Genomic DNA, 143130 nt, shown 5'->3' with positions numbered 1-143130 from the left:
TTTCACAAAAACACTGCAAAGGAAATCAGTATATGAATAGAAAAAAGAAAGAACAATATGACAATCAGAACTATTGTAAAATTATAATGACTTGAGTTTTGCCCTCAAAAAGAGAAATGAGAAAATACCTCATCTATTTCCCTTGCAAAAGTGGAAAATATTCCACAAAAATCCTTGTATGTGGAATATTGCAAATAATACCAGATTTTCCTTTTACTCTTTTGATCAGTTCCTGAACTTTTGGATTGTTCAATCCTGGGTCCTGTTCATTGGCCACCTTCAGTATTTACCCAAGTTATCTATGTATCTATCTGTCTATCTGTCTCATCCACATATCTACAGAGATTGTTATGTATATGTGTATATGTATAGATTTATGTTTAACATAAAAAAAGATAAACTAATACTTTGGGTTATTTATCATTGTTCGGTCTGGGCCTGAGACCAATCTCCTGGTACTTTAGGCTCAATATTGGGGAGGGAGGGACAGGGGAAGACTCTTGCAGAATTGATTCAAATTTATAAGAATACAAATCATTCTCCAATTGATAAATGTTCAAAAGAAGAGACAATTTTCAGATGAAGAAATTAAAACCATTTCTAATCATGAAAAATATTCTAAAATTGATCAGAGAAATACAAATCAAGAAACTCTGAGGTACCACTACACACCTCTCAGATTTGCTAAGATGACAGGAAAAAATAATGATAAATGTTGAAGTTGATGTGGGAAAACTGGGACACTAATATATTATTGGTGGAGTTGTGAATGGATCCAACCATTCTGGAAAGCAATATGAAACTATGCCCAAAGGAAGATCAAACTATGCATATCTAGCAATGTCTCTACTGGGCCTGTATCTCAAAGGAATCATAAAAAAGAGAAAAGGACCCTCATGTGCAAAAATATTTATAGCAGCCCTTTTTGTAGTGGCAAGGAACTGGAAATGAATGGATGCCCATCAGTTGGGGAATGGCTAAATATATTGTGGCATATGAATGTAATAGAATATTATTGTTCTATGAGAAATGATCAGCAGTATATGGCCTGAAGAGACTTATGTGAACTGATGCTCAGTGAACAGCAATAGCAAGATTATATGATGATCAATTTTGATGGATGTGACTCTTCAACATGAGATGATGCACGCCAATTCCAATAAACTTGGATGGAGAGAACCATTTGCAGCCATAAAGAGGACTGTTGGGACTGAATGTGAATCACAACATAGTATTTTTACTTTTTGTTGTTGTTTACTTGCTTTTTGTTTTCTTTCTCTCTCTCTCTCTTTTTTTTTTTTTAGTCTAAAAGAAATAGTCAAACTGATACATTGTTGGTGGAATTGTGAACGAATCCAACCATTCTGGAGAGCAATTTGGAACTATGCTCAAAAAGCTATCAAACTGTGCATACTCTTTGATCTAGCAGTGTTACTACTGGGCTTATATCCCAAAGAGATCTTAGAGAAGGGAAAGGGACCCACATGTGCAAAAATGTTTGTGGCAGCCCTTTTTGTAGTGGCTAGAAACTGGAAATTGAATGGATGCCCATCAATTGGAGAATGGCTGAATAAATTGTGATATATGAATGTTATGGAATATTATTGTTTTGTAAGAAATGACCAGCAGGATTATTTCAGAGAGGCTTGGAGAGACTTATATGAATTGATGCTAAGTGAAATAAGCAGAACCAGATGATTATACACGGTAACAACAAGATTATACAATGATCAATTCTGATGGACGTGGCTGTCTTCAATGAGATGATTCAAACCAGTTCCAATTGTTCAGTAATAAAAAGAATCAGCTATACCAGAGAGAGACCTATGGGAAATGAGTGTGAACCACAATATAACATTTCCACTCTGTTATTGTTTGCTTACATTTTTGTTTTCCTTCTCAGATTTTTCTCTTTCTCCGATTTTTCTTGGATAGTAAGATAATTGTATAAATATGTATACACATATTGGATTTAACATATACTTTAGCATATTTAACATGTATTGGACTACCTGCCATCTAGGGGAGGGGGTGGGGAAAAAGAAGGGAAAAGTTGGAACAGAAGGTTTTGCAAGGGTCAATATTGAAAAATTACCATGCATACTTTTTGTAAATAAAAAGCTATAATAATTTTAAAAAATACAAAAAAAGAGAAATGGTCAAATGATTGTGCTTTTTAATAATCTGTTGGCCATGTTAATAAAATGATTAACTTGTCCCCCTCCAAAAAAATCCCAACAAATGTATCTTTTGACTATTTATCTACTGGGGAATAGCTATTACACACACACACACACACACACACACACACAATTTTTATACCTTGAATATCAAAATCTTAGCAAAGAAATTTGATGCAAAAGTTTTTCTCCCATTAATCACTTCTCTTCTTATCCTAGATGCATTAACATCATCTGTGCAGAAGCTTTTCAGCTTCAAGTAATAAAATCTATTTTGTATTTTATAATTGCCTCTGTCTTATTTAGTTAAGAATACATCTCTTTCTCATAGTTGTAAGAGATATATGATCTGTTTATCTTCTATTTTTTATAATATGATCTTTATATTATTATTATTATTAAAGATCATATGTCCATTTAGAATGTACTGTGGAGTATAAGATCCTAAGTGTTGGTCTAAGCTGAATTTCTACCAGACCATTTTGCGTTTTCCCAACAGTTTTTTTTTAATCAAATACGGAGTTTGCTTCTAGGTTATTTATTTTTCTCCTCTGTCAAACTCTGGGTTTTACTGTTTCTGAATCTCCCTTGGCTAGTCTATTCCATTGACCTATCTTTCTATTCTATAACCAACACCAGATGGTTTCAGTGACTTCTGCTTTATAATATAGTTTGAGGTCTGGATGTACTATTCCTCTTTGATCCTTACATCTTTTCATCCTTTCCCTTGATTTTTTTTTATCTTTTCTTTTTCCAAATAAATTTTGTTATCATTTTACCAATCCCTGTAAAGCATTTCCTTGATAACTTGATTGCCATAGCATTAAAAATGTAAATTAAGTTTGGTAGTACTGTTACTTTTATTATATTGGCACAATGTAACCTTGAGCAATAGATTGTAAGATTTTGTTTTCCTATCCAATTTCTCATTCTTTTTTATTTTATTGGATTATTTAATCCATTCACATGGATTTAAACTTTAAAAAGCGTTAGATTTGTATTTTTCCATATGTTTCTAAAGTTATTTTTTCCCTCACCAAGTTATGATTTTTCCCCTCTTCTGCTATTAGCATACTATTATGTTCCTTCAGTTGCTTTTAAAAATCTTTTTTTAAGATGACCTTGTTCCCCTGGATCTCATTCTCTTACCTCTGGTTATCTCTTCTTATATATTACCCCTTTTCTTTCAGGGTTTTTTTTTGTTTTTTGTTCCTCTCTCCTGCTTTTATCTAGTTAAATATATCTTGCACCTCTTTTTTCCCTTTCAGTCAAGTCGATTACCCCCTCCCCTTTTTCCCTTCATCTAGGCCTATTCATTTTTTTAAAAATGTCTTGGATTGGAGGAGAGGATTCTGGGAAGATGGTGGAGTAAGTTGATAAATTTCAAGTTCTTCTGATTTCCTCCCACAAATAGAACAAATTTGTGTCTCAGAGAAAACAGACTTGTGAAAAATCAAGAAAACTTGGGGCAGAACAGGGGTCCTCCTGATACAACTCAAAAAGATCTGAAGAAAGATTTGGCGATTAACCTGTCTGACAAGCAAACTTCTCTAGGCTAGCTCCACAGAAACATCAAGTGGGAACCCTGGGAGTGAGCTGAGTGCTGGCTGGAGCCTCAGCAGGAACTTCAGAGACTTTCACCTCCCAGATGTTGGGGTTTGAGTCTGGGAAGAGTAAGTGAACCTCAGCTGATTGGGAATATTAGGACCAGCTGTGCTGCTGAGACATAGCCCTGGGTGAGAAGGAACCAGTACCTGGTGATTTCAGAAGCAGCAGGGCAGAGATACTGCGAACTCTGGGCATTTGCAGGAAGGTGAAGTTCTTGCTTTGGAGTGTCTAGTCAGAGTTGAGAGCTGAAGGGAAGATTAAGGCACCATTTCCCCACCCCACAATTAGAGGTGCTTACACTAATACCTCTTATTTAAAAAAAAATAACCAGCAAAGAAGAAAGAACCCCACCATTGAAAGATATGGGAATAGGGAAGATCAGATTTCATCTTTAGAGGAGAACACTTTAGTTTAAAAAAAAAAAAAAAAAACTTCTACCCCAAAGAGTAGTGTGAAATGGCTTTCTACCTGAAAAGAATTTATAGAACTCAAAAAAGAATTTAAAAATTAAATAAAAAACTTTGGAAAAGACAAAAACCATCCAAGAAAAACAAGATTATTTTTAAAAATTTAACCAACTAGACAAGGAGGACAGAGTCTCAAAAATGAAAATAATTCTTTGAAAATTAGAATTGGCAAGGGGAAGCCAGCAATAAGAGACCAATAAATAACAAATTAGATTATAAAGAATGAAAAAATAGAATAGAATGTGAAACATAAGAAAAATGACAAATCTGAAAAAAGCAGATCAAGAAGAGAAAAATATAAGAATTGGACTGCCAGAAAATTGTGACCAAAAAGAGAACCTTGATACAATAATGTGAGAAATAATCCAAGAAAATTGTCCTGGAGTGATAGAACATGAGGGGAAAGTGGAAATAGAAAAAAAAAAAATCCACTGATCACTACTTCAAAGAGATCCTTTGTGGAACACACACAGGAATATTATTGCCAAATTTTAAAACCCCCAGATTAAAGAGAAAATATTGCAATAAACAAGAAAAAAAAACAATTCAAATATGCTGGAACTGTTACAATTAGAATTGTATAAGACTCATCAGCAGTTACAATAAAAGACCATAGGTCCTGGAATCCTATCTACTTACAATCAAAAGAACTAGGTTTGTGGCCAAAAATATCATATCCAGAAAAATTATCTATAATTTTGAATGAGAAAAAATAGACATTCAATGAACTTACAGATTTCAGGACTTTTTATGAACCAAACCTAAACTTAACAGAAAATTTAACATATAAGAGCTAATATCAAAGATCAATTTTAAGGAACTTAACATGGACAAAATGTTTAAACATTGAAAAATTGTTTATTTTTTTACATGGGAAATATATACTATATGTTTAAGATCCACATCAACAGTAGGGTAGCTCAAAAAAAAAAAAAGATTGGGATAGTTAAAGTAAAAATAGTAATGGTGCAGGGAGAGAATAGAAACAAAAACATTAGAGGGGAAAGGAGGGCTTGTAGTTCTAAAAACCTATTCACATTGGGAATGGGTTCAGTAGACATCATTACATATATACTATAAAGAAAATCTATAAAGAAATAAGTGGAAAGGGATGGGCTGATGGAAAAGCAAAAGGTGAGGGAAGAAGACAAAAGAAGGATTCTTGGGTAGGGGGAGGTTAAGTAATAACAAGGCAAGTTATAGAGTAGATTTTAATTAGAGTCAACATGTATAGGAAAGATAGGTGTGTGAATGTGTGTGTATATATGTATATATCTACATATGTATACGTAAATATATCTTTTCTTAACTGTAGCTTGCTTGGGAGTGGTGGGGAGATGTAACTAACGTTCTCTCTAAAATATAATGTTCTCTGTTGAGGTTTTCTTGGGGTCTCTGGGGTCAGCCTTCGTTTCAGTTCAGTAATCACCACAAGTACAGCCAGGGATTAAAGTCCAAATCCTTTATTGTCTACTTCAAAGTCTTGTATCCTTTTCTGCAGCCTGGTTAGCATTCTTATAGTCCAGATCCTTTATTGTCTCCTTCTTGAGTCTGGGCAGCTTTCTGGAGAGCCTTTCAGTCAGTCAAGCATTGTTCTTAGTGGGGGACATGCAGGAATCCAGGCCAGCCACCAGGAAGATCAAAGATCGAATTGAATTTCTCCCCTTGGTTCTGAGAACTTAAGCTCCTGCCACCAGTCCTTTGCCTTCTCTCCGAATAAATCCTGGCTAAGGCTTGTTGGAATCCTTTCAAAGTGTTAAGTCATTAGAATTGATAGAGATAATAATTATCTAATTTAGCATGTATCAGTGTGATTGATCTGATCCTATAAGAAGAGGTTATAGGCCAGAACTTGAAACAAGTTACTAAGTGGAATTGATGGAAGCAATGCTTGTGTGCTTGGGTTTGCACCTTTAAGAATTCACACATTAGAGCTCACACCTTTAAGAATTCACACATTAGCTCACACATTGGAGTTCACAAGTATGGGAGATTCACACCTCCCATAATCCCACTCTCAGAGAAGGAGTCAACCTTTGAGAGAGCATAAAAACAGCTGAGCTTAGTCAGCAGTCAGTTGAAAAGATTCAGAGTGGAGGAGCATCAGTTCAGAAGAAGTCACGAGTCGGAGTTGAGCTAGAGCCAGAAGTCACTTCGGAAGATTGACAGAGTGAGAGTTCAGTTTGGGAGATTGAGAAGCTAATCTGCAGTCTGGCAGAACCAAGATTCAGAGAGAGGCTGAAGCTAGCAACAAGAGCTCTCAGAACCAAAGAAAGCTAACTGGGCTGTTTTGGGAGAAACAATAAAGAACTACTTTAACACCTGGCTGCATTTGAAGTAATTATTAACCTGAACCGAAACTAAGGCTGCCTCCAGAAAACCTCCCCAAGAAACCTGCTCTCAGAGAGAACATTATTTTATAAAAAAGAAGAACCTCATAAAGGTTCCTAGCTTATATGTTCTACACTGAGTATAAACCAATCATTATATCATTAGGAAACCATTATTTGTTATAGGATTAAATCAGTGCTAAACTAGATTTAACCATTGTCTCCTCAATTCCACTTAGTACCTTGTTTCAAGTTCTGGCTCATAAAGGGGGAACAGGGATTGAAAAGTAAATAAGGTGCGCAGCAGAAAACCAAAGAACAATTTACAAGAAAGTAAAGAAAAAATTGACATTCGTGACTATAATTTCTTCTACTAATATGTATACTTTCTTGATCTGATAATTTGTTGTTATATATTTTGATTCCAACCTGGTGTTCTGCTGGACACATGACAATGTTCTTTTTGATTTTGCTTTATTTTGTTTTATATTTCTTTTCAGTTTTTCTTTTTTTCTTATTCAAATGCTAGCTGTTATCATTAAAAAATAATTTCTTCTGATCTGCACTCTCTTTTCTTTTCCCTTTCCTCTCCTAATTCCTTATAAATATACATAGAAGAATTGCACATGTTTAATATATGTTGGATTACTTGCTGTCTAGGGGAGAGGATAGGAGAATGAAGGGAGAAAAAAAATTTGGAACACAAAGTTTTGCAGGGTGAATGTTGAAAATTATCTGTACATATGTTTTGAAAATAAAAAAAGTTTTATTAAAAAAGTATATATATTATTCCTTATTTGAACCAAATCCAATGAGTTTGAATTTCATACTATGCTTATCCCCCTCCCTTCTTTCCTTCCACTCTAATAGTCTTTTGTGCTTTTTCATGTGAGATAGTTTACCCCATTTAACTTCCCCTTTCCTTTTCTTCCAGTACCATTATCTTTCTCTTCCTCGATTTCTTTTTTATATCATCACATCAAAGTCATCTTATACCCACACTCTTTGTCTATGCATATTCCTTCTAACTACTTGAACAATGATGTAGTTCTTGAGAATTATAAATATCTTCCCATATAGGGATTTTAACAGTTTAAACTTTAAGTAACAGTTTTTCTTTGTTAACCTTTTTATGCTTCTCCTGAATCTTGTATTTGAAGATTGAATTTTCTGTTAGTTCTGGTCTTTTCATCAGAAATAATTGAAAGTCCCCTATTTTATCGATGATAATTGATTCTTGATTGTAGTCCTAAACACCACTGCCTTCTGCTTAGATTATCTTTCCTGGATCTATTTTCCAGGTCAGTTGTTTTTCCAATGGTGTAATTTTTTCTGTTTTTTTAAAATATTATTTTGATTTTACTTGACTGATTCTTGATGTCTCATAGTGTTTTTTGCTTGCACTTGCCCAATACTAATTTTTAAGAAATTTTTTTCTTCTATTAGCTTTTGTAAAAGAGAGAAGGAAGAAGGAAGGAAGGAAGGAAAGAAGGAAAGAAGGAAGGAAGGATTTTACTGAAAACATGTTGGAGAAGCCAAAGAAGTCCGAAATTAGTTGTTTTGTTGTTTGTACTTGGTTTTTGATTAACAATAGGGTCTGCAAACTATAGGCAGTAGCTTTACTATGATTGCTGTAAAATTACATTACAAGTGATTAACTTGTAAGTTATTTGGATTTTAGTGAGATAGAGTTGTGCAAAGTCATTAGCCTCATTCTTTCCTCTAGAGTCATTTAAGTTCAGTGACAAGACAAAAGTCAAGAGGATTGGCCATGATCCTGGATGGAGTAAACCAAGTCTTTCCCACTTCTCAGTTTGAATAAGGCAACCCCCATTCACTGTTTAAGGACTAAGTAAGAATTGAGACAAAAAATAGTCTGCCTAGTTTGCCATCACAAAAGAATCAATCTAGGATGGGAAGATCCTCAGAATTTTTGAACAGAAAATAATTGCTCTTAATACTCTGAGCCATCAAAACTCAAACAAAGCTAGAGAGGTTTGAACTAGGATCTGTTATTGATTTTTCAATGAAAGACAGAATGATTTGAGTTTAAAGTTGTAGTCAAGTAACTCTATTTGAATCACTTTGAATGGACTTTTTCAAAGATTTATTTTTTAGAGATACATTTTAAGAAATCATAAATGAAAACTGAGCAAAGCAAAGAGTTAATTGTCCCATCTATTTGGGGAAAATATGATAATATAAAGTAAATAGGAAATTTTATTACTCTAGCCTGAAACCCCAAGATATCTTACAAAATATAATTGACCAAAACCCATATTCCTTTGGACAGAGCACTCACATGTTAGGGTATAACTTCCCATATGGACAGAGGACCCATAAATAATGAAGGAAGAAGGATGGGGAGGAGGAGAGAAGGAGAAGGAAGGAGGAGGGGAGGAAAGAGGGAGGAGAAATAGCAGCAGTGGATTGTTTTTCATCCTTTGTGCTTGAAAAATAAGTGAATAAGATGAAATATGAGGAGATGTCTGAGAAGACATGTAAGTGTTGCTTTTGTTCACTGATTCATTTGAACATCTGGATTCAAGGCTGATCTATTATTATGGTTCTGATCTACTACCATGGTTGATTCAGTAGATCTATGAGCTCATGGATATACTTACTTCATACAGTGCTTCAAATTCTTACTCATCTACTTCTTTGCAGTTTTTGTAACCCTGATCACCAAAATAACTAATAAGTAAAGCATTCACTCTGCCTCAAGTCTTTAACACAACATGCTGACTTCTTTTCTCTGGGTCAGTCTTATAATCCTATCAAGAAAAATAAGCTTAGTCAGGTATAATTATTCCTTTAATAATAAATTTCAGAAATTTTACAGCAATCATAGTAAAGCTACTGCTTATAGTTTGCAGATCTTATCTAGTCCTATGGCACCTTTCCCATCTTCCATGATCTTTTAAAATCAATCACTGATAGGGACCCACTGTCACACTTGCCAGTCTCCTGATAATATAATGCATCTGGACCTGGTGATTTGAACTCATCAAAAGAAAATGGGTATTTTTGTTTCCCTACTTATCTGGGGTATTCCTATTGATTAGCCATTTCTCTTTTATACTTCTAAGTATATAAATTGTTATCCTTACTAGAGTTGGGTACCTAAGCTTTCTTTTGTCCATTATTATTGTCCAAATGACTTCTGGCCTTTTTCTTCTTTGATCTTTCTCTTTTCCACTAATATAACTAGTAAATAAATCCTATTTGTTCTTCACCAGCCTCAGCTCTTGTCAGCCTTAGAAATCCTGGCATTTTTGCAGGTCCATATCATGCCTTATCCCCAGTTACTTGTATTAGTTTATATCTCCTTTACTTTTCATCTTAAAATTTAATTTAACTAATGAATTATTTTGTGTATCCATTCTACTTTCTTTCAGGTAACTTTCCCTTTTTATCTTAATCAGAAATGTTTCATATAGTCAAGATTTCATTCTTGAGATGATGTGGGTAGAAAGCTACATACACCTGGAGTCAGGCTGATCAACATTTGATATCCTGCCTCTGACATTTACTACCTGGGACTAGTCCTTCTACTTTCCTGAGCTTAATACTTATATTTACTTAATAGTATTGTTAAGAACTTAACAAGGTTGTAAGGCTCAAATGAAAAAAAAATGACATAAAGCATTTTGCAAACTTTAAAACTTTTATCATTTTCCCCCCAGGTGACTTCCCCTTTAGAATTTTTGGTCATGGAATATTTCCTTAATCTTTTTCTGAATCCTTTGAAGTATAGTCTCTCAAAATCTAGGGTGCATATCAGACTGTACCTGGCTTTCTTCTTCTATCACAAAATCTAAGTGGGAATCATTATCCTTAAAGTTGCTCTCATTTCTACTCTTACAACCAATTCCTTATAGTTGATATGAATTAGCTATAGAAGAATGGTTCCTCTTGCTGTTTTCTTTACATTTTGAAGGATAAGAGTATTATAGTCAAGACAAAAAAATTATTGCTGCTCTGTTTTGTGCAGAGAAAGAATTTCAATAAATGTTCAGGTGATTGAGATTCCTTATATCATAACCTCTCTCTTTCCTTCCTATTTTTCCTCTCTGTTTTTCTTTGCTTCTGTCTTTCTATTACTCCTTCCCATAAGTAGGAATTTTAAAATAAACTTTACCCTCATACTTTTCAAGAGCTATATTCTAGTTGTTGGTCTCATCCTATAAGTGCTGTTGATGTCCAAGAGATTTTTAGTTTAACTTGCTTTGTGCATTTGTATATAAAAACATTAGATGCTAGGTTTAATTTCTTCCTCTTTTTAGGTTATTTTCTTCTTCTGGAATCTCTTGATGTTTACTATTACTTTTTTTCCTTTGCTGGAAGTATCTTAGAGTTTTGAAAATAGTATCTGCCTTCTAAAAATCATCAGTTTCTCAGTGGTACTCTTTATTCTTTAGTAATGCTTTCTAGATTACTTCTGGCAGTATTATTGTAGCACTGTGAATGATCAAAAGTGGATCATAGTTTTTCTGATTGACTAATATTAGGAAGACAGCATATCACCCTTGTTTTGGAGTTTTAAAATGTTTTATCTTCAAATATTGTGAAAATTTTGGTGGCTTCATGGTTTATTCAGGGAAAGCATTTCTCTGATTTATAAGTGAACCTAGTTTTAAAATAATGAGCCTGTTGTTGTTGTTCTGTTTTTTCAGTTGTGCCCAACTCTTTGTGCTCCCATTTGAGGTTTTCTGATAAGGATACTGGAATGATTTGCCATTTTCTTCTCCAATCCTTTTTACAGATGAGAAAACTAAGGCAAACAAGATTAAATGAGTCACTCAGAATCACAAAGCTAGTAAATGTCTGATCTTAGATTTGAACTCAGGAAGATGAGTTTTCCTGATTCCAGACCCAGCACTTTATCCACTCTATCCCTTGGCTGAATGAGTCTTACATACCTGGGCAAAACACAAAGTCTTTGCATCTTTAAAAAGTCAATAAATTTAGCTTCATTTTTGTCTTATATAGCTAAAAGAAATAAACAGTTTAACTTAGTGGACTTTTTTTTGGTATATACTAGATTCTAGGAATAAGTATATAAAAACAGTGTCATCATTAGATTCTACGTATGGGGATAGAACATGTACACAGATAACCATGCCATTAAGTGGAGTGTGATAGAGATCCAGTTGAGAAAGGAGAGAAGAACCTTCAATGAGGATTAGGGAAAGCTTCATGCTGTAAGTGGTACTTGAAAACCTGCAAATAAAAGAGTGAGTCTTAAAAGCAGAGATAAGGAGTGTGTGTGTAGGCATAAGGGGTGTTCTATATGAATGTGGAAGCCAGAAAGAGTATGTTTGAAAGAAGTTAATAGTTTATCTTGACTGGAATGTGGAGTCTATGAAGGAAAAAAAACAGAATGTCCATTGTTGGAATCCTTACTAACTGCTAACTAATTAGAGTTGATCTAATCTTACAAGAAGATGTTTTGGGCAGAACCTGAAACAAGGTACTAAGTAGAACTAATTAATACAAGGCTTGTGTTCACACCTTTACTCATTGGAGTTCAATGAGTTCATACCTCCTTTGAAGCTTTTTGGGCCAGAGAGCACTATGGGAGAAAACCCACAATCCCTCTCTTGAGCATAAATAGAGCTTCAATGGGCCAGTCGAGGGAGTTCTTCAGAGGAAGAAGCTACAAGTCAAGATTTCACTGGAATGATATGAAGAGTGGAGCTGGCTGGAGGCAGAAAAAAGCAGAGGCAGGGGCTGAAGGACCAGACCTTTGGATTTGGCGACATTCGGAGAGAGCTCTTGGAACCAAGATAGGCCTCTAAGCTAACCGGGCTATATTGGAGATAATAAAAGATCTGAACTTTTATCACCTGGCTGCGTTTTGAGAAGGAAAAGCTCACCATATTTTGGCGCCCGAACAGGGACTGATTCAGATCCATCTGAACCAGATCACAACATTTTGGCGCCCAACGTGGGGCTGACAGACCCCCTCCCCCCCTCAGTGGATTTCAGTGGAAAAGCTACGATCCTGATTCAAGTGGAAAAGCCTCTGATCCTGATCCAGTGGAAAAGACTCTTCAACCCAGAAATTAGAGTGAGTACAACAAAGAAATTTTGTTAAAAGAGTTAAAGTAGAATTTCAGCTAAGATGGGACAGATATTTAGAAAACAGCCTATTTCTGTTCAAGGAAAATGTTTAGAGAGCATTGTCAAAATTATAGAAAGCCAAGGTTTAATTATAAGTTTACAGCAAATCACTGAACTTTTACAAACTGTAAAGGACATATGTCCTTGTTTCTCTCTTAATAAGGAATTAGATCTAAATGAATGGAGATTGGTTGGAGAGGATCTTTGTCAATTCTATGATAAAAATGGGCCTAACTCAATAATTAATACATATAATGTAATACAATTGGCTATAAGAAGTTATTTAAGTGATAGAATGATGAAAAGGAAAGTATAGGAGGAAGAAGTGCCAACTTTATTAGGTGAAAAGGAGGACGAATCAGATGAGAATGGAGTTAATTACAATTCTGAGTATGATACTTCACAGCAGGAGGAATTAGGTGATTCCACATCTCATGACCCTCCCCCTGCAATTAACCCTTCATGGGTGGAACAAGGGGGAGGGAGAGAGACAGAAACACAGTCAGCTTCTCCTGTAAAGCAGAATTTGACAAGATTAGAAAAAGCATTAATTAAAGCAAAAAATGAAGGAGAAGATATATCTAATTTTATAAATGCATATCCTGTGATTGAAGAGCTCAACTCCTCAGGTCAAAAAAAGAGAAAATACACTCCTTTTAATTTGGAAAAAATTAAAGATTTGAAAAAGGGTTGCACTCTTTATGGGGCTACATCATCTTATGTGAAGATGTTACTGGATAATTTGTCTTATGAAATCTTAACCCCGAATGACTGGAAATCCATCGCTAAAACATGTCTTGAACCGGGACAAAATTTATTGTGGCTTTCAGAGTTTCATGAATTATGTAGGATTCAAGCCCAACACAATAGGCAAACAGGAGCTATTGTACAAGTTGCTTTTGACCAACTAGCTGGTGAAGGTCAGTATGCAGAGAGTTCAGAACAAATTTATTATCCCATAACAGTGTATGAGCAAATTTCTAAGGCTGCAATAAAAGCTTGGAATTCTCTCCCTGGACAGAAAGATGGAAATAATGCTTTCACAAAAATAGAGCAAGGTCCCAATGAACCTTTTGCAAATTTTGTGGGACGTTTACAAACAGCTGTAATAAGAACCATTGGAGATAATGCAGCAACAGAAATAATGACCAGACATCTGGCTAAGGAAAATGCCAATGAGATTTGCAAGAGAATTATATGGGGGCTAGACAAAAATGTTCCTTTAGAAGAGATCATAAGATGCTGTGCCACAGTGGACATAAATGCTTATTATGCCCAAACTATGATGAACATGGAAAGACAAGGTCCTTCTTGGCAGAGGAATTCTAGAGAAACTCGTCGATGTTTTCAATGTGGAAAAGTTGGACATTTGAGAGCTCATTGTAGAAATGGAGATACAATGAGAAGACAGGGTGAGAGAAAACCCAAAACCCCATGTCCAAAATGTAACCGAGGCTTTCACTGGGCCTCTAAATGTATATTGACCCAGAGGAAGGAAAGGCAAGGCCCAGCTCCAAAGTATCAATCAAAGGACAGGTGGGGCATGATAGCAGCTGAGGTTACACCCAGAGAGTCTTTAGAAATTCAGGACTCTGATGTCATCAACCAACAGAAAAGCAAATCAGGATTACAGTTGGGGAGAATACAGGCCTTTTAAGACAACAAGGCAATATCCAGTGCAAACAGCTCCAATGTAATTACCAGATGATGAGGAGAAATCCCAAATTTGGTAAATAGAAGGGAATTAGGTTAACTGCTTGGGGAAGAGGATCTGCTTATTTCCACAGATGGAGAAAGAATCAGATAGCTGACAATGAGACTGTTAAAAGAACTTTTTAAAATTCCAGGAATCATTGGATTTCCTAAGACAAGATGAGACTGTTTCAGTTCTTGGAAAAACTAGCAAGAATCATTGGATTCCTTAAGATGAAAAATTGTTGATGAGACTTATTGCAGTACTTCAGAGCTTACAGGAACTATTGGATTCCTGGCACATGAACTAATGGACAATGGATTCCTTATGGACTATTTCTAGGACTTATGGACATGTGTAAATTTTCAGGTTGATTCTTGTTATTTGTTACATTACTACTAGCTGTATTATATTGCTATGTGCTTATGTAAATTATGTATAATGCCTCCCATATTGATGGATTTATGTATACCATGTATATCGGTTACAAAGTTCTGGCCCATATTGATGGATTTATGTGTATCCCTTCAGAAACCCACTAATCTGATTAGAGTTCCTATTTCCTTTGGTGTTTTCATCTAACAAAAGAAAGGGGAGATGTTGGAATCCTTACTAACTGCTAACTAGTTAAAGTTGATCTAATCTTACAAGAAGATGTTTTGGGCAGAACCTGAAACAAGGTACTAAGTAGAACTAATTAATACAAGGCTTGTGTTCACACCTTTACTCATTGGAGTTCAATGAGTTCACACCTCCCTTGAAGCTTTTTGGGCCAGAGAGCACTATGGGAGAAAACCCACAATCCCTCTCTTGAGCATAAATAGAGCTTCAATGGGCCAGTCGAGGGAGTTCTTCAGAGGAAGAAGCTACAAGTCAAGATTTCACTGGAATGATATGAAGAGTGGAGCTGGCTGGAGGCAGAAGAAAGCAGAGGCAGAGGCTGAAGGACCAGACCTTTGGATTTGGCGACATTCGGAGAGAGCTCTTGGAACCAAGCAGAGAGATAGCCTCTAAGCTAACCGGGCTATATTGGAGATAATAAAAGATCTGAACTTTTATACCTGGCTGTGTTTTGAGAAGAAAAAGCTCACCACATTTTGGCGCCCGAACAGGGACCGATTCAGATCCATCTGAACCAGATCACAACAGTCCATAAGAGATTCAGTTCAAAAAAGATAGAAAAAAATAGATTGGAATCAGAACATGGAAGACCTTAATTATCAGACTAAGGGGTTTACATTTTTTTCTATAGGCAAAAGAGACCCATTGAAAGTTTTCTGAATTAGGAAAATTATTTTGATTGCTATGTAAAAGATAAATTGGGAAGGGGAGAGAAGCAGAGTGAGTATATTTAATGCTATTTTAATGTTCCAAGTAAGATGTAATGAGGGCTTGAATTTAGGGACCGGCATAGTCTAAATAGAAATATGAGAAGATGGCTATGAGAGGTGTTACGCAAATTATCAAACTTGGTAGTAGATTAAATATGAGGAACCAAGGAAAGGATCAAGTCAAAAATTACTTTTGGGGTTTGAACTGGGAAAGTGACTAGGAGGAGAGTGGTGTCATTATCAAGTAGAGAAGCTTTAAGGGAAAATAATGAATTATGATTGGAATATGTTGAGTCTGAGATGTATAGACAAGATATTTTCAGGTATAAATGTCCAGCATGCATTTAGAAGTAATGCAGGGTGATAAAGTAGGGTGTTGTCTATAGTTATTAGAAGAGACAAATAAATGAATGGATGGATAGATGGATAGATAGATAAATAGATGAACGAGAGTAGAGGAAAGAGAGGGAATTATATATAGGAAAGAGAGAGAATTTATATATGTATATATGTTTATATATATAATATATATATATATATATATGTAAAATCACTAAATGAGAGAATATATAGAAAGATAATAGATGAGGGTCTAGAACAGAGACTTGCACTCAGGGGGTGATAAAAGCATCTCTAAATTACAAAATCTGCTGTTCTTTTCTCAATTCTCATTCTTGTCAAGCTCAAAAGAAAAAAAAATAGATCAAATTGGGGAAACCTAAAGATACTTGTACACATCAATGAAGGAACAAATAGGGATGGAGAATAAAAGAGGGAATGATGATGTAGCAGAGTTCTAAAGAAAACAGGAGGGAATGGGATGAGTGATATAAATGGCAAGGAGAAGCCAATCAGAACTTAAGAGTTTGTATGACACTTTCTTCACAGTGACCTGTGTACTAAAATACATATATTATCACTTCCATTTTTAAGATGAAGAAACTGAATTTGAATAACTTCACATGTGCTTTCTCAATGAGGAGAGGAGAGGAAGAAAGGGAGAGAATGTGGAACTCAAAGTTTTAAAAACAAATGTTAAAAATTATATTCTATATGACTGGGAAAAATAAAGTGTCAAATAAATGAAAAAAAAAAAAAAGAAAAAGATGAAGAAAGTGAAGCTCTAAGAGCTATTAAGTGATTTGCCTAAGTTCACTCAGCTAATAAAACTGGATTCGAATCCTAGCCTCTTACTCCCGATAATATCATGTTTTCCACTGTATTATGCATGCGGCTTGTCATGCCATGATTTTGGTATAATGTAATTTTGGCATCACTCTCTCAGGGAGAGGCCTACTATATCTTCCCCTTCACAGACTAAGGGTAATCTGAAGGATTTCTGGGTACATCTTATCACTGCTATTGGCACAAACCCCCATTAGTTATATTCTTTCCATTTTTTGAGGGCCAGTAATTAGAACTCTAGTTCCATTTAACACAACTTAGCTTTTAGTTTGATTTTTTTATAAAGGGATGTTTACTTTACAGATATAGCAAGAAATATAAAAAAGAGTTCCCCAAACACCTCAGAAGTGTAATTCTCCTATATCATTTCACTTCATTCTAGGGATATGGGGCTGAAAAAAAAGATTAGGCTGAAAATTTAGCTTTGTTCCTACATAACATTGCCTCCATCAAGTTCATGTCCAGCTGAAGCATGATTGCCAGATGAGCCTATATCTCAACTATTTTTAGACTGATTTCCTGAAGGTCACTCTCCAAGATTGCTCCTTACTCCTCAGGATATCAAAGCTATGCTGTTTATGAATCTCAATTCTGGAATGACAGGATGCCATGGAGCATTCTGCATTTTTCAAACTCACAGAGTTATAAGCTCTACTTTTTTCACTAGTCTTGGGGCTAATGTGTTGAGACAAGCAGATCAAAGCCGAAGCTGACAGGGCTTTTTGAATATCTCCATAGCCAATCAGTCAGCATGTGATTAGCTATACAAAGTCTTGACCAGCTTCACACTGTGTCTTTCAACAGCATTTTCCTTACACATCATCACAATATGACTCTAGAATCTATTTCTATTCTTCTCTCAAATTGTACTGTTTTCTGCCCTGTCTTTTCCTATGTTCATGTTTTCTTTGATTCCTTTTCTCTATTTCTTGGATTGTATAATAATACTGACAATCATAATAACAATGCACGTTTATATAATTCAGTTAGAAAGTCTTTCCTTAAGTCTGTGAGGTGAATAGAACAAGTATTACTATTCTTATTTTACAAGTAGAGAAACTGAGGCTCTAAAACTTGTTTAAGATTAGCCAGATGATTTTCAATTCTACCCCTTCTTCACTTCGAATCTGCATCTTTTAAAGGGTTCCTTTCTTTGTTTAAAATAAATTTATTAAATGAAATAATCAGTATAGAGGGAGGGATTGAAGATTAGTGAAAGAATGAGGCTGATAAAGGGAGCAAACTTCTGGGGAAAATGGATGGAATGGGATCACTTGTACATGTAGAAGGACAAGGAGTACAGACATCTCTACTTGTGAGATGGGTTGAAGGAGGAAACATTGGGAAAAGGCATGTGAGTAATTGTGAAACGAAGAGTAATAGGAAAAAGAGAGCACTCAGACATCATTTGTTTTTCAGGGAAATATGAGGCAAGGTTCTTAGCTTAGGGGGTAAGAGAAAAGAGATCTATGGGAGGTTTGAGAGGATGGAAAGACCTGGAAAATTCATGGTGGGGTATGCTGTAATGTCTGGGCTAGCTTTCTTGAGGATCTCTGGATGAGCCTTGGTCTTAGCAGGAGAGTTACTACAAGGATGGTCAGGGATAGTATGTCTGTCTTCCAGTCCTTCTTAGCCCTTATATACCTTATTGTAATTACATCATTACAGTATACTGATTATGTGTGAACTAGACAACCATTACATCACCATACTAAGTACTAAATATATATGTGAACTAGAGAGAACATTATCTCATCAATTCCACAGAATTGTTTCAAGTATACTTCTCCAGAGTTCTGGCTCTCTGCAGTATGGAATACTGAGTCAGTTAGGGGTTTTTAAAAGGGATGTCTTGCTGCAGTGAGGACCCAGTTGAGATTATTTAACAAATTTATAGTGTATCTAGCGCCTGGTTTCATGATTTTCTCCACCTTTGTTTTGCAGTGAGTGTAGATAACCATTGGTGGAGTAATCCAAATCTTGGGATTGTCAGTACACAAAAGATCTGAAAGAAGACAGTATAGATAGAGTTAAACAAGATCAATAAGAAGTCAAGATTTGGTCAGGAAGAAAGAATATCCAGGGCAGGAATCATGACCTGGAAAGAACTTAGAAGCAAAAGAATTGGAAAATGAACAGTGCTAGAGGTTTCAAAGTAGAGGGATAGGTGAAATTTTTAAAGATTATGATCAGATAAAGAAATTTTAGAGTTCATGAATACGGAATTGTGGGTGATTACAAGAGCAAGGGCATGACCATTTCTGTAGGTAGTTGAGATGAGATGAAGGAGGAGGTCATAATAAGTAAGCTAAGAAAATGGAAAATTGGTCTGTTTAAGATAGTATCAATATCAATTATATGGAAGCTAGAATGAAAGCAGGAGGTAAGGACAAAGGAAAGACAGTGAGCCAGGTGCTGAATCATTGAGGAACAAAGTAAGTCTGGGAGGTCTGTAAAGAACAGCTACCAGAGTCGTGACTGGGTAATAAATATGGATTGAATTCTCCCATAAAATCTTCTCTGAGATTCTTTTTCCTTTCTTTTTTCTGTCCTCCTCCCAACAAGCTCAATATGCTCTCTCCATTCTCAGATTTCTCATTGCATATAGTTTGGACCTCTCTGGTGTTCTTATCACACTCACTTTTATAGTACTGCTATTTATTTGACATCTTTCTCTCTGTTAGACTTTTAAGATCCTTATGAGCAGGGTCTGGGGCAATATCTTTATGTTCCTAATACCAGTATAATGCCTTGCAAAGAGTAGCCACTATATAGATATTTGCTGAATTTTATTGGATTTTATTTAGAATAATTTTTTTTTATAAAGATGTGGAATAAGCTCCTGGCTAGTATTTAATGCTCTCTATAATTTGATATCATCTCTGCTTTATCTCATATTTTTATCCATAATGTATTTGAGGCAGGTAGATGGCACCGTGGAGTGTCAGGCCTGGAGTCAGGAAGACCTGAGTTAAAATTTGGCCTCAGACAATTAATAGCTGAATAATTTTGGATAAGTCATTTAATCATGTTTGCCCCAGTTTCCTCATCTGTAAAATAAGCTGAAGAAGGAAATGGCAAACTATTCCAGTATCTTTGTCAAGAAAACTCCAAATAGAGTCTTGAAGAATTAGATGTGACTGAAAAAATGAACAACAAAAAACTAGAGTTTAAGGACCGACAAATTCTATCCTGGGATTTGAGAAAACATCCTTTAATTTTACATATGCACTATATGGTCCATCAACGGTGAAATACTATTCTGTCTCTTGAAGATCTGTCTCCTGAAGACTCCAGGAAGTGTTAGACCTCTGAGTCCTTGCTTATACTATTCCTTCTTCCTAGAATGTCCTTCTTTCCTTTTTTGCCTGCTGATATCTATTCTTTAAAGCCCAACTCACATACCAGCCTCCTCTATAAAGCTCCCTATTTCCTCAAATCTATAATGATTTATCTTTTTTTTTTTTTTTTTGGTAATTCTTTGCTGTATTGTGTTATATATATATATATATATTAGCTATCTGTGTATTGTCACATCTCTTCATCAGCTTATATGTACTATTAGGATGGGGATTCTGTCTCCTCTAAACTTAGTATCATATCCAATGCTTAAATGTTTTGTTTGATATTTGTACTTTGTAAATATACTTTGTATATTCTTGGTAAATATTTGCAACAGTGGAATTAATGTTGAAATAATTTGTGCACCAAGAATTATCCCTTATATTTGTAAAATCCTCACTTAAAAAATAATCTTCTATGAAATATATAAATGTATTTAAAATGGATCAGTAGTCTTATGATCTTGTCAAAATAGGTGTTCCTCCAGGGATGCAGATTACAACCATCAATGTCTATCCTTCCTTCCAGGAAATGTGCTAAGCACTTGGATACAAAGAAAGGCAGAAAATAGACCCTATTCTCAAGAAATTTCACATCTAATGGAAGAAACAATGCAGGAGAAACAATAAATAACTATGTTCAAACCAGCTCTATACTAGTATAAGTTGAAAATACTCAACATAGGGAAAGCACTAGAATTAAAGAGCATTGAGAAAGGTTTCTGGTGGGAGATAGGATTTTCTCTAGGACTTGAGGGAAGCCAGGAGGCAGAGAGAAGGAGATATGGATTTCCAGGAATTGAGGGCAACCATTCATAATGCCAAAAATTGTGGAACGGCAAAAGGGGGCAATGTCACTGGATCCTATACTATGCATAATTTTGAGGATATGATGGGAAGTGTACAAAGACTGAAAAGGTGGGAGGGGGTAAGTTTGAGAAGTTTTGAATAACAAACTATTTTATATTTGATGCCACAGATGTTAGGAAGACACTGGAGTTTAGTGAGTAATAGGTTTGTTTTGATCAGAATTGAACTTTAGGAAGATTACTTTGAGATTAGATAGAGAGAAACTTGAGGCGGGATCTTTCTCCCATTCTCTTCAGATTATAAGTTGTAAGATAAAAAAGGAATACAGGAGAAAATCTGGGTGATGTACATATAAAACATATCAATAAAAATCTTTTTTTAAAAGACTTCTAAGATTTCTGAGAGAAACTTAGCATCAATAAAAGAACTGTGCATTTTACAGAATTGGTATAAATTTTAGAAAACCAACATAATCTAAACTAAGTAAAAATAACATATGTATTAAAAATACACTGAATACATCTTTACATTCTTCAGTGACACCATAAAGTTCACAATATGGGTATTCCCTCTAACACCTAAAGATACAGATCCAACTATACCTTCTCTTTCTGCTTAATTCATGTCTATCGTGCCACAAATCTTTCTTTCCTGTATATTTAAAGATCTTTTTCGTTGTTGCTTACAGTTTGTTATTTTCATTGAATTTATAAACTTACCACTATGAGTCTTACACTTTGATGTTTTGGGTTGGGTTTTTTTGTTTGTTCTTTTGGAGAAAAATCTGTGGGTTCTTTCAGTTAATGGTTTGTTATCTGTATTCAGAAGTTCTAAGAAGTCTTCTATTTTTCTTGGATTATGATGTTTAGATTTTTTTGACCTGTAATTTTCTGGGAGACTTAGAATATCCTTGAGTTATTTCCATATATCCTATCTTTGAAATCAATGTGTTTTACTCATGCAGAGATCATATGTTCTGTAAACATCATTATTGCTTACTTCTTTTCTAGTTAGTATTTCATTTCAGCATTTTTATATTCTAAATCTGTTTTTTCTTTTGTTTCTTTGGAGAAACTTGCCATTGTAGATTCAAGTTTTCCTATTCTACTAATTATTTCTGTCATAGAAGCCATCAGTTTTGCTATGCGTTCCCTTCTTATTTCTTTCAAGATTATTATTTCTCTTTTAAACCACTTGGGAATATACAATTATGGCTCCGTGCTCTCTTAGGAATCCATAGAGTTGTTTTTTTTTTTAATTAGATCTTGGTTCAATTTCTTGCTCATATAATATTTACTTATAGAAGTTTGTAATCTTTTATATGTTTAGATATTCATCTTTTTTGATTTTTAATATCTTCTCATTTATCTGTGTTCTAGGATTATATTTGAATTTTCTTCCTCTTGAAATCTTTATAATTTTGGGGCTTTTTTCTTATATTTCCTCTTTGAACACTTTTTCATTTCTTTCCTTAGAATGGGTATATCCTTGAGGCTGAACTAAAAGCCTCAAGTCTTTCTTAATTTTAATCCATCTTGCATCCAGCTACCAAATTAAATGTCATCTTCACCCAACATTGGTGAATTTGTCACTGGTGTTGGTCCCTGACCCAAATCAAGTCAAAGTAAAGTCAAATAAAGGCAAGGAGTATTTAAGAACCTATAATGAATGAATGAATGAAAAATGCATTTATTAAGTGCTTAATAAAAACAAAGCACAGTGCCAAGAGTTAGGGAATACAAATAGAAAAATCTGTACTCTCAAGGACTTTATGTTCTTTTTAAAATTAATTAATTAATTAATTAATTTTAAATTTAAATTTTATTTTATTTAATAATAACTTTGTATTGACAGAATCCATGCCAGGGTAATTTTTTACAACATTATCCCTTGCACTCGCTTATGTTTCGTTTTTTTCCCCTCCCCTCCCCCCCCCCAAGATGGCAAGCAGAAGGACTTTATGTTCTAAAGGAGGAGCCAATATTTAAAAGGAAGGTTTCAGTTATAGGACAGTAGAAGGATCTCACAGTCTCTAGAGGGCAGTAACAAAGGAAATGGTCACACCTCTTCTTTAATATCATTTTCACTGATAAAAATATATATATATATATATATATATATATATATATATATATATATATATATATATATATATTTTAAGGAGGCAGTCAAGGTTAAATGACTTTCCTGGGGTCACATAGCTTGTTAGTATGTAAGGGCAGATTTGAATTTAGGTATTCCTGACTCTAGGGTCGCATAAATAAAATATAGACATTCAGTTAGAGCAAGTCTTAAAGAGACTATACTAGTATTAAGTGGATTGGGAAAGATTTCTTTCAGAGGTGGGATTTTAGTTAGAGCTTGAAGGAAGTTAGGAGATAGAAATAAACTTGGTGAGTGCTCCAGACATAGGGGATAGCCAATAAAAATGCACAAATTTAGGAGATAAAGTATCTTATTCAAGCAAGGAACTCAATGTCATTGTATCAGAGTATGTGAAGAAAATAAGGTGTAATTCTGCAAAGATAGGAAGGGGTCAGGTTTTGAAAAGCTTTAAAAGCCAAATAAAAGATTTTTGATCCTGAAGATAATAGTAAATTACTGGATTTTATTAAGTAGGAGTGTGACTTGGTCAGACTTTTGCTTTAGAAAGATCAACTAAGTAGAGAGGATAGACTGACTTAGTGAAAGACTAGATAGGCAGTAAAACCAGAAGACTGTTGCAAAAGTTCAGGTATGAGATGATGAGGGGCTATAATGGAATGGAAACGGTGACAGAGGAGAGAAGCGAGGTAAAAGAAAGATATGGTGAAAATGGAATTGGCAGTTTTTGGCAACAATGGACATGGGATGTGGAAGTGAGGAGTTGAGGATTTGGATCCCTATCTTTATTTTGGTTTCCTTTTCTACAGAATTGGAGTAGCCATCAGCTACTAGTCTTCTGCTTTATTTACCTCAATTCTTTAGTTCTCTTGCTCAAATGAATTAGCAACTGCTGCTTTTTTCAAGATAATATTCTAGATAGAGCTCTCTGGCCTTTGGATTTCCTAAACTAGCAGGTCATAAAGCAGAATATTAAATAAGGTCAAATCTTTAAAACAAAACAAAACCTCAGGGACTGTTCCAGGCAGAAGGGTGCCAACCCTCTTCCCCAAACTCTTTCCCTTTCCCCCTCCCCCATATGGATGGGCAGAATCAATGTTTGCTTATTGTTGCAACAGGATTATGAGGAAAGGGAAAGGGTCAAGTGGACCATTAGAGTCTCAACAGCTAAAAAGAGCTGAGTAGGCCCCAAAGCACAATTCTTTGGGTCAGTTTGTGCATCCTGCCAGAATGAATATAGGTTAGTGAGTATTAAGTGAGTGCATAATGGATTAATGCTCTCCACTGTTAATATATAATTCCATTATTTTGTTGGGTTTTTTATTTGTGTTGTGAAGTCAGCTGTAATTACTCATCTCTGGCATATAATTCCTGTGTGTGTGTGTGTGTGTGTGTGTGTGTGTGTGATTAAGATTAGTGGAGATGAGAAAATTCTAGTTCTCTACATTGTTGCTCACATGATCTGGAAGTCCATAAATTTTCCTTTGTGTATCTACCCAACACACTAAAGAGTTTCTTTTAAGTATCTTTTAAATTTTGTTGGTAGTAATGAAGCAGGTGGGCCAAATGCTTCATTATTTGGGCTTTCTATGTTTTTCTCCATGGTATAGGATTGGCCCACCTCCTCTTGCAGTCATACATTTTTTGGGTTTAGTTATTATATGTCTTATTATAAATCTTATGTTTTCTTATCCATATATAATAATTTATTAATTTTTTTTATCTCTACCAGAATACCTCTTTTATTCATATTACCTTCTTTGTACTCACATGGCCACTATCCTAATTCAGGCCCTCACTATTAACTGTAGTCTTGCAATAGCCTCCTAATTGGTCTCTCTATGTCAAGTCTTTTTCTTCTCTAATTTGTCCTTCACATGATGGCAAAAAAAAAAAAAAAAAAAAAAAAAAAATCCTGAAACATAAATCTTACTATTTTCCTCTCTTGATCAAAGTACCAGAAGTTTGCTACTTACTTTATTTAGCCAATAAGATTTTTTTCTTTGGCATCTAAAGCTCCTTATTTAACTTCTCCAAAGAATTAAGAAAAAATAGATGAGATGGGAAATACCATAATGAAGGATAATCTTGACAAAGAAAAGCAAAAAAGCAGTACTTTAAAAGAACACATGATCTCTATACAAGCACAATAGTTCAATCAACTTTCACTTCTAGCTCATTTACCAGCCCCACTCTTTCTTTCCCCCCTTTCTCTTCTCTTCTCTTCTCTTCTCTTCTCTTCTCTTCTCTTCTCTTCTCTTCTCTTCTCTTCTCTTCTCTTCTCTTCTCTTCTCTTCTCTTCTCTCTCTTCTCTCTCTCTCTCTCTCTCTCTCTCTCTCTCATTGTAATACCAGATTATAATAACCAACTTATTTTAAATCTCAGGACAAGATAATGTTTCCTTAGTTCCAAATGATTCCCTTTTCTGGGGACATTCATGCCGGGCTGCTGCAAAACTCATTGTGGACACCAAACTCTTGGATTTCATTTGCTTCCCTATCACTGATTTTTCAACTTTTATGTGGTCATTGTCACCAGATTAATCTATTTCATATGAAAAGGAAAAGTAAGGAATGTATTCATGGGCTATATGTTGGGTCTTTGTGAAGAGGGCTAAAAACTTCTTCCCTTACAGCATTATCTCTCCTTTCTATGTGAGCACTAGTGTTCCAAGTTAGGATTCCCCTCAGAGAAGAGGTTGATACCTAAGATTACAAATCTATTCCTATCACTTCTTACCTTAAAAATTTATACATTCAATCCTTTTAAGTTAATTCTTATAAGTTTAATACATTATATTGTTTTCTTAAATGCTGTTTCTCTTTCTGAATCTTCCTCTTGGGCTTTGTTAAAAAAAAAAAAAAAACAAAAAGGCTGATGATTTTTATGGGAATAAAATTATCCATTCGGCTGTTTAAATAACTAGCTGATGCCTTTGTGTAGATTTTCTCCCTGGCTTGGAATTCATTCCCTATTTATCTTGCTTCCTACAATTCTCAGCTTTTTTCTAAGCCCAGCCACATGAGTACTTTTCTGAACTCCTCAGAATCTAGGGCTTAATCCCACACCACTCTCTCAAAAAAATTACTTTATATGTATTTTACATTTCCCTAGATGTGTAACCTCCAATAGATAGAATGTAAACTTTGGGAAACTTGAATCATGAGCTATCTGTATGTAGTCGTCTTGATAAGGTGCCAATGCACATTTCTACACTTTTCACAGGGAAAAAATGCCAACCACAAGTTCACCATTTATAAATTCACCAAAAGCAACTTGAGCTCCTTTGGCTAAGTTTTTACACATCTATTAAGGAATTTTATACGATCTTAACAAATGCACATATGGTACTTGGTTGAAATGAAAGTTAAATATGTGAACCAAGCACCATGTCTTACTTTGTTTTTTCCACTGTTGTAAAAATCTATTTTTTTTTGCATTTTTATTGAAAAATCCCTGCTATGCATTACATTTTTGAAATACAACTATAGTAATTAAAACAAAAGGGCAAGTTTATTTAAAAAGAAACACTTCCTATTAACTACTGGCTGGTAACTTGAAAGGATTTATTATGTTCTCTATAACCTTGGACAAGTCTACATTTGTCATTTTTGAAATGTGCACATTTTAAGAAGGATTTTATATATATATAATTGAGAAACATTGAATTGGGTCATAGCTTTTTGTCATGAACCAAATTAATATGATCTTGATTAGTAATAATCAAGGTAATAAAGTCCATATAACATAGGAAAAATAATCAGTACAAGGGAACTGGGGAAAATAATTTGCTTTATTGCTAGTATGATTCTGACTCTTGTTAAGCCAATTTGATTATACATATAAAAAACTTGGGACGGGGGAGGAATTATAAATCAGTAATGGCATTGTTATGATAGGCTGAAAAATGACTTGCATATTCCCAAATTGTGGGGAATCTGGTGACTGAACATTAACTTTCTCTCTCTTCCCCCTAGATTTTTTTCCTTTCTCCCACTCTTCCTCTTTCTTTCTTCCTTCTTGCTTAAAATTCCTGTTTTTATATTTTGACTTCTAGATGTGTGTTGTAAATTTCTGTGTCTATTTTCTTCTTTTTTTATTAAAGCTTTTTATTTTCAAAACATATGCATAATTTTCAACATTCACCCTTGCAAAACCTTGTGTTTTAAATTTGTTTTTCCCTTCCCCTCACCTCCTTTTCTAGATGTAAGTAATCCAATATATGTTAAACATGTGCAGTTCTTCTATGCATATTTCCACAATTATCATGCTGCACAAGAAAAATAAAATGAAAAAGAAAACAGAATGTAAACAATGACAAAAGAAAAAGTGAAAATACTATGTTGTGATCTCCACATTCCTCTCTCTGGGTGAAGATGGCTTTCTTTATCACAAGACCTTTGGAAATGGCCTGAATTTTTGTGTCTATTTTCAAAATAATTGTTATGAATTTCATTATCTTTTACCATCTATTTCAGCTCTCTCTTAGGCCATCCAAATTACAAAGCCTGATTATTGTTTAGTTTAGCATCCCTGAAGCAGTAGTGTCAAACTCAAATGGAAATGGGAGCCATTAAACTGTAAATAAAATTGGGAAATATGACATTTTCATCTAATTCAGGCTGCACTTAGGAGTGTTATGGGTGCATGCAGACTGAATATGTTTTGTCTCAGAGAAAAGGTTGGAAGCCAAGATTATAGACCTTTTATTCTCACCTTAAAAATTTCTCAAATTCACTTTCAAATGCAGTAGTCTGGTTGGGTTATTCTAATTTCTGGTCAAATATCTGCTAATGTAATTTTAAAAAGTTATTCCCAATTTAACAAATGCTAAGTAAACTGGGCATATCATGTTTATATGGTAAAAAAGCTGTTTACATATTGTTTTTTCTGTTAGATTGTGAACTCCTTGAGAGAAGAGACTGAGCTTTTTATTATTTTCTTTGGGTTTCCCTTCTCTATATTCCAAGCTCTTAATACCAAGCCTACATAATGAATGCTTAATAAAAACTTGTTGATTAGAAAAATAGGATTATAATACAACTGGGATGTATCTATTATATATGTTTTATATACAGTTTGCTTTTCTTTTAAAATGTATGATAAACTCAACATGTAATTATAAAACTATTCACTATTCTTTCTGGCCTTCCTTCACATCTTTTCTGTTCCAGCTAAAATGTTAATGGATGTCAGTTAGCTAACATTTATTAAGCCTTACTTTGTGGCAGGCATTCCATTAGGTGCTAAGTATTCAAAGAAAGGCAAAAGATAATTCCTGCTCTCTGGAGTTCAGTCTAATGACTGATAATATGCAAATAACTATGTATAAAAAAGACAGTTAGTGATCATTTATAAAATACCTATTTGCCTGGTACTGTGCTAAGCACTGAAGATACAAATGTGAAAAAGAAACCCTACCCACAAGGAACTTACATTCTAACCTGAAAAACAATACACATAAGAAAACTGAAAAAGGGGGTAGGAGAAAGAAAAGAGTTTGGGGGAAGTGTCAAGCAAGGTTAAGAAGTCACAGAAGGTCAAAAACAGTGTCAGGTGCATATCTTAGGTTCTGTAGGATTTTTAAAACCAGAGGATTTTATATTTGATTTAGCAATAATAGAGAGCCACTGTAGTTATGGGATAAGGTGGGATCAATTTGACAACTTAAAGGAGGACAGAACAAAGTAGAACTAGACCTAAACTAGGGAGACCAAACAGCAGGAGATTGCAATTGTCTAGGCATGAGATGATGAAAGTTTGATCAGTGGAGAGATAAGATAGTGAAGGTAAATTGAGAAGCTTTGGCCATAGATAGTATAATAGAAGTGAAAAACAGTGAGGAGTCAAGGTTAACAGAAAGATTTCCAGTGTGGGTGGATTGGGAGGTGGTGATACCCTGAGATAGCAATAGGGAAGTTAGGAAGAAGGGATGGTTTGAACGTAAAGATGATGAGTTTAGTGTTGGCCATCTTCAGTTTAAGATGTCTCTAGGAAGTCTACAGGAGGTTAGGAGAGATGTTAGGACTGATATGTAAATCTGAAAGTTATGTACATAGAAATAATAATTGAAAAATTGTTTAGAAGAAGAAAAGAGGGCCCAATTCACTGTTGTGAAAATCTAAAGAGTATCAAGGGGAATAACCAAGGAAATTTCAATAGTGGGAATCTCAGGTAACCAGATATATTAATGGAACCTTGTTAGTTTTTGGGTTTTGGTTGGGGGGGGGAGAGAGGGAAGTGAAGCTGAAATGTGGGCAAAAACAAAACAAAACAAAACAAAAAAACAACCATAAAAAAAGCCAAGTATTCTGGCAAACACTAGAAGTAAATTTTTTCAGAAGGTAAATATGTTTTTGTCCCGGATGCTGCAGGTATTCATACTAACCCTTTGTTTCGTTGTGTTCGTCTGCATTTGATGTTAATTGGATTTCAGCAGTTAGAATGGGTTTAAAAAACTAGGTTAAAGAGTGGCTCGCTTTTGAAAATACTTGCATCGTTCATTCATTATAATAATATGTCATTGTAACATTATTGTGTGTATACATAATACCTTCTATCTTTTTTTTTCCCCTCTTACATCCAGGATTGAAAAATAAAATCTTTTAATTCATTTTCTTGTTCACTCATGGCTTGTTAATAAGGGGTTAATTAAGTAAGCCCAGGTTTTCTGATGAGGTGTCAAGCAAACACTTTTCCCAGAGACCTCAGCCAGCTAGAGACCTGGAGTACTGGGGAGGGGTTCAAGACGAGCCCACTGGACTGGGAAGCCTTTCTCTGGGCAAATAAACTGATTAGATTTTCTTTCGGATTGGAGCGGCTGTATCATGATGACCTCTGGCTGGGATGTAAAATAATTGGGGCGGGTAGTGGGAGAGGAAGGCTCTTGACTCATCACATAAAGCCAGCTTCGCTAGAAGGTTCAAAAAAAACCTAGAAGAGGAGGAGAAGGAGGAGGAGGAGGAGGAGGAGGAGGAGGAGCAGGAGCAGGAGCAGGAGCAGGAGCAGGAGCTGGAGCTAAAGCAGGAGCAGGAGCAGGAGCAGCAGCAGCAGCAGCAGCAGCAGCAGGAGCAGCAGCAGCAGCAGCAGCAGGAGCAGCAGCAGGAGCAGCAGCAGGAGCAGCAGCAGGAGCAGGAGGAGCAGGAGGAGCAGAGCAGCAGCAGCAGCAGCAGCAACAGCAGCAGCAGCAGCAGCAGCAGCACCTACAGCAGAAGCTGCAGCAGCAGCCGCCGCCGCCACAGCCAAGCCACAGCCACAGCCACAGCCGCGGCAGAACAATAACACCAATTAACACCAAGTGGTGGCTGAGAGAATAGAAGGAATCCAGACTGGGAGAGAGAGGCAGTCGTCAGGCTACTAGGCAAGCAAGCAACCCAGCAGTCAGGCAGGCAGGAAGGAAGGGACTGGCTGGAGCCATGGCCGGAGACAGTGATCAGACCCTTCAGAACCACCAGCAAACCAACGGAGGGGAGCCTTTTCTGATCGGCGTCAGCGGAGGCACAGCCAGCGGCAAAGTAAGGGGGTTCTCGGGTTTTTTTTTGTTTTTGTTTTTTCTTTTTGCCCTCCACGTTTCCAACTCCTTCTTAAGACCCCTTTGGTCTGGCTTCCCCTCCCCCAGGCGGCGCGTGTGGCTGGGGGAGGGGAGCTGTGCTGTGTCAGTTGCAGCAGGGACCGCGTGGCTCTTCAGAACGCGGTGTATCTGTTTCCCGGCCACGTTCCAAAAGAGATACTTTGGCTTCCATTTGCATCGGAAGCTCTCTTTTGCGCCCCCGGATTAGGGGTACTTGTGAAGGCTGAGGGGAAAAAAAAACCCTGTAAAAGTCTATAGGCGGTATTGGGGCCACTGAGCACATGCCCTTTTCCCTAGCGCTAACTCTTGGCCAGGGTCGTTTTTTTTGGGGGGGGACGTTTTTAAAATGGACCCCTTTTTTAGGGTCATTTGCTTTTGGAAAGCCGATGTTGGTGAGACAGCTCAAAGAAAGATCTTTTTTGCGCCGCACACATGTTCCTTTTCTCTGGGCCTTGCATTAATCCGAGCGCCAGAGCTGTGTAGCCCTGGTGCCATGGGGCGGAGTGAGGCAGGAAGCTAGCCTGGGAAAGCTGCTGTGGTGGCGGGAATGGGGGCAGGCGAGTAGAGAGACTTGGCTTTTTGTAACCTGGGTGTGATTACAGATTTTGAGGTAAAATACCAACGGGGCCAGATGTGTGCACTCCTGTGTGCAATGGTAGATGAAAAATTGCATTTAATGGTACCGGGTTTCCCCCTTTCTTATTGATATTCCTAATTTCAGAAGGAAACCTGGTGGCCTCCATAGGTAAAGTTGCACACACCACTGCTCGGTCTATTTTGTCCTGCAGTTGCTTTTTTTATCTCTCTGTGGTCTTAATTAGGAAGAGGTCATTGCTTACATATGTCTATTAAATCCGCGCCAAAGACCAGCGGCTGGCTTTGTTTTATCCAAAAGGTCTGAGACTTATGGGAAACAGCAATTCCCCATTCACGGCCACCAGATTGCGGGTTCTGCAGGTGGAGAAGAGGGCTTTACAGATGGCTTGTAGTTTGTACCCTTAACTGTCTTTTAAGATGTGGCTACTTGTTTCCCCCATAATTTTTAACTGTCTCCCAACTTCATTTACAACAATGGAACCCAAGGCTGGAGTCTCTTCCATGTGAGCGCTATAGTCTAGTTTGGGTAGGGGCCGGACGGCGGGCTCTGATTGGCGCCATGTGCTGTGAGCATTGAGAGTGTCACTCCTTGGTATGCTTCACCAGTAATCCCTCCTCCCTCCATTTTGGTCTTTCATTTTTCCTTCCTAGAGTGGAGATAGATTTCTTTGGAATTTGGGCTCCTAGGCTTGGGAGCAGTTGCTGTTGAAGAGTTGGTGGGTTCTGTTAGTCTCTGCTCTTCCCCAAAGCAACATTTATTGGAGCAATTCCTTAAGCTAGCCCTGAGGCTCGACTTTACTAGGTTGAAAGGAACACTTGTACTCTTTTCACTAGAGATTTTAGAATTGTGTACCGTCAGGACTAGGGCTGTTAAAGATCCTCCAGTACAACCCTTTTATTTTACCTATGAGGAAATTAAGATTCAGCTGGAGGGAATAACCCTTTTTTTCCCTTTGTTCTGATTCTCCTTGCAAATTTAGTTTTGCTTTTGTGACATGATTAGGCCTGTATAGTGGAAACACTGGACCCTTGATGTCAAGTAACTGATTTGGAGAATATTAGATCTAGTAATTATTTCACCTCTCAGCCACAGTTTTTTTATCTTTCAAATGGGCATATTGATGTGTGCCATACCTCCCTCAGGGGGCTATTGTGAGGGAAATCACTTTTAAAATAAACTCATTATTATTATCATCTTATAGAAATGAGAATTAGTTATCATTAGAATAGTTTTCAGTTTGTATTTTCATATTTATAATTGTGATGGGAAAAGTATCCTAAACAATCCACTAAAAATGCATGCAAAGTGAGGATCTGGCTTTGTTAAAAGTGGATAGTAAATCCTGGGCTTTTTAGTGATTAAAATTTGTTCAAAAGAAGAAAATAAGTATTTTTATCTAATTTTCATTATATTGTATTTTTATTGATTAGTTTGCATTTATTTTTATCTTAGTAACTTTTTGCCAGGGAATCCAAAGATGTTTATAGAGTATGAATCTTTCGAATCATCTAGTTGAAAGGACACAAAATGGAGCTGGGAGGAATAAGGAAAAAAGTTTGGAAGATGGGCTTTTGGAAGAAAGGAGCCTACATTGGCACTTTGGTATAGTTATAGTATTTGGAAGAATGAAGAATCAAAGCACCACTATTGAGGGGCTGATGGAAGCCCTTATTTTTGGGTTTAAGAAAACCTTGTAAGATTCCTCTTGGGTAGGGAGCACTGTGCTAGGCCCCGAGGCAGAAAGAAAGTTTGCGTGGCTCCATACCTGCCTTCTTGTATAGTCAAATGGTCGATGGAAATAAGATACTAACCTGGGTAATTATAATTAACTGTATTATTAATAACTGGAAAAATGAGAGGTTACCACCTAAGAAAGAAAGGAGATTTGTAAAAATAAGCCCTGTATGAGGTCTGAGATAAGGTGGGGGATGGGAAGTGAAAGAGGGAGCAGAGGCTTTGGGGGAAGGCTGAACCTCCTTCTGGCTTGCTGGAGGAGGTGCAAGTGTAGGAATTCCGTTTGGCTGAGGAGGGTGGATTGGAACTTGTTTCAGGCGCAGAATTAGGCTGTGGGGAATGGTTTCAGTTAAAAAAGGAAAAAAAAAGACTAGGTGTGAACTAGGAGTTTGTAGTTCCCAAGGAAAGTTGCATAAAACTAAGAGTCTGGTTTGCAACATTGTAGCACTATTTTATTGGTTCTTATCCTTATCTAGGCCCCACTGTGAATGGACTTGGTCTTTTCATGTTTGTGGTGTGGCTGTAATATCTCAATGTTGTGACTGTATTTGGTGTAAGTATTTTATCTCAGACTAAAATATTTTGGATTTTGAAGGCAAAGGCAGTGGTTATGGCTCCCATGCCCCCTTTCCTCTTCCAGATTCCCCCCTTTATTTTAGAAATTAATGTCAGAATTCCAAAGTGTCTGTCAACAGGTAACAGATCTGTGCTCAAAAATCCATAAGAAAGTCTACTGAATTTAATTACTGAATTTAGTTCATGTGGTAAGGTTTTATTAAAAGTCTACTATGTGTCACATAAGGAGATAAATAATTTTAATAAGAATAGGAACTTCAGTTTAAGGTTTACAAAGAATAGAAGTCGTTGATACTAGCCATTACTATTTTACTAAAGTAGGTTCTCAAAAAGAGTTGGCATTTCTAAAATGCTTTATCGTTTATGAATGTTTTAAACATTTTATTTATCTTATGTGATCCCCAGCCCACCCCATCTTCTCACAGCAGATTGACCCTGCAGTCTAACATTCTTTATCTTCCTGTTGTTCCCATCATTAAAAAACTTTTCCAGATCATGCATCCTTATTAGGTATGGTCCTCCAGTTTTCTTCTGTCTCAGCTAAATTTGAAAAACTATCTACATGTGATTTATCCACTTCCTGTCTTCTTTTCTAAACTCTTTGAAGTCTGTAGATAGTTGAAATAAAACTTCACTAGTCACTAGTGATCTTTTAATTGCCTAATCCTTGGTGCTTTAATCAGTTCTCATCCTGCTGATCTTGTTTTCTCTATCTCTTTTTCCCTGCCCCTCCCTTCTTCCCTTCCTATGAGTTTTTGTGACAACTGCTATTTTGATTCTCTAATTTAACGATGCTTTCCCTTAAATCTCTATTTCTGGATCTTTATGTCATGTTCACTACCTGGTTGGGATCTCTCAAGGTGATGTTTTAGGCACTCTTTTTCTTCACTCATTTGGTAAATTCTCTCTGTTTCTCACTTCTTAAATTCACCAGTTCCCATGAGTTAAATTAATTTTTTCTAAAAGCATTTTATTTTCAAAACATATTTATGGATAATTTTCAACATTCACCTTTGCAAAACCTTGTGTTACAAAATTTTCCCCTCCCCTCTACCTCCTCTTCTAGATGGCAAGTAATGCAATATAAGTTAAACATGTGTAATTTGTCTATATATATTTCCACAATTATGCTGCACAAGAAAAATCAGATCAAAAAGGAAAAAAATTAAAAAGAAAACAAAATGCTAACAAACAACAACAAAAAGAGTGAAAATACTTTGCTGTGATCCACACTCAGATCCCACAGTCCTCTCTGGGTGCAGATGGCTCTCTTCATCATAAAACCATTGAAATTGGCCTGAATCATCCATGAGTTAAATTATTATCTGTTTAAATGATTCACAAAACTATATATCCAACCCTCCCTCCTGAGCTTCAGTCCCAACTGGATTTCAGTGGACATTTCAAACTAAACTAGTTCAGTCAATGAACAAACGTTTACAGAGGGCCTAGAGTGCTAAGGATACAAAGGGGGCAAAAAGAATGTCGGTCTCTGGCACTCTAGGAGCTCACCAACTAATGGGAGAGACTAAAAGAGTATATATATACAGGATACATTGGAAATAAAAGGGGGAAGGCACTAGTATTAAGAGGGACTGGGAAAGGCATGTTGTAGGAAATGGGATTTTAGTTGGGCTTTGAAGGAAGCCAATGGGCTGAGATGAGGAAGGAGAGCATTCTAGTTTTGGGAAAAAGTCAGTGAAAATGTCAGAACTGAGAGATGAAGTGTTTTGTTTGAGAAAGAGCAAAGAAGCCAATGTCACTGGATTCCAGAGAATATGGAGGTAGTGTAAAATGTAGGAAGACTAGAAAGGTGGGGGGTAGGGGGTGGGTATAAGTGGGAAGAGTAAGTTATAGAGAGCTTTGAATTACAAACAGAATTTTGTATTTGATCTTGGAGGCAATTGAGAGTCTCTGGAATTTATTGAATTAGGAAAGTAATATGGTCAGACATTAACTTTAGGAAAACCCTTTGGTAGCTGAATGGAGGATGAATTAGAGTGGGGAGAGATTTGAGTAGAAAACCCAGCAGTGACTTATGTATTGTAAGCCCAAAACAGTCCTCATTTTCATTTTCCTCAAAACTCCTAATCTGTCATGATAACGCTTCTTATCATCCATATTTAATCAAATTCTAAATCTTGTCATTTATTTCTCCATAATAACTGGCCTATTTGGCCCCTGCATTCTATTCACAACCACCATTTTCAAATTCTCATTGCCTCTGACCAGGATTATTACAGCAGTCTCTTAATAGAGTTCCCTGCCTTGTGTTGCCCCTTTCTAATTCATCCTACCATACAGCTGCCAAAGTATTCTTCCTTATGGGCAGGTCTGACACTGACACCCTGTTTCTTGCTACCTCCTTAAATTCTAGTGTCTCTCTAGAGACTCTTCATAAGCAGGCCCCATCCTGTCTTTCCCAGTCTCTCCTTCACATTCTGTGGTCCATATTAGTCTGCTTGCTACTTCCAATCTTTTATTTCTATGGCTTTCCATTGGCTGTTTTCCCTGCTTGGAATGCTTTTTCTCCTTATTTCTGGTTTCTTTCAAGACTCAGCTCAATCAATAAAGGCCTCTTCTAGAGGCCTTTCCTGTGCTTTCCAGTTGCTAGTATTGCTGCCTTCTCTTGTTATATTTACTTTGCATATATCTTGTAGTTATATATGTATGTTGTTTTATGTATGTGTCATACATTTACATATATATGCGTTCGATATCTGTTTGCATGTAAGTTCTTTGAGGTTGAAGATTATTTTTGCTATTTTCCTTTAAAATATTTTGGCACATTAAAAACCCTTGGTAAATGTTAGTTGATTGTTTTTCAAATTAAAATTGATGTGTTTGGGGCAAGTCACTTCTAGTTGTACAGGTGAGGAACCTGGGAAGGCTGATTGGAAGATGTCTCATTTAACCTCTTAAAAGTTTAAGTAGGTGGTAGTGGGTTGAAGTAAATGGTGGGTAGAGGTAGACATTTTGGAAGAATAGTTCTTTATGTACTTAGAAGAGTGCTTAGATACTTATATAGTTAAAAGAAAAACATAATTTAGAATAATGATGTTACAATGTTATTGAATCAACAAGGGAGTATTAAGTGCCCTCCAGATGCTAGCTAAGTCAACAAGGCCCAGCTCTCAGGGGAGCTAGAATACAGTCTGAATTTATAGCTATATGGGTAACTAGGTGGTACCTTAGAGAGATTGCCTGGTCTGGAGTCAGGAAGATTCAAATCTGTACTTGCATACTTACTAGTGTGTGAACTTGGGAAAGTCACATAACCCTGTTAGCTACAGTGTCCTCATCTATAAAATGAGCTGGAGAAGGAAATGGTAAACCATCCCATTTTCTTTGCCAAGAAAACTGCAAAAAGAGTCACAGAATCAGTCATGAATGAACAACAAGCCCAAAATGAATATATAGGAATATAACACACACAGTAAAGAATAGTTACTAGATCTTAGGGTTGGGGGTATCTCTCAGCAGGTTTGATTTGATTTGATTTGATTCCCCAAGGAATTTTTGTGGTTTGAGGTAAGGTGATCATTTCAGGAATGGAAGATAGACAATACCAAAGGTATAGAGATGGAAAGGGCAATACATGATGTGAAAAGAAATAGCAAGATAGTCATTTTAAGTCATAATGTTGGAGAGAGAAATTGTATGCATTAAGGCTAGAGAAGTAGAATGTATCTAAGTTTGAAGTTTTCAGTATCAAAGGAGTTGATACTAGAGATATTGGGGAGCAACTGGAATTTAAGGAATGGGGAAAGTGGGAGGAGGAAAATAATAGGGTTCGACCTGTTTTTAAGAAAATAGTTTTTACAACTGTATGGAAATGAATTGGAGAAGGCATCCTTAGGTTATAATGCTATTTATTACAGAAATCCAATTGATTAAAGATTTGAACTAGAGGGATTGCTTAGTGAGTGAAGAAGTTTGTTATTATTGCTATTTCCTTATCCTGTTTATTTTACAAATGAGGCAAACTGGATTAAATGACTTGCTCAGGAACAAGAAATAGCACTAAAATTATGATCTAGTCACTACTGGAGATCAATCAATTAGCACTTCTTAAGTACAACTAAGTTCCAGACTTTGTGCTAAGTGTTGGCTGTGCTTAGTACTGTGTAGAGAATGATGACAACAGCATTTACAGAATACTGATAGTGTTTGACCTAGACTTTTGAGCCTTTATAGGTTCTATTGGATTGTTAAATCAAATAAAATAAGACACAGGTTAAGTGTCTTTTTTCTTGTTATATAATTGGAAGTGGTTGGTCCATGATTGGAGTAGGTTCCAAGACTTTCTGCCTAGATCTGCTGTTGTCCCTAAAAGAATCTTGGAATCTAAGGGAGCCCTGCCCCTGAGCAGAAATGCTATTACTCAACATCTGAAGACTTTCATTGACTGGGAACTGTGTCCTGAGACAGCCCCTCTCACTTTTAAACTGTTTTAATGGTAGGAAATTTTTACTTTTCATTTAGTTTATGAGTCCTCACTTCCACCTGATGTTTCTAGTTTTGCTAATGGATGGACTGATTGACTGTTCTTTAGGGCCAAGCAAAACCATTCTAATCTTTCTTCCAGATGGCAAGTTTTGACTTACTTGGAAGCAACTTTTATTTTCTCCCAGAGTTTTTTCTTCAGGCTAAACATAATCATTTCCTTCAACCAACCATGTGAAGTGTGGCAAAGATTTCCAATCCTCTTGCCATTCTAGTCCCTCTTTTTATAGGATTTATTTTGTCAATATCCTTAAATTTCAGGTCCCAGAACTGAACAAGGTATTATAGATTTGCTTTGACAAGAGACAGATTAAAACTGAACTGCAGCTCTTGTTGCCTTCATTTGGTAGCTGTTTTACCCCCTAGACCTGTAGGACTTGTATAAAACTCCCATGATCTTTCTCAATTGAACTGCTATTTGTTCCCAAATCTGGGTTTTATGAATAGCACAAGACAAGAGGAATAATGTGGTGACAGTGAGTAGGTAGCCACTTCCTGGAGCTCTTTAAGCCCAGAGTCCCTTAATTCTCATTTCCCTATTCCTGGCACCTTGATTCAGCTCTCCAGCCCTGACATGATTGCACGCTCTGTTCACCTTCCATATTAGGAACTTGATATATCATATGACTGGCCTTGGAAATTAATCCTTGGCTTTCCTACAGGGAGCTCACAAGAAAGTGGCCAGGTATAGAGTGGAAGATTGGTATATAGCAAGAGCTCTTCATCAGGTCTCTCTCTACAGGTCCCTTAATGAGACTTCCCATCCTACCCCATTCCAAACTCTGATAGATTCCATGCATCTGTGAACTTGGCTGGGAAAAATTATTATACCTTTAGACTCTCAACTGAAATTTAGCACTTCCTCCAATTTTGACTCGGCAATAAAGAATATTCTGAGAAGTACATGGGTTTCACTTGATTACCAATTGGACTTTGTGAACTAAAAAAGAAACTTTCTACAAGAACTAAAATGTTCACTGTTGCTTCTGGGAAAGGAAAAATATGAATAAGAATTAAGAATAAGGATTGTATATATACACACAAATCCACTCAGCTTTTTTTTCCCCCTCTTAGGTATACTTAAGAAATGACTTTTTTTTTTTTTCAGGGACCAACTAAATTTCATTTTAATTTCATACTCTTTCATCTTAGGCTGAATTAGGATGTTATGGTTATAGTTGTTACGCCCCCTTACTCAATTGACTCTGGTCAGATTGCAAACTAATTGTGGAATCTTTTAGACCTGATGCCCTAGATCTCTTGCTTCAATTTGGCAGAGCACTTGCAGGAATTCTAAGTTTCCAACTTAGACTCCAATACATTTTCTAATGTGGCTATGGAAGTGTGCCTGAGGGTGATTTTTTTTTTTTTTTTTTTGCCAGGCTTCTGGTAGCCTTTCTGTTTTTTACCCTCAAAACATGTTTAGCCTCCAGGTTCCCTTACTTTTGTCAGTGTTGTCACATTTATCTTGGCTCTTATTCAGCTCCATGGGCTTTTGAGGCTCTAGAAGGAAAGTTAGTGGATCAAAAGGAGCATTCCAAAGATTGTTCCTCTCCCTTTGTATTTGGATCAAAGCTGTGGGACCTTGGGACAAATTACTGGATCCCATTCCTTATACTTTGACAGGGTTAATCTTAAATGAACACCACAGTCCTTGCAAGACTGGGCTCATGCTACATTCTTCTTAACTGGCTCATGATTAATGTGGTTGTACTTTAAAAATATCTGTTTTGCCTAAGAGCTAGCAGACTCATATAATTTCAGCTGTCACCCCTAAGACATCTCCATTTCCCATTGGACTTCTCCACCAGATCCCTGAGGCAGGTCCCTCCCCCATATTTTTTAGCTTTCTTTGGCATGCTGTTGTTCCCCTTTCTGTGTAAGCTTCTTGAGGGAAGGGACTATTTCTTTCTCCCAAATAGTTCCTATTTTAACTTTTAAGGTCCAAGGTTTCAGGCTCATGTCCCAAACTCCTTACAAATATCGCTTTTCAGTAGGTCTTATTTGTTTCTCAAAGTTAAACAGTCAACACGCATTTATTAAGTACTTTCTGTATGCCAGTCATAGTAAATACAAAGACAAAAAAATTGTAGTAGCCCTTTAGGAGCTTATACCAAACTCAAAACATGTTTAGCCTCCAGGTTCCCATACTTGTCAGTGTTATCACATTTATCTTGGCTCCTATTTTTTTTTCACCCTTTCCTTCCCTTTTTCCTAAATCCTCCTACCCCAGGTCTATCAATTATTAAGTCTTGTCATAAGGCAGAAGCCTTAGCAACTTTTCCAATGCTACCAATATCATTTGGGAATTAGTTCACTATCATCATTTTGAACAGTTAACAATAGCTTCACTCATAGGTCTTTCCACCAGCACTCATCCTTCCAATCCATCATTCCTTTCCTTCTCTAATTTTTTTCCACTTAATTTTGCATGCATTTGGTACTGTCACTTCCCAACTCAAAATCTTTCCTGTTTTCTATTGCCTGCAGGTAGATAGGATATTGGGAGAGAGAGGACTTAGTTTCATTTTCCATCTCAGACATGTTATTAAGTGGATTTGAATTCAGGTTCTTCTGTGCCACTTAGGTACTCTACCCATAGCAATAATCAAACATTTATTAAGTACTTACTCGGTTCCAGGTTCTGTTCTACGTGCTGGGGTTACAAATATGAAAAAGAAAGACAGCACCTTCTCTCAAGGAGTTTTTATGTACAAAGAGGAAAAACAGCACACTAAAGAAAGCTGAAAAATAGAGGAGTAGGGGAAAGATCTAGTGGAGGGGCCAAAATGTCCAAAATGAAGCTGGATGGGAAATATGAGAAGCACATAGGTTTGCTTCTTCTTGCCTTCTGCAGTTTTACTGAGTGCCTTCTTAGAGCTTGTCTATAGTTAATGCTTGGAGACCATTAATCGACTAGAAGGCTTCAGAGCATCATGGTCAGGACTTCTTGATCATCCTAGGTGGCTGTTTTTTCATTTTGCTTTCCAAATTTCCATTCACTGTTGACTCGAGCTGCTGCTCTTGCTGGATGACCAGTCTCAGCTGAGCTAGTGCCATCTGTAGAAATCTGCTCTGACTAACCTGACTAGGTTATTCATCTCTTGTTTAGCTAGTTTGTTAGTCTGGCTTATTTATAATCATTACTTTCTCCTTCCCATTTCTTCCCTAGGCAACAAACGGCTGACAAAGCCTTCATATCCCCTCCTTGATGAAAATTCCCTAAGTCCCATTTCTGAATTGGGTTAGGGCAAATTAAATCTATCCACCCCTGGCAACAAAATGAATTGTTTTCAGCTCTTGTTCCTAGCAGCTAGCAGTAGAGTCGCAGTAGGGTCATGCAGATTCCCATTGATAAGCAAAAAAAAAATATCTTGGTAATACTCAGGTGGGGTGGATTGAGCTGGTATCTACTGGCATTGCATTCTTGCTGACATAGCATATAAACCTAAATTTACTTATTGTAACTTCTACCTGTTGCTCACAGTTCTGGTGCCAAACCTTCCACATACTAGTCCCTCAAAAGAGCTGAAAAATAAGAATTCCACCACAGTGCAGTGGGGAAAACATTGCATTGAGAGTGAGAAGAACTAGGTTCAAATTCTAGTTCTCTTTCTTACTCTTGTGTGGGATGAAGACCAGAGAACCTCGTGTAAAATGTCTCTCAATTCCAAATTGTTGAGATCTATGTCTTTTCTTCATCCTTAGTTCCCTCAGTTGAGTCTTCTAAATCTGACATAATCTCAATGTCCTTCATCATCCTTTTCCCCTTCCTCTAGTTATTTTGAAGCTAATCACCATCCTTCCTAAAATGTGGTTCCCCAATATTGCATAGAATACTCTAGATATTTGCTGCCTAGGGCAAAGTACAGCATGACTACTTTCAGATCCTTAGCTCCATGTCATTTTCTTAGAGGATGTAAATTTGAAGGGATTGTTTCACTTTTTGTCTTTGTATTCCTAGCATGGTTTATGGCACATAGTGGATGCTTAATAAATGCTTTTTGATTTATTGATTGGCTATTTACCTTTCTTGTATGCTGTTTAGTGCTGTTGACTCAATTTGTAGTCTGCTCTTTTTTTAGTTGAATTGCTGCAGCCTAGCTATGCCTTCTCCATCTTGTGCTTAGGTGGTTTTTCTTTTTCTTTTTTTTTTAACTAAGGTTAAAAAAAACTTTATATTTATTTTTGGTGAATTTGATCTTATTAGACTTGGTCCAATGTTCTAGCCTCTTGGGGTACCTTTGGATCTTGATTCTGTCTTCTCTTTGCTATCTCTTTTTGTGTTATTTGCAGGTGTTGCTTTAAATAAGGGTTTGACAGAAATGTCAACAGCATCTGACCAATCAAGAGATCTCTGGGCACTTATTCCATTAGAGCTGTTTCAAGTTGTCATCTAGTTAAATCAATTAATTTTGAATCCATCAAACTTTATAAAAAGGACTTTCTAGAGCTAATAGTAAATTGTTTTTGTGTGCACACATGCATGCACTGTGCCCATGCCTATGTACATAGATATGTATTTATGTACATATGTATGTGTGTTAGGATTCATGAGAGCTCTCACTACACAGTGTTTAAGTATATCCATGATCTTTCCTGTGAAAGAGAGACCTGGACTCTAGTTCCTACTTGACTAACTAGTTTTGTGAATGCTTAAATGTCTGGGTCTCTGTTTCTTCAAAAGTGATGATTTTGAAATTTTTGCTGAAATAATAGGTTTTTTTTTTTTGCCTGAGTGGGCAAGCCACTCATTGTAAGCTACTTCCCTTTTTTGGCCCTCAATTTCCTATCTGGAAAATAGGTTGTTGAACAAAGTTTCTTAAATTATGGATCTCTATCCCATATGGGGTCAAGTAACTTAATATGGAGGTTAATGAAATTGAATTTGTGTGTGTGTATGTGTGTGTGTGTGTGAGCGTGCGCAGGCACGCGTGCAGCGCTGAGGCAATTGGGATTAAGTGACTTGCCCAGGATCACATAGCTAGGAAGTATTAAGTGTCTGAGACTGGATTTGAACTCAGGTTCTCCTGACTTCGGGGCCAGTTCTCTATCCACTGTGACATTTAACTGCCTGAAATTAATTTATTATTAATAAATATTTGATTTGCATAGCTTTTTTTTATATCCTGGGTTGTAGAAACATTTCTTTGGTGAAAAGAAAAGTTTGAAAGTGGGAAAAGTTTAAGATGCTTTGAACTAGATGGCCTCTGAAGTTATTTATAATTCTAGAGCTTTAATTCTTGATGGTAATTCCTGGAGGTTGTGAGGAAGGGCATCAGGAGATTATATAGGAGAGACTCTTGAACTGGGCCCTGAAGAAGAGCTAGAGCCTACAAAGGGAGGAGGGAAAAGGCAGAGTAGATATGTTCTGATTTGATGAATAACTTTGTGAGAAGCTACCATTGGCATTAGCATTCCTTCTTTGTAGATGAGAGAACTGCTGCTATGCAAGTTTACCTTGTTTCTGCTCATACTCAGCTAGGAAATATCAGAGGAAGCTAGAATTAGAACCCAGTAACTCTAAGTCTAGTGTTCTCACTAGACTTATCTGGCTGCCCCTCATCTCATTCAGTGAAAGATGTGAAACCATAGGTTTGGAGTAAAAATGCTTGGAGTATAATGATCTTTTATAATATCATTAGCTTTAGAATTGAAAGGTAACTTAGGCCACCATATCATTTTAAAGATAAGGAAACTAAGGCCTAAAGAACACAAATAAAAAATAAAAAACTTTTTATTTGTGCATTTAGAACTCAGGACAATGATTGGAAATCCTAGGGAAGCAGATTTCAGCTCAATCAGCATAAAGACAAATTGTACTTATTCCAATTTTCAAAAAAAAAGATGATATGATATGGCTATATTAGTATAATGAATTCCCTATCACGAAGTCTTCACATATGCTGAAAGGCCATTTGTCTTTGATTTGTAAAGTTGAGGGATTTGTCAACTTGAAGATCCTTCCTAACTCTGTGATGCTTGAGTTTTATGGTAAGTAAAGATTTTCCTTTCCATGATGTGTCCATCTCAAGGAAACTGGGAATTTAAATCAGAATAGAATGGCTTTGTGAACAGAGAAAATCTTAGAGGATTGACTAGCTTGCTTATTGTAAACTTTTTAACCTAAGTTACAGAAGTCTCACTGTCTTCCTCGTCCTCTTGCTCCTGTTCCATCCACATTACAGATAAACCATGTCTTAGAGAGGTTAAAGAATTGTCTCTGGTTTTGCATCTGTGGTAGAGCAGAAACTATAATTTAGATCTCTTGACTCAGTTCATTGATCTTTCCAGTGTACCATATGGTCTTGTTCATTTACCTGTCACACACTGATGCTTTTATAAAGGGCATTCTTGAAAATAGAAAGTTCTATCAAAAATGTCCTTTATCACTTAGAGCAGTACCACATCTGAAAAAGGCACCATCTATTTCATGAGAACCTCAGCTTCAGAGAGGGAAAAAAAACCTTAGAAACTTAAATCAACTTCTTTATAGATGTGGAAAGTACTTGCTCAAGGTCATATTGGAAGTAAATATTTGAGCTAAAATCCATTGTTTGTCTATGGAAATCTGGGGGAAATTTCTTTTGCATGTGAGAGAAGGGAAAATGGATTAGGAGGAGGGAATAGAATATTTTAACAGCTTTTAAAACAGCTTTTCTTCCATATATATTCTTTTATAGGTAATTCTTGTGGGATTTGCAGTATTACTCCAGTATGCCACATCCCTCTTTTGCCTCCTCTCTTTCCCCATCTGGAAGGACTAATTAAGCTGCATGCTTCTTTTAGGGTGTCATTTCCCCCCCTCAAAACCATATTTAATCTTGACATCCCTCCTAGAAATTTCATCCTATTTCAGATCTCTTATTTTCTAGTTTGTCATCTCCTAATTTGTACTTTATTTATCTCTAACCTTTCTTACCTCCACTACTAGAGTAAGCTCCTTGAAGGTATTGTTGGTGTTTAATTTCACCTTTTTATTCTCAAGGTTGGCCCAGTGGTTGGGTTAGCATCTAGTAGGTATTTAATAAAAGTTTACAGGAGATCAGAGTAGATATAGATCTTGTTAAGATGGTAAAATATTTAGCATATCTGCTTTCATCAGGATTTTTATCCAGTATACTTGCTTTCAGAAGTTCCCCAGTAGATTGCAAAATTTGATGACCTTTTGTGGGTTTTTTTGTTTTTTTTTTTTTGGGTAATTCCCCTGGCTCTTTGCCTTATGGTCACTCCAAACCATATTCTTTACATCCTGATGACCTTCAATTCAAGCTCCAAAGTTAGTTGCACCATAGCTTTAATGGAAGTCTTTGTGGCTCTACAACTGCCAAAGGGGCATTGTCATTATCTTAGAGGCAGTTCCATTTGTGGGCAAGAGTGGTTTTTCTCTGAGCCCACTCCATACACAGAATGATACTCTATGATAAATGGTGTTGTCAACGAACAGGCTAAACTATTTTCCCCCAGTTCACAACTATGGATTTACTCACTGACCAGGTGAACCTGAAAAGTTCAAGTGTTTATAGATAACATACATTCCACAAATTTGGGCTTTCATTATAGTCTCTTACAAAATCAATTGTGGTTCATTAAGCTATGTATTTGAAGAATCAAAACCCCTCTATAACTTTCAGTTAGGACCAGGGACAGAGATCAAATGACAAATTCCCCAAATGGACTATAATTTTGATGTTGAAAACGCAATTAGCTGTACAATGTATATCTAGTGCAACATGAATTATATAAGCCATAAAGGGAAATTTATTTTAATTTAGACCTTTATTATCATCTCTATCCTGAACTGTTAAACAATTGAGTCTAGTCTTTTCTTCCTTCTAGTCCATTCAACATATAAGTATGGAAGTAATCTTTCAAAAGTACAGGTCTGACTGTAATACTCCCTTCTTCAAGTATTTGTAGTGGTTCCTTATTTCCTCTGAGGACAAGATGCAAACTCTCCAGTTTGATATTTAAAAACTGAGCAATGTGGTCCTGGCAGATCCTTCCACATTTGGTTCACACTATTCCCTTTTATACATGCTAAACTGGATTGTTGACTATTCCCCAAATTTGTTATTTGATCTCTAACCTTGGTCCTACCTGTTTTTGTGAGGGCCCTCACCTGTGCCCGGACTTAAAGGTTCAACTTGGGTGCCACATTCTAGGAAAGGGGCCTATCCCTCTGAGTTAATACTCTTTTAGAATTATTTTGTTATTAATTTCAGTAAGTATATCTCCTCTCTTCCAAAACAGTAAGCCTCATAAGGGCAAAGATATGGAGTTTTTCATTTTTCCCTTTTATGGTCAGCATCTAAAGAATGCCTTGCATATAAAAGGCATTTAGTAAATACATGTTGAATAAATTATAATTGTAGGCCAAAGACATTTCAAAAAGATGGCATTGAAATGTGATAAACTTGTGGAAAATAAAGTTGAATTTAAATAGGAAATGCTCTAACCAGTGTGCCACCTAGCTGCCCCGAGACGAAATTTTAGCTGTGTATAAGGACAGAGGGAGACAAAAGCAGTCATAGAGCATACATGCCAGGATATAGTCCTCCATCATTTTTCAGGCTGAAGTGAAAAAAAAATTGGTTCTTTTCATTTGGTATTTGAGGATTTTAAGATAGTGTCCATGGAGAGCTAACTGTAATTTTGGAATGGGACAGTCAGAAGAGCCAGGTTTTAGTCCTTCTTCTGTTATGGATTAGTTAGACTTCAGTTGTGGGTATATTGTCCTACTTTTTCCTTTTTAAAAAAAAATCATATTTGAGGTTGTTCTAATTTGGAGTTGGAACTCCCTAGTTTCTGCTATGAATTAGTTATATGACCACAAGTAAATGGGTCTTAGTTTCTTCATCTGTAAAATAAAATGATCAGATCAGACTTCTGTTTTCTAAAAGGTTATCCCTGAAACAGGTGTTTGTGGAGACTAGCAATGGGTCATAGATTATAAACATTTGAAAGCAACCTAATCCTGATTTTGAGATACTGCTTAAAATTGGTTAGAAAGGTTCTTTATTAGGATTTTTGATTCTAAGTTACTTTGTTTTTGGGAACCATAATCTTTACTAGTCCTGGGACAAATAAAATAAGAGGGATATGATCCAAGTAGTAAAGGAATAATGTATGATGATTGAGGACTGAGTGCCTGGACTTCCCAAAGAACTCCGTTTATTCTCTGTTCATCATCAGAAGACTTCTTAAAGGCCTACTATATGCCGTGACTCTAGGATGGTTCTAAAACCAGCCCTTCATATGTAAGTGACAAATAAGTGATACCCAGAAGTAGTACTGGAAGGGTCAAAAAAGAGGAGAGATGGGAGCACTCAGGCATTCACTAAGTATGTAGCAGAGATGGTCCTTTAAGGAAGGAGGAAAGTAAAGAATTAGGTTTGGTAATGAAAAGCACCTGAGAAAAGTTGATTTAAAAACAAACATCTCCCTTTACAGGAAGGAATCATAAGATTCATTTATCTATTGGAATGGAGTTTAAAAATTCTTAAGTCTTAGGATTATTTGTGTTTTTAGATTACTCTAATAGTATTTTGCCTCCCATTTTGCTTATAAACAATAGTGCCAGAAGAGCACAAAACAGCAAAAAAGCAAATCTTGACTTGACAAAAAAATATCCATCTCTTGCCTGGCAGCACAGTGAAGTTTAGCTTTTCCTCAGTGCTCAGTGGAAAGACTAAAGAAAAATGGGAGGGAACGCTGGCTAACTAGTATCTTCAACTCTCCCCTCTTACCTTTGCTTTATGCTCTTGTTTTCCTCTTGTGGTAAAGAGATGTTAATTAAAACAAAACAAAACAAAACAAAACAAAAAAACCTAGTGCATCTGACAAACATGTAAGGCAGAAGATGAGAATGTTCTTTACTTACCTATGAATAAGAAGGGCAGGCAGGACCAGCTAATTAGTAGGCTTTGTCAGCAGTAAAATTTGAGCCTTATGTTAAGTAAACCGAGAGAAGATAGAGTGATAGCTGAGACCCCAGAATTAAGGCAAGTGGACTCAACAGAAACTTTGTTTGAGGATCCTCAGATTTGGAATGTCAATATTTATTTACTGCCATTTGATAATGTTCATCCAGATAGAAAGGGAAAAAAAATCTCAAAAGAGGAGGAATTGTGTTATAATATATCTCAAATTTTTGCCAAAAAAGGATATGGAAGAGATCTCTGATTCTAGGAATAGTAAGTGGAAGCAAGACATTTTCATCATGTAACAAGCACCGTGATTGCTTGTATATTCTCAGTTTCAGGAGGAAAACATCAGAATCCAAGGTAAGGAGGAAGGAGCTGTAGCAGTAATAATAGCCCTGCAATGCTCTTTGAGGGCTTGCCAGCCTACATGATTCAGGGTATAAACTGGTTGACAGCAGGGGTCAGGAAACAACTTGAACTTGACCTCCCATCTAGCTTTTGGGAGAAGGACCTCATTGTGGGCTGGCTAAATGCCAGCACCCTGTTCATATCAGATGTTGGAACAAATTAAAGCACTTGCAAGTTATTGAACATTTAACAAGGAGATTTACCTTGCTCTAACTGCACAGATATGCAACAAAGATGCAGTGACATTTGGTTTCTCTGGATGTGGCCTTCCTTGTTTCCTTATGGACTACTGTGGCATTTAGAAATTCAAGTTAAAGGAGCTCTGATCATGGTTTTTTATGCCCTTAAATGACTAGGAAGCTGCCCCCAAAGAGAGGGGGAAGTTAAATCCCATAGTTAAATGCAGGAAAATTTTCAGGGGGAAAACCTGGTCAGATCACAGAAGGAAGTCTTCTTGAAATGGCAACTGCTTGTGCACTAATTACAGCAAGTTGCTCAGTTTTAATGGTCTGGTTTGATCTACAATGCCCATTCTGATGAGTCAGTAAACATTTATTAAGTGCCTACTATATGCCAGTTACTGTACTAAGTACAGGGATACAAAGAAAAACAATCAGTCCCTCATTTCAAGGAGCTCACATTTTAATGAAGAAGATTACATAGAAATAACCGTACATACAAGATATGTACAGGGTAAATTGGAGATAACTTCAGAGGAAATGAACTTTCATTTAATGTTAATTGGATGAGCCTTCTTGCAGAAGATATAATTTTAGCTGAGGCTTGAAGGAAGCCAGGAGGCACAGAGCAGAAAGGAGAGAATTCCAAGTATGGAGGGACAGCCAATGAAAAGGTATGGTTTAGGACACAGAAGATTTGGTGTGAGGAACAGCAAAAAAGACAGTGTCATATGGCTGTATGGATGTGTAGGGAAGTAAAGTATAAGAATACTTGGGAAGTTAGGGAAGGCTTTAAAAGCCTTTAAAAGAGAATTTAGTTTTGGTGTTTGTGGTGAGCTTTTTCTTCTCAAAAAGCAGCCAGGTGATAAAAGTTCAGATCTTTTATTATCCCAATATAGCCCGGTTAGCTTAGAGGCCTATCTCTCTGCTTGGTTCCAAGAGCTCTCTCCGAATGTCACCAAATCCAAAGGTCTGGTCCTTCAGCCTCTGCCTCTGCTTTCTTCAGCCTCCAGCCAGCTCCAACTCTTCATGTCATTCCGCTGAAATCTCAACTTGTAGCGTCTTCGCTCTCAAGAACTCTCCGACTGGCCCATTGGCCTATTTATGCTCCTTCCAGAGAGAGGGATTATGGGTAGTTCTACTTAGTACCTTGTTTCAGGTTCTCCCCAAAACATCTTCTTGTAAGATTAGATCAACTCTAATTAGTTAGCAGTTAGTAAGGATTCCAACATCTCCCCCTTTCTTTTGTTTTAAAACATAGGGGGTTTCTAAGGGGGTACACATAAATCCATCAATATGGGCCAGAACTTTGTAACAGATATACATGGTATACATAAATCCATCAATATGGGAGGCATTATACATAATTTACATAAGTACATAGCAATATAACACAGGCTAGTAGTAATGTAACAACATGAATCAACCTAAAAATTTACACATGTCCATAAGTCCTAGAAACAGTCCAATAGAATTCCATTGTCCATTAGTTCATGTGCCAGGAATCCAATAGTTCCTGTAAGCCCTGAAGTACTGCAAAAGTCTCATCAACAATTTTTCATCTCAGGGAACCCAATGATTCTTGCTGGTTTTTCAAGAAGTAAAACAGTTTCATCTTGTGTTAGGAAATCCAATGATTCCTGAAGCTTTTAAAAGTCTTTTTAACAGTTTCATAGTCAGCCATCTGATTCTTTCTCCATCTGTGGAAATATAAGCAGATCCTCTTCCCCAAGCAGTTAACCTATCTAATTCTCTTCTGTTTACCACTTTTGGGATTTCTCCTCATCATCTGGTAATTACATTGGAGCTGTTTGCATTGGATATTGTCTTGTTGTCTTAAAAGGCCTGTATTCTTCCCAACTGTAATCCTGATTGCTTTTCTGTTGGTTGATGACATCAGAGTTCTGAATTTCTAAAGTCTCTCTGGGTGTAACCTCAGCTGCTATCATGCCCCACCTGTCCTTTGATTGATACTTTGGAGCTGGGCCTTGCCTCTCCTTCCTCTGGGTCAATATACATTTAGAGGCCCAGTGAAAGCCTCGGTTACATTTTGGACATGGGGTTTTGGGTTTTCTCTCACCCTGTCTTCTCACTCTATCTCCATATCTACAATGAGCTCTCAAATGTCCAACTTTTCCGCACTGAAAACATCGACGAGTTTCTCTAGAATTCCTCTGCCAAGAAGGACCTTGTCTTTCCATGTTCATCATAGTCTGGGCATAATAAGCATTTGTGCCCACTGTGGCACAGCGTCTAATGATCTCCTCTAAAGAAGCATTTTTGTCTAGCCCCCATATAATTCTCTTGCAAACCTCATTGGCATTTTCCTTAGCCAAATGTCTAGTCATTATTTCTGTGGCAGCATTATCTCCAATGGTTCTTATTACAGCTGTTTGTAAACGTCCCACAAAATCTGCAAAAGGTTCATTGGGACCTTGCTCTATTTTTGTGAAAGCATTATTTCCATCTTTCTGTCCAGGGAGAGAATTCCAAGCTTTTATTGCAGCCTTAGAAATTTGCTCATACACTGTTATGGGATAATAAAATACTGACCGTCACCAGCTAGTTGGTCAAAAGTGATTTGTACAATAGCTCCTGTTTGCCTATTGCGTTGGGCTTGAATCCTACATAATTCATGAAACTCTGAAAGCCACAATAAATTTTGTCCCGGTTCTAGACAAGTTTTCACTATGGATTTCCAGTCATTCGGGGTTAAGATTTCATAAGACAAATTATCTAGTAACATCTTCACATAAGATGATGTAGCCCCATAAAGAGTGCAACCCTTTTTCAAATCTTTAATTTTTCCCAAATTAAAAGGAGTGTATTTCCTCTCTTTTTGACCTGAGGAGTTGAGCTCTTCAATCACAGGATATGCATTTATAAAATCAGATATATCTTCTCCATTTTTTGCTTTAATTAATGCTTTTAATTAACTCCATTCTCATCTGATTCGTCCTCCTTTTCACCTAGTAAAGTTGGCATTTCTTCCTCCTGTACTTTCCTTTTCATCATTCTATCACTTAAATAACTTCTTATAGCCAATTGTATTACATTATATGTATTAATTATTGAGTTAGGCCCATTTTTATCATAGAATTGACAAAGATCCTCTCCAACCAATTTCCATTCATTTAGATCTAATTCCTTATCAAGAGAGAAACAAGGACATATGTCCTTTACAGTTTGTAAAAGTTCAGTGATTTGCTGTAAACTTATAATTAAACCTTGGCTTTCCATAATTTTGACAATGCTCTCTAAACATTTTCCTTGAACAGAAACAGGCTGTTTTCTAAATATCTGTCCCATCTTAGCTGAAATTCTACTTTAACTCTTCTAACAAAATTTCTTTGTTGCACTCACCCTAATTTCTGGGTTGAAGAATCTTTTCTACTGGATCAGGATCAGAGGCTTTTCCACTTGAATCAGGATCGGAGCTTTTCCACTTGAATCCGGATCGGAGCTTTTCCACTGAAATCCACTGAGGGGTCTGTTTGTCCCTGTTCGGGCGCCAAAATGTGGCACACAGCCAGGTGATAAAAGTTCAGATCTTTTATTATCCCAATATAGCCCGGTTAGCTTAGAGGCCTATCTCTCTGCTTGGTTCCAAGAGCTCTCTCCGAATGTCACCAAATCCAAAGGTCTGGTCCTTCAGCCTCTGCCTCTGCTTTCTTCAGCCTCCAGCCAGCTCCAACTCTTCATGTCATTCCGCTGAAATCTCGACTTGTAGCGTCTTCACTCTCAAGAACTCTCCGACTGGCCCATTGGCCTATTTATGCTCCTTCCAGAGAGAGGGATTATGGGTAGTTCTACTTAGTACCTTGTTTCAGGTTCTGCCCAAAACATCTTCTTGTAAGATTAGATCAACTCTAATTAGTTAGCAGTTAGTAAGGATTCCAACAGGTGTTAACGAGGAACCTTTTTGGGGTTGCCCGTGGAGCTAGGTGTAATGAATTCACTGAGTCAGAAGTGTGACTTATACTAATATGCTGATTGCATTATGAGAAATATCATGTCAAGATACTGATACTGCAGATGTGATTTGAATAAGGCAGATTAACAGCTAGATTGGCTTCGTTTCTAAGTGTTATATTTTTAAGGTTATTAAAGCTAGTGCTTGGAACTGCTAAGTGGTATAGTGGATAGAACTTAAAGTCAGGAAAATCCTGAGTTCAAACTTGACCTCAGACACTTACTGACTGACTGATCCTGGGCAAGATATGACTGAATAACAAGAAAAGAAAGAATACCACTGATATGAAAACTCCCCAAGGTCACAGCATCTTAAATCTTAATAGACCTTTTCCAGTTTTTTAAGGGGTTTTCAGGTTCCTCACAAAAGAGCAGTGTAAATTCAGCCGCAAAAGCCAAAAAGGAACTTAGATGAGTGAGAAAAAGAAAAACAGAAAATTACAAGCCAAAATTTTTTATGTACTTATCCACTTTTCACTTTTCTTCCAATTTTTAGCCTTGCTTCTCCATCTGTCTGTGGAATATCTTTAATTGGATGTCCAGTAGATAGTTTAAACTTAACATGTCCAAAATTGAATTCGCTATCTTCCCTCTTCCACTCTTCCTCCACTCAAACTCTTCCAGATTTTCAAATTTCCCTATTACTGGCAAAGACTCTATCATCCTTCTAGTCACTCAGGCTTAAATTTTAACACTTCCCTTCTTCCCTCTCCCCATACCAATCTGTTGACAAGTTTTGCTGATTTTACCTTTAGAGCATCTCTTGTGTATGACCCATTTTCTCTGATGCTGCCATCATTTTTGTGTTGACCCTCATCATCACATACCTAGACTTCTGTAATAACTTTGTTTGATGTCCTTGCCTCAAGGTCTCTCCATTCCTTCACTAGCTATCAAATTGATCTTCTTAAAGCACAGTGTTATCATATAATTCTTATCCTCCAATTCAACACACTTCATAGTTTACAATCACTATGTAATTAGCAATAAAAATAATCCACAGAAATTCAGAGGTCACTGGAATTTCATTCCTTGTTGGTGAGCATCAGTGAAGCATCTCAGTCAAGTTTCTTCTCTAAATGATTATGTTAACATATTAATACTTAGAGATTTGTAGGATGTAATCAGGCAAAGTATTATTAATATTCCAGATGAAAGAGTGAATATGAGACACTGCTATAACTTGGCCACATTTCACCTTTGGTGAATTTCACTAATTATCTTGGAGATCATCCATGCATATGCTCTCTTGTTCACCCTTTCCTTCCCTTGTCCCCCACTTCCCCTCCATTTACGTTTGTTCAGAAAACCTCTATGTTATTGAGCTCAGGCAAATTATTCATAGAAATTTTGATTTGAGGACAAAAACTTGAAAATACAATTATAAATTATTTGTCTTAGGACAAAGTACTATGGGGTAAGGCAACCTTGGGAAACCAGGTGAGAAATTCTTTAGTGATTATATGTAGGGAGAATTCTGAAAATTAGCCTTATAGCCAGCCACCTGCTAAGGCTTAGGTAAAGGTCAGAAATTTTTTATCAAATATTCTTCCTAAAGTTATTCCTAATCTTTAATGAACCTCTTTGGCTATAGCTTCTGTTTTTTTTTTTTTTTTCTTCTCTTTTTTAATGGGTTTTGCTGTTACTTGTATTATTTGATGAGCATTGTCTTCTCTTAGTCTACTAAAAGCTCCTAGATCCACGTGTCCCATATACAGCACAGGCTACTCAGCCAAAGGCTTACTGTGTCAAGCTTTCCTTCTGCCAAAAGGCACCAGGAGGGGCCATCTGCTCTGGCCATGGTAGAGAAGTGGGAAAATTGGGGTGTCTGTGAGCACTGCGAGTTGTGCTATTTCAGTGCAGCTTAGATTTTGGTGGCCATTATTTTTAATGTTCTCTAATATTTTAAAAAAATATTTTTAAAAAAAGTTCTGTTCTTTTTCTCAGTTGACATGCTGTGCTTACTAAGGGTTTTATTTATTTTAAAAATTGTATCTCTACTTAAACATAACATTTTTAAAAACACACATAGACCTGTACCAAAACCCAAACATATTTTTAAGTAGGTCAAATGTTAAAAGTGCCTCCTATATTTGGTCCTCTTAGCAGGTTTTTTTTTTTTTTACAAAGAACCTTTTAAAAAAAGAATAGTCAATGTTCATAGACAATATCTTATATTGACATTTTCTAGACATGAGTTGGGATAAAAGAATCTTTGCCAGTTGTACTGCCTGATGGCTACTCCTAAATGTTTGCTTTTTTTTTTTTTTTTTTTTTTTTGGAAAGGTATGCCTCAATTTCTAAATGCATTTTATAAGACCCTTTGACTTCTACTTTTTTCTAGTATTGAGATTAGAAATTCTCATTTAAGATAAGGTTTAGGAGCAGGAATTTTATTCTACTTGCATTTTAACCCATTATTCTTGTCTCTTTTGGTATGCTAGTGATGGTATAACTGGGGACAGATACTTCGCAGAGGTCAGGGAAAGACCTGGAAGACTGCTGATTTTTTTAAAATAGCTTTTTATTTACAAGATATATGCATGGGTAGTTTTTCAGCATTGACAATTGCAAAACATTTTGTTCCAACTTTTCCATTCCTTCCCGCAACCCCTTCCTCCAGATGGCAGGTTGACCAATACATGTTAAATATGTTAAAGTATAAGTTAAATACAATATATGTATACATGTCCAAACAGTTATTTTGCTGTACAAAAATAATTGGACTTTGAAATAGTGTACAATTAGCCTGTTGAAGGAAATCAAAAATGCAGGCGGACAAAAATAGAGGGATTGGGAATTCTATGTAGTGGTTGGTTCATAGTCATTTCCCAGGGTTCTTTCACTGGGTGTAGCTTGTTCAATTCATTACTGTTCTATTGGAACTGATTTGGTTCATCTCATTGTTGAAGAGGGCCACGTCCATCAGAATTGATCATCATATAGTATTGTTGTTGAAGTATATATAATGATCTCTTGGTCCTGCTCATTTCACTCAGCATCAGTTCATGTAAGTCTCTCCAGGTCTTTCTGAAATTATCCTGCTGGTCATTTCTTACAGAACAATAATATTCCATAATATTCATATACCACAATTTATTCAGCCATTCTCCAATTGATGGGCATCCACTCAGTTTCCAGTTTGGCCACTACAGAGGGCTGCCACAAACATTCTTGCATATACAGGTCCCTTTCTTTTCTTTAAAATCTCTTTGGGATATAAGCCCAGTAGAAACACTGCTGGATCGAAGGGTATGCACAGTTTGGTAACTTTTTGAGCATAGTTTCAAATCACTCTCCAGAATGACTGGATGTATTCATAATTTCACCAACAATATATCAGTGTCCCAGTTTTCCCACATCCCTTCCAACATTCCGTATTATCTTTCCCTGTCATTCTAGCCAATCTGACAGATGTGTAGTGGTATCTCATAGTTGTCTTAATTTGCATTTCTCTGATTAATAATGACTTGGAACATCTTTTCATATGTCAAAAATAGTTTCAATTTCTTCGTCTGAGAATTGTCTGTTCATATCCTTTGACCATTTATCAATTGGAGAATGGCTTGATTTTTTTATAAATTAGAGTCAATTCTCTATATATTTTGGAAATGAGGCCTTTATTAGAATCTTTGACTGTAAAAAATTTTCCCAGTTTATTACTTCCCTTCTAATCTTGTCTGCATTAGTTTTGTTTGTACAAAAACTTTTCAATTTGATATAATCAAAATTTTCTATTTTGTGATCAATAATGATCTCTAGTTCTTCTTTGGAAAGACTGCTGATTTAAAGTTCTGGAAGAATACATCTCTCCTGGACCCATTGTGTTCAATTTGTCTCTAATTCATGTTTCTTTTCTTTTTCTAATCAGGTAGTTCAACTTTTGGGGTAAAAATTGCTTTTTCTCATCCTTTAGCAAGTTGAATTTTTCATAAGATTTAAAACTGGAAGGGACACTGTCTAAATTGAAAGAGTGCACCTAATGCAATCTATTTCTGCACAAAAATTCTTTCCAAAATCCAGGACAAGTGGTTGTTCATCTTTTGTTTTCAGCCCCCAAAGAAACCGTAGTTATTACCTTCTAATGAAGCTCATTACACTTCTTCCTAACTCTAATTGTTTAGGAAGAAAACACAAAGAAGAAAATAGAGGCTTCATTTTAATTAGAAAAATGAAGCCTCTATTGTTTTTCTTTGTGACTTTCACACATTTCTTCTGCCTTGTAGAATTAAGTGGGAATCAAATATCCCATGAGGTCACTTTCCCATTCATGCAGCCCTTGCCAGGATCATGTTTTAGAAACATAGATCTAGGTGTCAGAAGAGATTTAGAGGTCATCTCTCATTTTATCAGTGAGGGAAACTAAAGCTTGGAGAGATGATGACTTCTCTAAGATTTTGTAGGAAATGAGAGTTGGGATTTTAACCTGATTCCTCTTTATTCTTTCCTTTCTTGTTCCTTTTTCAATCCCTTGCTGTTCCCCTCTATCCCACTACTCCTTTTCTACGTCAAACATTCCCAGCTTCTTGAGGAGTCCTTAAGGATGTCTCCATCCTGGTTCTCCTCATCTGGATGCTGTTTAAGATCTTTATGAAATTTGGCACTGTAGATGTAGCCTTGATTTGAGCACTTTATATTGTGCTATAACCTTCACACCCATGTGTACAATGGCTTTCTTAGTGAGAGCTGAGATAAGTCTCTTAATAAAACTCAAGGATTACTCTTTTTTTAAAAAAAGAAAAACTGTTGTTTTTAATATTATAAATTACTAAGTCATTAGGTTTAAAGTTCACTAAGATCCCCAGTTCTTCTAGATCATTGATAAAAATGTAAAATAGCACAGAGATCTGGGAGATCTTTTCGACTCCAGGACCAATAATTTTATTTTATTTTTTGCTGATAAATAGCTTGGGACATAGAAGGCATTTTTCTCCTTGTCATTTATGACTAGCAAATCTGCATGCAACATGGGTTAGTTTGGGGATATCTTGGTACTTCTAACTTTCTTATACCAGTGATAATGCATGACATTGATGCCAGGGCTTTTGGTTGTATGAAGATTTTTACATCCTGTTATCTCCTTTCATTCTCATAATCTTCCTTGTGGGGGGCAGAGCACAAAGTAGGTACATTCCTTTCCATCTTTTAGATAAGAAAGCGAGTCTCAGAGGGATTTGGGTGACTCATATCTGGGGTGCTTGGAGCTTTCCAAAATATTTTCTTTATATAACCCCATGAGGTAATTGTTCTTATAGATAAGGAAAACAAGACACTGAGTTTAAATTAGTAAATTATACAGGGTCACACAACTAGGAAGTACTATAGCCAGCTTTCTAACTATGGTCTTCTGATTTGAAGACTGGGTTTTTTCTTATCAGATCCGGTTGGCTAGCTAGGATTCTAAGGAAAGAATATTTGTACAGTGCCCAACATACAGTAGGTGTTTAATAAAAGCTTGTTCCTTTTATCTTTCTTTTTTTCCCTTCCTATTTTTTCAATTTCTCTTTTCCTGTTGATCATTACATATTATAATGACTTTTAAAATTTTAGCTCTTAAGCTTTCTTAAATATTTGTTCTTTTGATTCTTCTGTGAGAAAGACATTGGTTTAATTTGGTGTAGGTGTAGACGTAAGTATGGGCATGTGTATGTATAAAAAGATAGTATGTATGTTAGCAGGTCTGTTTTAGATTATCTTATTGGTTTGACAACATAAAGTTCTCCATACTCAGTTTATGAAAGGATGATCATTTTCATAATCTTTATTAGCAATACCCCTTTAGGAGAGAAAAAAGATCTTACCATTTTCCATCAGCTTTGTACAAAGGTATAAGCAGTCTCATAGAGTGGATATGGTGCTGGACCCAAAGATCAGAGATTGAATTTGAATCAGACAGAGCTTTAATATTTATCAGCTTTGTGACCATGGGCATGTCATTTGGCCCTGAGGCTCAGTTTCTTCATTTATAAAAAAAGAGATTCTATTTACTTTATGGAGTTTTCATAGGAAATTGCTTAAAATGCTTTATAAAATGTTTTTATTGTTTTAGAGAAAATTGATATTTTTTCTCTTTTCCTTCCTCTTAAATATAAATATACACATGTATGTGTGTGTGTGTGTGTGTGTGTGTGTGTATGTATGTATAGTCTATCTTTTGCAAGACAAACATGCAACATATAAAGGAAAGGGGCATTGTTTTCTTTCTGTTTTCATGAAGTATCATTCTGTACTAATCAATAAGCATTTACTAATTAATTAGCATTCATCAAGCATTATAGGGTCGGTCAGCCACTATTATGTCTAAATTTTCCAAAGCTGTTCCTACTAGTTATAGTCCTTGTTGGAATTCTCCATTATCTCCTATAGCAAATGTATGTGGTTTACATGTGTGAGAGGCTTACAGGAGCAAACAATTCCTATATCACTCCTTGGCAGAAATACATTGGACTAGGAGCCTGTTCATGTAGTTTGAGGCCAGCTTTGCCACTAACTGTGTGATCTTGGCCAAGCAAACCATTTAACTTTTCTGATCCTATTTCCTCATTTATAAAATGAGGATGTTAGTGTTTGTACTGCTCAGCTGACAAGACAGTTCCTAGAAGGGTACTTTGTAAACTGTTAAAATGCTATATAAATGTAATCTGTTGTTAATCTGAAATCAAGGCAGCTTGTTAACCACCTTTTGTCATTACAGATTTTCTGAAAAAGATGGGTTTTCCCCCAAAACATATATAGCAAATTCCATTTTTACACCACTTTTTTTGTTCAAGCATTTGATCCCATCTAATGAAGATCTTTTTTTTTTTTTTTTAATCCTTTTCCCTTTATTAGCTTAGCTACACTTATCTCTGTCTAGAAAGCTTGAGTGAAAGAGAATTCCTAAAGTTAGGATCTTCTCTTTCTAACATCTACTTATAGATACAGGAAGGAAATCATTGAGTTTAAAATTGAGAAACTCAATAGATGAAGTTATAGAAAAGCTGAGATAAGGACAGTGATATTATTTGATTGCTAGAGACACACCTAGAGATGAATTCTCAAGACTCTTGCCCTTTTAGTTGACTAGAGTAAATATTCTCAAGTATTCAGATCTAAATATTTGGTGAGTTACTTCCTGCAGCAATATGTGCTAGGAATATCTATGTCCTTATGTAATATGTGCCTTAATGTCTACTTTACTCTATAGGCTTTTGGAGACCTTGCCATTCTTTTCTTATCTTTTCTATATTAACCACTCTGTACTTTATTCTTATTTTAGGCTTGTTTTAAGCAGTCATTTTTGGCCCTTGGTATACTAAGGAGAGACAGATTCTTAGAATCAGGCACTGAAAGTTGCCAGACTGTGCCATAGGTTATAGGATTAGTTTTTCAAGGAGGTAGTTTATATTGAAGTTTTTTCAGGTTCTTGGTTCATCTAGCAGAAGTTGGAGAAAGGATTAATAAATAAATTAATTTTGATATCCAACCAAATTAAAAAAAAGTTTTTATGCAACTGTACATTTCAGCTGGGATGATATTCAGATTATCTTTTAACTATCCACCCAACCTTCCATTGTCCTGAAATTTTCATTTTACTAGTCAGTATCTGATGATTATGCATAATTATGAAAAAAAGACTATTATGATTACATGCTTATATTTCATTCTTTGGTGGCATTCCCTTTTGTTTTAGAATAATAACTATTATAGTGCTTTAAAATTTATAAAGAGCATAGTTTCACAACAGTCCTCTAAGATTTGTAGTAAAAGTATTGTCATTTCCATTTTCCAGATGGAAAATTGAGGCACAAAGTGATTAATTGACTTGCCTATGGCTACATAATAAATATCATCAGAGCTAAAAAGGTTGTGAAATTAGGTTTCCTAATTAGAATATTTCCCATATACATTGTTGTCTCAGACTTTAAGGCTAGTTGTCCTCTTCATTTAGATTTTAGGAAAGAGCATCCATTCATATTTCAAATCTCCACAATATAACTGAATCCCAGAGATATTAATTAAATGATTTTCCATGGATGAAAATCACCTTTGGTCAGGACAATGTAAAATCTTTGATATGTAAGATAAATGAAATTGGAAGGAAGAACCTAGTTTCTTTTGATGAATTCAAGTCATCAGAATTAGATTAATTCCAACCTGAGCTTCTGAAAGAATTGGTAAATAGCATTTGTTGTTTATTGTCAGTGATTTTGTCTATTTTCTCCTCCATTAGTTTTGAACTTTTTGATTAGGGATTGTTTTTTTCTTCCTTTATATAACCAGCACTTCCTTTGTATAAACTGACACATGGTAAGTATTCAATAAATGCTTGTTGACTTAAAGTACCTAAAGACTGAGGAAGTGTCTGTTTAAAAAAAAAAGGAATTGTAGCATGCAGATTAAAGACTTGTGAACTTGACTTTGATTCTTGGAAAAGTTGTAGAACATTTTGAAAGGGATGGTTAATACATTTCTAGAAAAGGGAGCAGGGATCAATTATAAAGAACCAGTATGGCTTCAAGAACAGATGCCACAGCTAACTTTGTTGACCCATTTCCTAAAGTGGTAATGAGAGGAGCGATAGTTTTTGTTTATCTAGATTTATTTTTTGAGGGGGGGGAACATTGATAATCTCTTATGTTGTATTTATAGAAAAATTAGAGGGAGATTGTCATATAATCAACTAGATTTGGAATATTTGGATTTATAGAATGCCCAGACATTTTTGCTTGATTTTTTGGTAATTGATATTTTTTTGTCACTGTCTTAAAGACAGGGAGGGAATGTTTGAATCTAGAAGGAATGACTCAAAGAGGTAGGAGATGATAGAGCTGAGATTCAAGACAGATTGCCTTCTGGGTCATTATTCTACACATGGGAGAAGACTCAGACCCTTGTGTTTTTAAGTGTAAGGATGGGAGTTCTTCATCCAGCCCCCCTAGAATCTCTAGGAGTGTTTCATCAGAGATATCTCAGGTTAGAATATGTGAAGATCTAAGGTGTGTTTGGATAGATGCCTTGGCAAGCTTTATCACTTGAATCTGCTTCCTCATCTAACCTGTTGATCTCTTTTCCTTAATGTTTGTGAAAATACTGAAAGAAAATACATCTAACTATTCTAAAAGGTTGAGGGAGTTGCCTGCCTTTAGGATTGTAGAGGCAATGAAGGATTTGTCATGTTGCTATAATAGCAACTAGCATTTAGGTGGCCCAATAGAATGAACCCTGAGCTTGGAATCAGCAATATTCATTTTCATGAGTTCAAACCATTCTCAGACACTTACTAGTTAGTGTGATCTTGGTTAAGTCTGAGTCCCTCTTTTCCTTAATTTTTTAGCTGTAAAATGAGCTAGAGAAGGAAATAGCAAACTGCTCCAATAACTTTACTGAGAAAATCCCAAATGCTGTAATGAAATCTAGGGAGGGGAAAAAAAATGAGTGAAACACTATAATAGATGCCCAAACCTCTCTGAAATCTGCTGAGAGAATGTCATCATTTTGATTTCTACTCTAGCTTATCTATTGCCTTGCTGCTGGTTCCCATCTCACTCTTAGTCTAGCAATTTAATTTTCTGATGCAAAAGACATTTTCTTATTCCCCCACTACTGAAGCTGGTGTTATTAGTAGTCTTATTTAGGTTCTGAGAAGTCATTAGCAACATCTTTTTTAGTTTGTTTTCTTATCAAAGCTGACCTCAAGTTCTCACTCCAACAGTTTTCTTTGGCACTACTGCTGCACTCAAGATTGCATCTTTTTTCCCAGATGAAATTAGAACAATACCATTTTAATCAAATGATGATTTTATTTGTTCACAATTGCCTAGTGAGGGAGATAGAGCAAGTAGTTTTTATCCCCAATTTACAGATGAAGGAGTAGAGGCTATGAGAATCCAGATGATGTATCTAAGGAAATAAACTGTGGGATCTGAGTGCAAGCCATCTCATCCACCATCATTGTACTTTCTATGTGTCAATAGCTGGATCTGTATGGTGTCTCTGCAACAAGACAAGGCTGTGAGTTCCAGAGATTCAAGCACATCTCTGAGTAACCAGAGGACAGCAGTGGCCATTGCCGTTTAACGGATTTATCAGTCTTAGGCCTTGGGTGGTTGTTTTGCTAAGCCACACAAATGATGAAAGGTCTGGGTAAGCCATGAATCATGGTTCTGTGTACTGACATTTATCTGTGAGCTTGATGAATCCTCCCATTGAGATTGTTCTCTGTGGCTACAATAGGCCTAGTAACTGTTTTGAAGAGAGCAAATGATAAGTTGTAAAACTTTATTATAGAGGATATAAACATGGTAATTAAATCTCTATATAAAAAGAAGAAACTTTGTAAACTTTGAACCTCTCAGGAAAAGTCTTCTAAGCTGGTGTCACAACTATTAGTAAGAGGATTTATTTTCAAATCTCTGACCTTGATTTCCTGGAAGATAGAGAAGGAAAGAGAGGAAAGGAGACTCCCTCCAATCTTAAACTGTCAGCTTCCCATATTTTTTGAAGAGATTGACTCAACAACTCTATTTACCTGGCACTGAATTCTTCATTCCTTGATCCATTGTGTTCTCTCTATATCAGCACCCTGGGTGAATCTTTTTTTTTTTTTTTGTCTAGATAGTTGGCCATCATATCTCCGAAGCATATTCCTCTGGAAGTCTAAGATGCTAAGATCTCTATGTGACCACACCCCTTCTCTATAACCAACTGAATGAAGTGGCTTCAAGAAGCCATCGTTCTTCTCTTCTTTTGCCATTAATCCAGTAGGTAGATAATTGATAGTTCTGCCAGTATTTTCTTTATGGTGGCTTTTGTATAATAGTCTTTATGGGTGAATGTCTGCAACATTGTAGAAAGAACACTGTATTTGCAGTCAGAAGAATCCTAATTCTTCTAGTTAGGGTACTTTGAGAATCATGAATTCTTTGGACCAAAATTTTCTCATTTGTAAAACACAAGAAGCTTGGCCTAAAATCCTTCTAGCTCCAATTCCTCTGGTGCCATTAATTCTGTGGTGTTGCAGCTTTGAGCTGAATTTGGATCTTGTCTTACTCAACTATTAGTTGTATGACTTTGGCTAAGTCTCTGGGTCTTAAGTTCTGCTTCTATGTTAGGGTAGGGGTTTGATGAACACTTACACTCCCTTGGGTCTTAACTTATTATGATTCTTCCTACTCATCTGACTTCAGTTACAGGCTTTTGCTGCCTAGATTGTCATCTCTATTCATTGCTTTAGGGAATTTTCTGAATTGACTCTTCCCTTAAAAAAAGTAAATGTTTTTTAAGAGACTTGACATTGAACATCAATATAGACAACTAAACTTTTAGTCACTATTTACATTCCCTCTGAGTTCCTGATTAGATTTTTAAAAATCCATTATTTTATGACTGTAGTTACTGCATGTCATTTTCCTAGATCTTTTTATTATTATTTTTTTGGTTTTGTATTATGTCACAAAGGAATTTTCAGATTTGTGTGTGTGTGTCCCTACTTTTTGGTCTTACTAGCATTATAATATTCTGTTACATCAATGTATCACAATTTATTTAATCACTCCTAGTGTTGGACACTTACATTGCATCATTGTTTTGTTTTAAAATGACAAATAGTGCTGTTCAAAACTTTTGGAACAGATCTTTATTTATTTACTTGTGTATTTGTGTTAGTACTTTTAGGTTATGTTGCCAATAGTAGAATCATTGCATCTTAATAAATTTTCAACTTTGTCCCTCCACTAGTTTATCTCAGAGTCTTTTCTGTTTTGACTAGAAATCCAGAGAGCCTTCCCCTTCCAAATTTATTTATTTATTTAGTTTTTGGTGGAGTTTATTTATTTATTTGTTTGTTTTTGACTAGGTAAAGTGGGGAGGGGCATTCTTTGCTTGAATTTCTACTTAACCCTAATCACTAAAGGCGTGTGACCTCATTCAAACTGAAACCTGTTAAAGCTTAGTTTAAAAAGGCCAAGGTCTCCCACTGTATCCAGTCCATCTCCAGTAGTCCTGGTCTAAATCTGGCCACTGGATCCCTGAGACTCTGAAGGGGAAAGTGAGGCAGGTGGTCTTGCACAGCCTTCCCTCACTGAAATCCAATGTACTTGCATATCATGGCATCTCCTCCCGATGTCATGGTCCTTTTTGAGAATGAAGCAATAACATGGTCACATTGCTGGCTTTTTTACCTCTACTTTAGAGGTGGAGAGAAAGAAAGCAGGGAAAAGGGTAGGAGCTCCTTTTATTCTCCTGGTGTGAAGTAAGCAGGGAACAGAACATAGGTTGAGCTTAAATGCCCTTGGAAAGATTTGTCCCTCAGCTTGGTGATAGAGGTAGAGAGTAGGTCCCATCAGTGTGTGTCAGTAGTTACTTGGGCAGATGAGGGCATAAGGGGGACCAAAAATGATCATGGTTCCAGAACTAGGAGCCTCCAGGGACAGCGTCTTCATTTTACAGTGAAAGTGATGGAGGCTCAGGTAGCAAACAGGTTGGCTTCCTGATTCCAAGCCCTTCCACTGTGCCACACATGCATGTTTCCTAAGTACCAACATTCAGTATAAATGGAAGTGATTTTTTTATTCAGTCTTACTTAAAATTGGAACATGTAGCAGAAAGAATCCTGGAATCTGGAGACTTGGGTTTGAATTTTGAATCTGACACTCATCACACGGGTGACAGGTGAGTTCTTTAACTTGAATAGACCTTAGTTTTCTCATCTGAAAATAATTCTTAGATTACCCACCTGATTAGCTTGTCAGACAAGCCCCAATTTAACTTTTATGTCAACTTGACCCACATTTATAAGAATTTTACTGTGTACCCTAATGAGTGATGACACAATATAAGGAACAAATGACCAAAAAAAAAGCATTTACTCTTTGCTTAGTTGTATGAACATTGTGCCAGGTGTTGAGGAGACAACATAAGGCAAAAACTGTCCCTTTCCAAGGAGCTTTTGTGATAGGTGATCTATCCATTCCAGAAGAAATGACAAGATTGATTTGATTTGTGTTCCAGAACTGGAAAGATATGTGGGTGAAGTAGAGGGCTGACTAGAAAGCCAGAGAGAGGATGGCTAAGGATTGAAATGAAAATCATGATAGAAACCGCATCTAGTGAGGTAGCTCCACCCCAACAATCAGGATACAGGATGAGAGTTCTGAGTGTAAAACTGGAAAGTTTCCAGAACATGGTTTCTGGTCTGTTTTGTAAAGCAATTGACAAAATGGCTGAGGAATCTCATTGCCCTAGTTGGATTATAACACAATTTCAGCAAATTAACATACTACATTTCATGATATTCTGTGGAGTTAGACTGGGAAAATAAGGACCAAAGGATATAATTTAAGTAAGTTCATATTTGGTTCAGCCATATAAAAATGTGCCAATTAACATATAGATATCAAGGTAAAGGAGATTTCTCTGTCTCTGACCCTCTTATATTCAGTATTTTTATTCAGTGTGGGTAAATGCATGCATGACATGCTTATCAAATCTGTGTACAGTACAAACCTATGAAGAAGACATATTTTGAGTGCAAAAATCTAAATCTCAGTAAGTAGGAATGATGAATCCTCAAATAGCCTTTCCTTCAGTATTTAAGTGAGGCTACCTTCAATAGGATGGAAGCTCCTGTGTTACAGAAGTTATTTGTTTTTTCTTTGTTTGTTTTTGGGGTATTTTTTGTGTTATGGATTCCTCTTCCCACACAGGTCTGGAAAAACCTTGAAATCCCTTTTCAACAGAATGTTTTTTAAATCCATAGAACAGAATACAAAGGATCACAAAGAAAACCAATTATATTGAAATAAAACTGGAGGTTTTTTCTCCATTTGAGTTCATAGACCTCTTACAACTTCACAGATCACAGATAAGAAACTTTGCTAAAGTTGTTAGTTCTCTGCATTATAAAATGGTATCTAGATATGGAGCTGAAAAGATCCTGTAGGCAATTTAATTCCATTCCATTTCTTCTTTTCAGTTGTAAACTTCATAAGAGCAGAGACTTCCTTTTATTTTTTCTCTATAGACTCATTACTAGTATGCTACATTAAAACAGATTAGGTACTTAATAAAATGCTGAATAGGATGAAATAGGCAAACATTTTAATTTTACACAAGTTAAAAAAACAAAATTAAAAAATTAGATATTGGAATGGGCAGGGGAGAAGAAAGGGATAAAAAAGGTGCTTTCATGTCAGAAAAACTTAAAAAAAAATTTTTTTAGTTGTTTCGAACAATAAGCAATTATCTTCTTCTGTCACTCACAAAGTTCAAAACAAAGCAAAATGAAACAAACAAAAAACAAAAACCTCAGGGAAAAAACCTCTTATATCAGCTGTATTAGTCAAATGAAGCAAAATTCTTATTTTTTTTTCCTCTGTCCAAAAATGTGTGTCAGTCTGAATATGGAGGCAACATTCTTCATCATCAGTTCTTTGGTATCACTGGATTGGTCATTTCATTGGATCAGAATTTGACTTGGGTTTAAAAAAAAAGTTGGCTCTTAAATTTAATATGAGTCAGCTGGCTGCTCCCAACGTTTATGTGATTGTCACATTAGTGGAAGTATAGTACCCAGAACAAAGGAGATAACAGTACCACTGTACTCTACACTAGGCAGATCACATCTTCAGTGTTCTGCTCAGCTTTGGGCTCTACATGTTTAGAAAGATAAACTTGTCTATGTCCAGAGAAAAGTTCTCTTGATGTTGAGGAGGTCTTGAAATAATGTCATATTATAGTTAAACAAAATGGGGAGGTTTAATCCAAAGGAAAGTAGAGTTGAAATGGGGAGGGACATTAAATATATGAAAAGCTGTCATATGGAAGGAGGGATTAGATTAGTTTTGTATAAAGGGCAAAATTAGAAATGGAAGGCAACAGATTTTTTTTTTCCTTGTTCTGTATACAACTTCTTAGCAGTTGAATCATTAGAAGTGAGATGGTTTGTTCTGCAATACAATCAGGAGTCCTAGTACTATAGATTTTGTCAAATCAACAAGCATTTATTAAGTGCCTATTATGTTCCAGACATTTGTATTAAGCACTCACGTATATAGATATCAAAAAGGTTGGAAGACAGTCCCTGTTCTCTAGGAATGCATAGTCTAATAGAAGGGAGTAGGAGAAAGAGACAGACTATATATAAACGATTTTGTATAAACAAGATATTTGGAGATAGGCTTAGAGGAAAGGCACTAGGGTTCAGGAGGATCAGGAAAAGATTCTCACATAACAAGGAATTTTATCTGAGACTTGGATGAAGCAACCAGTGGATTAGGGAGATGTGTTCGGAACAACTAGAAGGCCAGCAATACTGTATTGCCACCCAGAAATGAAGGAAAGGTAAAGGTTAGGAAGGGCATTAAAAATCAGATAAAGAATTTTTTATTTTATCTTGCAGGATAGGGAGTCACTAATAGGAGTGTGGCTTAGGTTTAGAGCTGAAAGGGACTAATGAGATTATCTGGTTAACTTCATTTTATAAAGAAATCAAGTGACTCAGGAAAGTGAGGATGTATGCACAAGAGTACTAAGAATCTCTGATGTCAAAATCTACCTTGACACACTGCCTTTTTATTATTAGAAGGGTTCAAATAGTGTCTGAACAATTTATTACTTCTTAGAGATAATATAAAGGGGACTCATTCTTGGAGCTAGCAGTTGGATTAGATCATTCAGGAAGCATTTATTAAGCTACCGCATACTAGGCAATGACTACAATAGGAAGGAATGACAAAAGGAAATAGTCACTATTTCTAAATGGTCCTCTAGAAATATATGTGGTAGTGTCTGCTCAAGGACTGGATAGAGTTAAGTGCTATTTGTATTTAGATTAAACATACATAATTCTATGCTCCCAATGAGAATTCAGTTCAGCAAACTGAAATTACAGGAAAAACCTACCCTATTCTCAAACAACTTAATGGCCTAATATGATTGGAGATGAGAGAATACATTATATATAACATTAGGAAGAGTAAGATTAGTTTAGATAAATGCAAGCAAAAGTATGAGATATTTAAGAAGAGAAATAATACTTCATGGAATGGTAGTCTTAGTCTTCTAATTGGAATTAGAATTGGTGTTGGATAGTTTGTATTTATTCATATTTATTTAATTTGCTGGGTCTACCACTGGGTTAACCTGATAAATATGTAAGTATTAATTATATCTTGTATTATTTGTAAATATTATATTTTTACTAATATGATTGTTATATTAATATAATATAATTTTGTAAATGTGTTTTTACTAGCTCTTAACTCCCATCTCCCTTCCTAATAATCTGTTCTTACTCTCCCACCTGCTTGACACAGACGTTATTTCATGTGGTGTAGAATTCTTGACTTCTGTCCTGGAGAGAATCTTTGGGGATTCTCTCAGACCAGCTGCTGCACAGGTGCAGTCTGTGTTCAGTTGGGGTGGGGTGGGGGGAAGGGAGAATGTCTGGACTGTACCAGAAAAGGGAATGGTTCCCTTGGGTGGTATGGTATGTGTTGCCATAAAGTATAGCAACTAAAGAATCCTTGTTCCACACTTAATCTCCTACTCCTCTTCATTACTTCAAACCTCCCCTCCCCCTCCTTCCCAATCTAGGACAGTTGGTATCTCATTTGTTCATTTTCTGATTAGATTTTCTCTTTAGTAGGTTTTCCTCCTAGAGAACTAATTTTTTTTGGGGGGGTTGGCAAAGAGGTTTTGTATAAAAGTCAGCATTTTATCATCTGCCCCCCCCTTTTAAAAAAGAAAGCATGCCCTTTTTGGCTTAAATTTGAGGGGCCAAGTTTGGATCAAGGCTACTTCTTTCTGCTCCCTAATAGTTAATATAGTGTCAGCTTTTGGCAAATAATCTACCACAAAGCTATAAGAATTCTAGGATTCAGCTCTGAGTTTAGTTAATTTCTAAGTGAAATTTCTTAATTTTATTTATTTTGAACAAAAAAGAAACCTTGTACCATGTAACTTTTAGGCAAGTTACTTAAGCTAATTTAGCCTCATGGAAAGTACCTCAGAGATCATGTTGTCTAACCCACTGGGCAAAAGAAATCTTTTCTGCAGAGTTCCAGACTATGCAGCTTCCTCACTTATGGGCAATAAATTCAAGAGATTCCCCTAATGGCTTTTGAATTAGCCATCAGTACAATCTGTGACAGATCTGATTAGACAGTCAAAATCACCACAGGTGACCAGAGGAAACATTCATAGTTGCCAATGCCATTCTTGCTGTGGTCTCAGAATGGCTTAGTTACTGACTAGCTGTGCTAACTCTAACCCAGGGCATTACTCTCTAAATCTATAAATGATCTATTTTACTCAAAGCCTTCAAAAGTCTGAGCTTTGAAATTTTGATATATTCCATTGCCAAGGGCCTAGGAGTTTGAGTTAGAAGAGACTTTTAATGATCCTCCAGTCCAGCAGTCCTTAACTTGGGGAATTTGAGGTTTGGGGCAATTGCATCTCAATATAATTGGTTTCCTTTGAAATCCTATGTATTTTATTCTATGTATTTAAAAACATGATTCTAAGAAGTACATAGATGTCACCAGATTGACCACCAAAAGGGTTCAGGACACTAAAATAGAAAATGACTGCTGTGGTCAAATCACTCTGTTAAATAGGAAACTGATTAGCCTAGCCTGTTTTCCCTTCCCCTTTCCCTTTTTTGCTCATTGTATCCATCAGAATAAGATGACGAATAAATGTATACCAAGGGAAGATACTGTTACTTCACCCTTTAATTCCCTACAGATGAGAAAGATGCACCAAATTTGGTACTGGTGGTGATAGGAAGAGATCACTCTTTACTAGCTGTGTTTTGTATGTAGATTTTTTTTTGTTTGTTTTTTTAATAATTCTTTAGGCCCTGGGAATTGGATGGGAAGGGCTCTGCTACAGCTCATTCAGAGGATGAGGAAAGGGGAAGCAGGGACAGAGACCAGATGGAATAAGATTTTTTGGGTTTCTCTAATTAAATATTGAGTACATGCTATGCAGTAAGCTTTATATTAATCTCTCTATATATAGTCGCAGAAGTTCTTTTAGCTTTAAATTGTTCCAGATTGTCAGCGGTGGATATACCATAAGCAGTCATAGAACATGGTTTTATTTCTTCGGAGAGTCAAAGTGGTGGATGAGTAATGATGATTTTGGGAATTTGAATGGAGCTGAAGGATGATATCCACCCCCTACTTCATGCTGCTTCATGTTAATGCACTCCTGGGAGGTATTTGCTAAGGACTCATTTTTCCTGCATATTTCCTGCCTTATCTGATCTCTCTGGAAAAAATTAATTGAATATCTAGCTAGTACATTGTGGGTTCTTCACCATCACAGTTTTAACTATTCAAAAAAAACAAAAACAAAAATAAAACAATGCTTAATTTCTAAGAAAGCTTCTGAGTTCTAAAGTTAGGCCATTGTTTCTGTAGTAAGTTTGAAGTACCATGTTGAGGATTTTATATTTTATCTGAAAGCTTTATAAGGAATGAATGAAAAAACTTAACGGGGAGATAGGTGGTAATCATGTACTTTACTGATATCTCACTGGATTATCACAACAACCCTAGAAGTTAGGTAATATCCCTATTTTATAGTAGGAGAAATAGAGGCTTAGGTAAGGCATGTTGCTCAGGGTCACATGGTTTAGAGAGTGTATGGATTTGCATCCTGAGGTAGACCCAGTGCTCTGTCCAAGGCACCACTTAGCTGCTTGTTAGATGAACCTGTTGAATGAGTTCCGTAGAATTCTGGAGAAGACTTTGGCAGAAAAGCCCTGTATAAATGGCAGCTGTTATTGCTGACCAGTCTAGAGTTCAAGACTTAAAAATCAACAGGTTTAATTGTTTTGGGGAACTCTTCCTATGTCTACTTGGCAGTATTCTACAAGCTTCCCACTTATCCTCTTCACGGATATTGCATTAAAAGATCAGATACTGTATAAGCTGAAAGTAAGTATTGAATTCAACAGTATAAGACTTTGAAAATACTGACCTACTTGGGGACCTCCTACAGTTTTTTGGATAGGAAGGAAAGGATTCCTTACTGGCTGCTTGTGAAAGCTGGTTGACTGCAATTGAATGCAGGGAAAAGTATCTAGGTCTAATAAGTGGCATTGAGCATGGCAAGCAAGGAAAGCAGAGAACAGTAGGTCTGGCCCAGGAATAGAACTACACATTATGATTTTCTTGGAGTTAATTAGGAGTTTTTTCTGGCATGATGACATTGCACCAATTGTGTCTTGGTCATGGTGGCAGGGCAATCCATTCATGCTACCAATTGTAGCAGCAGCTATTACTTTTCAATAACAGGGCTGTGGAGTGAAGGGAAGAATATAGTCCATGTAATTATGGAATATAATCTGAAGGGAAAGGTTATTCCTATTGGTTCCACCCATCTCCCATTTGCCCTATTGGCTCCTAACTCATAGTACTAAGATAAGGAGCACCTTCCTAATTCATAAGTTTCATTCAGGGACAGAAATCAGGTCCTAACACATGTGGCTTACTTAGCCTCTTATATTTTCCCCATTTCACATCTGTATCCTAATTGTTCTTAAGCTTTGAATTGACACATAAAACAAACAAACAAAAATAATGTAAGAGAAGCTCTTATATGGCTTTAACTCATAAATGTAAGCTATTATTTTCTGTAATCATAGGCAGTTGAATAACTCCTTTTATCTGTTTAAATTATGACCAATTAAAGAATTCTAGCATGTTTGAGATGGAAGAATCTTAGAAATAATTTGTTTCCACCCTTCATTGTAAAATGAAATTAAGACTTAGAGGTTAAGTAATTAGTCCAAATTTACTTGACTAGTTCCCTTTCCTTCTTGGGCTTGAAATAAAAATATTGGTAGAATTTATGTAGCATTTGGTAGAGTCCTTCAAACTCTAGAATGTTTTGATGATTCAATTGTCTGCATCTGCTATAGACAAATCTATACATTGTTGGTTCTAGGTTCTTCCCTCCTCTCCCCCTCCCCCCCATTAACAATTCTAACAGTTTTAAGCAAGATTGTGTCATCTTTGGCCATTGAGATGAAACAGTTGCACATGAAACAATCTTGTATGTATCAATTTGATTGTCTTTATGGAGTCTTCTAGTTAACAACCTCCTATATGAGGTAGTTGAAGTCCAGAAGATTTAGTCACTACCCCAGAAGAGCTTGCCAGGTTATGGATAGAAGTAATATTGATTTCCATGTGTCAAACATAGGGCTAATTAATCATGTACAAATATATCATTTGAGCCTCACAATAATTTTTGGAGATAGGCACTACTCTTATCCCCATTTTATAGTTAATAAAACTATACAGATATGAATAACTTGCTGATGGTTATATAGTTAGGTCTTTGAATCCAGATTTAAACTCAGGCATTCTGGAATTCTAGACCCACTCTATTTAGAATGTCAACTAATTACCTTAGGGCATAAAAGATTATATGAAATTCTGTTCTCTAGGGCAATGGTGTCAAATTCAAATAGGATGGGGGGAAGAAGATGAAACTATATGCAAAGTTCCCTGCATTATTGACATAGAAAACAAATTATTAATATTATCAGTGTTTTATTGTACTTTCTAATTTCGTTAAATATTTCCCAATTACATTTTAATCTGATTCTAGCCCATTTAGGAATGGGTGTTTGCTTTAATGGATTTTTTTTTAAAAAAAGTCTTTAAAAAAGTTATTTTTCAGTTCCAATTTTTCTCCCTTCACCCATTCCCATATATTGAGAAGGCAAGGAATAGCATGCCCATTATACATATGAAGTTACCATAACATATATTTACCCATTATCCATGTTGAGAGAAAAAGGAAGCAGAAAAATAAATGAAAAGATATTCCCCAGTCTGTACTCAGTCTATTGGTTCTTTCTGGAGGTGGATAGCATTTTTTTTTTATCATGAGTCCTTTGCTATTTCCTTGGATCATTGTATTGATTAGAATAGCTAAGTCTTTGACAGTGATCATCATTATATTGCGGTACTATGTATACTTTTTTCCTGATTTTATTCACTTCACTTTGCATCATTTCATAAATGTCTTCCTCAGGTTTTTTTCTGAAACCATTCTCTTCATTAATATCAATGTTTCTGGGGCAGTTCCTGTAAACCATTTTGATTAGGCCCATAACTGGTAATTTACCAAATTGCCCATCGAGTAATTTGCAGCTCATTACAAATTGGTGTCTTTAGTCCTACCACTATTTCCCAAAGGAAATGTTCTTAAGCACATTCTGCTTTCAGATACCCAGAATATATTTTCAACTTGATTAATAGTTTGACATCTTGGGCTTTGTTTCTCAGCCCTGGTTGACTTGCAGACATTTTGAAAGGTGCTGTTTCCCTGTGTTCATAAAACACTTTCACCTAGGGCCTTCATTTTTCTTCTTTGCTAGAATGAAGTAATATTTGGGAAGCATGACTTGAATTTTCTTTAAGATAGTAACTATATAAATCATTGGTGGTCATTAGTACATAAGGAATCCTGTCATTCCTGTCATTTGCAGAATCTATAAAATTGGAGGGTATCTATCTACAAAGGGGGAGAGGAGTGGAAGAGAAAGCTGTTTTTAAAAAGAATTATGGTTATTCAGCTGCACAGTAAAGGTAACATCTAGTATGAACCTACATTTCTAATAGGATAATTAATAGGGTTAAGAATGAGTTTGCCTATTTATTATAGGTGCATGATCTAATTTTTTTTATTAAAGCTTTTTATTTACAGAACATATACATGTAGGTAATTTTTCAATATTGACTCTTGCAATAACTTGTGTTCCACATTATCCTCTCCTTCTTCCCATGCCCTCCCTTAGATGGCAGGTAGTCCAATACATGTTAAATATATTTATACAATTATCTTGCTATAGAAGGAAAATCAGATCAAGAAGGGAGAAAAAAAACTGGGAAAGAAAACAAAATGCAAGCAAACAACAATAGGAAGAGTGAAAATGCTGTTTGTAGTCCACACTCAGCTCCCACGCTCCTCTCTTTGGGTATAGATGGCTCTCTTTATCACTGATCATAGGAACTGGTTTGAATCATCTCATTGTTGGAGAGCCACAACCATCAGAATTGATCATCATGTAATTTTGTTGTTGCTGTGTATAATGATCTCCTGGTTCTGCTCGTTCTACTTAGCATTCATTCATGTAAGACTCTCCAGACCTCTCTGAAATCATCCTGTTGGTCATTTCTTACAGAACAATAATATTCCATAACATTTATATACCATAATTTATTCATTCTCCAATTGATGACATCCACCCAGTTTTCAGTTTCTAGCCACTACAAAAAGGGCTGCTTCAAACATTTTTTGCACATGTGGGTCCCTTTCTCTCCTTTAAGATCTTTTTGGGATATAAGCTTAGTAGAAACACTGCCAGGTCAAAAGGTACGCACAGTTTGATAACTTTTTGAGCATAGTTCCAAATTTCTTTCCCAAATGGTTGGATCCGTTCACGGTTCCACCAACAATGTATTAATGTCCCAGATTTCCCACATCCCCTCCAATATTCCCATGATCTAGCATTTTAAACTGAAATCTGTGACATAAGGAACCAATATGAAATAACAATATTGATTGGTTATTTTAAGCTCTGAGCCATGCTGTTGTGAAGTTTTTCTCCATCAGACAGAGCTCTTGCCTCTGCTCCAGCTCCCTCTGGATATGACAGCCAGGCAGAATCCTGACAATGCCCATTCAAAAAAGAAACTGGCCCTTGCCCTGTATAGCTCTCACTGCCTCTATTCCTGCTAACCATGATAAATGCCAGCTCTGTTCGCCCACAGCCAGATTGAGTCTGCAATTCCATGAAGGCCTGATCCTTGAGCTGGTTTAGTTTTTTCCTTGTCAGCCCACTTGAGCAATGACTGTGAAGAGCATATAGACTGAAGAAAGGCCACTAGGCAACAAGAGCTGAATCAACCATTTGTATTTTTGCATCTGTTTAGCTGCACTGAGTCTGAATTAGTGAGTTAGATTTAGGTTTAAGGCAGGAATTCTTTGTATTTTTCCACTTAATGGCATTTTATTTTTTCCAATTGCATATAAAAATAGTTTTCAACATTTGTTTTTATAAGATTTTTTTTTTTACTTCCAGTTTTTTTCTCCTTCCTTCTCTTTCCTCCTCCTTCTCAAGATGACAAACAATCTGATAGAGGTTTTATATGTACAATCTTATTAAACATATTTACACATTAGTCATCTTTGTGAAAGAAAAATCAGAACAAAAAGAAGCCATAATAAAGAAAAAAATGAAAAAAGTAAAAATATTATGCTTCTATCTGCATTGACATCATAGTTCTTTCTGTGGATGTACATAGTATTTTTCATCATCTTTTGGGATTGTCTTAGATTACTGTATTTTTGGGAAAATAAGTTTATCAAAGTTGATCATTACATAGTGGTAGTATTACTATGTATATTGTTCTAGTTCTGCCCATTTCACTCAGGATCAATTCATATAGGTCTTTCCAAGTTTTTCTGAAATCAACTTGCTCATTATTTCTTTTTTTTTCTTTTTCTTTTTTTTTAATAATTATAATTTTTTATTGATAGAACCCATGCCAGGGTAATTTTTTTTACAACATTTATCCCTTGCACTCACTTCTGTTCTAATTTTTCCCCTCTCTCCCTCCACCCCCTACCCCAGATGTCAAGCAGTCCTATACATGTTAAATATTAGATACAATATATGTGTGCAGAACCAAACAGTTCTCTTGTTGTACAGGAAGAATTGGATTCAGAAGATAAAAATAACCCGGGAAGAAAAACAAAAATGCAAACAGTTTACATTCATATTCAAATGTTCTTTCTTTGAGTGTAGCTGTTTCTGTCCATTATTGATCAATTGAAACTGAGTTAGATCTTCTCTTTGTCAAAGAAATCCACTTCTATCAGAATACATCCTCATACAGTATTGTTGAAGTATATAATGATCTCCTGGTTCTGCTCATTTCACTTAGCATCAGTTCACGTAAGTCTCTCCAAGCCTCTCTGTATTCATCCTGCTGGTCATTTCTTATAGAACACTAATATTCCATAACATTCATATACCACAATTTACAAATACCAGAATTTACCATTCTCCAATTGATGGGCATCTATTCATTTTTCAGTTTCTAGCCACTACAAACAGGGCTGCCACAAACATTTTGGCACATACAGGTCCCTTTCCTTTCTTTAGTATCTCTTTGGGGTATAAGCCCAGTAGTTTGCTCATTATTTCTGAAAACACAATAGTATTCCATTACAATTACATACCACAATTTGTAGAATCATTCTCCAATTGATGAACATCCCTTCAATTTCCAGTTCTTTGATATCATAAAAATAGTTGCTATATACATTTTTGTACATATGGATCCTTTTCCCTTTTTTATTATCTCCTGGAAATATAAACCTAGTAGTAATATTGCTAGACCAAAGGCCATGCACAGTTTTATAGGCCTTTGGGCACAGCTCAAATACTGTCCAGACTGGGATTGGATCAATTCACAACTATACAATAGGGCATTAATATCCCAATTTTCTTACATCCTCTTTAACATTTATCATTTTCCTTTTCTGACATATTAGCCAATCTGAAAGGTTTTAGTTAATACTTCAGAGTTATTTTAATTTGTAATTCTCTAATCAATCATGATTTAGAGCTTATTTTTAAATATATAACTATTGCTTTAATTTCTTCATCTAAAAATTAAGGCAGGCATTTTTAAATTTCAGTACTATTTTTTCTCAATTCCATGTGAAGATAATTCTCAATATTAATTCTTTTAAAGTTTTGAGTTCCAATTTTTTTCTCCCTTCTTCTCTTCCCTCTTCCCTCCCCAAGACAGCAAGCATAATCACTTTAAACATATTTCCATATTAGTCATATTATGAAAGAAAAATCAGAACAAAAAGGAAAAACCATGAGAAAGAAGAAAACACAAAAAAGTGGAAATAATATGCTTCCATTCACATTCAGTGTCCATAGTTCTCTCTTTGGATACAGATGGCATTTTCATCTCAAGTCTATAGGATTGTTTTGTATCCCTGTTTTGACTGAGAAGAGATAAGTATTTTAAAATTTTTTAAAAGTCATTTTTAAAGCTTTTTATTTTCAAAACATATGCATAATTATCAACATTCATCCTTGCAAAACTTTGTTCCAAATGTTTTTTTCCTTTTCTTCCCTCCCACCCCCTTCTCTAGACAGCAAGTAACCCAATATATATATGTGGTTCTTCTATACATATTTCCATATTTATCATGCTGCACAAGAAAAATCAGATCAAAAAGGGAAAAAAAAGAGAAAACAAAATTCAAGCAAACAATAACAAAAAAAGTGAAAATACTATGTTGTCCCCACAGTTCTCTCTGTGGGATCTCTCTATTACAAGATCATTGGAATTGGACTGAATCACCTCATTGTAGAAAAGAGCCATATCAGAATTGATCATCATATAATCTTGTTGCTGTGTACAATATTCTCTTGGTTCTACTCATTTTACTTCCCATAAATTGATGTTAGTCTCTCCACCTTTCTGATATCATTTTGTTGATTGTTTCTTATAAAACAATAATATTCCATTACATTCATACATCATAACTTATTCAGCCATTCCCCAACTGATGGGCATCCTCTCGCTTTTCAGTTCCTTGCCACTATAAAAAAAAGCTGCTACAAACATTTTTACACACATCGGTTCTTTTTGCCTTTTTTATGATCTCTTTGGGATGCAGCGCAATACACTGAAGAGCTAAGTTGTTACTGTATGTAATGTTTTCCTGGTTCTACTCACTTCACTCAACATCAATTCATGTAAGTCCTTCCAGGTGTTTCTGAAGTCAGCGTGCTCATTATTTCTTATAGAACAATAATATTCCATTACATTCATAAAGCATACCTTACTTACTCAGCTATTCTCCAGTTGATGGAGAGCCACTAAATTTTCAATTCCTTGTAAGGCAGGGATTTATAACCTGTCTTTTAACTTTAACCTTTTTAATATTTTAACTATTTCATTAAAAGTGGATTCCCTTGTGATCTTAGTATTTTATATATAAAATGTATTTACAAAATTATTGTGAGAAGGAATCTTTTAAGAACTTCTATTCTAGAGGATGCCCTCAGAAACAATTGTAGGCTGTATTTAAATTAATGTAGCTTAGTACATATTTGAGAGCTGCCAACAAAAAATAAACCTCTTAGAAACTATCTGTTGATTACATGAACTGATGCTGAATGAAATGAGCAGGACCAAAAGATCATTATATACTTCAACAACAATACTATATGATAATCAATTCTGATGAACGTGGCTCTCTTCAATAATGAAATGAACCAAATCAGTTCCAGTAGAGCAGTAATGAACTGAACCAGCTTCACCCAGTGAAAGAACTCTGGGAGATGAGTATGAACCACTACATAGAATTCCCAATCCCTCTATTTTTGTCCACCTACATTTTTGATTTCCTTCACAGGCTAATTGTACATTATTTCAAAGTCCGACTCTTTTTATGCAGCAAAATAACTGTTTGGACATGTATACATATATTGTATTTAACTTATACTTTAACATATTTAACATGTATTGGTCAACCTGCCATCTGGGGGAAGGGATAGGGGAAAGGAGGGAAGAAGTTGGAACAAAAGGATTTGCAACTGTCTGTATATATTTTGTAAATAAAAAGCTATAATAATAAAAAAAAAAAGAGAAACTATCTGTTGAAGAGGAGCATTAATCAGTTTAATGGCAAGTAACAGACTTAGAAGCAGAAGGCTATATTTGAATCCTCTTCTTACACTTAGCTGTGTGACTTGTGAGATTTCTCATCTATGAAATGAGTGACAATATTTGATTCCAGAGTTGCTGTGAGAATCGGTGAGATTTAAAAGTTTACAAAATTTCAATTAATTATGCAAATATCAGGTATTGTTGTTATTATTGGGCCCTGTTCTCTTGGTGACTTTGTTTGAATAAACATTTATTTACCTTATATATTTGAATCCTCAGCACTTGACTTGATTATTTTTCAGTCATGTCATACTCATGACACCATATTGGGTTTTTTTTTTTTTTTTTTTTTGACAAAGATACTTGTTCCTCTCCAGTTCATTTCATAGATAAGGAAGCTGAGAAAAACAGGATTATATGATTTGCCCAGGGTCACATAGTAAGTGACTAAGGCCAAATTTGAACCCAGAAAGATGAGTTGTCTTGACTCCGGGCCCAGCATTTTGGCCACCACGCCATCTGGCTGTCCCAGTGTACCCCAGGCTTTGGGCAAGTTATTTAACCCCTTTGCTGCCTTCATGGTTTACAATATATTTAAAATGAGAGATTTGGAGTGGATAATTTCTAAAAGTGTCTTTTAACTCTAGATATTATGTTCCTAAGCTTTGTCAGCTGGGCCATAGGAATGGAAAAAAAAAATCATCATGTCAGAGTTTGATATCCCAAGATCCAGTATATCCAATGGGATGATCTCAGTCTATTTATTATGAAATACAAACATCTCTTTTTTAGAATGCCATAATTCATTTCCTTGCTTCCAGGAAACTGTGCAACTATATTACTCAGCATAGTTGACTGTTGAATCTCCTTCCCATGAGATTTTTTCTTAACCAAATTATACCTTTTTCTTTGCTACATATTCCTAATAGCTAGATTATTCTGAACATTGTTAAAACTTCAGGTTGCATAAAATAACAAATAGATATTTCTTCACAATGTTTGCATACTAATAGCTGAAATCTAATCCTTTTATATGCCATTTCTACTTATTCATTTTTAGAGGCACATCAGATAGGTTCTTGGATTTTAGAGAATGCTTTAATTTTTTAATATGTAAGGTATAATATAATTGGTCCAATTTATTCCACCTTCAGAGGGTCAGTTAATCATTTACTGTGGAAACATAGAATTTTAGATTTAGAAGGCATCTCAGCAAGTTAGCCAGTCCAACTGAAACTTGCAAGAATTCTAGCCTAAAATGTCCCCTAACATGTGGTTGTCTAGTCATCACTTTTGGACAGCTTTAATTGTTTTGTTTTTTTTTTCCTTATGGCAAGATCTAGGACAAAGACAAACAATATTTTATACATACTGTAAAACAGCCTACAGTGGTACCCCTGAATCATTTGGGTGATGGGTGAAATATTTCTAATTTTTCTAATGTTTTCAAGATTCTTCATCAAAGTTGCTCTCCCCTGGATTCCTTTCATCTTTAATATTGTCCTTTTTATTTCCTTATTCCTGGAATACCTTTAAAAAATTTTTTTTAATAGCAAAATCTTTTTCTTGGTTTCACCATCACCTTTCAGCATTGAAAAAGAAAGAAAAGAAAATTCCTATTAGGACCATGGATAGTTGAACAAAGCAAATGTCCACATTGGCCTTGTATTTTTTTTTCTTAAATAACATCTTATTCTACACTCAGAATCCTTTAGGAGGTAGGTTTGTGGGACAGTGCTAGACCCCCTTACCCAAATTAACTAATCAGAGACATCTTCAGATACAAAGAGAAAGCATTTATTCAGTCCTTGAAAGGAGAGGCCCAAACACACTTGGGTAGACATAGAACCTCTCAGTTCCTATCTGCCAATATGTGGCCCTACGGAACTGGAAATAATGAATCTGGCTAAGTAACAAAAGACCCAAATCTTTTCACTGGATGAACTAAAAAAGGAAGTAACCATTATTGACCAGTATTTGGCCATGTTGTCTGCTTCTTGTGGGTCACAACACTTACTGTCACTTCCTGAAACTTGAACCTAAGGTCTGACCTTTCTTGCCCTTACAGATGCCTAGAAAACTGGCCTAAGGTCTGACCCAACCCACTCCATTTCATAGACTTTTGGAGAGATATTTATCAGATCCCATTCGTTGGTAATATATCTCATCATGAGTCCTTTGAAATCTTGATTATTATGCTAAGAATTCCTCAGTCTTTCAAAGTTGTTATTATTGTGTAAACATTCTTCTAGTTCTACTCACTTCAATTTTTTAACAGTTCATACAAATCTTTTTCTGAAATCATCTCCTCATCATTTTTACTCCATAATTATATTTCTTCTTTTTTATATACCTTAACTTGAAGCCATTACTTAATGGACTATTCCTTCAGCTTCCATTTATTTGCCACCTCAGAAAGAGCTGCAAAAGTATTTTGAATGCCTTTAGTTTGTTTTGCTTGGGACAAATCCCTTCCTTAATATACCCTTTTTCTTATTCCTCCTTTCCTTTCTCTCCTGTTTTCTTTTTTTTTTTTCATAATTTTTTTCATAATCATAACTTTTTATTGACAGAACCCATGCCTGGGTAATTTTTTACAACATTATCCCTTGCACTCAGTTCTGTTATGATTTTTCCCCTCCCTCCCTCCACCCCCTCCCCCAGATGGCAAGCAGTCCTATACATGTTAAATGTGTCACAGTATTTCCTAGATACAATATATGTGTGCAGAACTGAACAGTTCTCTTGTTGTATAGGAAAAGTTGGATTCAGAAGGTAAAAATAACCCGGGAAGAAAAACAAAAATGCAAACAGTTTACATTCATTTCCAAGTGTTCTTTCTTTGGGTGTAGTTGCTTCTGTCCATCATTGATCAACTGAAACTGAGTTAGATCTTCTCTTTGTCAAAGAAATCCACTTCTATCAGAATCCATCCTCATACAGTATCGTTGCTGAGGTATATAATGATCTCCTGGTTCTGCTCATTTCACTCAGCATCAGTTCATGTAAGTTTCTCCAAGCCTCTCTGTATTCATCCTGCTAGTCATTTCTTATAGAACAATAATATTCCATAACATTCATATACCACAATTTACCCAACCATTCTCCAGTTGATGGGCATCCATTCATTTTCCAGTTTCTAGCCACTACAAATAGGGTTGCCACAAACATTTTGGCACATACAGGTCCCTTTCCCTTCTTTAGTATCTCTTTGGGATATAAGCCCAGGAGTAGCACTGTTTCACCATAATTTTCAAATGATGGCAGATACATAGGGTCACAGGATAAGTTTATGTAGCACATTAGAAAAATGCAAAGCAAAAGTGCTTCAGGAGGTCCAAGAGGGCAGTAAGGATGAGAGTGATCCACAAAAGCTGCATTGAGAAGGTGGAAAGGAGGAAAGACATTCCTTAAAGTCAGGAGACTTACACTGATGCCCTGTCCTATACTCTCCTACCTCCACAATGTCAGAGAGGAGTCTTCTAATAAGAGGTTTAACTTAGTTCATGGCTACTACCTCAAAATCAGAGATGGCTTTAAACAAACCAATAGCAATAGCCACAAGTAAGTGGAACAAAACGTCAGGGAAGAGAAAGAGTTAGGTAAAGCTAGTAAGATAGCATTTTGGTAGATTTTAGAACTAGTTAAGAAAAGGTGTTTGAACTTGGTTCCCTAGGCAATAGGAATTCACTGCAGATGGTGAGCTAAGTTGGTACAGTGACCCTTAGTCAACAAATATAATAAGAATTGGGTGGAGATACAATTGTTGTGTATGAGACATGGAGGGGCTGGAGGGATAGGATGTGTGCACTAAGTAAAGACAGACGGGCAGCTTTAAGAAGGTGTTCACCCAGAGGTTGATGATTAACTCTGAGTAGCCTATAATTCTGCAAGAATGCAGAAATCTGGGTGGGGATTGGGGTCTGTAAAAGCTTTGTAACTTGGCAACAGAGGGGAGATACACCTACACACAACACAGGATGTAGACACTGGATTAAACACTTGCTGTGCATAATAATCTGGTGTGTCGGGTATTCTGTGAGGAAGAACGTGGCTGGAGGGGTGCTGCGGCAGAAACGTCCGAAGACCTGGGATGGTAAGGAAGCTAGCTGAGAGCCCTTGAGTGAGTTAAGGGAACTCAACATACAATATTGCCTTGGATGATAACAACTTGTATCTCACTGCATTGTACACATGGTGGATACTAGCTGCTTTGGATTTCCAGCTACTAAAAGCTTTTACATAATACACACACATACACACACACACACACACACACACACACACACGCACGCATGCATGCATAGATACAACTGAAAACGAGCATATTTTTCAGTAACAATTTATGTTTGCATGTGTGCACAAATGTGTGTATACACACAACCACATGTATTAAAGACATGTGAAACATGTACATGCGTGTATGTGTATATATGAATTATATTGATTTGGATTTTTTTCTTTCATTGGTACTTAGTTCTGCAGAGTATAGAGGATATACTGACATCTGCAAAATGAAGCTAGATATCACACACTAATTCTATCTTATTCTAGTCTCTATATGTCTTACTGGATAATGTTTATGCCATTAAATTGAGCTCTGCTATTCTGTCTCTGAATTGGAAATGATTACTGAATTATGACATAAGCATGGAAATCATCTAATTTAATCCCCATATTTACAGATGAAGAAAATGAGGCCAGAGAAATTAGGTAGCTATATTTACAAAAACCACAAGTAAAGTAGAGATTAAACTCACCTCTGACTTCAGATCCTTCTGAAATTGGATCTGAAGTTTTATGTGAGAGCATCTTACGTGCTTTAGTTAGAATACCTTTGGGAATACATTCTGAAGAATGCCCCTTATAGCCTGCCTCTTACCCCTATCCCACCCTCGCCTAACCCCCCAGCATTGGATCCACCTTTACAATAAAGAAAAAGTTAAACAACAACATAGAGTAATCATTTAACAATGTGTGCATCATCATGTAACTGTTAATTCCCTACTTTTCTATCAAGAGGAGTGGTTCATGTTTCATTATTTGTTCTGTAAGATTGTTCATTATAGTTACTCATGATTTTACAGCATAAATAATTATTAGTTTACATAATGTCTTTATGGCAAATAAAAATTTTCCCCATTTTATAGGTGGTAAAGCCAAGGCATAGTCTTTTCTGTAATATATTTGGTATAATTAGAATTCCTGATTTTAAAATTATAATACCAATAAACCCATAAATAAAATTTCCAATACTTTAAAAATCCCTACTTTTTAAAAAAATTGTTGCATTTTTTGTTTGTTGTTGTTTTTGCTTTTGTCATGTCTGGATAAATCCCTTTCTTATCTCTCCCCACAGACAATGAATCTTTAAAATGAAGAAAAGGCTCAACAAAAATATCATACAGTGATTTATGTTTGGCAGGGCATATATCACTCTGTAACTGCTTTTTCCTACCTTTCTATTAAGAGGAGGCATCCATGCTTCATTATCTGTTATCTAGAACTAAGATTGTTTATTATTATAGTTACTCGGAATTAGGCTTCCTCTTATCATTAGTTTAGTAATTGAGTATCATATGCTCCTGATTCTTATTTTACTAGAGTAAAAGTCTTATTATATTACTTAGAAGTCCTTAATTTGCTACTTCTTAAGTCATAATCTTTAATCATAATTTTTTCAGCTATTTTGAAGTGATGGGCAAAAACAAAAAGATCCTTCTATAAATGTTTTGGTATTTAGGACCAAAAAAAGAAAATAAAAAAGTTATAAGGATGAGTACACACATGTCATCTTTTCTTTCGCTCATTTTCCTAGGAAGATTAAAATCATTTGCTAAACTATGGATCCATAGTCTTCACAAAGGGATTTTAGTCTAAACAAATTAATATCTGATTTTTAAAAATTCATAGACTTAGATGATGCAGGATATAGATTTGTAGTAAGAAGTGGTTATTGTTTATTCATGTTTGACTCTTTATGATCTCTTTTTGACATGTTCTTGGCAGAGACACTATACTGGTTTGCCATTTCCTTCTCCAGATTATTTTATAAGGGAGGAAATTTGAGGTAAATGTTAAGATTCTAAGACAGTGGAATTGATAGAGACAATAATTATCTTTAGCATGTTATGGGCCAGAACTTGAAACAAGGTACTACGTGGAATTGAGGAGACAATGTTTAAATCTAGTTTAGAATTGATTTAATCCTACAACAAATAATGGGTTCCCAGTGATATAATGATTGGTGTGTACTCAGTGTACAGCATATAAGCAAGAAGCTCTCAAGGCCAGACACACAAGCCCACTCTCGGAGGAGGAGACAGATTCATTCCATCTTCCACTTTTGTGCTGGCTGGAGGCAGAAGCTGGCAGAGGCAAAGGACTAGCGGCAGGAGCTCTTGGAACCAAGAAGAGAGATAGGCCTCTAAGAAAGCTAACCGGGCCCAAGGAAGGACAATACTTGGACGGAGATAATAAAGGATTTGGACTTTAACTTCTGCCTGCATTTGAGGTGATTATTATTCTGAACAGAAAGGAAGGCTGCCTCAAGAAGCCCCCCAAGAAACCTGCTCCAGAGAACATTATATTTTAGAGAAGAACACTACAGGTAAACATGGGTAAGTGACTTACCCAGAGATACATAACTGGTAAGTGTCTGAGGCCAGATTTGAATTTAGAAAGAAGAGTCTTCCTGATTTTAGGCCTGGCTCTGTATCCAGTACACTTACCATTGCGATCTTGGATAATTTAATTACCCTTTTTGAGAGTTAATTTTTTAATGTATAAAATGAGAAAAGTTTTATGTTCTGTCATTTATTAAGAGTCCACCATGTGCTTATATCCCAAAGAAATCTTAAAGAAGAGAAAGGGACCTGTATGTGCCAAAATGTTTGTGGCATCCCTCTTTGTAGTGGACGGAAACTGGAAACTGAGTGGATGCCCATCAATTGGAGAATGGCTGAATAAATTATGGTATATGAATGTTATGGAATGTTATTGTTCTATAAGAAATGACCAGCAGTTTGATTTCAGAAAGGCCTTGAGAGACTCACACGAACTGAGGCTGAGTGAAATGAGCAGGACCAGGAGATCATTATATACTTCAACAACAATACTATATGATGATCAAGTCTGATGGACATGGCCACCTCCAGCAATGAGAAGAACCAAATCAGTTCCAATAGAGCAGTAATGAATTGAACCAGCTATACCCAGCGAAACAACTCTGGGAGATGACTGTGAACCATTACATAGAATTCCCAATCCCCATATTTTTGTCCTCCTGCACTTTTGATTTCCTTCACAGGCTAATAGTACACTATTTCAAAGCCGATTCTTTTTGTACAGCAAAATAACTATTAGGACATGTATACTTATATTGTATTTAATTTATACTTTAACATATTTAACATGTATTGGTCAACCTGCCATCTGGGGGAGAGGATGGGAGAAGGAGGAGAAAAATTGGAACAAAAGGTTTGGCAATTATCAATGCTGTAAAATTACCCATGCATATATCTTGTAAATAAAAAGCTATTTAAAAAAAATCCACCATGTGTCAAACTCTGTGCCAAGCACTGGGAGTACAAATAAATACAAAAATCACTTCTTTCCTTCCAGGAGCTCATAATCAAATAGGAAAGTTAGCATGCAAATATCTACATAGAGTATGATTTGTAGATAATCAGTGAGAGAAATTTAATAGCATTGAGGGAATTATGACTTGTTGAAGGTGTTGTTTTTAACTGAGATTCGAAGGAAGCCAGGAATGGAGAAAGGAGAAGACCATTCCAGGACTGGAGATTAAATGCATGAAATCAGGAAACAGTGTTTTGTGAGAGGAATGTCAAGGAGGCCAGTGTTTTCCTGTTCTAAATCTATAATCTCATGTTTTTGAGTATTTTTACTGAAACGGGCCCACTCTGTGTTAACAAGTCAATTTTATTTGAACTTTACCAGTTCTCATAGTGAAGTGCTCAAAAGAAACAAAAATGAGACTATATAATGAGGTCTTTATGTAAAATCTCCTTTGATGTCCATGACAGACACAGTTATGCTGTAAGGTATAACATACACAGGAAACTTTAGAATGGAAAAGACATTAGACAGGAAATCTTATTTCAAGACCTCACTCTGCTTGTGACACTTATCTGTAAGATGAAAGGGGTTAGGTGAGATCACTGATTTCTGATCTCTCTGAGCTGTGCACTTTTGGAGAGTTGAAGGTAGCATAGACTTATTACAAGCTATCCATTCATTTATTCAGGATATCTCCAGAGTTTAGTGTAGAGTATTGGGTGGGGTTGTGATGTTATAAACTTAAAGCTTCAGGAAGTCTTTGGGAGACACCTTGCTTTTTTTGTTTGTTGTTTGGAGGGCTCTGATAATTATCTTTGATGTTAAAATGGCCTATGGTGCTCTCTGTTCTTTTAACTTTCAAAAATAACATGGTCTTATATGAACATTGTAAAAGAATAATTAAGTGAATTAAATATATAGGGAGATATCTAGTGCAAAAATATACAGGTGAGTATCCATGTATTAGTGGAAAGATGTATGGAGAACACATCACTTAATTGATTTTGCAGGTTACTCCTTTTTTTATCTGCACTCAGTTTTTTAATCATTGATTTGAGGGACATATATCTAGTGGCCATCTATCTTGTCTGGTTCTCTAAAATCAACTATCTCCTTTATCTAATCAAAGAGCTAAATTTAGGGCCTGTTGGATTAAGTGGTTTGCCTGCAGGCACTTTGGTTTGTTTGAAATGACTGATCTTCAGTGGACTAAGGCTTGCAACCATAGAGATCCTGTCTTTCTCCTGGCTTCTGGGGGCTAGTGAATGTGATTGTGAGGTGGTAGCCAAAAATCTTTAGACAACAGAAGTGAAAATGCCTTGTTTCATTCAAATAAACAGACCCAGTCTTACCTCTACCTTTCCTACCTTTCTTCCCAACACCTGGATTTGACTCACTTGAAATTTCATTTCAAGTAATGTTTTGGTGTTCTAGTCTTATTCTGATTCAACAATTGAATAAAACAGATTGTGCTCCAGTTTAAATTTATCCATTTGGTATTGTTTCTTATGGATAGTGGGAAAAAAATCTGGCTGAGGGTTTTTTAAAATGTTATTTGGATTGAATTCTATGAATTTATTTAGGATTTTGTGTTTTTGTGCTATTGATTTGGGCTTTTTGTTTTACAACTGCAGTTCAGGTGCCTAATGAACAAAGTAAAAATACAGAGAGGTTAACAGTTTGATGTAGTGTCTAGGTAGAATACTATTGAATCTGGCCCAAATGATAAAGTTTGGTTTAGGACCATAAAATATTGCAAAAGGAATAGAATCCTGAATAGAAGACAACCTTGTGTTCTAGTCCTCAGGAACATAGGACTTTTATAAGCACAAAGATTTATCCAGCCACATGATTAAAGGCAGAATAAAAATGTTCCAGAGATGGGTCTCTAGAATATTCTAAGTACTTCCTAATTACCTAGGACTAATAATTCAGTTAATACATTATTTAGGAGTTTGCCCATTGCTTTCTGCTTTTTTTCTCTTCCTGCTGAGAAAATAGAATGATATAGTCAGAGAGTTGTGGACACCAAATCAAGATCTAAATTTTAAAAATCCTTATCTCAGAATTTAATAATAGCATAGTCCCAGCAGATCACATAACCCTCTAAATTCTAAGACTCTTCATTTCTTCACCTAGAAATCAAGATCATATTTTTTTCTTAAGCAAGTCTTGATGGGAAAAGAAAGTTTTCAAATCTTAGAGCACACACTGTATAAATGTCAATTTAAATTCCCTCTCTCTTCCTTTATACAATTTCACTGTCCTTATACTTCTAGACAGAGGCTAATGGGTCAGAAAGATAAAAGGAAGAAATTTTAAAAACGAAATTCTTTTTGTATTTTTTATACCACCTTCATTATGAGTTATTAAGATCTACCACATGATAATGAAGGGAAGTATAAGTACCTACTTGTCTTACCTTTTTTTAAATATTTTATTTTATTTTATAATAACTTTATATTGACAGAATCCATGCCAGGGTAATTTTTTTTACAACATCATCCCTTGCACTCACTTCTGTTCCGATTTTTCCCTTCCCTTCCTCCACCCCCTCCCCTAGATGGCAAGCAGTCCTATATATGTTAAATATGGTGCGGTATATCCTAGATACAATATATGTGTGCAGAACCGAGCTGGTCTTACCTTTTAGCACCCCTACATTTCCCCTCTAATCTAGGTGAGACATGAGAGTCCATCAACCTGTGATCTTTCTCCTCTTTAACCTAACGACTACTTTTTCTTCTCTCTTTGCAGTCCTCAGTGTGCTCCAAAATTGTGCAGCTGCTGGGGCAGAATGAGGTGGATTATCACCAGAAGCAGGTGGTAATCCTGAGTCAGGACAGCTTCTACCGGGTGCTGACCATGGAACAGAAGGCTAAAGCCCTCAAGGGCCAGTTCAACTTTGATCACCCAGGTAAGAAAGTGACACAGACTGGTCTGAGGTGAGGTGAGGAGAGGAAGGAGAAAGAGGATGGAAAAGGAAATAAGAGGGAAGGAGAGAGGAGAAGAGAAAGGGAAAGGGAGAGAAAAGAAAGGGAAAAGAGAGAAGTTCTTTTCTCCCAGCCCCTACACACAAGGGAAAAAGGCAATGACTGGGGGGAGCACTTGGGCTGCCTACATGCTCCCTGTTGCAGTCCCCGCCCTCCTTCAGCCTTTATCTGCACACAAATCTGGCCCTTGTGGAGCCTGCTGATCAAGATAGAAAGGAATCGATTAGAAAAGCAGCCCTTCATATCTCTGCCAGATCTAAGATTTCACAAAACCCTCCCTTTTGTTGCTGCTTTAGTCATATTGGCCCCAGTGTTGCCTGGGATTTCAATTTCTAACTTTGTCAGTGCCCTTTGGGTTGATTTGTTACTGGTGGAGAAAGGAGAGAAAGCTGGAATTTTTAAAAAAAGTTCATCACGATTAAGCAATAGATCTCCAAAGACTGATTTTATATGTTCCACACTTATGGTCACCAGTTTCTACAAAGGAGGGGGAAAGAGAGGGGTGTAGGCAGGTACTTTTTAAAGTAAGCAATAGTGCCTGAAATGAGGTTCCACTTGTCATTGTTATGTTCTGGTCTCATTACAGAGAGAAAAATCAGTAAACCCCCAAAGCTTGTGAGTGTTTTTGTCATTTAAAAATATTATTAGGCCTTTATGGAGTATATAGCCGAATCAAAGGCATCTTTCTTTTCTTAGATGCCTTCGACAATGAGCTCATCTTCAAAACCCTCAAAGAAATTACAGAAGGAAAGACAGTTCAGATTCCTGTGTATGACTTCGTCTCCCATTCCCGGTAAGAGACTTTTTCCCTTGGTCAAGGGTGGGGATTTCTGTTCTTTCTCTCAGAGCACACAGTAGGTAGGCTTTCATATCTGAACTGTCTTACATAGATTGGATTTTAGGATTGGGAGATAAGGATTTGTGGTTGGAGGTGCTCTGTAATAGGACATTCATCAACAGCACCAATGTTGCGGGTATACCTGCAGCTGACTTCATCAAGCTCTCCCTAGATCAGGGAGTGGGTCATATAAATGAACTTTCAAATGGCTGGGAGTTAACTGAGAAAAGGATCATAAAGACAACAAGTTCTTTTCTATTCTATTGATTTAGGGCAGTAAAATAGCAGGAGTCACTGAAAGGATTGGACTTAGACAAAAGCTGAATAAAAAACCAGTCAGTCCTGCTAATATTTACACTTTCTCCTTTCACCTGAGGGGCAAGGTGGTACAGAGGATAGAGTACTGTGCTGGGAATCTTGATTAGCCTATACACTAGCTTTCTAACCTTGGGAAAGTCTTGCCATATCAGTCTGCCTCAATTTTCTCATCTATAAAGTTCAAACTATACCAACGAGGGTTGGTAGGAGAATCAAATAATGTGTGCAAAGTGCTTAGCATAGTGATTGACACATAGCAAGCACTATATACATGTAAATTATTATTACTGTTATTATTAGCTTCCCAGACTCAATCTGTCTGTTTAGGGAAAGCAATATCAGATTATCAGATTAAGAAATAGGGAGTTCTTAATCAGATGAGAGACTTAATTCTTTGATTCTTAGCTGCCTCAAAACACAGGAGCATCATATAGACTCTTACTTATAGGAAGGAGCCTTTTACTTTAGCCCCTGCTAAAGAAATTAGCTTTCTGTTATCAGCAACCATTTTAACCATGCCTAGCAGTAGTGTCTCCATAGTTAAAGCTTAGCTCTTCTAATTTAAACATTTATAAAGTACTTATTGTGTGCTAGTCACTGAAGCTTCAAAGACAAAAAAGACTTCTTCTCCTCCCAAAAAGCTTTCATTCTGTAGGAGGAAAAGCATGTCCATATTCCAGATAAGCATAAGGTAGTTAGGACTCAGAGCTTCAGAGAAGGCTTTATATAGATAGTGGTACTTGAGTTATTTCTTGAAAGTTGAGAGCAATTCTGTGACAAGGAGTTGAGGAGAAATTGCATTTCAAACATAGAGGATGCCCGGTGCAAATGTATGTTTATGAGTCGTGATAGGAACACAGAAAGAATATCAGTTCATTTGAACCATAGATTTGGGAAAGGAATATTTTATTTTGATAGTCCTTTAGAGAATGGATTGGAGTGGAGAGAACCTTGAGACAAGGAGTCCAATTATGAGGCTTTTGATAATAGAGATGAAATAATACAGATGATAATAGAGATAAACTAAGAAAGTGACTGCTAATAGACATAATGGGTCAGAGTGGTATACAGAATACATACAGTTGGGTAGAATGACAGTAGTCTGAATGTACAGATTATGTTCCAAGATGATAATCAGTCCCATGAGAGTTGATGATGTCATCTATTAATTCAAGATTAATTAAATTTCTTAGTATCCTTTGCATTGTGATTCAATAAAAAATACTGATTTGGGAAGATGAAGATTTGGCTTTGAATTCCATTTCTTAAGTTCCTTAGTCTTCTTGATCCCATTTATATATGTAAACTGTAGCCTGGCTTTTGAAGTTCCTTTTTTGCTTCAAAGCTATGATTGTATGATTTGGATTTGAATTATTACCTGAGTAATTCTAAACAAGTAAGTCCTTTACTGTCTCTGAGCATCATTTTTTTTCTAATATGTAAAATGAGAGGATTAGACTAGATGATAACCCCTCCAGCTTCAAACCTGATTATTGTTCCCTACAGCTAGCACCAAGTGATTTCTCAATTTAAAATTTGAATAAGTTTGTATCCTTTTGAATCCTTCCCATTGAAGTACTGGTTAATTTGGGCTAATCTCTAGTAATCAGATGTCAGCAGTAAGGTGGGTAGTTTTACAGTGTAGAGTCACAGAAAGTATATTAAGTTTTGTATTTGATAATTCCATTCTCGATGCTATTTCCTAAAAACTATGATCTTACAGATGTCACTTAATGTTTATGAGCTCTAGTTTTTTCATCTGTAAAATTTGAGAGTTAGGCTATCTTGATCTCTAAGGCTAATATATAAGGCTAATATTCACTAATGCTATATACCAGTCAAGTAAATATATATTATCAAACTATAAGCAACTTCATAATTATATTGATTGTATTGCAATTTGTGTTTTGATTATTGAAAGTACATTGTTTTTCCTGAATTGTACATGTTATATTGGGCAGCTTGGTGGCACCATACTGCCAAGAGTACTGGGCCTAGGATCAAGAAGACTAAGCTTCTTGAGTTCAAATCTTGCCTCAGACGCTTCCTAGCTGGGTGACCCTAAGCAAGTCATTTCACTATGTTTACCTTAGTTTCCTTATCTGTAAAATGAACTGGAGAAGGAAATGATATCTTCACCAAGAAAACCCCAAATGGGGTTACAGAGTCAGACACGATTGAATAAAAACAATATGTTGTATAGATGAACAGCAATACCATGTACACTAAGTTGTTGATTTCACCTAAGTCATTATCTCAGCTCTGTTGCCAGTTGGACATGCTGCTTCTGCCAAACCAGACTTCTGGCACTTCTTATATACAACTAGTGTTGCCTCCTTGTTCTTTGCTTGATTTCTTCCCTATACTTGCAGTTCCTTTCTTTTCTTTTATTTTTTGCACTACTGTTGTAGTAAATGTATAGATATTGAAACCCCCTCCTCAGATCAGGAGGCCAGGGACCATGTCCTCATTAGTTTTGTATCCTGTTCAGTACCTAGCACAGCATTTTATGCATATTAGATGCTTTTAGGATCATACCATTTCAATTTGGAAAAAGATCTTAGAGAACAGCTAAATTCTTCATTTTACCAATGAGTAAACAAACCTAAAAAGTTTAAGTGACTTGCTTATAGTCATAGCAAACTTGAACAAGCCCATGTCTCCTGATCCTAAATCCCTTTCTCTGTTTTGTCACCCTGCCTCTCCTTTAATAAGTACTCATTGAATTACTAAATCAAGTTTCATCAATTCTGTGGCTCCCTGGTTTTGTGACAAAATTAGGGATTGGACCTCTGAAATCCCTCCAAGTCTTAACATTTCTTGCTATTATGAGCCATAGGAATCAGTTTAGAAAAAATGTCTCCCTTCCTATAGTTATCCTAGTTGTTCAGTCCTTTCAGTCATGTCTGGCTCTTCATGACCACATTTGGTTTTCTTGTCAGAAATACAGGAGTCGTTTGCATGTCTTTTTCCAGCTCAATTTACAGATGAAGAAGCTGAGACAAACAGGGTTAAACGACTTGTGTAATTACACAGCCAGTAAATGTCTGAAGCCACATTTGAACTCAGGAAGAGGGGTCTATCTGACTCCAGGCCTGCCTTATAGCTTGCAGTCTGGCTTCCCAAGTTTGTTTGGTTATTCTTTTCTTTCCCTCTTCCTGCCTTTCATCCTTTAATTATGATAGTTCTGAATATAGAACATTCATAAACATTTGTGAAATTAATTATACTTACTTTTTAGTTAGATTTAAATTTCCTTTCTCTTAAGAATCAGTTAAGGGACTATTGAAGTATGTCCCTCTATTAAAAACAAATCTCAGTGGGTTTGCCCTATGATCTTTCTTCTTGCCCAGGTATGACATGGGAATTGTGAGGAAATGTCTGGGAAAACCTTTGAGGGTTTTTATTCTGACAGGCAGGGTTCTAGTCCTGTCACTTGGGTTTCCATTGTTGGCTAAGATTTGAATGGAAATAAATGATGTTTAAGTATTGAAAAAATGGAAATCAGAAGAATGAGAATAGAAGTGAGAGTGAGGGAATGATGGAGGATACTAATTCTACTTGAGAAAAGCCCCACTTTGAAAATTTGTATGCTTTCCCAAGAACATTAATGTGCAACATTAATGTGCTTGTTATCTCTCGTCTCCTGTAGCCTCTCTGTGAGAGTGGAAAAGACAGGTTGTGTCCCTTGTCCAGGGTCCCATGATCAGATAAGTGATGAATCTGGGACCAGAACAAGTCTAGAGTGATCTTCTCAGAGGTGTCAGCATCTCTTCCTAAAATATTTTTTGCCTAAAACAAAAGTTTTGCGTTTCTGTGTTTAAAGTTCAGAATCAGGCAGTGGCCAGTGTCAAACACCAACTCATTCCTAGAGAATTAACTTTCCCTTATCTTGCATGCATGTTCATCTCTGACCTTCTCTTAACAGCTGGTTCCTATTCTAAAGGTGAAGGTTCCTTCCTTTCTTTTGCTTCCTGTATTATCCACAGTGCATAGTTGACTTTAGTCAACAAGTCAATATGTATTAACTGCCTTTTATTGTTGTTCATGTAACATCTGGCATGTTATTGTTTAAGTTGTTTAAGTGTCCAACTCTGTGACCCCATTTGGGGGTTTTCTTGGCAAAGATATTGGAGTGGTCTGCCATTTTCTTCTCCAGCTCATTTTTAGAGATATAATGTGACTTGCATAGGATCACACATTTAGCAAGTGTCTGAGGCCAGATTTGAAGTCAGGAAGATGATTCTTCTTGATTCCAAGTCCATTGCCCTTATTAAGTACCTTCTATCCTGTTAGAAGAGGCTCTCATCCCCATTATGATTGCTGTGTCTTTGACCTTAGTGAAGGCTTCCTGAAGCTGCCTTGGCTAACCCCTTTCCTTAGTTCCTGCTGGGAAGAAGGTGAATAGAGGGTATTTAATCATGGAGTCATCATTTTAAACCTAGAAAGGATATTAGATGCCATTGAGTACAATCCCCTTGTTTTACTGGTAGGGAAACTTGAGTCCCAGAGAGATTACATGATTGGTCACATGGGCAGAATTTGAACCTTTGTCCTCTAGGGCTCTTTCTAAAGCTTCCCTGAGGCTGCATGTCCCCTCTCCCTCCACCATCCCCTCCCCTCATCATCTACCTTCCTCCCACTTCTCGATGCTCTTTATTTTTTTGTCTAACTTGACTTCATTTTCTGCCTTGTGCCTGGCAGGAAAGAGGAGACAGTGACTGTGTATCCTGCTGATGTGGTGCTCTTTGAAGGGATCCTTGCTTTCTATAGCCAGGAGGTCCGAGACCTTTTCCAGATGAAGCTCTTTGTGGACACAGATGCAGATACTCGACTCTCCCGTAGAGGTAGGTCAGGAAACCTCCCTTTGATCTTAGAGTGAAAGTAACAGAGACTTTGGATCCCACTTTCTTGTCTGTGGAAATGCCTAGCTTGGATGTGCTCACTTGTAAAGCCTGTAAAGAGGCTTCTTTATTCCAGAATGTTCTTGTGGGCCATTGATTCTAGTGACATTAGAGGTAGGATTAATCAGTTGTTCTGAACAGAATAATAAATCCCCTATGAGGTCACTATCTGGTAACCTAAGAGGTTGGCATTTGGGACTACAGGAAAGGGGTTGGGCTAAATACTCAGTTCCAAATAATGTCTTTGTGGGAAATTCAGAGTAAGATCAGGACATTTGACTTCAAGGTATTTTGAGTCGAGAACAGTTTGTCCCATTGCCTAGAGTAGTTCTGCCAGTTTTCCCCTATTCCAATTTTTTTTTTTCAGATCTTTTAAAAAATGTTTTTTGTTGATATCTTTTGTTTTTGCATTACCTTCATCTTCTGATAGATCTCTGCCTTCTCCCTTAATTAGCAATTTTTCTAATAAAAAAATAAATAAACAGGTCAGGGGAACAGCTAAGCAAGACTAACTGATAATCAGCTAAATCCAGTGGGATTCACAACTCTTCAAAGAAGGGAGAGAGAGAGAGAGGGACATACTGTGTCTTGTATCTCTTCTTTGGCACAAAGCTTGTTCTTTATAATTACACCATGTTAAGTTTTAGGGGATTTTTGGGTTTGTTATTCTTTCAGTTTACATTGTTGAATTGTATGCCTGTTTTCCTGGCTCTGTTTGTATCAGTTTCCATAAGTCTTTCTTTGCTTCTCTGTGGTCTTCCTATTTGTCATTTTATATTACAATAATTTATTGCATTTATTTGCATTTACTTATTATAATTGGTTATTGCATTTATTTATTATAATTAGTTAGACTAATTAGTGGTCATTAACTTTATTTCTTTTTTTTTTTTTCCCACAACAGAAATGTTGCTATAAATACTTTGATGTAATTGAGACCATTCTTTGTGTCTTACTGAGATACTGGTAACAAGGGGTACAGGCAGTTTAGTCACTTTTTTATCTCATGGGCTTTTAAAAATTTTTTCCCATTTACATGTAAAAACAATTTATAATATTCATTTTTAAAACTTTGTGTTTCAGATTTTCTTCCTTTCTCCTCCCTTCCCATTGAGAATGCAAGCAGTTCAATATAAGTTATGAGTGTTGTCATGTAAAACAACTGTGTGCACTTTTAACTACATCACCACTACATGAGACATTTTCTGATTCCCCACAAATCTAGTCACTAGTGCCCCACTCTTGAAAAATGGTTTTATTTTTAATTCCACATATATTTTTATTTTGATATGATTTAAGGACAGTGTGTATCTGCTTGCTTACCTTCACCCTGGTGTCCCAGAAGGTCATTAGGCCTTCCCATTAGATTCCCTACCGTGATTACTCACAGATTCCCAAATGTATTAGACATGATATTGGGTTGGGTGACCACAGGCTCAGGCTTATGTCATTGCCAGTCCAGCCCATGAAGTCATGAAGTCAAAGCCTCAGAGAATGGGATGAATCAAGAATGGTCATAGGACTACACAGTGTTAGAGATGAAAGCGACCTTAATGCTTCCATTCAAAGAGCAAATAGCCATGTGAGCATGTTGTTTAGCAGACACAGATATCTTACTTGAAACAAATAATCAAGTCATTGAACTGATAATTTCTTTTGTCCTGTTGACAAATATCAGGAAATCTTGTATGATCTTAACATACATTAGAGATCTTTAGATGGAGAACTCTAAAGCTACATTTTTGTCGTATTGAGTCAAATCCTTTGTAATTATTTTATTAATAAAAATCTTGTAAAAGTAATTAGCTGGCAACATTTACTGATATATTGTTTGCTTGGTAGAGGATGGGAAGATAATAATTTTGTCCCTAATTCTATTTTTTAACTTATTTTGGTATCTTCTACCTGCATTATTTTGTTTAAAAAAAATTCTTTAAAAAACAAACAAACTTGTTTTCTAGGTTGCTACCTCTAGCATATTTCCTCATAGAAATAAACTTGAAAAAAATTCATTTTCTTGTGCTTTCTTTCATTCTCTTTTTTATGCTTTCTAGCCACTCTTTTTCTTTGGCTAAAACTTGCTTTGTATCTGTTGTCTTTTCTACATTTCTTTGTTCTGCCTTAAGCAGGGGACCTGTGCTAGAATTGCCAGCTGTGTTAGATTAAATCTCATCATTTCTCTAAGATCCCTTTTTTATTTGTAAGATGAGGGAATAGGCTAGATGATGATTCAGGTTCCTTCTTAGATACAGTTGCATCTAAGTGAGATAGTCAAGGTTTCCTCCTTCCTTACTTTGCTTATTTTTAGAGTAGACTTTGTGAACCTTTCTTTAATCCTTCCCTTTATTCATGATATATTATGCATACGGCAAAGCTTTCTTCTTGCTAATCATTTGCTATTTCTTTGATTCATCTACCAATCTACTTCCCCTGCAATGTGTATGTGAAGTTTTCCAGCTTATTGTTTCTTAACTCTTTTGCAACACAGGATAGGATATGTGTGATTGTGCTTATGGGGTGAAGAAAAAACTGGTCATATTTAAATGCATTACTTGAGACTTAAAATTCACCTCCTTCCATCCTCACTCCCCTTCATTTTCTTTTTTCTTTCTCAATTTAAAGAAATTATACCTGGCTCTTTCTGAACTCTTCCTTCACAAGTGGCCTTCCTTCTTCCTCAGAATGCAAGTTAACTAGAAAACGAAATGTTACATATTTACTTTGGAAGATGAAGAATAAAGGGCTATTAGGTTGAAAGAGGAGGGTTGTTAGTGACAAAGGGATCAGAAGGGGCTTTACATAGGAGGTAGCATTTGAAATGGGCTTTAAAGGGCAGCTAGCAGGGGCAGCATGAAAAGGGCTAGATTGGGAATCAGGAAACATGAATTCAACAATGTTTTGCAAGGGTAAATGTTGAAAATTATCTTTGCTTTTATTTTGAATATAAAAAGCTATTATTAAAAAATGTTTAAAGAAAAGAAAGAAAATATGAATTCATTGGAATGGGATGCAAATTGTTATCTTATAGTATTTGTTTGTTGACTAATCTCATAGCAACTGACTTCTTTATTATAAAGTATGAAATTTATTGTAAATGCTAGAATTTCTTTTTAAGTTTCTCTTCCTTTTCCATCTTGAATCAGAAAGAATTAGCAAGAGAGAATAATCATAGGTGGAATTGTAAATGTGGTCCCGGAAGGGCCATCAGGGTCATTTAATCTAGCCCTCTCATTTTACAGATGAGAAAACTGAAACCCAGAGAAACAGTGATCCGGCCTGATCACAATATTAGTAAATGATCGAGCTATATTTGAATTCATGTTTTCTTTCTTTTCTTTAAACATTTTTTAATAATAGCTTTTTATTTTCAAAATAAAAGCAAAGATAGTTTTCAACATTTACCCTTGCAAAACATTGTTGAATTCATGTTTCCTGACTCCCAATCTAGCCCTTTTCATGCTGCCCCTGCTAGCTGCCCTTTAAAGCCCATTTCAAATGCTACCTCCTATGTAAAGCCCCTTCTGATCCCTTTGTCACTAACAACCCTCCTCTTTCAACCTAATAGCCCTTTATTCTTCATCTTCCAAAGTAAATATGTAACATTTCGTTTTCTAGTTAACTGTTTTTGTATCTTATTCTCTTAGTAGATTATAAGCAAAATTCATGCCTTATCCAAAGCTTATCTTTAACTTTTTATATCACTCAGTACCTAGCACAGTGCTCTGCTTATAGTAGTAGTCTCTAACTAAATGTTTGAATGAATAAATAGCTATTTGAAGGAAGTCATTATTAAGTGTAAATGGCACCAAGCCCAAATAATAAAGTATTTTTTACATTGATCAGAGTAATCACTATGACTTGACCTCCTCTTTCTGTTGATGTTGTGTTCTCTCTGACATCCTCTTGTCCTAGCAAAGCATTTGTTTTATATAAATGTATTAAGGCTAAAAAAAGGAGGGAACTTAGCACTTCCCATGTTCCGGTCATTGTTCTGAGTGCTTAGGGATACAAATAGAAGTCAAAAAAAGAGGTGTCCCCACACTAAGTGAGTTTATGTTCTGATGGGGGTGGAATGAAAGTACTTGTTGGGAATATAGCATGATTTTAATCCTGGAAGTCAGGAACAGGACTGGGAGGAGGATGAAAACTAGCTCAACAACATTACTCATCAGCAAAAGGGGGATGAGGCATCTCTTTGTAGAGTAATACTATGGGTTGAGCAGCAGAGCTAGTGAGATATTCTAGGGTAAGGAGGCCCCAGATATGAGGGAATTTCCAGAATGAAGCTATAGAGAGACATGGTTTTTATGTGGATGTCTTGTCCTTTACATGTATGTTGAGGTAGAGGTTGGGACAAAACTGGACAAAGCTACATAATGACAGTCCTTCCTATTTTGATGAGGGCTTTTTTCCTTGGCAGACATAAATATCTTGACTTTCTTGATGGCTGTCTCATGTTTTCATTCCTGTCATTTCATCAGACCAGAAAGGGTGCAGCTCAAACTGCTCCAAGTAGCAGACGCATTTATTCCTCTTCTTGATTGTCAACTTTTTCCAGGAGAGTTACTAGATTTTGTGTTGTTTTGTTATTTTTTTCCCAGTGTTTGGGGCTATTTCCTTCTTTCTTGAGCTGAAAAAAAGTGCTTTTGTCAGGATTCAAAAATGATATAAATAGGATGCATTTTGTCCTCTTTTTTCCCTAATCTTTCTGTTCGACTCTTGATTCCCAATGCTTATACAGAATAATTCAGATGTATCTCTCTTCATTCAAGTCTTTCAAAGATTTGTTTACAATGAAGTGTGGCCTAATTTTGAGCTCTACAATAAGTGTGGAACCTTAAAGAAGTTTGTTGGTAGAAATTAGGGCATCTTGTGCAGTGATAGTGGATTTCAGTGAAACATCTTTAAATAAGATATATGTAATACATCCCTTAAGGAAAAGAAAAGTTTAACTAGAGATCATTTGGGACTGTTATCAAAACGAAACAAAAAATCTCTCATTGTAATTTCTATGGTACTCTCTATGCTATTTTTTAATTTATGGGAAAATGAAGGACCAGAAAGCAACACACTTAATAAAAAGCCAAGATTAGTTTTTGACTTTTTCTACTCCATGAGTCTTCCTCCAATCTCCCACCTTGTTTTCATAAGCCTAGGGCCTGAAGTACCTAGTTCTTTATGTCCAGTCCTTTTGGGACCAGACCTGAGAATAAGATGAACAAGTTTCACTCTTTATCCTTAGCATTTATTTAACAAACATTTATTGAATCTACTTTGTTCACTGCACTGTAACCTTATAAGATGCTAAAAATTTAGTCAGATTAGTGGCAAGAAGATAGGTGGAAGGAGTATGGGACTTGAAGTCAGTAGTCCTATGTTTAAATGTCACCTGACATTTACTAGCATCTTAACACTGAACTGCAAGTGGCATCATTTTGTACAAATTCTATGTTCTCATCTTTCTGATGGGGAAAGTACATCTGTTTTACAGGGTTGTGTATTGAGAAAAAGGACTTTAAAAACATCCAAATGTTATGAGAAAGTATGATTTGTTTATTGAAATTATATTTGGCATTTTTGGCAAACCTAGACAGTTCACAATTCTTTTTTAAAAAATATGTTGATATCCTTTGTTTTTATATTATCTTTGTTGTCCATTATATTCCTAGAGCAAGCTCTGGAACAAGGAAAGGGAAAGACAAAAGCAGTGCAGCAGAAGTTTTTTTTTTTTTAATTTAAATTTTATTTTATTTAATAATAACTTTGTATTGACAGAATCCATGCCAGGATAATTTTTTTTACAACATTATCCCTTGCACTCGCTTATGTTTCGTTTTTTTCCCCTCCCTCCCTCCACCCCCTCACCCCCAAGATGGCAAGCAGTCCTATATATGTTAAATATGTTGCAGTATATCCTAGATACAATACATATTTGCAGAACCGAACAGTTCTCCCGCTGCAGTGCAGCAGAAGTAATCAAATTGCTACACATTCAGTTCAGCTCAGCACAGCCTTATTCCCTCTCCCCCTCCCTATCCCATCCTCTACCTGCAGAGAAATTGGGGCACAAAGTCTTTTGATGTATTACTTTCTTGTTTTATTTTATTTTTTAATTAAGAAACATTTATTTTTTCTCCCACTTCATTGCCTGTCCTTTCCCCACCACAAGTTCACATGTCTTAATTTTCCTGCCTTGTCAAGTATATTTGTGAATGCTGGAGTGTCAGGGCTTCCTTTGAGCAAAGCTCTTGGTTTGTGACAAATAGTCATCAACTGCCCATAGCTGAAATTGCCTGTGGTGAAATTGATATGAGGGCAGGCTGGCAAAATTGGGAATAATGAGTTTGTTACTGACATTGGGTGCTTGGAATTCTGGGAGGAACACAGAGTTGTTGAGAATCGACAAGGCTGGGCCAGAAATGCTGAGGTGGGGGAAGGAGGTTCAGAGAGAGAGGAAGAAAGTCACAGAAGAAAGAGGGAGATGTGCTCTAGAAGAAAGGGGGTTGGAGAGAAAAAGAAAGGGAGAGTGGGCTTCTTTCCAGTCCTTGCCTGACTTTGTCATACAAGTTAGAGTGACTCATTATCTTTCTAAACCTAATCAGATCCTAGCAGAATAGACTCTTAAGTGACTGACCCAGGTCTTTTTGTTATTATAAAACATTTTTTAAAAAATGTTGAAGAAATAAATAAGCTGCTGACAAAATAGTCAGCCTTGGTAGTTCTCGTATTTATTATAGAGAGATTTTTCTAGTTAATAAGACATCAAATGCAATTTAATTGCATTTGTCAGAAAGGCCTGGAGAAATTTATATGAACTGATATTAAGTGGAGAGAGTTACATGAACTGGTTCTACTCACTTTACTAAGTATCAAGAGATCATTGTACACAGCAACAACAAAATTAAGTGATGATCAATTCTTACGGATGTGGCTCTTTTCAACAATGAGGTCATTCAGGCCAATTCCAATACACTTGTGATAGAGAGAGCCATCTGCACCCACAGAGAGGACTGTCAAAACTGAGTATTTTCACCTTTTATTGTTGTTGTTTTGCTTGCTTTTTGTTTTCTTTCTTTTTTTTCCCCTCCTTTTTTATCTGATTTTTCTTGTGCAATGTCATAATTGTGGAAATATGTATAAAAGAATTGCAAATACTTAAAATATATTGGATTACTTGCTGTCTAGAGGAAGGGAGGAAGAAAAAATTTGGAACGCAACATTTTTCTTTTTTTTTTTTTCTTTTTTTCCTTTTTTTGTTTATTTAATTTTAATTTTTCAATGATTATAAATTTTTATTGACAGAACTCATGCCTGGGTAATTTTTTACAACATTATCCCTTGCATTCACTTCTGTTCTGACTTTTCCCTTCCCTCCCTCCATCCCCTCCCCCAGATGGCAAGCAGTCCTATACATGTTAAATATGTCACTGTATTTCCTAGATATAATATATGTGTGCAGAACCAAACAGTTTTCTTGTTGTACAGGAAGAGTTGGATTTAGAAGGTAAAAAATAACCCGGGAAGAAAAACAAAAATGCAAACCATTTACATTCATTTCCCAGTGTTTTTTCTTTGGGTGTAGCTGCTTCTGTCCATCATTGATCAATTGAAACTGAGTTAAATCTTCTCTTTGTTGAAGAAAAACACTTCCATCAGAATACATCCTCATACAGTTATCATTGGTTTTTTTTTATATTTTATTTTATAATAACTTTATATTGACAGAATCCATGCCAGGGTAATTTTTTTACATTATCCCTTGCACTCGTTTCTGTTCTGATTTTTACCCTCCCTCCCTCCACCCCCTCCCCTAGATGGCAAGCAGTCCTATATATGTTAGATATGTTGCAGTATATCCTAGATACAATATATGTTTGCAGAACTGAACAGTTCTCTTGTTGCACAGGGAGAATTGGATTCAGAAGGTAAAAATAACCCGGGAAGAAAAACAAAAGTGCAGATAGCTCACATTCATTTCCCAGTGTTCTTTCTTTGGGTGTAGCTGCTTCTGTCCATCATTTATCAATTGAAACTCAGTTAGGTCTCTTTGTCAAAGAAATCCATTTCCATCAGAATACATCCTCATACAATATCGTTGTCGAAGTGTATAATGATCTCCTGGCTCTGCTCATTTCACTTAACATCAGTTCATGTAAGTCTCTCCAAGCCTCTTTGACATCATCCTGCTGATCATGTCTTATAGAACAATAATATTCCATAACATTCATATACCATAACTTATTTAGCCATTCTCCAACTGATGGGCATCCATGGGTTTCCAGTTTCTAGCCCCTACAACGAGGGCTGCCACAAACATTTTGGCACATACAGGTCCCTTTCCCTTCTTTAGTATTTCTTTGGGATATAAGCCCAATAGAAACACTGCTGGATCAAAGGGTATGCACAATTTGATAACTTTTTGGGCATATTCCAGATTGCTCTCCAGAATGGTTGGATTCGTTCACAACTCCACCAACAATGCATCACTGTCCCAGTTTTCCCGCATCCCCTCCAACATTCATCATTATTTTTTCCTGTCATCTTAGCCAATCTGACAGGTGTGTAGTGGTATCTCAGAGTTGTCTTAATTTGCATTTCTCTGATCAATAATGATTTGGAATACTCTTTCATATGAGTGGTAATAGTTTCAATTTCATCATCTGAAAATTGTCTGTTCATATCCTTTGACCATTTATCAATTGGAGAATGGCTTGATTTCTTATAAATTTGAGTCAGTTCTCTATATATTTTGGAAATGAGGCCTTTATCAGAACCTTTAACTGTGAAGATGTTTTCCCAGTTTGTTGCTTCCCTTCTAATCTTGTTTGCATTAGTTTTGTTTGTACAAAGGCTTTTTAATTTGATGTAATCAAAATTTTCTATTTTGTGATCAGTAATGGTCTCTAGTTCATCTTTGGTCACAAATTTCTTTCTCCTCCACAAGACAGTATCATTGTTGAAGTGTATAATGATCTCCTGGGAACACAAGATTTTTCAAGGGTGAATGTTCAAAATTATTTTTGCATATATTTTGGAGAAAAAAGCTATTAAAAAAAAAAACCCAAAAATTGCATCTGACCTGTTCTTTGAACAATCTGATGGTCCCTGTGTGCCAGAGTCCTGAGGGTTTCAAAGGGAGGGAGGTGTTGGCCAATGTATCATATTATTGACTGTTGTTTTTCTTTCTTTTGTAGTGTTAAGGGACATCAGTGAAAGAGGGAGGGACCTCGAACAGATCTTATCTCAGTACATTACGTTTGTCAAACCTGCCTTTGAGGAATTCTGCTTGCCAGTAAGTTCTTGTATTGTCCCCTACCTCCATCCAACCTCCTTCTCTAATTAATGAATTATATTTTAATAATGCAAACAAAACTTACTCAAATTGATGCAACTCTGCCCTAGTTTCAGAGAAAACTAACTTCCCTCTCCTCCCTGTTCCTTACTGATGTCAGAGTTACTTCCCTTTTTGAAGCCCAGAGAAAAGCCACCTCAACCAATTTTTTTCCTGGCAAGGCTAGTTGTACCCACTCCAAGGAAGATTCTGGGAGTAGTTCTATCTTGCATCACTTTGGCAAGGAATCTAGTATTTTTTGTTTCCAGATTTCAAGCCAACTACTAGATACTCAGCAGCCTTTACTAACTCAGTTGATTCTCAGTATGATAATCACATTTAAGTTTCACAGTTTCGTATTGGTCATATTGTTGGGGGAGAGTAGGAAATGTTATATACTATGAGATCTGTTCTAATGAGTTTCCCACAGGTTTTTACCTCTTGACGTTTTTCTTTGGTTCTGACTTAGTACTAAAGCAGATGGTTTAAATTTGGGAGGGAGACATAAAATAAGCTTTGTACTTGGGGCTTGCTTCAAAAATTTCCCTACTTCTTCCTTGGTCCCCAGCCATTGACTAGTCTTGTGGCAATTGTAGCCATCAGCCCTAATCTTGTAAATTCTCCAGCTTACCAGTGAAGTAACTAGTCCAAATGGGGAAGATCAAGACATCCCTTAAGGAGAAGTCTTTGTTTCTGTAAAATTGGATCCCAGCTCCTGATTCAACTTCCCTGGTACATGATGGAAGGGGACAAGATGATATAGTGGGAGAATGATCTGAAAAAAGTATTTAGTAGGAATTTCTTCTCTTTATTTCAAAGATATTGACAGGGGTAGAGGATGGGAGGAAATTTCTTCCTAATCATTCTGATTCCATTTTATTCACACTATTATGGGATGGGAATTTGGCCTGGCTCTCCTGAGTAACATTTGTTGGGAGCTAATTAATAGGTAGATATCCTCCTGAAGGGTAAGGAAGTTGTTTGGTCTATGAAGCCAAGAATTGTGATTATTTTATTTATCCCTTACAAAATAGATTGTAAGGTTTTCATTTTCATTTGTACTTCCGTTCCATAAACTTGGTTTAAAAAAAAAGTCTCCCTGTTGTTAAGTCTGACTAAAGAGATTCTAGTTAACTGGTAGAAAATCATCACAAACCAGGGCTGATTTTAAGTAGACAGTGTCAGATCAGAAATAGAAGAAATCTCAAGGATTCAGTTAAGGCAACAAGTGCCCTGGTTCCTTTTGGGAATTTTCTTTGTAAGTTTAGGTCTGATGGTAATAGACTGAAGGCACCAGAAGGACCTTAGTAGTAGAGAAGCAGTCATACTGTCATTCTTGTCTCTAAAGATAGAGATAACTAGGTGACTCAGTGGAAAGAGCACTTGAATTTAAATCTAGCTTCAGATACTTATTAGTTGTATGACCACAGGCAAGTCACAATTCTGTCTGCCTCAGTTTCCTCAATAGTATATAACAGATTAATAACAGCACCAGGTTTATTGTGAGGATCAAATGAGATAATATTTAAAAGTAGTTTGATATCTGGCACATAATATGTGCCTAACAATAACTTGTCCCTTCTTCCCCTCCATAAGTCCTATCTAAGTTCTTAATGTGAGTATAGGTACCTCTAGGTAATTTTGTTTTGTTTCGTGGTTTTTTGCTGAGCACATTGTGAAAATTAGAATTTGGGGCTGGATAGTTCTTCTACCACCCTGCTGTTCCTCTCTCTAGTTCAGCTATTCAAAACAAAATTCTATTCTATTCTACTCAAGATAACCCAGCACATTCCATTGTAAGTCAGGGAATGAGATGGAATGTGTGTTCAGTTTAGTTCAGGATTGGCTAGGAAATATTTTTATATAATGCTGTTCTAGTTCATCAGTTTTAGAAGATTATATTAGATCTTTTAGGATTATTACTTCAAATTGTTTCTCAGAGTTTCTCATTGTCTTCATGCATTCTAGCCCTTTGTTCTTACTCAAAATTCCAGTACACAATCAGTCAATAGATAATGATCACTTCTTATAGGCAAAAATTACATATTGACTGAAGGATGTATAATTCTATCCCTCAAGAATTTGGAGCTTAGTTAGTATAGGGAGAAAAGATGGTATGGTATTGTTTGGATGGATTTGTGTCATGTTGAGTTAAACCACATAGAAAACATTTCTATTTACTTTTGGAACTTGGGTAAAACAAAACAATTAATATTTAGTTTTATAGCTTAGAAAATTAATAGTTTGGGTTTTTTTGTTCCCTATTGACTTAAGTTCCTGATATAAGTCCGAGCAAAAATTAGTCAGGAAAATAAATATTTTGGGAATAATTCGGGAATAAATTTTTAAAAGGTGAGTTTTCAATGACCTGTATTCACAATAATCTAATTGGCACTAAGTCGTGATTTCAAGCTAATTTTGTCTAATCACTTCCTCTCCTTAAATTCATTCTGACATTTAACACTGTTTACACCTTTACTTGCTATTGTGCACATTAGAATTTAATACAGAAATGTAAACATTTCATTACTTCCTCATCAAATGTGATCTATTGCAAAAAAGAAAAAGTATAAAATCGTCCACAAGGACGATTTTACAAGAAGAGCTTCGGGGCAAGTAAAATTCCTAAATCACTTATATTTTAGCTTTAGAATATACTTTGGAATTCCAGGTGAAGTTGTCATTCATTGTATACCTCTCTTTCCACAGTTCTCTATTTCTTTCCTTAAGGGAAGAATAAATTGTTATGGGTTTTCTTCTTGACTCATCTATGTGAAATTCTAAGCAGAACAGTTCCTTCACTGGTTATTTGTCCAATTTTTCCTTGTGGACGATTTTATACTTTTCCTTTTTTGTTATAGATCACATTTGATGAGGAAGTAATGAAATGTTTGCATTTCTGTGGCAAGTAAAGGTGTAAACAGTGTTAAATGTCAGAATGATTTAAGGGGAGGAAGTGATTAGACAAAATTAGCTTGAAATCAAGACAATGCCAATTAGATTATTGTGAGTACAGGTCATTGAAAACTCACCTTTTAAAAATTTATCTTTTTTCCTCAGTTACATGTAAAGAGAAATTTTGACATCCATTTTAAAAAAATGAGTTCTACAATGCTATCTTTTCTTCTCTACCCTTCCCAATTTTTTTTTTTAAACAGGTGCTATTGTTGTATTGTCTAGACAGCTGTCTCATTGGTTGGGGCAGCCAGATAAAATCAGATAAAATTTCTGATTCTTTGTAGTTCTAATTTCTGGTAGTTCTAATTTCTAAATTATCTCCAATCCTTCATCAGTCATGTTTCTACCAACCATGGTTTTTCTTTAATTTTTTGAGAGATCTTTGCCATAAGCTTTTAAAATTAATTAAATACATAACTTGTGTACTGTTATAACAATGTTATTTCACAGTACCATCAATGAAATGAGAGAGATGCAACTCATCCTGTTGCTCAAGAGACAAATTGCAAAAACAGTAAATTGAAACTAGCATGTAAAATTGAAGTGTCTTCACTCCTCTAAGCATCAATTACAGTCCCATTCATAATGTGTTTCCCATAGAATTAGTCAATGTGGCTGGTCAAAGTTTTGACTACATAAAACTCATGGTTTTAAACTACAGAAGTCTTAATAAGTACAGCAAAGAAACTATTACATAAGAACAAGTTGAAAGGGATCATCTAAGCATATTTTGTAGATACAGCAACTGAAACCTTGAGGTGTTGAAGAATACAATTACTCAGTTACGCAGATATTAAGTAATAGAACCAAAGTATAATTGAGGTTCTCAGAGTACAAAGTCACAACCTTAGACTACCTTCTCCCATTCCATGCTCTGATAGTATAGGGTGTTGCAGAAGCTCCATTCCATGATCTGATAGTACAGTGTGTTGCAGAAGCTCCAACTTCTTCTATAATGCTAATTTTAAAAAATATTTTTTTTCACAGACCAAGAAATATGCTGATGTGATTATTCCCAGAGGTGTGGATAATATAGGTGAGTCCTGGAGGGATGTGGTGGGAGAATAAGAGACAGAGAAAAGGAAGGAAAAAGGGAAGGAGGAAAGAGGAGAGAAACTTGAAGAAGAGAATAACTAGATGTTTTGAATTCTTTTCTTGAGTCTCCCTCGTTTCTTCCTGGGCCTCCTAATATTCTGTATCTCTCTGCCTCTACAGTGGCCATTAACCTCATTGTGCAACACATCCAAGACATCCTGAATGGGGGACTTACCAAGCGCCAAACCAACTGCCTCAACGGTTACACCCCATCTCGTAAGAGGCAGGCATCGGAGTCAAGCAGCCGGCCACACTGACCCTCCTCTGCTCGACTCTTCATCCCTGCCCCTGAACCCTACCCCTTATTCACCTAGGAGACAAAGGAGGAAGGGCGAGGAGGCACCACTGATCTGTGTATATAGTGTTTCCAGTGACATGACTGTATGTAAGAAAACACCCATGAAGATGAAATGCCTTTGATTTTTGTACTTTGGAACGGGCAGGATGAAAATGGAAGCTGACCTGAGTTTTAAGTGATAAACTGTGCCAAGAGCTACCGGTGATGCTGAATTACGAGTCCATCGTGTAACCAGTTATAAATATATACATATATATATAAAAATCTATTTTTGTGTAAATGTAGAATAATGTAAAGCTGTTTGCCGTGAGTATTTTCCAAGGGGATATTGTGAGAGCTTGTGCTTGTATTTTCTGGGGTAGGTGCTTTAGCCCTGGCAGAGGGCGTTTATTTCTTACATTTCCAGATAGGATAAGCCAGTAGTTCAAACATCTGTCGAGGAGGAGTGGTGCAGGGGGAAGGACAGCTAAATTGTCCTGTGTGCTGGTGGATTTCTAGAAAGGATTAGCTTCTGACATTCCTCCCCATCCCTCCCAGTACTACTCTCTTCTGACAGATGCCATCTTCTGGGGCTGGTCTTTAAGGATAGGAAAGGTGAGAGAGGAACTCTGTCTTTGTTTTAGGTGGGAAGGAGGGAAGACCCCAAACTCATACTCAGGGAAGGAAGTGCCCTGCAGAAGAGAGTAAGTTTTGAATGTTCTCTTTGCCCTCTTCTTTCCCCACATCCAGTTAGTCTGTATATCCCTTTTTTTTTCCCTTCTTGATTGTCTCAGAGAGTCTAAGGGCGCCTCTGGTTCCTCCTAGAATAAGTAGAAATTTTATGAGGTTGTCATCACAGAAACAAACAAAATGGAACAGGAGGGAGTTTGCTAGTATTGTGAGGATCTCTCTAGATACTGGCTTTAGATGGTATCTGGAAAGAATCTAGTAATTACACTTGGGATTCCCCTGCCCTGTTGTTGAACAGCAATTGAAGGGTCTGGTCTTCAGTATATTTCCTTTCTGATCAGAGGTTCTGGCTCTCAGACTCCCACCATGTGGCCAATTATCCCAGCTATAGGGAGAATCAGTCCAAGATGCTTATGGTATTCCCTCCTCTGATAGAGGGGTTTGTTTTCTCCCCCCCCCAAAAAACAAAACAAAACAAAACAAAATGCATGCACATTTAGTAAAATGAGCTTGATCCCCTTCCCATCAATGATTTTCATTTGCAATGTGACAACCAGGATATAATTGCTGTTACCTCAAAGAAGGGAACAGCTTCATCCTGTGCCTTAGAGGTGCTAGAAGGAGGGGACTGTATATTTTCATCTTTAGTAACGAACTCCCTCTCAATTACAGAGAGGTAAACCCCAGCTAGACCCCTAGTAACATCTTCCTTCCTGGGAGATTTCTAGATGACTTCTGGGTGTGGGAAGGAGGAAGGAAATATCAGAACTACTGGATTCATGAGATGTGATTTTAAAGTAATATGACTGATTTAATTTAATTTAATTTTTTTATACAGTTGCCAGATAGTCTCAATCTAGAATTTATGTGATTCTTTTAAGTAATGGCCAGAGAGAGGGGATAGACTGCTCAAACATTTTGGGAACTCTACAAGTGTCCTTCAAGGTCTTAATATTAGAGTCACAAAACAAAACCAATCTCATCACTTGGCAACAACTTTTCTTTTAACCCCAGATGGTGTCATCTGACTCAATCTACCCTTCTTATTCACCAGACTTGGCTCCAAGGGACTTGAATGCTTTTCTACTGAACCTATCTCGAAGGATAAAGCTTTGGCAGTCCTCAAAAAAAGTCAAAAGCCACCTTTTAAAAAGGAAAAAAAAAAATTCTCCAGAGAGAATGGCTCTCTGTAGGCAGTTCAAGAGAGAGGAGTTCCCAGAATGTTTTAAACCATGAAAGTGTCATTGATTCATTGTGTCACTCTCTGGATGTGTACCCTTTGAAAGAGAACCACATGCCTTTGTATGTGGAAGTTCTGGAATCTGTTTTTAGTATTCGGTCACATTCCTTTTTAGTCACACCTCAAAGAGCTCTGAGGCATGGGGAGCGGGAGGACAAAATAGGGCCAGGAGCCTCCGGACAGGGTCTTAACCCAAGGTGGGGACAGGCTTTATCCATGGGAAGTGTCTGTCTCAGAGAGTTTTTGCCTTGCAGCCGGTACCATGCTCAACTTTACTTGAAGCTCCCAGGTGCCAAACCATTTAGTGCCTTGGCTGCCTATCCCACTGCCTTGTAAGACAGATTCTTCTGTTGTCACCTCCTCTTCCCCTTAGTTGCTTCTTCATCTTGTGGTATTGGGACCAAGGCCATCCCCTGAGCAGATTCTCCTCTCCAACCAACCTTATTCAGCCCCCAGTCTCTCCTTCCTTAATAACAGTCTTGGACCTTTCATTGACAGATTCAACTGACAGGCAAAGGAGCCTGAGTGGTATTTCCCAGGGTTGACTAGGATCTAAAGTGGGCCTCTCCAAAACTACAGCACAGATCAGGGATTGCCACACTGGAAGAAAAGGAGAAATTCAGGCATATGATCCAGGTGCCAGAAAAGGCACCATCATTTTTGGGCATGGCAAATTCCTTCACTGAGATTCTGTTGCCCTCATGTGCCCCTGTGCAGATGATTCTAAAGATGAGCTCAATGGAGGGTTCCTTCAGATTCACCACTAGAAGGTGCTAAGTTTTCACCTTGAAACTCGGGACTTGCAGTATGGTAGCCAGCATTATATAATGTGATGGCGGTCTGGCTTCCCCCTAATCACTAAATCAGAGAACTCCTGCCTCTTCTATTCTTCATAACTCACTTATGACAAGGAAAGATGAATTGTGGGGCAAGGATGCTAGTACAACTAGTGGATGCTATTGGAAATGTGTTGGTTCAGCTTATAGAGGATGTATTTGACTGTGGGCCAGAAGAGGGTAAAGGTGGCAATTGTGCTCACAAAGTACTACCAAAAGTTTATTCTTGCTATCTGTTCTGTGGTAGAGGTAGTTAATCATGGGGAGCACTTTTTCCCCCTCCTTCCCTCCCCCCTCCTCCCTATTGAATTCTAGGTCAGACAGTTGCCTAGGTCAAAATTGAGAACATCTTTCTTTGCTGGATCAAGTTTGGCATTAGAGCCTCTTAAGGAGGTGAGTGGGTTAATTTCATAGGATTTATGTCTCTGGGTTTCGATGGGAAATGAAGACTCCTTAAATTCATTCAACATCATATATAAATAAGCGATCTCTTGGTGTGCTTTCTTGGAACTCTCTTGGCCTGGTAGCAAAGACTGCAGTTAATGGGAGGTTAGGAACACATATCCTTCTGTGTCCTACAGCCCCTATCTCACCTTCCACACATCAAATCTTACAGTCCCCAAAATGGATTAAACATATTTTAGCCCACGAATACTATGCTGAGTTCATAAAGATTGGACCCAGTGGATGCCTACCATTCTTTCTTGATGCTTCTAATTTTTTTCTTTGGATCTAGTAGGCATAGCATGCTTTATTAGCTGGAATGGTATCAAGCAGGTTCTAAGCAGGAGAGAAACCTGCTGAGGCTAACTGAAAACTAGGTGTTCCCTTTACCTATCAGTGAGAATCACTTTCTTCTGTATCAGGCAAATGTTTAAAAATCTGTCCTTGCTAATTCAAGGTTTAGCCTTTATGGCTTTATGTATATGCCTTTACAGATATGAGAGGAAGAGACAGTGGCTACCACTATTGCCTCAGGAGTAGGGTTGGTTTGTTGGTAAGGGATTAGATTTTTTTGTTTTTTGTTTTAAGTTTATACATTTGCTTTTTCTGTTTATTAGTGATGAAATACTCTTGCCCATACATATTCTGTCCTTCCCTGTAAATAAAGATGGAACCAAAAGGATGCAACCCTTTCTTTTGCCTTTATATTTGTCATGTTCAGAGAAGAAATGGTTAAATCTAATGTGAGTGTGAGGTGACCTTAGCAGGCCTCTGTTTATGCAGTGCTCTTAAGATCTAATGGAACTCTGGAACTTAAGCTCTCAAAGGAGGACATGTCCTTCTGAAATGTCATCTCCCTTAAGAACATCACAAATTTGTTAAGAGCTTTTGCAGACATCTTCTTTGAGCCCCAGGATAATCTTTAGAGGTGGGCAGAGTGAGATGTGTCCCCTTCAACAAAGAGCAATCTCAGTATCAATGATATTAAGGGGCTTTTTCAATTCCAAATGGCTGCTAAATGGGAAGAAGCCAGTTCTTCCTATTTTTGGTCTAATTTTCCGTGTCTAATCCAGTCTAGCCTCCTGTAAATCATTCACTTTGCCTTTGATTTTCAAACCTGAACTTTTGCCGGAACCACAGGATTCATTTTTCCTAGTTGAGATAATTCTTAATTTCTGGTGTTCTCACACTCTGGCCTTATGGACAAGAGGTAAGGAGAAGATATTAATTTATCCAGGTGCTAATTTAATCACGCGTTAGGGGGTCAGGGCAATTTAAATGAGAACCATGAAGCTTTAGGTTCAAGCAGACATTTTTAATCTGGGGGTCTGTATACTCCCAAGAAAGCAACTGTTCATTAAAAAAAAATTTTTTTTTTGACTTTAATATAATTTCTTTTGTTATCCAACATTGAAAAACATGTCTCTAAATAGAGGTCTCTAGGTTTCACCAGTCTGCTGAGAAGGTCCATGATTCAAAAAGTCAAGAACTCCTGCATTAAAGGTGATTGTAAAAAGGAAGATGGTCAGATTGTAGCACTGGGTCTCTACTGTGATCACTCAGTATGAACCCAACCATAAACTTCAAATCATTAAAAACCATGCTAATTTTTTGAATTTTGTATTCCACTCCAATATTCTTATCTGCATATGTGTGTATCTATATGTATATTTACATATGTATACATATATACATACAAATACAAATTAAAAACTGGAGACTTGAAGTGAAAGGAAGAAGTTTAAATAGGATCCAGATACAGGAGGCATTGTGAGGTAGTTAAGGAAAAAAAAAAGTGTTGTTTTCTAGTCCCAATTCTGTCATTATCTTGCTGTATGATCTTAGGCGGTAAATCACTTGACTTCCCTGAGCCCCAATTTTTTAATACCTAGTCCATTAAAGACCATTAATCTTCTAAAATTGTATTAATTCCATTAAAACCAAGTGCCTACTATATGCAATCCACTTTGCTAGATGCTGGGGTTTCAAAGTTAGAATATGCTTTTATTAGGCACTTATCCTGGGCCATTTAAAAAGAGATAAAGGAAATTGCCTACTGATGTTTAAGATCTTAGGGGTAAATATATACAAATGAACACACACACACATTGATGAACAATAAAACTTAAATTTAAGAGGAGAAGGCTTTAGCAATTGAGATGGCTCCAAAAATGACTCCTATAGAAGGTGGACTTTGAAATTTATTACTAGAGGAAATCAAGTATTCCAAGAGATGGAGAGTAATCTAGACATGGAAGGGGAAAGGCTAGAGGGCAGAAAAGCCCAAATGGAGATGTGAAATGCCATGAAGAGATCAATATGATGGAATCAGAGAATGCTTCCTTGAAGGAAAATAAAAGTTGCCAAGATATCAAAAGCTTGAAATGCCAAGCAGAGGATTTTATATTTGATCTTGAAGGCAATATGGAGCCACTGGAGTTTATTGAATAGAGGATAAGACCAAGCTTTACTACATGCCACTGGCAGCTTTGTGGAAAATGGATTGGAGCAGGGAGAAATGGGGCAGGGAGACCACAAGACTTGGCTTTGAATCCCAAACTGTGTCACTTTGCACAAATGACTTTGTTTCTTCACTTCTGTGTTATTCTCTGTAAAATGAAGGGATTTTATAATGTTGGCTCCAAGGGCCCTTTGGACTCTAAATCAAATTCTTACCTCTAATAAGTAGCTATTGATTTTGTGTATTAAGTAATAGAAATGGCAAAAACCAGAACACTAAAATATATAACCCAAAATTACTTTTAAAAAAGTTACTTTGAAATATTACTTTAAATTTTTTTTTTAAGTTTATCAGGACTTGTTCTGATTTCATACAATATTGTGGGAGCTCTATATTCAGTGACATTTGGAATGGTTCTGCTTAGTAGTAGAATTGTTGTGAGGATATATATGTATATATGTCTCCTTCAAGTCTTTAGCTTTTACCCAGGATTCCACGTTATCACTGACTCAATTTGCTGCACTCCTCTCTGGAATGTATTCAGACTCTTCCATGTAACTGAATCATATTTAATGGGGAAAAGTATCATGGCCCATCAATTCCTGCAGTGTATGATTACTTAAACCCAGAGAGGAAGGTCATGGTTATGTGTGCTGTGTCAGAATTCTCTCCTTGGCTAAGGAGAGAATTAAAAAAAATTTTTTTTATTTTTTGTTTTTATTTTTAAACAAGGCCACCTAGTGGCCACATTCAGGTTTCACTTCCTACTTTCTTTGAGATGGCTACCAGGCAGATACTATTTCCTTTGGCATAGGTTTTCATCATAGAACTTAAGACAGACATCTCCAGAGATTTGTATTTATTCTCACTTTTTGTATCCAGAATCGAGTACCCTTCCTTTGTAGGACCAAATGAGAAAATTTTAATTCTGTTTTACACCCTGTTGAGTGTATCTAATTCTAGAATGAAAAGGGATGACCTAAAGAGATTGTCCAGCCTCCCTCATTTTACAGAGGTATAAAATAAGTTATGTCAGCAAATAAGAAGGGTCAGGGCTCTAATCCAAATCTTCTGGTTCCTGGTAGGTACTCTATACATTGTACCATGCTGCCAAAATGCCTACTGTGAACATAATACTTTGGGCCTGACTTTTTTTCCTGTTTTGTTATTTAAAACCTATATAAACTGTGTATTCCCTTTAGCTTGTCTGACCTACAGAGTACAGACCCATGGCAGATGTTAAGAGGTCATTCACTTTCATAATTCCAGGATTTTTATTGACCCACAATTAAAACTCACTTAATCTTATCCCTTTATTTTTCAAATGAGAAAATCTTAGGTCAGATGACTAAGTCCAAGACTAGGACTAGAATCTAGATCTTGTGACATTCAATCTTGTGTCTAATTGGCCACCTCTTGGTATGATTCATGTATCTTGGTTAAATTGGCAGCCCCCCTCAATGTTTGCCCAAACATAAATCATTGGCAGCAAATATAGCCCCAATTAGACTCAGGGGTTCTTGGAATCTTTTGAACTTGAGCATTTTCTTTACAGGCAGCTTCAGGAGGGACATGAGAAAGGGGACCTTTGGCTAGATGCCCAGAGAAGCACGTTTTAATAAAATCTCATGCTTATATGGCCATTTAAGGTTTATAAAGCTCTTTTGCTGTCTTTTGTTTTTAACCATATGTCCATTTAATAAATGCTTGTTGATTTAAGTTGACTTCACAATAACTTGTAAAGTGGTAGGTAGCACAAACATTAAGTTCATTTTATGGAGTAGAGAGCTGAAGCTCAGAGAAGCTTGGCAATTTTCTCATATTCAAACCCAGCCAATTGAGTGGCTTAACTGTCCCTGAACTAAGCTGCTCTTGAGATGATACTATACTTTTTTTTTTTTTTTTGTTGTTGTTGTTGTTGATTTTTTTTCCCAGTGAACTCTGGATCATTGATATGTTTTGAGAAATGTGAAATGATCCCACCTTCCCATGCTTGTGGATTTAATACCCTTGAACTTTAGTGACATGGCTTTATGTTCTGATTGGGCTGTGTGGAGGGAATACAGTCTATTTATGTGGCTCCCTCTCAACGGACTCCCTAAGGATCTGGAGCAGATGGAGGAAGCAGGAGAATGCTCATTTCCTTCTGCTGGACTGCTTTGCTGCCAACACTATAGTCCCTAGCTCAGATCCTAAGGAACTGAGCAGGTAGAGAACTCTCCATTTGCTTGAGATTGATCAACCCTGAGAGCTTTAATTTTGGGTCAGTGATTTGTTTGGCAGTAACATCAAAGAGAATAGGGAATCGTAAGACTGGGAGTTGATCTCCTGTGGCTCTTGAAAGTTCATTTTGCTTAGAACTGATTTTTGGAGATGCCTCTCCCTGGATAGGAAGCCAAGGACTTTTCTGAAGAACACTTTGGGCCCCTTTTATTTCCCCATCTTCACTGAGCTAAATCTTCCAGATCACTTGATAGAAGGGGAAAAGAAAGTATGGGGAGAATTGTGGTGCAGTAGATGGAGTGCTGGACTCAGTCAGGAAGACTGAATTCAAATCCATCATCAGATTCTTAACTGAGAAAATCTTTTCCTTTCTCTCACTCTTAGTGTCCTGATCTATAAAATGGAGATAATAATAGCACCTACCTCACAGGATTGTTGTGTGGATCAAATGAAATAACATGTCAAAGCCGTTTGCAAACTTTAAATGCTAATTATTTGGCTCCGAATGGCATGGTCCCCAAAGGCTCCAATGCCCAGAGTCACTGGCCTTTTTTCTCTAGTGTCATTCAAGCTTGACCTTTACAATTCATTGAAAGGGACCATTTGGGAGCCGATCAGTGTGACTTTGTGGAGAAAATGCATTCCTGTTTCTGTTTTGGCAGGTTTGGGACCAACTGGGCCTGGTAAGAGTACATGTTGGTGATTTGTGTGTGACATCTCTCCGTTAGATTGTAAGCCCCATACAGGGCAGGGTTTGTGTCTTCTCTAAGCCTTGTATCTCCTTCAGCATCTAATACAGTGCTTTGCACACAGTAGGTGCCTAATAAACCTTTGTTAAATGGAATCAAACTGTGTTGGAATCTTTCCAGATCCAGCTCCCCAAACTGAGCCCTCTGCATTCTTCCATACTAGACTTACTCTATTCTTACCTGTTGCAGGTGGGCTAGACTGGGCTAGGCTAGGAGAGGATGGGAAGGGCAGTGGTAGCACATGTACCTCCCCATGAGAGCCCTGTGCACAAGAGAGACCAGGAGTGTCTGACTTGGTTCTCAGCAGGACTTGTAGAGAAAGTGTGAAGGGTAGGAGAGCTGGCAAGTATAGATAAGATAGACTGGGAGAAGACTCATTATTGACAACAAAATGAACTGAGGAAAAGAAAATATCAAGGGACAACAGGCAACCAGGAGGAGCTGAGCTGGGCTCTGGGCTTCAAACGTGGCCTTCTCATGCTCACGCCCTGAGTGACATTGGGCAATTCATTCCATATCCCCGAGCCTCTGTTGCCTCATCTATTAAATGAGAGGATTGGAATAAATGGCTTTTTGAGGTGTCTTCCAACTCTGGATCTTTGATGCTATGAAATCTGGAGAGCAAGAAAGTTGAGGTGAATGGTTGGAGATAAAAAATTCTTTGGGGAAATGATGCTGAGGAAGAGAGAAATGATAGACAATGAAAAAGAAACAACCGAGGATCATATAGCTTTTTGAAAACAAGTAAGAGAAGATCTCTCCAGGAAATGAAGTCTCAGCGATTTGTAGAGAGAAAGGGAGGCTAAGAGTAATGGAGAATTGTTCCATTGAAGTCATGGAGAGGATCTGATAATGAAAGGACAGAATATAATCTCAGTTTTGCCTTTTTGTACTATCTTTGTATTTCTAAAGTTCTTCAGTAAAATAGTCACAGTAATTTCTGCCTTACTTTCCTCAAGTCATGGTTATGATGGTCATATAAAATCACAGATGTGAAGATGACTTATAAAAATGAACAGTGCTATTATGTGAAGATGAGAGAGGTTAATGATTATGTGCCATATTGTTTAGTGTGCCACAATGGGAAGTCAGCTTCCCAGCTCTGACACTCATCCCCCTTTTTCCTTGTATACAGGTGGAGCATATGTGACCAACAGTGGGGGTACCTTCCATAGGAAGGCAATGTGCTGGACCTGGGAGACAAGAGCCTTGGGTTCAGATCCTGGCGTCATCACTTACAAGCTGTGAGACCTTGGACAAATCTTTCTGAGCCTTTGTAAAGGTTCATCTATAAAACTGAGGTAAAGAAAAAAAAAACTTGCATCCTTTCTTAAAGGGCTATATGAATGAGTGAATGAATGGGAAAAAAACCAATTAATTACTGTGTACTAAGGTCTGAAAATAGAAATGCAAGTGAAGAAAGTTCTTGCCATTAGCTTATAGCTTCATAGAGAAAGATATATAAGGGTGTTAAGGGCCATGCTTGGGGGTAGGTCAATTCTTCTAGAGCCTTTGCAGCTGTGGATTGTGACTCTTAAGGGAATTGTGGGGCAGCCTTTATACAGGTATTGCTTGTGGACTGGGAATGAAATAAATTGAAGGCAGAGGGGAGAGGAGAGAGGTGAGACAACACAGTGGCCTCTCAGTGGGGAGGTCAGAGAACAGCAACTGCCTCTCAATCTCCTTGAATCACCGTCATCCTCTCACAAGAGGAGAACAAAAGGTCTACCAGAAGTAAAGCAAAGTTACATATTGTGTTCCCAACATAAGGGAGTGGTGCTTAGAGAGGGATATTTTGGATCTGAAAATTAGCAAAATGGTGAGTGGAATGACAGGAGAATAGATTGACTCATCTTTTGCAATAATAATGCAGTATTTGGTTCTGGGATTATAACTGGAAAATAGTTGGAGATTTGGAGAGGAGCATAGGTGAGAAGATGGGTATTGAGTAAAGTAAAGCTTACTTGGGACCTACCTTGATGTAGGAGAGGTCCCATGAGATGGTCCCAAGTCAGGACAGTGGTCTCCTGGAGTGAAAATGCCAGAGTGTCTGCTCTCTAGGACATGGTCCCTGGTCCTGGTGGTGAATTAATGTTTATTTTCTGTGACAATCTCAAATAAGCTATACCCTAGGAATTAAGCAGGTGAATAGAGAGGAGGAGTGATACTACATGCTCATCCATTTTAATTTGGCAGAGACTTATTAAGCCAGTGCTATGTCATTGTGTGAGGTGTTGGAAATATAAAGACAAAAATAAAAGTCTCAACCCTTAAGGGATTTACATTCTACTGGTAAGGTGTTCTAAGCACAACGAACAGTATTAACAGACATGATTAACATAATTGGGGAGACAGGGAAGGCAAGAAATGTAGGGCATGTTTCAGATTATAAAGAATAGCTCAACTTGGTCAAAGCGTTAAGTGAATGGGATGGGCATGGGGAATGAGACAGAAGATAATATAAGAGAATCTTTTAGTCCTAAGTGAAGTCCTGAGGGGTTAATGCCAAGGAAGGCAGCATGAGGTGAGCCTAGTAAAAAGACCCAGGACAATAGAATACTGAGGGCCAAAAATGGCTTGTATTACCAGAGTCAACACATAAACTTTTAACAAGTATTCTAGGAAGGGCAGTGAAGCTGTGGCCAACCCCCCCTGGAGGCTAGTGCCTTCTGCAACCAATAAATAGAGAGGTCTTTCATCTTGAATGACTTGAATGACTTGCATACACTTCTTCAGGTCCAAGTTCCCTAAGGGTTTATTTGAAAGGTAACTCCAACATCCCTTATAGTGACTGTTTACATGCAGCTGGGTCATTGGCTTTTGTCACTTAAGAAAATACTTTCAGTAGAATGCCAGGAGACCTGAGATGAAGGGTAATTCTCCAAAGAAGATACAGAACCAACCTATCCCTCCCATTTTCCCCCTTAAGAAATCTTAGATAAATGAGGAAGAAGGACAGTGAAGAGGGTGTTGGAGGTGGGAAAAAATAAGTATTCCTCGTGTATATGTAGAAAGATTCAATATTGCATTTCTGTAAGAGAGTAAGATTGGAGGTACAGAAAGAGGATTGGAGATAGCCTCAAATACCAATTTCCAGAGTTTGGACTTTATTTTGTAAGCACTTATTTTGTAAGGAGCCTCTGAAGGTTTTTGGGCAGGGCTGTAAATTAATTGGTATGTAATTTGAATTGAAAGGATGAGAGAACTATAGGGAGAAAGATTTTTGTCTCAACATAAGAAAACTTTCTAATATTTAGAACCATCCAAAAGAGGACATGTTAGTTTTCTTATTATTGGAAGTCTTTTAAGTTGGAGGGAGGAGGACTATTGGTAGAAAATAATTGAGGAAATACTGGACCAGATTACTTCTGAGGTCACTTGAAACTCCAAAACTGTAGTTTTATGAAGAGGAGAGTTAGCAAACTGATGTAATGGATGATAAGAGCCTGAATCAGGGTATTCCAGTGGAAAAGGAAGGAATAGAAGCAGAATATTAGCATTTCATTTGTTGATTCATTCATCAGTAGAGAGCACATCACACCTGGTCTCAGCAATGTTTGAGTTCAAATCTGGCTTCAGATATTTACTAGCTGTGTAAGCCTGGACAAGTCACTTAATCCTATTTGCTTCAGTTTGCTCATCTATAAAATGAGCTGGGGGGAGGAAATACCAGACCTCTTAGTATCTTTGTTAAGAAAACCCTAAATGGAATCATAAAGAGTTAGATATGATTGAAGAATAACTGAACAACAAAATCCTCAAGGATGTTAAAATCTCACTAACACAAGAAACAATTAGAGTCAATTCAATGTTATTAATTATCTACTATCTATAAAGTTCTGGGAGTAGGAAAATGAAATAATACACAGATCTTTAAATAATTCTAATATTACAAGTTGGAACAAAACAACAAAGAATAAAATAAAGCCTAGGCAGGGTGCATTATCATTGGCCTTTCTCTACACTCTGTTTACTTTATTACCTAATCTTAGTCATTGAATGGGTGTTGCCTCAGTCAAAAAGAGACTTGTTAAGGACCTTAACTTAAAGGTCAAAGTCTCCCTTTGCATGCAGGGCCATCTCTAGTCATCCTGATCTATATTTAGCCACTGGACCCAGATGGCCTGGAGGAAAACGTGAGGCTGGTGACTATGCATAGCCCTCCCTCATTTAAATCCAGCTGATTTGCATGTCATCACCTCTCCGATCTCATAATTGTGAAAATAAAGGACAAACAACAATAACAAACAGCTGAAGAGAAAGGAAAGGGTCAATGGTAATGTGGAGCCAGGGTGCCCTCATGCAACACCCAGCCCACATTCTATGCACACCTGTGCACTGGACCCATGTTTTTTCAGCTAAATCCTTGACATCTGTACCCGGACATCATGATGAGATCTCCCAGCTCTCTGTCTCTCAAACCTGTCCTTCATCCCAGTTTGTTGTCATCCCATAATCCCAGTCACTACAATTTAAATTGTTTTTCCCTCCTCTCTACACATCCAATCAGTTATTATTTCCTGTCAATTTTATGTCCACTTTACATTCTCTTCTTTCCACTCAGTCATCATAGTCTGGGACCTCATCATCTCGTTAAGACTATTCTAATAGAGTCCTAACAAAGCTCCTATGACCAGTTTCTTCCCCTCTTAGATCTGTCCTGTACAGAGATGCCAAAATAGTCTTCTCAATATAAATATTTGCTAAAATGGTGAAATTCAAATGCTGTAGCCTGGCATTTAAGGCTTTTGATCTTTAGCCTACTTTACAGTAAAAATCTTTCACTGACTACTTTTTCATTTATTCTCTTGCAGCCAAACTGAACTATTAGGTTTTCCCTGATCTTGATTTGCTTTAATATGTATTAATTTTTTTAATATTTTATTTTATTTTATAATAACTTTATATTGACAGAATCCATGCCAGGGTAATTTTTTTACAACAATATCCCTTGCACTCGCTTCTGTTCTGATTTTTCCCCTCCTTCCCCCTCCCCTAGATGGCAAGCAGTCCTATATATGTTACATATGTTGCAGTATATCCTAGATACAATCAATATATGTTTGCAGAACCAAACAGTTCTCTTGTTGCACAGGGAGAATTGGATTCAGAAAGTAAAAATAACCCGGGAAGAAAAACAAAAATGCAAATAGTTCATAATGTGTATTAATTAATGTAGGGAATATCCTATACCTGACACCCTCTCCCTTCTCATCTCTGCTTGTTAATCCTCCTCTTTCAAGATCTCCACATCCTAATTCAAAGATGTCAAACATACTTTTGGGCCATGGAATCAACACAATTAAAATGTAACTGGGAAATATTTAACAAAGTAAATAAAAATATAATAAAATGTAGATAGTATTAATATGTGGTCTTCTAAGTCAAGATGGTACTCACAGGAATCCTTCTATACCTTTAGTGAATTCTTTTCTATTTGAATTTGATACCATTGTTCTTTGCCTGATTCTCCTCTCAACTATTTCCCCCAGCTGGGACCCTGCTTATTTCTTAGGTCTCTTCTAGATTCCTATTTCATTGTTTTGTAGCATGCTTATTTGTGGGTTTTTAAAGTAGTATTTTATTTTTCCAATACGTGTAAAGATAGTTTTCAACATTTATTTTTGTAAACTTTGTGTTCTAAATTTTTCTCCCATCCTTCCTTACCTTACCTTACCTTACTGTATTCAGATCCACATTCAGTCTCTGTAGTTCTCTGGATGTAGATGGCTCTTTTCATCACAAGACTTTTGGAATTAACATGCTTATTTGTACATTCTAGAGAAAAGGGAGCTCCATAGCATGCTCTTGCATTTCCTGTCTAGTCTCTAGTCTCTTCTAAAAGAGAGAAGAGCAATTATATCATCTGCTGCTTAGGCCAGGGGAGAAGATACCATTCTCTCCAGTTTCTAGTCTGGTATCCTGCCTTGAGAGAAAAAAATACCATTCCTTCAACTCCAATACTTGCTCCCTCAGCTAAACTGTCTGAGGCTCTGAAAAGTCTCTCCCCTGAGGTCAAATCATTTTAGAGAGTATAGCAAGAAGAGAGATATTGTTCATAGATGTTCTTCTATGTAGTTTAGCCAGAAAAGACAGATATGAGATGCTAGCTATTGGGGATGAAAGTAATTTGGATGCTTTTTATCCTTTTATGTTATTTCCCTTGTCATTTCATAAGCTCCTATGGATCTGAATCCTATACTGATTCTTCTCAAAACTATTTTTCCAGTTTTAACCTCTGTGGTGACCACCTAATCTCACATATCTAACTGCCTTTCAGACATCTCCTATTGGATGTCCAATAGACACCTTAAACTTGTCACTTCCAAAATTGAATTCATCCTTTCCCCCAAATTTGCCTCTTTCCCAAACTTCTGTTACTGTCAAAGGTACTGCCATTGTCCCAATCCCTCATGAAACTTGTGTCATCCTTGATTTCTCACTATCTCTCTTCTTTCTCTCTCCTTACTCCCTATTCAATCTGTTGCCAAGGTCTTTTGAATTAACCTTCATAACATCTCTCACATTTGTCCCCCTTTCCCCTCTAACACTGTCACAACACTAGTGCAAACCTTCATTACCTCACATACGGACTATTACAACAGTTGGCTCATTGGTCTACCTGCAATGTCTCAGGTCTGACTGTATATCCCTCTACTAGATAAACTGCAGAGGTTCCCTATCACCTCCAGGACCAAATATAAAATACTTTGTTTGACATTCAAAGCCCTTCATAACCTGATTCCCCTATACTTTTCTAGTCTCCATATACTGTGATCCACTGACTCGCTTCCTTTCTCTTCTTGAAACAAGTCACACCTCTTTACTCCATGCATTTTCTCTGCCTGTCCCCTGTCTAGAACACTCTCCTTTCTTCTCCCTACCTCCTGCTTTCTCTTGCTTCCTTTAAGTCCCAACTAAAATCTGGCCTTCTACAGGAAGCTTTTACCAACATGTCTTAATCCCAGTACTGCTGATTATTTTCTATTTATCTTGTATATGTCTTATTTATATATAGTTATTTGCACGTTGTATCCCCCATTAAAATATCAATTCTGTCAAAACTGGGATGGTCTTTTGGCTTTCTTTGCATTCCTAGCACTTAGCATAGTCCCTGTTTTATAGATGCTTACTAAATATTGATTGACTTAATGATATATAAGTTCAATGGGGTCAGTGACTGTTTTTCATTTCTGTAGATCCCAGAACATTCTATAGTATTTTAGTAGATGATTATTGAATTAAATTATTGAATTGAGAGTGATACTGACATTGACAGAGAAAGATAATTGTATATAATCCTTATGTCAGGGTTTACCTCCTGAGGTGAAGGGCTTGGCCCCTATGAGGAACTTATTTCTCTAACCTTATCCTGGTGGAAACTTAGAAAACTGATATTTGGCAAAGGTAGCCAACTGTTCTCCTTAAAAACCCTCAAGTCCACAGGGCTTGGAACAGGCTTTATTTACAAATGGACGGATTTGAATCCAAGTCTTAGAGAATCAAGAGAATTCTCAGTGAGCAACTTTTCCTTCAAAGATGTGTATAATGGGGGCAGCTAGTTGGTGCAATGGATAGAACACCAGCCCTAAAGTCAAGAGGACTTGAGTTCAAATGTGGCCTCAGACACTTAACAATTCCTAGCTGTGTGACCCTAGGCAAGTCACTTAACCCCAATTGCCTCAGCCAAAAAAAAAAAAAATGTATAATGACTGAGGCTGATAATACCTTCTGGGTTGCAAGAAGGAAAGTAGGGGTTTGCTGTTCTTGGTCAGTCTCTGCTTCCTATGGTTTCCTCATTTCCTGATAGGTGCCAACTTATATTCTACCAGAATGGTATAACATGCATACAAATGAATATAATACAAAGAAAAATGAGGAAGAATATAATAACCATTTGAGGTGAAAGGAAAGCTTCTCAGCTGAGGTAAGATCTGAGCTGATTCGTCAAGGAAGGAAAGAATTTTGACAAATAGTGATGGGAAGGAAATATAGTCTAAGCGTAAAGGATAGCATTGTAGCCACATTGTTTCACCAGAATATTGGCATTAAAAAGATGGACTTTTATAATACAATGAAAAGAATAACCATGAATAAAGTTCAAAAATCAATGTCAAAATTATAAAGAACAATTATAGCTCAAAGGAGGAGATATGGGAAGCTATCTCTACCCCTTCCCTTTGCAAAGATAAGAGCTCCATGAATGGTGTACATTGTATGTGTTTTCAAACTATTTTAACAAATTGATCATTTATGCTATCTTTTCCTTTTTTTCTTTGGCTTTTTGTGTTTAAAAAATCATTTATTATGTGAGATGGATCCATAGAAGAGGAGGGATACTGAGGGAAGTTAAGATGATGTAAAAAATATATATCAATAAAGACTTAAAAACAAAAACAAAAAATAGGTTTTTGTTTCAAGAAGTTTGTTTAGTCATTTCAGTAATGTTCAACTTTTCATGATCCTGTTTGGGATTTTCTTGTCAAAAAATACTGGAGTGATTTGCTATTTTTTTTCAGCTCATTTTGTTGAGGAAGAAACTGAGGCCAAAAAAGATTAAATGACTGGGCCCTGGGTAGCATAGCTAGTAAGTATCTGAGACCAGATTTAAACTTGGGGAGAGAATTCTTCTTGATTCCAGGCCAGGTGATCTATCCACTACTCTACCTAGCTATCTAAGAAAGTTACAATCATTGAAAATTCTGTAAAATTTCCCAAATGCAAAACGGATTGTTCTCTTTATTCTTTTCAATGCTGTGCTCAATTTCCTGTTCATCCTTGTCTGTACAATAGACATTTTTCATCCATTTGGTTTTTATGTCTCTGGATATTGAGGTTGAACGTTGGGATATGGAGGGGTGATTATCTATCTCATTTTGGAGGAATATTATAAATGTTCCAGGACTTGATGCAACTTGATGCAAGTGACATAATGTTATCTATCAACAGGATCCTCTGGAGAGCCATATCATCTTTGGGAATTCTTTGATTTAGACTCTGCTCTATGGTGGTCACAAATACTATCTCCTATATGGCTTAATTTCTTATGCCATTGTAATTCTGCCTCTCATTGAATAGTTACCAACACGACTGTTTACTCTTTTTCCATAGCTCACTCCTTGGCTAATGTTGCAAGTTTCTCTCTGTCTCAAGCCAGGAGTACTTATTCACATTTCTAAAGAGTCATCTCTTGTCCTTGACTCATGTGAAATGAATACTCCAGAATCTCTGCCTTCCTTGACTGCATTTCAATAGAAGTAGAAAAAGGATAAAATGGAAGAAGACGATTCTCCTCCTTTTGGAGTACCCTAAAATTGATTATTCCTTTAAAAACCTTTCATTCATCTCCTAATCTCACCAAAGGACTTGGAGTACTGTGAGTACAAAAAGCTGAGTCATAGGATGGATATTATAGTGCATACTTCCTTCTTAAAGCTTCAAATGATTCTCTGTCTTCAATTGCATATAGAATTTTATTGAGTTAGTGTCATTTCTCTCTTCCTTCTCCTAGTGCATAGGCAGCAAATCTGTTTGGAACAGGTCTCAGAAATTGTGGGAGCACTCTTGGATTTTCTCTTCCATTCTTGTCTTCCCCCACCCCCCAAATCCTTTTCCAAGGAGCAGTTGGGGCAGATTATTCAAATTATCCTGGGACTACTTGAAGAAATATTTTTAAAAGGGGGTTAGTGGCAAGGAGATGAGAAGACGGAGATGACTGTTCCCAGTTGTATCAAGGGAGAAGGTAATTTGTAATCTTTATTATATGTCAGAAAGAGGATACATTTGCTTTCAAACTGACACAATAGTTTGAAGTCCCAGTAGTATATCCAAGTAAAAGAGATTTAGCCAACATTTGGAACTGCGGGGTCTTTTGATGAAGACTGGGAAATATAGCTTTGGGAAGCATTGTGTGGAAACAATAGTTGAAGCTGTGGTAGTATATGAGATCTAAATGGAGGGCCAAGAAAAAGTAGAATGATAAAGTTAAGCATGAAGCCTTGGATGTCACTCATGTTTAGGGTAAAAGTAATGCTAGTTAAGGAGACAGGATACCCTGCCTGGAATGGTAAGAAAACCATGTTTGAATCAATGGCAGTAGGAAAGAAGAACAGAAGAAGCAGTGGATAATACCAAGTCAGAAGTGATATGATAGAAGTCAAATGAGAGAGGGAAGGTTGGGATTAGGACTAATCAAATCAGACTGTACAAAGCATGTTCTCAGGATGCCAGGCCACTGGGCCATTTCCAATGGCTCAGGGCACTGAAGTTCCCTTCATTCCTAAGAATGTTTTTACAGGAAAATGATTTTTTAAAAAGTATAGGCCTTATTGCCTTCTGAGAAGCGTTGTCCTAAAGATTAGAATAGAAAACTTGAGAATGTAAACTCACTGAGGGCTAAGACTTTTATTATTTTTCTTTGTATTTCTAGTGCTTGACATATAATACAAGCCCTGCTCATATGAATTGATTTAATAAAAACTTGTTGGTTGATCAGTGGAGTGACTGATTGGAGAATTCATGGCATAGATTTTAATCCTCCACAGAAGAGAAATTTTGCTATTGTTGTAGGAATTCTCCATCCATCTAGTTGTGTGTTGGGCCTACGAGTGGAGTGATTGACTATTGCAAGAGTCATCTAGACTGTTTCTGGTTGCATTATAAGTTTTTTTTTCAGGGAAATGGCTGCCTTTTTTGTAGTTCCAAAATTTTGTAGCACAGGAATTAGAGGTACCCAATAACTGTTTATTGATAGGTTGAATCACACCCTCCTTTCCAAGGACTTTTCTGATATCTGAATCTAAAGAGCTCCGTACAATTGGGGGGGGGGGTAGTGGTTTGGATGTTGGAGCAAATAGTGGACATGATTCCAGCCAGCCCAGGCTGGGTTAGCTCTGCTAAGCCAAACCCACTGTGTGTTTCTGTATAGACCACTAGGTGGTGGCAATGAGCTGCAATACAATGCTGCCATGCTTTCACTTAACCAGCAACTAGAGGGCTCAGGATGCTCTTCTGTGTCATAGTGGGATTTCTGCTTTCCCGGCAGCACTCATGGTAATAGTTGACATTTACATAGCATTTAAGGATTTACAAAGTGCTTTACATCCCTCATCTCATTTAATCCTCCCAACTACCCTGGTAGATAAGCAGGTACAACTCAATAAAATAATCAAACAGCAAGCATTTATGAAGCACCTACTGTATGCTGGCATTACAAAAACAAAGAATGAAACAATTCCTACATAATAAGAGCTCACATACCAATAGGAGAGACGACAACTATGTATGCATGTATGTGTATATATGTGTGTGTACTCACACGTGTATATATGCATATGTATACAGTTAACCCTTCTATATCATGGGGGATTGGGGTGTAGTACCCTCGTAATCTGGAAAATTCATATAAAATTCTTTGGCCCTCTATATATACTAGAGAAATATGAATTATTATAGTATTAGAAGATAAAATATGTTGATATTATACAATACTATACATATATTTTATGTGTTTCTGAGTTTCTAAACTTTCTGTGTTGTCTACTGGTCTTTGTGTATTGGGTCCAGTTTCTGAAAACTCTCCCCTAATTCCCATTTAATTTCTTATGCCAATCCATGATATATTGAAAACATTATAGGAAAAGTTGGGATGTGAAAGAGTTAACTGCATACACATGCATATACACCCATACAAACATGTATGCACACATACATGCATGTATAACATGTGAATTTGTATATACATATATTACATGTGTATATGTATACACACACATATATATATATATATACACAAAATGAAGTATAAAAGGAACTTAGTGTAGTAGTTATTGACTTCATCCTGTTTACAGGCTCTATTCTAGTTTCTGTTATAAAAAAGATTTCAAAAAGGCTTCTTACAGTCTATTCAAGAGGAAGGGAAAACACAATTAATATACAAGTGAAGAAAGTGATAGAGACAAAGGACAAATCTAGGAGAAAAAAGTACTTTAGGAAACTCAGGGGAGGAAGAAATCTCTTTTAGTTTGGGGGAAGAATGCAGGATGAAGTCAGGGAACAATGAGAGTCCAGCTTGGTTGAAATATATAGTGCATGAAGGGGAGTAATGTGAAATAAATCTGAAAAGGTGGTTGGGAACCAGATTGTAGAGGGCATTAAATGTCAGGTGAGAGAATTTGTATTTTATCATCTAGACTGTAAGTATCCACTGAAAGTTTTTGATCAGGACATTTTCTTTGGTAATCATACCTCAGCACTTTCAGTTGCTTCTGCCTCTCTGATTGGAGGGCTAGAGGGGGGAGCAAACAACTCCTCCCTAAGCGCTCACAATTCCAGTCCATCTTTTCATTCGCTGTCATTTGCTCTGCCAGGTTTTCACTCACCATTGTCATTACCTCCATCCTCTTCAGCTTCCTTTGTGTATTGTTTTCCCTCTTTGTAAAAATGACAGGCACTATCTTATTCAAAATTCTTATCCCCTGCAGAGTATCTGGTACACAGTAGGTATTTAATGAACATTTCCCATATCATATTGCACTTTTTTGGATGTTCTCCCCCACCCCCGGAATGCTCTCCCTTCCCATCTCTACCTCCTGGATTCTGACTTGAACTTCAAGTCCCAGCTAAAATTTTACGGCATACAGCAAGTCTTTCCTTATTGCCTTTAGTTCTAGTACCCCTTCTGTTGATTGTTTCATAGACTTGTTTGTACATAGTTGTTTTCATATTGTCTCTCCCATCAGACAGTAAACTCCTTGAAGGCAATGACTACATTTTGCCTTTCTTTGTATCCCTAGCACTTAGCCCAGTGCCTCGAACATACTAGGCACTTCTTAAATGCATATCTACTGAGGATATTAATGTGGCACATATTGTGCATTTGAAAGGGGATGCTGGCAGCTCTGTTATGGATGGACCAGAATGGGGGAACACTGGAGACCTGGAAAATGAGGGAAGAGGCTATGACAGTAACCCAAAAGAGAAACTATGAGGGGAGTAAATGGGCATGAAGTGGAATTGCCAGGCTTTGATAACTGAAAGGATATGGTATTTGGAGGAGAGGAAGAGTCAGCAATGACTCCATAGCTTTAAATCTAGGTGAATAGGAGAATAGTTGGTATTATTAATAGAAATAATTGAGTCTACGAGGGATAAGAAAAGTATTGGGAGAAAAGGACGGGGATGCATTCATTGAAAATATTATTCTCATTTCATAGGTGACAAAATTGAACATTTTTGTCATGGTTATAAATGATTTGAGCATGATTATAGAGCTAGCTAGTAGATGATGTATCTAAGATCCAAATCTAAGTCACCTAGATCAAAGTTTATTCCTCTTCCTGTAGCTAGGAGGCACAGTCAGCTTCCAATAACCAGTGACAACTGGTTAACATAGTGAAAGTTTCTTCCAGTCCTTACATTCTATGATTTGGTGATCTGGACCTCAGTCTCCCACTTGATTAGGTTCTATTTTAAATATCTATTTCCTGTGTGTATACTCCTCCATCATTTTCTTACTAACTGCCTTGCCCCATGAATTGGAGATCATATGTTGCAACTTTCAGCTCCAAAAATCCCTCATTGGGGTGCCCAAGTTGCTGATTTGACTCAGCAGTCTCAAATACAACTTTCATTAAGCAGACTGCTCCAACCTTCCCATCTTCATCTTCTTGTCGATGGCTTTGCCATCTTTCTCTTCCCCATTCTTGTAGAATGGTTCTAGAACCATTATTAAATCAGTGCCATCATGGATAATGGAAAGAGTATGTTATCTACTCCTCTATAACTTCACTGACTATCCCCATTCTTTTCCCAACCAGAATTCCTCTCCTTGGCTACCATATACCACATGTCTATTGTCTATCTCCTCCATTACCTTCTTGAGGACAGGGACTATGTTAGGTTTTTTTTTTTTCTTCATATGAGTATTTAGTATAGTCCATAGCAAATGCTTAATTAATTTCATTCATTCACTCATTCACTTTTCCTCCTTGTTCCCCACAGTTCAGTCACAGGAACTGTATCATCTTCTACTCCTATGGCACCCAGCACTGTGAGCATATTGAATTGAATTGAATAGGTGGTGCAAAAAATAGAATTCTGGACCTTCCTCAAACACTAGTTTTGTGACCTGGGTGAGTCACTTAACCTGTGTTTTCCTCATCTGAAAAATGGGGACAATATTAGCAATTACTTCATAAGGTTATTGTGAGTATCAGATGAGATAATATAGGTAAAATGTCTGCCACATTGCCTGGTGCAGTTGTTGATTGTTCTTTATTTTTGATGGGATGATGACTTGACAGTGAATTGGGTTTAAATGAGGCAGAATCACACAAAGTTGTCAGCCTCCCTCTCTTTTCCAGAGTCAGCCAAGAGTTAGGATGATTGATGAAGACTCAGAATGCAGTGGATGCCCTAGGAATCTTCAATGTCTGACCAACCTCTAAGAGCCTCAACTCCTGCTCCAGCGATCTTTATGAACATTGGAACAAAATGTTTTCATCTGCCTATTCCACCAGGGGAAGTCTTCACGTGCTTGGGGTAGACATCCCCATAACTCATTGATGAGTTTGAGACCTGTCAGTTTCCCTCAACCTGGTTCAGCTCATCTGCCAAGATAGGTCTGGCCTCTCAGAGCTACAGGTGAGAGTTGAGTGCCAGGTGGACATCAGAGGTGGATGAGCAGCCCTGAAAAGAACATGGCAAGCCCTTCTGGAAGAGGTGCTAGTTCCCTATGAATACCCTATACACTACAGTGTATAATAGGTGCTTAATGAATATTTGTTTCCTTTCTTTGTATAGAATGTAAACTCTCCCAGAAAATTTGAATGGACCTACTACTGCTCGTTAGGGAAATGCTTGGTGTAGAATGGCATTGCTCTGTACAACAGCGTTGAATAAATTGGACTAGAATATAAAAAGAGGTATATGGGAAGTGCTGAGAGGAGTTTGGAAGCACCACGGAGGGAGGCTTCTCAGCTTGGGCTCAGGCTCCCTTTTCTTCTTATACAATATACCTAAGGGAAATGGCTTGAGTTGTTAGGGAAGATCAGATTAGCATTCAGAGGTTTGATAGGATCTGAAATTGGACCAACAATCATAATACAAATTCTGGGGGTTATTTTTGCTTCTCTTTTTAGGAACATCCACAGGAGAAAGCTGAAGAGAGGATGGAAGTCTCTCCTTAGTGTCACTTATTCTCGGTGGCTTGATAATCCCTCCTTCCATCAGGTACAGCCACTGGAAGAAAATACTCTGTCAAGTTCCAGTTGTGATCTTCAGGAATCTTCAAGGGTGGATTAGGTCAGAAGACCTGTGTTTGAATCTTGCTCTCCCATCTACAACTTGTATAACCTTTGACTTGGGGATTCTCAGTTTCCTCAACTGCCAAATTAGAGCTGAAAGGAAAACTAATTCCACCCCTTAACTCATGATCCTGAGTAGGAGAATGGAGGCTAAGGATCACTGGATGCCTTCTTTTCTCCTTTTTTTACTCTTGGTAGGATTTGACAATCAGTGAGATTTCTGTTTTTTGTTTTCCTGCAGCAATTGCCTCCACATCCCCTTTACACTCGCCACATATTTTAGTTTAGCACTTAATACAAGCACTGCCTGGAAGTTTATTTTCTAAATACAAAAAGTGAATGAGTTTTTTTGGTAAAGGCATTTTCCAAGAAGTAAAGAGAAAGGTTATTTCAGAAGAACATTTTCCCTGAAATAGTTTTAATAAGACTTGAAAGTACCATTTTTATGTTGGCGATTTATTATTGGCGAGGTTAAGCTAACTCTTAGCTGTTCTGATTATGTCATTCTGCAGAGACAATGTGGAGTAGTAGTGTGATTTGGAGATGGTGTAGACCAGTGTCTGTCACTAGCTAGGTAACTCTAGCCAAGTCACTTGACTTCCTTATTTCCTTATTCTTAAAGTAAACAAAATAGGAGATGTCAAAAATGAATATTGCCTATCTTATGGAATTGTTATGAGGAAAGTGTCCTGAAAATCTTAAAATACTACATCAGTGTGATCAGTTACTTGTTATTGATTTAAGAATATTGGGCTAGCCTTCCTCTAGCTCAGTTTGGGAATATCCTTTCCTCCCCTTTTTAAATTTAAGAAGTGCTCCCTTTGTGTCCTCTGTATCTACAGAAAAATGGTCACCTTGGTATACTGCCACATATGTTTATCAAAGAAAAGAGGCTGAGCCAAAGGGGACGGGGGACTCAGATATGAGTCTATGAAGAATTAATATTCAGAGGATGCGAATCAGCTTTTCCTCATCTCTACTAAAAACTAAACTAAAGGAGTTAACATTTTTAGCGACATACCAGGAAACATTTCTTTCCTGGGGAAATTGTTTGTGCCTTCCTCTCCTCCCCTGCTTCATCCCCTCTTCCCTCAAAGATTGTAGGATCTCATACTTTATTGTTCTTAAAGAGAAATGGTTTATTTGAAGACTCGTATGGAGAAAAAGAGGTGAGCTAGATAATCTTTTAAGAGGAAGGTCCCTTTCAGATCAAGGACATATTTCTCTCCAAAATAAGGTGCAGCTTCTTCCATCATTCCTCCATTACTATGTATTACCTTGTAGCCTAATTCCTTTAGAAGGTTTTTTATTCATCTGAGGAAACTAAGGCCATGCAGGTTAAATCAAGTCGGCTGCCAACTTGTTAGAACTAGTACAGCCAGAGGCATACTTTCTTTGAAAGTTCCTTCCCTGCCCAGGTGGCCCTCCCCAGGCTGAATTAAGGACCATTATGTCACTGAGTCTGTAGGAGGAAAATATTAGCCTCAGGATAATGAGTCTGGCTAATGGAAATGGAATACTAATCACCTATGACATAGAGCAGTATGGGTCCAAGTAGAGTAAGGCTGCAGGCCATGATCACAGACCTCAGAAGTCCAGGGTGAGTATCTCACAAGTATTTAGTGAAGTAGTCTTAAGGACCCTGATTTTCTACTCTTAGAAAGTAAAACTAATTAGTCACTCAGCGAACATTTATTAAGCATTTATGATGTGCCAACTATTATGCTAAACACTACAGGATATAGATACAAAAAAAATTTTGAAAGACTGTAAGCTCTTTAAGAGCAGGAAGACAATAAGTGAAAGGAATACAAAAGGGGGAAGGGGAGAGAGAGCTGTTGGAAACATGATGGAGAATTCCAAAAGAACAAGGTGGGTGGGAAATGAGGTGACCATCAAGTTCCAGAATATCTCTTGAGATGCTTCATGATTCTGGGTATCTGTAATTCCTGCTCTAGCTCCAGAGCAGTCCAGGAGAGCATACCTGAGGGAGACTCATTCCATACCAGAACAGGGTCACTGTCACCTCACCTTATGTAGGTAGGTAGCACAGTCTTCTGGACTACTATCCTACATCTGACTTAGGACAAGAAAGTTCTAGGGGTAACCTTGAGAGGTGGAAGATGTCAATAATGTTATTGCAGATGACTCCCCCCCCCCCAAATTTGGTGTGTTCTTACATTGTTAGAGGCAGCTAAATGGCTTAGTAGATAGACAGCTGGGCCCAGAGTCAGCAAGATCTGAATGCAAATCCGGCATCAGACACTACTAGCTGGGTAACCTGGGAAAGCCATTTCCCCCATTTGCATTAACCCAAGGGAGAAGGAAATGATTCATTATCAAGAAAATCTCATGGTCATTATTGGCACCCTATGGTCCTTGGGGTTACAAATAATTGGACATGACTAAACAACAACTCAGTCTCAACTAGTTGACATCTAAATATCAAATAACCAACTTATTTTAATTAGCATTTACAAAGAATATTTACTGAAAAGGTATGGTAAGATCCAAAGGGATAGGAAAGGAATAAGCTTTTATTTGTATAAATATTATCTCATTTGATCATCTCTCAAAAGCAGGATCATGTTTTCTCCTCTATGCAACTTCTGGGTCCATGGGGAGAGAAGAATTTAACTTAAAATCATTGCTACAAAACATCGTTTTCTCTCTGAGGGGAAGGAGGAGAGTATGTTTTCTGGCCTAGGATTCTTTTATTCTTTTCAAGCCTCTCAATCAAGTTCACTTTGGAATGCGGCATAGTGATGGACAAGCTCTCCCTTTGCTTTTCTAGATGCCAGCTGGGGGGCGTCCAGCAGATTGCTCCTGGGGCTTTTGTTCACTCCACTTGGCAATAGCTGGTATTGGTTATGGTTGCTCAGAGCAGTGTTAAAGGCTCTTTTTATCTTTCAAAACTCATAAGGTTGTAACCTGGTTCATTCTGTACCCCTTATTGATTCATCTGAGATCAGGAAAGAATAAACACCATAGAGATAGGCATTCCCAAGAATTGACAGGTGGCAGCCTTCACACACAGTGTGGAGGCCAGGTGGGAGAGGACACCTGAGATTCCCTTCTTCAAATGTTCTTGTTTTAATTTGCCAGAGAAGAGAGTGGTCAAGTTCATCTGTTTTCGCCTTTGGTATATACAATTAGTTCTGGCTCAAAAGCCAATTAAAAAAGCTTTTCATTGCCATGTAATGTTGGTAAGAAATAAACCTGTGCCTGCTCTGAAGTGGGAAAGGAAAAGGACTCCTCCATTATATGTTTCCAGAGTCAGGCTCATCAAGCCTCTATATGTGTTGGTTGCAAGCAAAAAAATACTGCTCTTGGTCTAAGATCTGGGCATTTGTTGGTTACTTCCCTTATTATATGAGTGAGGATATTTATAAACATTGTGTAACTTGAGAAATGCTTCCGTAAGATACTCTCTTCTTTTTTTTAATAAAAGCTTTTTATTTTCAAAACCTATGCACTGACAATTTTCAACATTCACCCTTGTAAAAACCTTGTATAACAAATTTTTCTCCCTCCTTTCCCTCCCCTAGAAAGCAATCAACCCAATATATGTTAAACACGTGCAGTTCTTCTATACATATTTCTACAATTATCATGCAGCACAAGAAAAATTAGACCCAAAAGGAAAAATGAGAGAGAAAAAATTCAAACAACAAAAAGAGTGAAAATACTATGTTGTGATCTATTTAGCTTCTCCACAGACTTCTTTCTGGGTGCAGATGGCTCATTGTAATTGGCCTGAATCACCTCATTGTTGAAAAGAACCTTGTCTATCAGAATTGATCATCTCATGATTTATTTTGTTGCTGTCTACAATGTTCTTTTGGTTCTACTCACTTCACTCAGCATCGGTTTATGTAAGTTTCTCTAGGCCTTGCTGAAAGAATCTGCTGATTGTTTCTTATAAAACAATAATAATATATTACTTTCATATACCATAATTTATTCAGCCATTCCCCCAACTGATGGACATCCACTCAGTTTCCAATTTCTTGCCACTACAAAAAGAGCTGCTACAAACATTTTTGGACATCTGGGTCCTTTTCCTTTTTTTATGATCTCTTTGGGATACAGACCCAGTAGAGACATTGCTGGATCAAAGGGTATGTACAATTTGATTGCCTGTTGGGCATAATTCCAAATTGCTCTCCAGAATGGTTGAATCAGTTCACAATTCTACCAACAATGAATTAGTGTCCCAGTTTTCACATATCCCCTCCAACATTTATCATTGTCTTTTTCTGTCATCTTAGCCAATCTGAGAGATATGTAGGGTTTCTTCATCGTTGTCTTAATTTTTATTTCTCTGATCAATACTGCCTTAGAGCATTTTTTCATATGACTAGAAGTGATTTTAATTTCTTCATCTGAAAATTATATGTTCATATCCTTTGACCATTTATCAATTGAATGTTTGTATTTTTTTTCCCCCCTGAGGCAGTTGGTGTTAAGTGACTTACCCAGGGTCACATAGCTAGGAAGTATTAAGTGTCTGACGCCAGATTTGAACTTCGGTCCTACTGATTTCAGGACTGGTACTCTTTCTACTTCACCAACTAGCTGCCCTTTTGTATTCTTATAGATGAGTCAATCTCTATTTTGGAAATAAGACTTTTATCAGAACCCTTGGATGCAAATTTTTTCCCCCAATATTCTGCTTCCCTTTTAATTTTGTCTGGATTGGTTTATGCGTACAAAATTTTTAATTTAATATAATCAAAATTATCCATTTTGCATTTTATAATGTATTGTAGTTCTTCATTGGCCATAAATTCATTTCCCACAGATCTCAGAGGTAGATTATCCTTTGTTCTCCTAATTTGCTTATTGTAGCACTTTTTATGTCTGAATCATAAAGCCATTTTGACCCTATCATGGTATAGGGTTTTGGGTATTGGTCAGTGCCTGGTTTCTACCATACTCTTTTCCCAGCAATTTTTGTCAGATTGTGAATTCTTATCTGACTGGGGTTTTTGAGTTTATCAAATATTAGATTTCTATAGTCATTGACTATTGTGTCTTGTGAACCTAACCTATTACCCTGATCGATCATTCTATTTTTTAACCAACACCAAATGGTTCTAAAGACTGCTGCTTTGTAATATAGTTTTAGAAGACTCCCTGTTCTAAAACAATCTTTACTAGCCTGATATCATACCAGTATTCTATCTCCAGAAGGTCTCTATCAAATTAAAATGTTTTTCAGAGAATATAAAGTTTTATCTTTGAGTGGACTGAGCGAACAAAAATTTCAGTACTGAGCTCCCTCTTTATTTCTAGCCAACTAAGGTAAAAGTGAGGAGATCCTCCCATCAAAGACAATGTCCAATTGTCCTGGTAATACTTAGCTACTCCATAAAGCACATAGGGATGTGCAACTAGATATATATCTAAGTGACTTAACTTTTTTATTGATAAGATTATATATATATATGTGTGTGTGTATGTATGTGTATATACACATATACATATACATTACCTTTGATACATATTATATTCATAGGAGTGTCCCTTCAGCACCTTCTCAGAGTCTATATATTTTATTAAAAATGTTTATTGGTATATTTTAACATCATCCAAATTTCTTTCTGCATCCTGCCATTTTTTTTTTAAATTAGTGTTGGAAAATTCTACCTCTATGACAGAGTAATACAGCAGAAATAATACAGGATATCCTCTCAGAAGACTGGTTCAAACCCAAATTCTGTCACATATTACCTATGTGACCTTTATTTTCCTGAGTCCATTTCTTCATCTGTGAAATAAGGGGCAGTAGACATAGTCTCTGGGGTCCTTTCTAGTCCAAACTCTCTGGTCATTTCAATAAGCACTTCGTGGAGAAGCCAAGGTGACAGAGTGAAGTCAGGAAGTTTCCTGGCTCTTCAGTTTCCCTCAGAAACAATGTTAAATCAAGCTTCTAAACAGATTCTAAAGTGACAACCCATAACAAAGTGAAGTGAAATAATTTTCCATCTTAAGATAACTTTGAAAGCCTCAGGAAAGACCTGTCTCATTTTGGTAAAAATGGAACAGCTACCCCCACCCCCCACTCCAGAGAGTGTCCTAGCAAGTCAGTGGGAAGCTCTTAATTACAGCGTAGATCACCAACCCAGGGCCTTTGTTCTTGGGTCAGCAAATCAGTGGTACAGCTCTAGTAGAAGGCAAATTGTCAGCCCTGGAATCCCAGCATAATAGGTGCAGGTAGGCCAGGCTATCCCAGCACAGTGGAGCAGCACCTGAAGCCCTGATGGGAAAAGGCAGTAGCCAGGACTTTATCCCCAGCATAAAAAGCTTGAGACAATGTCCTTCTGTATCCCAGAAGCAGAGCTCAACTTTAAAAGTCATGAAATAGGCTAGAAAAAATGAATTGAGAAACAGAAAAGAGCTCTGAAAAAGAACTACTGTGGTGACGGGGAAGATCAAAACACAAACTCAGAAGAGGACAACACTGTCAAAATGCCTAAATGTAAAGCCTCAAAGAGAAATATGAATTGGACTCAAGCCCAAAAATTTATCTTGGAAGAGTTTAAAAAGTTTTTTTAAAAAAAGAGAAGGAAAAAAAAGGGGTGGGGGGAATAAGTTATGCAGAGAATTATAGAAAAAGTCAACAGTTTGGAAAAAGCACAAAAATTGACTGAAGAAAAGAACTGGCCAAATTGGGGGCTGGGGGTGGAAACTCACTGAATTAAAAAAAAAAAACTTCTTTAAAAACAAACTTGGCCAAATAGAAAAGGAAGTACAAAAGCTAACTGAAGAAAATAATCTCTTAAAAATTAGTATTGGACAAGTGGAAGCTAATGACTGAGACATCAAGAATCACTCAAACAAAATCAAAGAATGAAAAAAAATAGAAGAAAATGTAAAATATCTCATTGGATAAAACAACTGACCTGGAAAATACATTCAGGAGAGATAATTTAAAAATTACTGGACTGGGGCAGCTAGATGGCACAGTGGACAGAGCATTAGCCCTGAAGTCAGGAGGACCTGAGTTCAAATCTGGTCTCAGATACTTAACACTTTTTAGCTGTATGACTCTGGGCAAGTCACTTAACCCCAATTGCCTCAGGGGAAAAAAAAGAATTAGACTACCTGAAAGCCATAATAATAATAATAAAAAAGCCTGGATAATGTCTGTCTTTGTGTGTTTCTTTCAAAATATATGTAGTTTTCAACATCCATCCCTGCAAAACCTTGCATTCCAAATTTTTTCTCCCTCCCTCCCTGAAAGCAAGTAATCCAATATATGTTAAACATGTACAATTTTTCTATACATAATTATCATGCTTCATAAGAAAAATCATCTCAAAAATGCAATGAGAAGGAAAACAAAAAGCAAGCAAACAACAAAAAAAGATGAAAATACTACATGGTGATCCACACTTGGTTCCCACTGTCCTCTGTGTAGGTGCTGATGGCTCTCTCCATCACAGGACCAATGGAACTGGCCTGAATCACCTCATTGTTGAAAAGAGCCATGTCCATCAGAATTGATCATTGCATAATGTTGTTGCTGTGTACAATGTTCTCTTGATTTTACACATTTCACTCAGCATCAGTTCATGTAAGTTTCTCCAGGCCTTTCTGAAATCACCCTGCTGGTCATTTCTTATAGAACAATAATATTCTATAACATTCATATTCCATAACTTATTCAACCATTCCTCCACTGATGGGCTTCTACTCGGTTTCCAATTCCTTGCTGCTACAAATAGGGCTACCACGAACATTTTATCCATGTGTAAGTCCTTGTCTTTTTTCTATGACCTCTTTGAGATACAAGTCCAATAGAGACACTATGCACAGTTTGATAGTCTTTTGGGCATAGTCTGTATAATCTTTCAAGAAATTATCAAGGAAAAGTGTTCTGAGATCCTAGAACCAGAAGGTTAAATAGTCACTGAAAGAATCCACTGATCATCTCCTGAAAGAGCCTCCAAGATGAAAACTGAGGAATCAGGTCAAGGAAAAAATATTGCAAGAATCTAGAAAGATTCAAATATCAATGAGCCACAGTTTAGATCACACAGGATTTAGCAATTTCTACATTAAAGGATCATGGGGCTTAGAATGTGATATTCTAAAAGGCAAAGGAGCTTTAATTACAACCAAGAATAAACTGCCCAACAAAAATCAGCATAATCTTTCAAGAGAAATGATGGACATTCAATGAAATGGGGACTTTTAAACTTTTCTGATGAAAAGATCAGAGCTGAACAGAAAATTTAATTTTCAAACACAAGAATCAAGAGAACACAGAGAGCATTGGCCCTGGTATCAGGAGGATCCGAGTTCAAATCTGGATTTAGACACTAACACTAGCTGTGTGACCCTGGGTAAGTCACTTAACTCCAATTACCTTGCCAGAAAAAATAATCGAGAAACATAAAAAGGTAAAGAGGAAAGGAAAAAAAATGTTATTCAATTATATCAAAACATTTACATCCTTACACAGGAAGATGTTTACAACTCTTGAGAACCGTATCTCTATAAGGGCAGTTAGAAGGAGTATATGCAGACAGAAAGGGATGAGTAGAAGATGATTTTGATGTGATATAAAAAAAATTAAGGGGTAAAAGAATGATTTTACTGGGAGACAAGGAAAAGAGTAAGAATAAGGCAATATTTTGTGCCTCTTTATTTGACAATAGAGGAAAAGAAGGGAGTGAGCATTGTTTAAAACTTACTCTCCTCAGATTTTGCTAAAAAAAGAAGTGAATAACATATACTTAATTGAATATAGAAAATTATCCTATAGGAAAGTAGGAGGGGAAAGGGGAAATAAAAGGAGAGGGGCTGATTGAAGGGAAGGAAGATTGAGGAAGGTGGTAAAACACCGATGAGGAGAGATAGGGTGAAAGGAGAAAGAAAAGTATAAATAGGGAAAAAAATAGGATGGAGAGAAATACATGTTAGTAATCATAACTGAATGTGAATGGGATAAACTCTTCCTTAAAATGGAAGTAGGTAGATTAGATACACAAGACACAGTAAATGACTATAGTAATCTACTGTTTAATAAAACCTAAACACCTCAACTTCTGGGATAAGAACTCACTATTTGACAGAAACTCCTGGGAAAACTAGAAGGCAGTATGACAGGAATGAGGTATAGACTAATATCTCACACCTATATCAATATGACGTTGAAATAGATACAAGATTTAGACATAAAGGGTGATGCCATAAGTAAATTACAAGAGCAATGAATAATTTATCTCTATGATCTATGGAGGAGGGAAGAACTTATGACCAAACAAGAGATAGAAAACATTGTGAAATGTAAAATGGATAATTTTGATTATATTAAGTTTTTTAAATTTCAGAAATAAAACCAGTGCAACCAAGATTAGAAGGAAAGCAGAAAGCTGAAAAACAATTTTTGTAACCAGCATTTCCTTAAAAGGTCTCCTTTAGGGGCAGCTAGGTGGCACAGTGAATAGAGCACCAGCCCAGAAGTCAGGAGGACCTGAGTTCAAATATGACCTCAGACACTTAACACTTCAGACACTTAG

General features: G+C 36.7%; 1 protein-coding gene across 1 annotated transcript; it reads left to right on the top strand.

Annotated features, from left to right (window-relative positions):
- The first annotated feature begins 30340 nt into the window (after nt 1–30340).
- UCK2 (uridine-cytidine kinase 2) lies at nt 30341–118392 on the top strand. Its single transcript, XM_051999099.1, has 7 exons — nt 30341–30688; nt 89693–89852; nt 90625–90721; nt 95789–95931; nt 105183–105280; nt 109265–109313; nt 109493–118392. Exons 1-7 carry the CDS (start codon nt 30590–30592, stop codon nt 109627–109629), a joined length of 783 nt encoding a protein of 260 aa, XP_051855059.1. The 5' UTR covers nt 30341–30589; the 3' UTR covers nt 109630–118392.
- Nucleotides 118393–143130: the final 24738 nt, after the last annotated feature.

This window comes from Antechinus flavipes, chromosome 4 (assembly GCF_016432865.1).
Source record: "Antechinus flavipes isolate AdamAnt ecotype Samford, QLD, Australia chromosome 4, AdamAnt_v2, whole genome shotgun sequence".
Taxonomy (NCBI): domain Eukaryota; kingdom Metazoa; phylum Chordata; class Mammalia; order Dasyuromorphia; family Dasyuridae; genus Antechinus; species Antechinus flavipes.
The sequence above is the reverse complement of the archived record's forward strand: the minus strand, read 5'-3'. Positions and strand labels throughout refer to the sequence as shown.

What these genes read in the sequence shown, in the direction of transcription:
- UCK2 (XM_051999099.1), top strand. Translation starts at nt 30,590, where the DNA reads ATGGCCGGAGACAGTGATCAGACCCTTCAGAACCACCAGCAAACCAAC. An exon ending in TTGAGGAATTCTGCTTGCCA is followed by an intron (nt 105,281 to 109,264) that starts GTAAGTTCTTGT and finishes TTTTTTTCACAG; the next exon opens with ACCAAGAAATATGCTGATGT. An exon ending in CAGAGGTGTGGATAATATAG is followed by an intron (nt 109,314 to 109,492) that starts GTGAGTCCTGGA and finishes CTGCCTCTACAG; the next exon opens with TGGCCATTAACCTCATTGTG.